The sequence below is a fragment of the Haliotis rufescens genome, unplaced genomic scaffold (genome assembly GCF_023055435.1).
Source record: "Haliotis rufescens isolate VD_foot unplaced genomic scaffold, xgHalRufe1.0.p SCAF_1, whole genome shotgun sequence".
NCBI classification, from domain to species: domain Eukaryota; kingdom Metazoa; phylum Mollusca; class Gastropoda; order Lepetellida; family Haliotidae; genus Haliotis; species Haliotis rufescens.
In genome coordinates this window covers 2,167,816-2,311,994 of record NW_025963779.1, presented here as the reverse complement: position 1 = coordinate 2,311,994, position 144,179 = coordinate 2,167,816, and the positions used below count along the sequence as shown (strand labels likewise).

At 43.6% G+C, this 144,179-nt stretch overlaps 1 protein-coding gene across 1 annotated transcript; it reads left to right on the top strand.

Moving 5' to 3' along the window:
* Window positions 1-24,229: 24,229 nt before the first annotated feature.
* LOC124147034 lies at window positions 24,230-115,884 on the top strand. Its single transcript, XM_046517636.2, has 16 exons — window positions 24,230-24,821; window positions 60,259-60,319; window positions 84,431-84,594; window positions 95,549-95,615; window positions 95,984-96,086; window positions 96,202-96,332; window positions 96,902-97,106; window positions 97,592-97,758; window positions 98,250-100,686; window positions 101,152-101,281; window positions 104,057-104,258; window positions 108,096-108,266; window positions 109,179-109,352; window positions 109,791-109,973; window positions 112,475-112,637; window positions 113,786-115,884. The coding sequence occupies exons 1-16, from the start codon at window positions 24,808-24,810 to the stop codon at window positions 113,896-113,898; spliced, it is 4,485 nt and encodes a 1,494-aa protein (XP_046373592.2). The 5' UTR covers window positions 24,230-24,807; the 3' UTR covers window positions 113,899-115,884.
* The last annotated feature ends 28,295 nt before the right edge of the window (window positions 115,885-144,179 follow it).

Here is a 144,179-nt window from a genome sequence, read left to right as displayed (position 1 = left end):
ATCCCATTTTTTTCCCACATTACACTGTTACATACCCTGTATATGTCCATCATTACACTGTTACAAATCCCCATATATTTCCCTCATTACACTGTTACATATCCCAGATATTTCCCACATTACACTGTTACATATCCCCAGATATTTCCCTCATTACACTGTTACATATCCCAGCTATTTCCCACATTACACTGTTACATATCCCCAGATATTTACCACATTACACTGTTACATATCTCCATATATTTCCCTCATTACACTGTAACATATCCCAGCTATTTCCCACATTACACTGTTACACATCCCCAGATATTACCCACATTACACTGTTACATATCCCAGATATTTCCCACATTACACTGTTACATATCCCCAAATACTTCCCACATTACATTGTTACATATCCCAGATATTTCCCACATTACACTGTTACATATCCCCAGGTATTTCCCACATAACGCTGTTACATATCCCATATATTTCCCTCATTACACTGTTACTATCCCCATATATTTCCCTCATTACACTTTTACATATCTCCAGATATTTCCCTCTTTACACTGTTACATATGTGGCCGATGTAGTTTTTGTATATATTTGTTTTAATTTTATTTTAGGTTTTTACGTATATTTATCATATATAACTAGTTGTCCGTTTCAGTCAGCTAAAACAAAGTGTATCTGACCTGTCTTACCTACTAACTGCCCCATGGCCAGAAGCTTCATTTGCTGATTGGCCAAGCTAACACCTATTGTTAAACTGCATGCTTTGATTACACTGCATACTCTCTCAGCACATAAACTGACAGAACTGCTCAGACCAGCAAAGTGTAAAGAGAGAATATTAAATCAGATAATCTATGGTGTTGCCATATAGGCAGTTGGGATCCACACCCTTGTATCACCCACAGGGGTGTATGATATATAGATCCTTATCACACTCAACGCATCGCAATAAAGACCTCAACCCCGTAGCATGTGTTTGTTCGCTATAAAAAGACCTTCACTAAACTGCTACAAAATGGAGCCCCCAGTGAGGATCTTGCGGAAGCATGCTTGTGTGAGCCACTACGTGGGATGTGCACCTATTCATTCTTGGAGGGTCCGGGTCTGTCAGTTCGTCCACTCATCATGTGCTCTACGGTATTTGAGAGTTACTTGTGTGTAATGACTTGATGTTCAGTCATGACCATGTGTCATATGCTGTATCGCATACTGTGACAGTTTGTCTACATAAACTGAATTCTAAAGACATTTGAAGTTTGATAAATTCTGATTAATTATATATTACTCATATCTATATGATGTAATTTTTCATCTTTGACTTGTTTGATATTTGTCATAGATATTTTGCTGTATTCACACAGCATTTAAAGCTAATGGTAAGCTGTGTTACTGATTTGATATCAGTCATGTAGGACATGTACATTGTTCTCTCTGTTATACTTTCAATATATTAGGCCTTGAGTGTAAATATTTTCTTGCTTGCGTCATACATGTAGTTGTAATATATTTTGCTCCAGCCACGTTGGTACCAACTCTTTCAACACTTGTGTAATTTAGCTTTAGTAGCTGTGTATTGTTATTGCATATTTTTATATTTTCTGGCCAGATAAATTAGCTATCATGTAGTCTTTGACAATTATTTATTTTATCTTATTCCTTGGTGATCACCATTAGTTATCCTTAGCGTTTCGAATCCGGATTACCCCTTTTATGTTTCTAGGTTTGTCAGCACCATGTCCCTGTGTCAATGGGTTTCACCAAAGTGGTAACTGTCTGAGACCTGCATCACTTGTGGTTATTCCCCCACATTAAGCTGATACGCTGTGATATAACTTGAATACTGTTGATAACGGCGTTGAATCCAAGTCAGTTACTCTTTAGTTACTCTTTAGTTACTCTTAAGCTACTCTTAGTTACTCTTAGTTACTCTTAGTTATTTTAGTTTTTTCTTAGTTCATGTGTTCATTGCTGTTTGTGTATCACTATAAGTACATCTGCATACCCTGAGTATTGTAATACTGCATTAGTTTAGTGAGTTCCCAGTTATCATAATGTGAGTATGAGCGTGTGATTTATTGCTTTCATTTTTTTCTGTTAAATAAACCTTTAAATAATAAAGCATAAATAGGTATTTATTAAAATGTAATCATGTAAGTGTTCATATTCTGACAGCCTGACGACAGACTCAGTAAGCACTACTTTACTGCACTGTTACTAACACATTCCCTATACCTATGTCGTATTGTGTTGTCTTGTATTTCTGTTTTGTTTCTACATTTAGCCAACATGAATTAGTCCTATTTGGTAAGTAAGTCTCACTTGTCAGTTATCCAACTGCAACCGTTTTCTTTCCATGTGTATTGTTATTACCCATAATAACAACTGCATTTATCTCGCCCTAGCTATATCTTCTTTCGGGTGTTACATCACGTGGTCATAACTACATAAGTCATCATGTGACTATAGTATATACAGTTTTGCTCGTTTGACGGTTTACACATAAGACTTGTGTTATCTTTCACACGATTTGACGGTTTACAAATTTGATTTGTGTCTTCTTTCATACGATCCATTCATTTGTTTTTGTGTATATGATATACCAATGGTCTTCACGGAGCACTCTCACTGATTTCTTTCTTTAACCATGGAACTCGGAGAGGAAGAATTGAAGAGCTTACTTACAGTCTTTGCCAAGATGGGGATGTCTCCTAAGGTTGACACCCCTGAGGACCTTAAGACTTGGATTTCAGGTGTCGCACAACAGGAAGGTCCACTTGTGTTAGAGTCTGGAGCGGCTGCACAGACTGATTTCAAGCCTAATACCATGTCAGGGACTGGTATACCACAGCCTCCTGTCGCAACTTATCATCATTTCCCTAAGTTACCTTTCTTTAGCGGCGAATCAGGCAAGGATACTCCATATGATCTGTGGAGATACGAGGTTGATTGTATCCTACAGTCGGGAACACATACACCTGATATTATTTTGCAGGCTATCCGGAAGTCATTGAAGGGTGAAGCTGCTTTGATTGCCATGAAGCTTGGTCACACAGCTCATATTGATGAACTTCTGGCAAAGATTAGGTCTGCTTTTGGGACACTTAGGAGGCGAGAGACTCTTATGTCGGAGTTCTACGGTGCCACTCAAGGGGAGAATGAAGACGTCTCTGCATGGGGTTGCCGACTGGAGAATCTCATTTATCAGATTTCTTCACAGCGTTCACTCAGTTTGAGTGAACAGGACGATATGTTGAGGAGCAAGATGTGGGATGGACTTAAGCCTGCTTTGAAGAGTTTAGCTGCCCACAAATATGATGTCATCACTCATTTTGATGAGCTCCGTTTGTGCTTGAGGGAGATTGAGTTTGACCTGGACCGTGGAAAGTCAGATGTGCTGAAGAACAAGAAGTCTGCGACTGTGAAGATGGCTTCTGCCTCTGACTCTTCTGCACCTGCTACGAGGAAGGAAGTGTTAGACTTGCAGGCCATGATGAAAGAGATCAAGACAGAGTTAGCAGAGTTGAAGGAACATCATCAACAATCAGCACAGGTGTTCCAGCAATACCGTTCTCCCAGTGCTCAAGGATCTTGGAACTCTTGGAAGGGGAGTAAACAGACTGGTCCTTATGACACTCAGACATCAGGTGGTTTCAATCAGCCAGGATACACTACCCAGAAATCATACCCATCTCAACAAATGCCTTTACGTCAACACCCTCTACCACCACAGCTTGCACCTGTACCTCCTTCTATGCCACAAGGATACCGAAGACATGGACAGGACTCCAGTCATCGAGAGCCTCCTACATGCTTCAGATGTGGATGTCCTGGACATATTGCTATAGGCTGCCGTGTTCGACTGGACCACTTAAGGCGTCCTTTAAACTTGGACAGGCCTATGGGAAGGGGTCACCCTTAGGCTCATTCAGACACCCCACATCAAGTAAGGTACCGGATGAGTTAATAGGTCATGCAAATGAGGTCAACATAGTAATTGAAGGTGTGCCTGTCAATGCTTTGCTTGACACTGGGGCCACTGTTTCAATTATTTCTGAATCTTTTTACAGGGAACATTTGCATACTATTCCTATTGAACCTCTCTGTGGTATCTTAGACATAGAGTGTGCTGGAGGAAAACAACTTCCTTATATTGGATATGTGAGAGTAGGTGTGTCCATTACAGGAGGAGGAGTCAATGACGAGGATCCTGTATCTTGTTTATTACTGGTAGTCCCTGATACAAGATACAATTCAATAGTTCCAGCGCTGCTTGGAACAAATGTGTTGAGCTGTTTGCTTGAGGACTGCAGGACAATCCATGGACAAAGGTTTCTCCAGAAAGCCGCCTTACACACTCCTTGGTATCTGGCTTACAGGACCATAGTGTTGCGTGATAAGGAACTTGCAAGGAATGGAAGTTGTCTTGGCCTGGTAAAGAGTACAGAGGACAAGAGTTTGATCATCCCTCCTAACAGCAACATTAAGATTAAAGGACGGGTCACCAAGGGAATGACATCCCCAGCGGTGTGTGCTCTGTTACAGCCAACAGCACATGCTTCATTACCAGATGACCTTGACATTGCCCCTACCCTCATCACTTATGACAGCTCAAGGCGAGACACAGTTGATGTTCACATCTCCAACATAACAATGCGGACAGTTGTCATTCCTCCCAGAGCATTGTTGTGTGAAGTACAGCCTGTTACTATACAGAAGCCTCCCACTGGTCAACCTGTTGAACCAGAGGATCTTATGGATCAAGTGGAGATTGACAAGACAGATCTGACTAGACTGCAGTTAGGACAAGGACTTGATGTCATTATGCGTTTTGCTGACATATTCTCCAAGCATGATGAGGATATTGGACACAGTAGCATGGTGCATCACAGGATTGATTTAGTTGATGACACTCCATTCAAACAGCGACACAGAAGAATACCACCATCCATGTATGATGAAGTCCGGAACCATCTACAAATTCTTTTGTCAGCTGGAATCATCAGGAAGTCTCACAGTCCTTGGGCGTCTAATGTAGTCTTAGTTCGCAAAGGCAATGGACAGCTGAGGATCTGTATAGATTATCGCGAACTTAACAATCGGACCATAAAGGACTCATATGCGCTGCCGCGGATTGAGGAATTATTAGACTGTTTGGGAGGTAATAAATTCTTCTCCGTCTTGGACATGAAGAGCGGATATCATCAAGTTGAGGTCGAAGAAGACCATAAACAACGGACAGCTTTCACTGTAGGACCTCTTGGATTTTTTGAATATAATCGGATGCCATTTGGACTCTCAAATGCGCCAGCGACATATCAACGCCTTATGGAGCAGTGCCTGGAAGGTCTACATCTCAATATATGTCTCATATATCTTGATGACCTGATAATATTTTCCAGAACCTATGAAGAGCATGTTGAGAGGCTACAGCTTGTGTTTCGGAGACTTCAGGAATGTGGCTTAAAACTTGCAGCAAAGAAGTGTAAGTTCTTCAAGAGGAAAGTCAGATATGTTGGATATATCGTCTCAGAACACGGAATCGAAGCTGATCCAGAGAAACTTGACAAAGTCAAGAACTGGCCTAGACCTACCACACCAGAAGAAGTCAGAAAATTTCTTGGGTTTGCCGGCTACTACCGGAAGTTTATTAAGGATTTTTCCAAGATAGCGAAACCTTTATCAGAACTGATGCCCAAGTCTGCTTCAAAGAAACCACGACGACCACCCACAGATGTAAACTGGATATGGGATGAAGATCAGGAGAATGCCTTCACTGAACTGAAGAATCGTCTCTCCACCCCACCAGTACTTGGATACGCTGACTACTCAAAGCCATTTGAACTACACACAGATGCCAGTGGTCATGGATTGGGTGCAGTGCTGTATCAACATCAGGAAGGGAGGTCACGGGTCATTGCCTATGCAAGTAGAGGACTAAGCCGATCTGAGAGAAACTACTCAGCACACAAGCTTGAATTCTTGTGCCTGAAGTGGGCTATCTCGGAGAAGTTCCACGACTACTTGTATGGACATGACTTTTTGGTCGTCACCGACAACAACCCTTTGACCTATGTGTTAACAAGTGCTCGACTGGATGCAACTGGACATCGATGGCTAGCGTCTCTATCCAGTTATAACTTTAGCCTCAAGTATCGACCTGGAAAAGCCAATACTGATGCTGATGCTCTGTCACGTCTACCAGAGAAGAACACAGATGAAATGGAACAGATTTCAAGGGATTCTGTTGAAGCCATTTGTAACTCTGTACATATCACCAACTTAGTGGAAAGTTTGTGTCTATCCACTGATGTTGTAGATCATGAAGATCTGGATTTGACAGGTGACAGATGTGACCAGAATGCCAGGGATTGGCGACACACACAAGCGAAAGACCAATTACTTGTGGAGATCATAGACCACTTGCGGAATGGGACGAGACCAGACAGAACTCAGTTTCTACGGGACCAAGAGATGACTACTCTGCTTAAAAGCTACAAACAGTTCAAGCTCAAAAGGGAGTTTTATACAGAGTCACCAATGTCAATGGAGCTGATCACGACCAGTTGGTTCTTCCATCTAGATGTCGCACTGCGGCTATGAGGAGTTTACACGACAATGTTGGACATCCTGGCAGAGACAGGACAATGTCACTATTGAGAGATAGATTTTACTGGCCAGGAATGTCTCGTGATGTTGAAACTCACCTGCATAATTGCGAGAGATGTTTGAAGAGAAAAACACCAACCAACATCAGAGCCCCATTGATAAGTATTGAGACAACAGAACCTTTGGAACTTGTTTGCATGGATTTTCTTACCTTAGAACCATCAAAAGGAGGAGTAGAACATGTTTTGGTTGTGACTGATCACTTTACTCGTTATGCACAAGCATACCCAACCAAGAACATGACTGCTAAGACAACAGCTGAGACTTTCTTTTCGAACTTCATAGTTCATTACGGTCTACCCAAGAGAATTCACTCGGATCAGGGAGCCAACTTCACCAGCAAGATAATGCAAGAGTTATGCCAGTTATTGAACATCGACAAGTCCCGCACAACACCTTACCATCCAATGGGTAATGGGATGTGTGAGCGATTTAATCGTACCCTATGCGACATGCTTGGCACTCTTGATCAGGACAGGAAGAAGAATTGGAAGGCTCATGTTGGACCACTCGTCCATGCCTACAACTGTACCCGCCACGAATCAACATCAACAGCTCCATTCTATTTGATGTTCGGGAGACACCCTAGACTACCTGTGGATTTAGCTTTTGGCTTGGACATAGAGACACAAGGTACCAAGTCCACCACCGAGTACACCAAGTCATTGAAAGATCGCCTCAGACAAGCCTATGAGCTAGCTACTACAGCAGCAATGAAATCACAATCCAAGCAGAAGATTGGCTATGATCACAGAGCCAGAGCAGCCATGTTAGAGCCAGGTCTTAGTGAAAATCGTTGCCTTTGAAGGTAGACATAAGTTAGCTGACAAGTGGGAGGAAGATGTTTATGTCGTGCTACGCCGACCCAACCCATCCATACCAGTCTTTGAAGTTGGTAAGGAAAATGGTGAGGGGCGGAAGAGAATTTTGCATCGTAACCTCCTGCTGCCAGTTGGTTCTATGCCTAGCCTTGGTGTGCCAATACCCAAACCAAGACGACAGAGGACACTGCCAGTAGCACCAGTTGCTAGGACAACAGAAAGTAACGACGATGTTTCATCGGATGAGAATACTGTTGTTGAGTATGCCCACCCTCCACAAGCTTCAGTGTCCACTGATATACCAGTGGATGGGCCAACTGAAGAGGAACCATCAGAGACTGTATCTGAAGGAGATGGAACTCCTATTGCAGAGGGGGAGGAAGAGCCAACTGAGGATGCTGTTCAGCATGTTGAGCAGATTCGTGAAGAAGATGGCGCTACTGGGACAGATCATGACGATGACAATGACGACGAAGAAAGAGAGCAACAGCCAACTCCAGAGATAACCACTCCCGTTCCACGTTCACGGCAGTCTACTAGGACCCGGACACAGCCGAAATGGATGAAGAGTGGAGAGTTTGCTCTCTCTGCAGTTGCAGATCGGGACTGGCGTACGCGAGCCAACTTTCTCAGCTCACTTCAAGCTGACGGATTGTTCCGAGAACAGCAGCACCGACTTTCTGATGCCATCTTGGATCTTGTCACTGGCAAGGTAAAGTGACGTGGACGTCATTTTTCGATGGAGGGAAGTATGTGGCCGATGTAGTTTTTGTATATATTTGTTTTAATTTCATTTTAGGTTTTTACGTATATTTATCATATATAACTAGTTGTCCGTTTCAGTCAGCTAAAACAAAGTGTATCTGACCTGTCTTACCTACTAACTGCCCCATGGCCAGAAGCTTCATTTGCTGATTGGCCAAGCTAACACCTATTGTTAAACTGCATGCTTTGATTACACTGCATACTCTCTCAGCACATAAACTGACAGAACTGCTCAGACCAGCAAAGTGTAAAGAGAGAATATTAAATCAGATAATCTATGGTGTTGCCATATAGGCAGTTGGGATCCACACCCTTGTATCACCCACAGGGGTGTATGATATATAGATCCTTATCACACTCAACGCATCGCAATAAAGACCTCAACCCCGTAGCATGTGTTTGTTCGCTATAAAAAGACCTTCACTAAACTGCTACACATATCCTATATATTTCCCACATAACACTGTTACATATCCCCAAATATTTCCCTCATCACACTGTTACATATCCCGAGATATTTCCCACATGACAATGTTACATATCCCCATATATTTCCCTCATTACACTGTTACATATCCCCATATATTTCCCTCATAACACTGTTACATATCCCCAGGTATTTCCCTCTTTACACTTACATATCCTATATATTTCCCACATTACACTGTTACATATCCCCAAATATTTCCCTCATTACACTGTTACATATCCCATATATTTCCCTCATTACACTGTTAAATATCCCCAGATATTTCCCTCATTACACTGTTACATATCCCCATTTATTTGCCTCATTACACTGTTAAATATCCCCAGATATTTCCCTCATTACACTGTTACATATCCCAGATATTTCCCACATTACACTGTTACATATCCCAGTTATTTCCCACATTACACTGTTACATATCCCAGCTATTTCCCACATTACACTGTTACATATCCCCGGATATTTACCACATTACACTGTTACATATCCCCGGATATTTCCCTCATTACACTGTTACATATCCCAGATATTTCCCTCATTACACTGTTACATATCCCAGATATTTCCCACATTACACTGTTACATATCCCAGATATTTCCCACATTACACTGTTACATATCCCCAGATATTTTCCACATTACACTGTTACATATCCCCAGATATTTCCCTCATTACACTGTTACATATCCCCATATATTTCCCACATTACAATGTTACATATTCCAAATGTTTCCCACATTACACTGCTACATATTCCCAGTTATTTCCCAAATTACACTGCTACATATTCCCAGATAGTTTCAACAATTCATTGTAACGCATCCCCAGATTCCCACTTTAAACTGTGACCTCCCTTACAGCATTGTAACATGTTTCTCACATTTAACATTATTCCAATTATATCGCGGCGTGTCAGCTTAATGTGAGAGGAAAACCCGAAGTGATGGAGGTCTCGTACGTTTACCACTTCGGTGAAACCCACGAGCACGGGTATGGTGCTGACAAACCTAGAAACATAATCGGGGAGAACCGGGATTCGGACCCATAATCATAGGTTTCTGGCGTGCCCAAGGGACGCAACTCTGCACAGCGAATCGCACCGCCTTAGACGACTGGGCCAACCGTGCCCCCACACGGGCATAAATAAGGCATTGCAATTGCAATAAACATTATCAGTGCGGATCCTGGATTCGAACCTATGAATGTTAGTTCATCCCGATGGACCCCACTAGATACAGCGAGGGGCGAGGCTTCCATTCCCTCAAAACAAGCCAAACGCACTCAGTAGTACCGACGTTGAATATATACTGAAGTAGCCTTTGAGAAACATTGACCGCCACAGCTATAATCTTTGAAGGGAATAAGTGTTGACCATCTTGTAAGTTCAAAGTAACTTGTGTCAGAGGAGAATCTTCTTTCTGATTACTGAACATTCCAAGTGCTGTGTCAAAAGACGCTGCAAACTTCTATTTATTTCATTTTCCCCAAACGTCCTCAGGCGACACCTTGCTGGTAAACATAATTCTGCTTGGTCAGCCCTGGAAAAGAACTAGTGTTGACATACTATGGTGAATATTCCTTCAATAAGCCGAAAGTGTTCCCTGACACTGTGACTAAAGGTTAACCAGGCGAGGAATGATTTTGTTGTAAAGACAAAAGGAATTATTCTTCTTGACTCATAGACTTGCGGTCACGACATTACCGCCCGTGCCCACAGTGGTCAGGACAGGGCTGCTGTGCACTGATTGTGCACGGCCAACTGCATTGTTGTGTAGTGTTAGTCATCACTGCAGTCATCTGATACATGGGGATACACGTTACGAGGCTGACTCCGGAACGGAAAGTGACACATACTTACTTCCTGTCATAAAACAGTTTCACGATGTCGGATAAATACTATTGTCACACTTATCTAAATATACACCGTGAACGCTTGAGAACAATCAGCCTCGATTTAACAATACAGGGGTTGTATTCCAACACATTGGTGTTGAAAATGGACAATTAATATCAGAAATAAGATTTTCTAAGCTTATCTGTATTTTTAAGGCGACTAGAAACGTGAAAAAGTGATTGAAGGAAGCCCATACTATTTTGTTCAAAGTGGAACCTCCTCAGTCAGGACAAAAGCAACAAAGCAGGTTTTCCGGACGAGGCAGTCCCGAGTATTCGAGGCTGATGAGTATTGTAGACTTTGTATTCCTTATCCGATCGCCCAGGACATAGATTGTCATCAGTTACATGGCGGGAACAACGCGCTTCCCTGACTGCAGTATCTTGTCATCTGGTATTGTTGCCGCGTTACACAGCGTAATTATACAGCGTAATTATACAGCGTAATTTGCCAACTGAGAATTCATGGAAGGATGTTCAAGTGACTTTGTTCAGATGAGCAACCTTTGAGTCCTGCATGCTGTCTACATTGTGATGAACAATATTCGCAGTTCCATAACTCGACACTCCTACACAGGATGTTCGGAGTGGTATGTGTAGAGAGTTAGTATCTCTGACATCATCATCGTCTACATTTCACTTACTCTCCTTTGTATAAGGACAAAATGAATTAAGTATTCAACAATTTATATGACTGTATTGCGAGTTCAAGTAGATCCTTTAAGTTTATTGCCTCTGTATATGATCCCCGCAAGGACGAGTGACCATGCTGCATATATTGAGATATATCTACTTCCTCTGAGCAACGCAGAAGGAAGTCTGGCCTTTGATCAGTCACACGGCGACTTGGGTACACATTATTACAGCGCACCGAGACACACAGGCGTGGCGAGGATACGTAATATTAGAATATGTCCCAAAAATTAAAATAGGTAGATTAATCTGGGGGCAAATATTAGTGAGTGTATAACACAATGTTATTTACATGTTTGAGGACTGTTGCCCCTGTCGTAGTTTCACCCAAGTGACTAAATGCTTACCACCTGTTTTCGAAATCCAAATTGACTTAAACAATCGTGGAGGTTTTACTCACGAAACACACGAGCATGGGTATAAAGCTGAAAAAACAAAGGTAATGGACGGTATGAATGTGAGATTCGAACCCACACGAAGCGGTTCTTGGCAGCGACACATCTGCATGGGCCCACTATCATCACATTATTCAGTGGAAAAGGGTGTGTTAAACAGACTTCTCTTTTTTTTTAAAAAACGGACATCTCCGCAGATGCATATTTAGACCATCATCTTCGGAAACAAATGTTATACTAAGACTCCTACAACTTACGATGCCTGAGGTCTTATCAGAGTCAGAACAATATTAACAGCACCCGACACGTTTACCGATGTTTGTTTGTAGACGATGGTGTAAGTTATGTTATAATGAGCTAAGTCTTGCACATTAACTAACACCAAATGTGTGCATTAAATACTCACAAACATGGGAAAGCACCTCCCATGTGTTTTTGTCTACACGGATAGGGAAAGCCGCGCCGATGTATAAGTTAATGCAGGTTTACCCAGGGCAGGTGTATTGCTAATTTGTGTTGTGTTTGTAACTGCATGTGTAAGCAGCCTGCTTCTGTTTTACCACAGGAAGGTAGATAACACAACTCTGCTCGTGTTCCAGTTCTCCCAATCACCAGAATGTGAATAAATAAACCTCCGAGAAGTGTTCGTGAAGAATGTTTGTAACCAGAGTCCGAAATTAACGTATGGGATTATATTGTTTCGTGGAATTGTCGAGCCAAGTTGAATACTATACACCTTATCTATACATTGATACCATGCATACTTATTTAAAGGGCGGTCGGGTAGCCTAGTGGTTAAAGCGTTTCACTCGTCACGCTGAAGACCCGGGTTCGATTTCCGACATTGGTACAATGTGTGAAGCCCTTTTCTGGTGTCCCGGGCCGTGATATTGCAGGAATATTGCTAAAAGCGGCGTAAAACCATACTCACTCACTCATATCTATATATGTATGGAAGAGACATCAGCAAATTGAAAGATTTACAATAAAGTGTCATAGTTATTGAACGGTCCTGTTTGAAATGAAACTAGCTTAACTGTTGCCATAAAAGTGATACATGATAGTTGTCTACCAATACGTGACACTATCACCTTAACTGTTTCCTCCAATGAAACTTATTATTGAACCGACCTGTTTGCGTAATTGGGAATATACTCCAGGTCTAGGCTTAGGTACAGGTTAGGTGTAGCAGGACTATAGTAACTGGTGCATACAGAGAGATACAAGCCTTCTCTCCTGGCCTGTTTGCGTAATTGGGAATATACTCCAGGTCTAGGCTTAGGTACAGGTTAGGTGTAGCAGGACTATAGTAACTGGTGCATACAGAGAGATACAAGCCGACTCTCCTGGCGATGAAAATATGAAACGTCATCACTAGAGAACACCCATTCTCGATTATTTGCCCAAAGAAAATCCACTGTTCGTAAAGGAAAAATAGTGGTGAAAATTATAGGAATGGATAACTGAATATCGGTGATGACACCATGTACCATGTAAGACTGTACCTATGTCACAGTGTCCTAACGTGGAGCCTGACTTTCCACTATGCACTATGTACTGGTTTCTGGGAACATTTGAACACGGTTTGTTTCAGACATTTGGAGGGCATTCCAAATTTAACGCATCAGTGACACAAACAATGTCCGATGCAATTCCCTAGTTTTACTTGTACCATATAGTCACGTATCTTTTGCAGGTGAAAAATTGACTTGCCTTTGTAGGTGTTTGCTGCGGGTGCTACCGGTGGGGCAGGATACGCTCACCTTTTAGCGAACACGTGGTGTCATCACTATTTGATATTGATCATACACAGTCACAAACACATGGTCATGATATAGTGGGAATCGTACAATCGGCTAGGCTTTGAGCCCAGACTTTTTATGAATATGGAAAGGATTTTGTGGCTTTATTTACATTTCACATAAATATATTTCTACTATTCCAACTTGTTTCCGTCAAGAGGAGTAAATTCTTGATTAACGAGCTCCAGAAGAATGGGGTTCCTCAGTATACGAGCTTAGTTCACCCAACAAAGTCAAGAATCAGCATGAACGTCATATCAAAGGTATAGGTGACATTGCGTTCTGATGTTTCCAGGTGAACGAACCAGGTTATTGTGGTAAACCATGAGCTCGCCTTTAAAGTATGTGAGTACAAATCTCCTCACATAGCATCTCCAACTAATGATGTTGGAGAAGAAGGCCAGCCACCATCATCATGGTGAGCAGCATACATCCTGTGTAAAGATGTAAATCACGCATACATCATCCCTAATATCTTTAAGGGACAGTATCACATATAACATGTACATTTCTTACACAGGGACGACCGTAGTCCCTGTACAGGTGTAAAGTTACCCTACACACGTCTTTTTTTCTTGGAAACGCTTGATGATATTTCTAAAAAGTAAATCTTGATGAATCTCAAGGAATAGCCAGATACTATTCTACAAAGTAAAGTTTGATGATAGTACTACAAAGTAAAGCATGATATTATTACTACAAAGTAAATTTAAATTTGATCATATTACTACGAAGTAAAGCATAATATCCTCACATAGCATCTCCAACTAATGATGTTGGAGAAGAAGGCCAGCCACCATCATCATGGTGAGCAGCATACATCCTGTGTAAAGATGTAAATCACGCATACATCATCCCTAATATCTTTAAGGGACAGTATCACATATAACATGTACATTTCTTACACATGGACGACCGTAGTCCCTGTACAGGTGTAAAGTTACCCTACACACGTCTTTTTTTCTTGGAAACGCTTGATGATATTTCTAAAAAGTAAATCTTGATGAATCTCAAGGAATAGCCAGATACTATTCTACAAAGTAAAGTTTGATGATAGTACTACAAAGTAAAGCATGATATTATTACTACAAAGTAAATTTAAATTTGATCATATTACTACGAAGTAAAGCATAATAATATTACTACAAAGTAAAACTTGATAATATTACTACGAAGTAAAACTTGATAATATTACTACAAAGTACAACTTGATAATATTACTACAAGTAAAACTTGATAATATTACTACAAAGTAAAACGATAATATTACTACACAGTAAACCTTGATAATATTACCACACAGTAAACCTTGAGGCCGTCACTACACGGTCCCCCGTGTACAGCGTGTGACAACTGATAACCTAGGTCGTCAAGTTCTGTCCAAACCGTGTCAGGTTCACCGCAGGACAAGCTGACCAGGCGCCAGAATGAAAGGATACAATTGCCACGAGACGGCAAAATTGTTTTTAAATTGTCTGGGCATTGTACAAGGGTGTAACCTCCTCGGAATCACGTCCCGGCTGACCCCGCGACTGACCTTGTCCACTCTAAATAACGCCGTCAGTCGGTCAGGGGGGCAAAGTGGGACAGCGGTGGGACCTGTGCAGGGGTGGTCGACCCGTGACATTTAGGAGGGAGTGGATGGACAAATGGTGGCAATTCCGAGATGTTCAGATCCATGCTGTAGTTTAAACCCACATGTGAAATGTAACTGGATTCATATGGATCCATATATATCTTGCACTGCGAGTGCACACACACGCACGCGCGCGCACACACACACACACACACACACACACACACACACACACACACACACACACACACGCACACACACACGCACACACAGAAAAGTTGCATTGTGCTACGAAGAGTGTGTACGTACCAGGAACAGTTGAATCGTACTTGGAATAGTTGAATCGTACAAGGAACAGTTGAATAGTACCAGGAACAGTTGAATCGTACCAGGAACAGTTGAATAGTACCAGGAACAGTTGAATCGCATCAGAAACAGTTGAATCGAACTAGGAACAGTTGAATCGTACATGGAACAGTTGAATCGTACGTGGAACAGTTGAATCGTACCAGGAACAGTTAAATAGTACTTGGAATAGTTGAATCGTACCAGGAACAGCTGAATCGTACCAGGAACAGTTGAATCGTACCAGGAACAGTTGAATAGTACCAGGAACAGTTGAATCGCATCAGAAACAGTTGAATCGAACTAGGAACAGTTGAATCGTACATGGAACAGTTGAATCGTACGTGGAACAGTTGAATCGTACTCGGAACAGTTGATTCGTACTGGAAAAAGTAAATTCGCACAGTTGATGCGAACAAGTATCAGTTTAATGCTGTATTTACGTTCACATTAGTTGGGCAGAAAATGCCGCTGCATGCCTTGGTATGTGTTGTATAAAGATATATAACGACAGTCGGTGTGCACATAGCGAATATAATGAGCTTATGTTTATCATATGTTGCAAACAACTCCTATCGTAAGAAAAAACGGTTCAGAATCTATATATTTGTTTTCTTATAGGTTTGGTCTCTCTTTATATTTAGTTATGCGAGAGCACGGGCCGGGATCCGGGCATTCCTTCTGTGACAGATCGTCCTTCTGACCAGCAAGCGATATGCAACAGGCAATGCAAATTACAACCAATGCAAATTTGCATCATTCCCATTCGAGACATTTTTTTGTAAACTGCCCATTTGTTGCGTGCTACACGGATCGTTGATGTAAAACTCCCATAACCCTCTCCCTTCTATCACACATGGTGAACAGTGTTCGTGTTGGTTTGATTGAATATTCTCACTGCACTTTGTCTCCATTGTGTAGCGGTGTAGATTGAAACGGCTGTTTGAGTTTAATGTTCGTTCATGAAGTAAGCGTCCCTATTATCCTCCTTGAGCTGAAATCATGGGTTCGCCTGGCGTATTTCAGCTGAACACTTGGAAGCTTGCTAAAAACACTTGGAAGCTTGCAAAAAGATGAGTTGGGCTAAATTGATTTGTCAGTTTAAAAGGTTATACTGTCGGCGGAACGTTCTTAACGCCTCTGCCCATCGGGCTCTGAATAATTTCAACAAAATATAAGCCGTACAATAACAAAACTTCTAATATAACGGACGGTCTCTTAACAACAATGGAACTGTCGCCCAATTTCCGACATACCTGACACACCTTCGGGGATGTTTGCTAGATACATATACTTTACACGTATACAATTCTATCATGGGCGAAGGTAGAAAAACCTTATAACACACAGGACGTATTAACTCTTGACATAAATCTAGCTGGACCTACACAGTGACGCTTGAAATTCCATTGTTTTTTTTCTCCTATCGCAATCCAATTTCCATTACCTTGCATTAACGGTTTAGTCTAACATCACTCCTCGAGAGGTATACAAGAACATTTCTTGGAGAATGTTCATCAACAATGGAGACCAAATATAGCCAGGATTCAATACCTAGGCCAAGGGTATCGTGACATGAGCCAGCTATTCAGTTAGATCAGGCTTTCTACATAGTCACACACAAACTGTCGACAGCAAAGCAATCCTAAGATATTTTTTTGTCGTTTGACGTTGAAGGACATGCCCGAGGGGATGTCCTGATATCAACGTCCTAACGTCACGGCTGTAAGACATGATTGCTGAAACCTACGATCGATATTTCATTCCAGTTTCTCGTTCTTTGTCATTATTTATTTCCAGAAGTTCAGAAGCACTCCTATCATAGTAGATGATACAGTGATTGTGTCATCTGGACCGTTGCGAGCAGAGCTGCCAGTGTTGTAGGTACTGTATAACAGGCGCCATGCGCTGTCTGTGGAATCAGTGTCGTAATCATGTACACAGCCCCTCAGCTGGGATGTGGTGAAAGAAGAAACTACTGTTTTGCAACAGCCAAATGGCAAAACTTCGATTTTCTTTATTATATTAGTTTATTACAAAGCAGAGCTTTCCGGCACATGCACACAATGAGGAATATTTGCGATGATTTAGTGGAGAGTGAGTGAGTTAAAATTTATAGGCACATCGGTATTTCAGAGAAATATCGATTTAGTGGAGAATGTCCGACTCACTGGAGCGTGATATGATGATGATGTTTATGATGATGATGATGATGATGATGATAGACCTGTTAAGCAGTGGTATGTGTTACTTCCTTTATTCTCTAATTCCAAGATTTTGTAAATCTTGCACCGTTAAAGATTTTGTTGGAGCAAGGTTGAAGCATTGTCGTGGCTAATCTTACAATTTGCAAGAGTTTAACAAGGAGGTTTTGCAATATTCCTTTTATTCATACTTTGTCAGCGATGACCACCTCTTAACATGTTGTTTCTCACCACAGCAGTTGAAGCCCGTGCCCCAATACGTAGATGGGTTTGGTCGCTGACACGAAATACACCTGTCACTGTACAGATGGAGTTTGGCAACGTGTTGAATTGTTTGTTATCTCAGGGTCTCACACAACACACATGCACCCAGCAGAAACAAATGACAAACACTTCAACATCGGCCAAGAAAATGTCAATGTTGCTGCTAAAATACCTGCGTTACTCCCTCTACACGTCACTGACCCACGAACAACGTCATTAAAGAGACAGTAACTGGTGTCAAATAGACCATTTATCCCGGATTAACACACTGATTAACACTGGGTTGAAGTTAGATGTTTACCCGGGGTTAACACACTGCTTAACACTGGGATGAAGGTAGACGTTAACCCGGGGGTAACACACTGATTAACACTGGGTTGAAGTTAGATGTTTATCCCGGGTTAACACACTGATTAACACTGGGTTGAAGGTAGATGTTTACCCGGGGTAAACACACTGATTAACACTTGGATGAAGGTAGACGTTTACCCGGGGTTAACACACTGATTAACACTGGGTTAAAGGTAGACGTTTATCCGGGGTTAACACACTGATTAACACTGGGCTGAAGGTAGATGTTAACCCGGGGTTAACACACTGATTAACACTGGGGTGAAGGTAGACGTTTATCCCGGGTTAACACACTGATTAACAATGAGGTGAAGTTAGATGTTTATCCCGGGTTAACACACTGATTAACAATGGGTTGAAGTTAGATGTTTATCCCGGCTTAACACACTGATTAACACTGGGTTGAAGTTAGATGTTTATCCCGGGTTAACACACTGATTAACACTGGGGTGAAGGTAGACGTTTATCCCGGGTTAACACACTGATTAACACTGGGTTGAAGGTAGACGTTTATCCCGGGTTAACACACTGATTAACACTGGGTTGAAGTTAGATGTTTATCCCGGGGTTAACACACTGATTAACACTGGGGTTAAGGTAGATGTTTACCCGGGGTTAACACACTGATTAACAATGGGGTGAAGGTAGACGTTTAGCCCGCGTTAACACACTGATTAACACTTGGGTGAAGGTAGACGTTTATCCCGGGTTAACACACTGATTAACACTGGGTTGAAGGTAGATGTTTACCCGGGGTTAACACACTGATTAACACTGGGATGAAGGTAGACGTTTACCCGGGGTTAACACACTGATTAACACTGGGTTGAAGGTAGACGTTTACCCGGGGTTAACACACTGATTAACACTGGGTTGAAGGTAGACGTTTAGCCGGGGTTAACACACTGATTAACACTGGGTTGAAGGTAGACGTTTATCCCGGGTTAACACACTGATTAACACTGGGTTGAAGTTAGATGTTTATCCCGGGGTTAACACACTGATTAACACTGGGGTTAAGGTAGATGTTTACCCGGGGTTAACACACTGATTAACAATGGGGTGAAGGTAGACGTTTAGCCCGCGTTAACACACTGATTAACACTTGGGTGAAGGTAGACGTTTATCCCGGGTTAACACACTGATTAACACTGGGTTGAAGGTAGATGTTAACCCGGGGTTAACACACTGATTAACACTGGGATGAAGGTAGACGTTTCCCCGGGGTTAACACACTGATTAACACTGGGTTGAAGGTAGATGTTAACCCGGGGTTAACACACTGATTAACACTGGGATGAAGGTAGACGTTTCCCCGGGGTTAACACACTGATTAACACTGGGTTGAAGGTAGACGTTTACCCGGGGTTAACACACTGATTAACACTGGGTTGAAGGTAGACGTTTACCCGGGGTTAACACACTGATTAACACTGGGTTGAAGGTAGACGTTTACCCGGGGTTAACACACTGATTAACACTGGGTTGAAGGTAGACGTTTACCCGGGGTTAACACACTGATTAACACTGGGTTGAAGGTAGACGTTTACCCGGGGTTAACACACTGATTAACACTGGGTTGAAGGTAGACGTTTACCCGGGGTTAACACACTGATTAACACTGGGTTGAAGGTAGACGTTTACCCGGGGTTAACACACTGATTAACACTGGGATGAAGGTAGACGTTTACCCGGGGTTAACACACTGATTAACACTGGGTTGAAGGTAGACGTTTACCCGGGGTTAACACACTGATTAACACTGGGATGAAGGTAGACGTTTACCCGGGGTTAACACACTGATTAACACTGGGATGAAGGTAGACGTTTACCCGGGGTTAACACACTGATGATCGGGAGGTCAGGCCCGGTGTCTTTGTACCCCGACACATTGTCCTTACTCAGATACTAACAGGCAGGAATGAGCGGCCTTAAACAACATGTCACCTGTCGTCAGAAAGGGATGATCCAGGTCTGGTCACATTGGGCAGTGGGTTATACGTAGTTAAAGCGTTCGTCACGCCGGAAACTCGTCCTCGATTCCCGACATGGATACACATGTCGCCAATATCTTGTGTTCCAGCTTGAATGTCACTGAGCTACGTAACATCGACATTCAACCTAACTCACTCGCTCACCTCGGTCAATGTTGCATCAAATGTCTTTTCGAAAAATAATCGAAATAATTAAAAAGAAAGTTTTATTGTATGTCTTCATTGTACCAATGAAGCTGAACTAGTACCGATGCTGACGTCATAGTTAGTTTCAATTTAGTTATTACATTAACAGTTTGGTTTAAAACATAATAACTGTTTATATTTTTTCCAACAGAATGTTTTCACAACGTTAACCGTATATTTGTACTGTGCTGTCTATATTCCTTTATCAGACCAATATTGGAAGTAGCGACTTTGCTTTGCCTTCGATCCTTTTCATGAATTCATTCCGGATAACGTGACCTTGCCCTTAGAGGCGTTTCAGTGTCTGATGCATACTTTAGTATCCACCGTCCACACGTGCTTCTTTCTGTTCACAAAGGAAGTGATGTATGGCATTTCAGTATCCGTAACGTCATTAATAACGCTTTAGCCCCACTTTCCCTTGCACAACCACCGTCAACCCTCACAGCCCGTTGCGATGAGCTGTTATTTCATCAGCATCCGTGATTGAAGGCGTGCAAAAATAACTGGGGTTCAGAAAAAAGGTCTGTTAAAAAGACGAATCGTGAAAACGCTATATGAGTTTCCGGAAAGCTCTCATCACCGACTGTGCTGAGATCAGTTGTCTGAGGTGGAGTCAATTACTGCATTCGTCGTCTCGTCGCGGTTCGAGCCGAACTTTATCACTGACGATGCTCGATTCCATTGACGCTGAATGCGTACCTCATTAACGTAATTGGCAAAAACTGTCTGCGATCTAAACGGGACTTACCGAAATACTCGCGACAAAAGACACAAATCGATCAGGGTCGTTACGACAGTTACTTAAATTCTCTGCCCAATCCATATTCCGATGTATATTTCCAGATTTGCCATAACCCGATGCGCTGCCAGGAGTCTGGAAGCAGTGGAGATAAGCATGACAAAAGATCGCGCCTTGTGTAGCGCAGTGATCGGAATTTATCGCACATCACTCATTCTCTACAGATTTGCAGTCATCATGTCGATGTAATTATCCCGGCGAACAACACAATGGCGCTGGTTTCGGCTGTTCTTGAAAGAGGCGTTTACTTGCGCTTTACCATGTATTAGCCCTTTTTGATGAAGGCTAGTCTTGCTTCAAGGCTGTACTGAAAGATAAGTCCATCGTTATGTAGTTATTCTATCCTCCTAATAGGCAAGTCTAGATATGTCGACATTATAACTCCAGTCTCTGACAGGGACAGGTTGTTCTTATTATTTACTTAAGAAATTAACATTTCAACTAATTATTGCCTTAGAGAGTTGTGTAAGTCTGGATGAAGGCTGATGAGTAGAATAGCACTTGTATACGAACCACGCTTATGGAGGCGAGAGCGGTGTAGTGGTTTGTGGGTCAGCACATCTCGGACACGGACTGAGTTCGATTCAGGTTGATTGAATACTGCTTAACCTCGGTGTACATTTGGGGAGGTCGGGTTCGATGAGGACAATGTGTGAAGCCCATTTCTGGTGTCCCCCGCCGTGATATTGCAGTAATATTGCTAATAGCAGCGCAAAACCACACTCACTCACTCAGCGTATATTTTCGAGTTATTCATGAGCGATGCCTTCCGTTTCGTCTTGTATATCACGTTGACCATAACTCGTATTGGGCTGTTTGTAACGCCGTTATTTCCGGTTGTTCAACCCCTTTGTTATTTTTGGTCAAACAGGTCCCAAGCATCCGCTATTTGGCTAATGATCTATATTCATTAGTACAATATGATCAGATTGATGGTGCGATATGGCTGGAATATGGCTGGAATATGCTTACTGCGACGTAAGACAACATTACCCCACACACTGATCGCCTTGTGTAATATATGCTTAACATAGCAACGCATGCTCATATACACCTAATCATATGCACCTTATCATATGCACTTAATCATATACACCTAATCATATGAACCTAATCACATACACCTAATCCTATACACCTAATCATATACACCTAATCATATACACCTAATCATATACACCTAATCATATGCACTTAATCATATACACCTAATCATATGCACCTAATCACATACACCTAATCATATACACCTAATCATATGCACCTAATCATATACACCTAATCATATACACCTAATCATATGCACCTAATCATATCCACCTAATCATATGCACCTAATCATATACACCTAATCATATGCACTTAATCATATGCACCTAATCATATACACCTTATCATATACACCTTATCATATGCACCTAATCATATACACCTTATCATATACACCTAATCATATGCACCTAATCATATGCACCTAATCATATACACCTAATCATATACACCTAATCATATGCACCTAATCATATACACCTTATCATATACACCTTATCATATACACCTAATCATATACACCTTATCATATACACCTAATCATATACACCTAATCATGTAGCTAGTCTTGGCTAACGTTCCCATGCTTTGTGACGGGTGACACGGGCGAGTCAGGAAAGGGTCGCGAACACCTGGTGTCATCACTAGTTGATAATGATTCATAGTGAGTATGTATTACGCCGCTTTTAGAATATTCCAGCAATATCACGGCAGGGTATAACATAAAGGGCTTCACATTGTACCCATCTCGGGAATCGAACCCGGGTTTTCGGCGTGACGAGCGATCACTTAAACCCCTAGGCTACCCGACCGCCCCTAATGATTCGTAAACACATGCACATGATATACACGGAATCGTACCACGGACTCTGCTCTCAGCAGATATTTCTTATGCTTATACTTTAGTCGCTTATACTGTACATGTAATAAACGTCAGTCCACGCAAAATGTTATTGATTATTCTTGTGAAACTGCTGTGTATAAGGAGACGGAGAGAGCGATACCGTACATCGATTTCGGGTACGAGCGAACGGCGGCGATTGTGTACACGGTCACATCTACAGACAGCTGATAATCTGTGGATGCAGAGTTTACAATACTCTCACATTCAGACATTTACATTTGGATCAGAAAACCCATGTCAAACCAACGGCTGGGGTACGATACAACACTACGTCAGCCAGATCACTTCTGGGAAGGTTTCTCACTGCCTCCTCAATGTGTACCCACGCAATAAGCCAGCTGAATTATTCCTGCTCATCACTGCACGCAGTCTGATCGGATGCAGAGCCCCAGGGGATCAGTTTCTAGTTTCAGCAAGTCAAATGCTCTTTCAGTGGGCTTGATTAATGTGTACGCATTGCTGACTGACGCTTTCAAATATTTCCGCAGGAAAATCTTTTTTGTTTCAATAGGCATTAAATGAAAGCCCAGCCCGCCACATACTTGTGATACTAGCTTGAGAATGTATCAGGCGTACCTTCTGTATAGACGCGCGTTCGATTTACAACACCAGATGACCTTTCGTATTAACGAAGTGTATATTTTCATAACACACGATCTTGACATTTTAAAGTCTCATCGAGAAGCGCTTTCACATGATGATTTAAACAAATATATAACTATGTGCAACGACCCTCTCTCTTTCCCTGCTTGAAGACGCCCCTTGCCACTAGCCCGGATATATATTGGGACACTCACAGTCGGAGCCCCTCGCCATACCTGTGTCGCCAATCAGGACAGTGTGTCACCCGCTTATACCTCAAACTATGGGCGACGGTTTTTTGTCAAACACCTTCTTAGTATCTTAGCCTTTCTCATCAATTCGCTATCGGGTGCGTTTTTCTCTTAAACCGAGTCACATAGTGTTTCCTGTTCAGTTGTTCATATCCGCACATCATTGCCGTTGCAACTGTATATATGACATGAGCTTCGAGTTGCAACGGGCTAGTTTGGAAATCCTTGCTAAAAATTGTTGGACTTAATTTCCCGGCGCGTGTCAGGGTGAAAATAACTCCGTGTAACGATACAGTATGCATAGCGGAGATACACCCGGGCTCATCGGTAACAATCCCACAACATAGAGAGTTACGTCTCCCGCTCGTCAGAGAGCTCCGTCAGGGGCACGCTGAGGACAAGGCGATTGTTCCGAGAGGGCTCACTGTAAGTAGCGGCAGTGAACGGCTCGGGAGAAGCTCTATTTGCTTCGCTAGCTCGTAGCGCGACTCCGAGGGCTGTATCTATTCAGTGGGAAAGCTGAGGAGAGAAATCATTCAAGTGAATGTCCCTAAGCGATTGCGCTGTGGGAATAGCACCGTGGATTACCAGTGGTCCGACGGTATGATTGTGTCTCGACGATACCAGTTGCTTTAGGATAACGTAACTCTGGATATGGATACATAGTGATTAGTTTACCTATGATTGTCAGCTAGCATCTTTGGAGACTTATAGAGCCACGAGCTCTTCTACAGGTGATTGGAAGATCAAAGGAGCCGATTTAAAGATGGATAACTCAAGGTAAACAATTCTTTTGATGAATTGATATGTGTTCACTCGACTGTATTACTTATTTGCGATTTCGATATTCAAAAGCTTGCAGCCATTGAGAACAGCGACACCAAGGTTGTATAAGGAAGTTAATGCGAGCCTTTTGAAAATCATTTATAGATACTTGTACGTGAAAGGCGTGGGTTTTATGGCCTCGTGTGGCCTGTATCAAACAAGTCGGGCCGCGAAAAGAAATTTAATTCTTGAGTTTGCTTTTATTTCTCTGCCATTTCCGTTTTATGAACATCAGCGAACAACTGTTCATGTCCCTCTGTCCCTCGAAGGCTGAATTATGAAGCCAAAATGTGTGAAAGTGATGCAGATTAACATTGTTAGGATGTTAGGTCTCACACTGTATATTTTTTGTTCTCAAAGTAAATATTGCTATCAATTTGAAACGGTCATACATCAGAAATGCTGCGTGACCTTTGTCTGTTCAAATATCCCCCGGGAAATGTCGACTTCATAATCTCATAAACCCGCCGAGATGGTAGACAAGTAAGGGTCTAATTGTTAGCGAACAGTTTCGAGGACTGGCAGATTCCTGCGAGCCATATGCGACAAGAACTGGGGGATGTTCAAACTCTCAAAGCGTCTCTCTTGTCGTTATGCAAGCTAGTCTTAAAGGATGAAATTTATGCAAGACTTGGCTCGCATTGAATGATAAGTTTCTCTGATCCGAAATACAACTATTAAATATCGATTATTTGGTCTGGTGGTAGTGTAAATATATGAACTAGACATGCTCTGTGACCTAATGATGTGATGAGGCCATGGAAGGAAGAAGGACATCAAGGATAAAAGTTCCACTTGTAACCGAAGTTCTCCGCCCTCATATGTCACATTGCATGCAATTGCTATGCAGCTATATATAGTGCGGCATGGTTTTACCATCACGAACTTACATAAGCAATGCCCATGTTCCAACCCGTGTCGAGAGTCTTCAGGACGAATAGATTCTTGACATTCTTGTCAATGCATTTGTTATAAAGAACAAAGTTGTAAGGCTGCTTATAGTCTCGGGTCTAAGTTTCTGCTGAGTAGAAGAGGCACATGTGACTTGCCCCACATTTATTAACATCGATTCAGACTTGAAACGGTCAACATGTAAGGTACGGATTGCGTTTTGAGAGACATTGAAGAGCGCTGCCTAGGAAACTGTTGATTGAAGGCGACCCCGACTAGGCTGACTTCTCCAATGTTTATGCTTATTGTGTAACCATTATTCTAAGCTCTCTTAGCGGTATGCATAGCCTTGGGGTACATTCTGAAATATGTAATTTGATTCCTTCGTCTCTTTAAAAACCAACACTATCAAAGCCGGTTGTTAATTTTTTTTTGCGTGGTGTTCTTTCCTGTAGTGCGACAGTATTGAATTCACTAACAGTTGTACAGGGAGATTAGCTCAAACATGACTGTTGATGTAGATGAACTTGATGTCTGCATCAAACATAAATATAGGGAATCATTGGAGTGTGAACCTTCCCCATTGACAGCAACCTTGTAGATATAAACAGCAACCTTGTAGATATAAACAGCAACCTTGTAGATATAAACAGCTACCTTGTAGATATAAACAGCAACCTTGTAGAAACCAGCTCGCTACTGTTACAGGTTGTTTTGTTGAACACAGTTGTCATTACGCTATTGTAGTTGTTGTTCTTGTTGTCGTCACTGTTGTAGTTGTTTCAGAATGTTGTAATTGTTTTACACTGTTCCAATTGTTTTACACTGGTGTAATTGTTTGACACTAGTGTAGTTGTTTTACACTATTAAACTCATTTTACACTGATGTATTTACACTGTTGTAATTTTTTTACACTCTTCTAACTTTTTTTACGCGTTTGTAATTGTTTTACATTATTGTAGCTTTTTTACACTGTTGAAATTATTTTACACTGATGTAGTTATTTTACGCTGTCATAGTTGTACGCTGTTTTTTTTTGCTATGCTTATCACATGTTGTAGTTGTACATTATTGTAGTTGCTTAAACTGTTTAACTGTACGCGATTGTAGTTATTGTAATCTGTTATATTTGGCGTATTCGGTTGAAGTTGTAGCAGCTACATCAACAACGTCCCGACAGTACATGTGTTCTTGTTGCAATCCTCAGTGAATTGTCAGTAGGTTCGGAGAACAGGCTTGAATTCAGACCGTCAATAATCGATAGTTTCCAGTTGTTTATATCAGGCAGCATTGAACATAGAGAACATGGCAATTGCAGCTCCATACATGCCCAGAACAAGAGTAAAACGTCAAATATAGGTCTTTCGCCAGTAAACCGTGGCGACAGTAGTGGCATTCCCTGGTACAGTTTGTTGTATTCCTCCACAGGCAAGTTACGAAGAGAGGCATTGGAGAATGTAAAAAGGTTGGAAGGAGATTAATAGTCAAGGAAATAGGTATGTTAAGGACAGAAAATGTAATATGCAACCGTAGAATGAGTACTATTTAACCGTTGCTGAGGATATTCCACATTATGACTAACTGATTGTTTATCATCAGATGGTATGAAATCTTACAGTCCCTCCTTTGTCTAGCAGTACATTCGTCCTATATCCCGGGTCCTGTCGATGACGTCATTGGCTATTACTGAGATTCAAATGTATAAGCAACAAGTGTGTACATCATGGTAGAATTTGCTTTTCGTTTTCGTTGTAATAAATTCGCTGACATTTTGTTTTTGTTTAAACAAATGTAAAACAACAAGAGCTGTTGTCAATCACGAACACTAAAAGTTCTTGCCGCAAAGGGGCGGTCGGGTAGTCTTGTGGTTAAAGCGTTCGTTCGTCACGCCGAAGACCCGGGTTCGATTACCGATATGGGTACAATGTGTGAAGCCATTTCTGTTGTCCCCCGCCGTGATATTGCCTGAATATTGCTAAAAGCGGCGTTAAACCATTCTCACTCACTCTTGCCGCAAATGTTTGGATTCCTTAATTCGACTTTAGAGTTAATTTACCAGAGATATAATGAAGACAATAAAACCCCATTTTCAAGAATTATAGTATACGGCTTAACGCATTGCAGCAGACCCGTGATGATCCAGGATATATTTGGTCTTCATAAACCCATGCTTGCCGTAGAAGGCGACTATGCTTGTGATAAGAGGCGATTAACGGGATCGGGCGGTCAGGTTCGCTGACTTGGTTGATGCATGTCATCGTATCCCAATCACGTAGATCAATGCTCATTATGTCAATCACTAGATTGTCTGGTCCAGACACGATTAGACCGCCGGCATATAGCGGGAATATTGCGTTAAACACAAACATAACAACAAAACATTTCAGCATGAGTGGGTGTGATTCACGTCATCTGTAAGGATTGGTCACCATGGTAGACAGTTACGGTAAAGATTGGTCACCATCGTAGACAGTTACGGTAAGGATTGGTCACCATCGTAGACAGTTACGGTAAGGATTGGTCACCATGGTATAGCCCTCTGTGAAAAACCGCCTCCGTGGTCTAGTGGTAGAGCGTCCGCCCGGAGAGCGGAAGGTCCGTGGTTCGATCCCCGGCCGCGTCATACCAAAAGATGGCGCTTGTTGTTACCCTGTCTGGCGCTCGGCATTAACGGGCTAAAACAAAGACTGGTCGTCTCGGAGAGAGTATACTGTGTCTGAGTGGGGTATTCATGTAAAACTGAGGCATGGTATCTCAGTGAGCTAGCACTATAAATCGGCATCAGTCCGGACTAGTACAAGCAACCACACACACACACACACACACACACACACACACGTACATGCACGTCGCTAAATTAGTGCAATAATCTTGGACGCGACGTTAAACCCCATTTCACCTGGTCTCACATCCATCTGTGAATGTATGTGTGGTATAAGCGTAGCGAAAGACCCTTTATAATAGTGAGGTGAGTGAGTGAGTTGGGGTTAACGCCGCTTTTAACAGTATTCCAGTTATATCGCGGCGTGTCAGCTTAATGTGGGAGGAAAGCCCGAAGTGATGAAGGTCTAAGACGTTTACCACTTCGGTGAAACCCACGAGCACGGGGATGGTGCTGACAAACCTAGAAACATAATTGGGGCGAACCGGGATTCGAACCCACAATCATAGGTTTCTGGCGTGCCCAAGGGACGCAACTCTGCACAGGGAATCGCGGCGCCTTAGACGACTGGGCCAACCGTGCCCCTAATATTTGATATTTGACTTTGTTTAAGTATTTCGAGAGTCAACGACTATGTCGGAATATTTAGCCGCACGAATAAAATGCAACTATTCTGACGCACGTCACCTTGTAACTCAGACATGCATTCTTACCCAACAATCAATAGACACCTCCTGGTTTAAACCTTCTTGCAACAGATTTACTGATAACATGCATTATATTTGCTGTACGCGGAGTGTAATCACATGACCATACGGTACATACCATACCACTTATCGGAATGTCTGCATGTGTTTAAGTGGTTTCGTACTTGGATTTGACAAACATGTTTATGATTCGTTCAAGGCGGTGATTGTTATAGATCTTGGTGCAGCCCAGCCTCGTCTCCCTCCCACTGCCACCAAGTGGCCTAGTTATTGACTGGCAGGGGCAGATAACTCAGTCCCGTATTAACAAGCTACTTGTCCCGTTCAAGTCCTGTTCAGTTTTTTGCAGCCCCGACTTAACCTTGATTTTGGTACGTGATACCTTCAAGCTAATATGATTTTTTCTTGTTTTACGACTTCTACATTAAAGGAACCATACTAGCATGGTGAGTGCTTCACACTCCTTGACATTGACGATCAAATGAACAACTCGGTTCTTAGGTCAGCACCATTCCAATGTGTCAACGCTTTTCACATGAATGTTAACGTAAGGGGGGTGTACTTGTGAGAAGTATGGACCCTAGACACAGTCCCATCATGCTTTACGGTTAATGGTAAAAGCCACTTCTTGTTATGTCACAGTCTCGGGTTCGAATCCCTACGGAGATGCTGTGGCGCCGCATCGTCCTGCTGTAGGGATGCAGTGCAGTCGACACTCACTCCATCACTTGAGAAGATCATATCAGGGTTGTCTAAATCATGTGTAGATGTATCATGACGAGATCATATCAGGGTTGTATAAATCATGTGTAGATGTATCATGACGAGATCATATCGGGGTTGTATAAATCATGTGTAGATGTACCATGACGAGAACGTATCGGGGTTGTATAAATCATGTGTAGATGTATCATGACGAGATCATATCGGGGTTGTATAAATCATGTGTAGATGTACCATGACGAGAACGGATAGGGGTTGTATAAATCATGTGTAGATGTATCATGACGAGATCATATCGGGGTTGTATAAATCATGTGTAGATGTACCATGACGAGAACATATCGGGGTTGTATATATCATGTGTAGATGTATCATGACGAGAACGTTTCGGGGTTGTATATATCATGTGTAGATGTATCATGACGAGAACGGATAGGGGTTGTATATATCATGTGTAGATGTATCATGACGAGAACGGATAGGGGTTGTATATATCATGTGTAGATGTATCATGACGAGATCATATCGGGGTTGTATAAATCATGTGTAGATGTATCATGACGAGAACATATCGGGGTTGTATAAATCATGTGTAGATGTACCATGACGAGAACGGATAGGGGTTGTATATATCATGTGTAGATGTATCATGACGAGAACGTATCGGGGTTGTATATATCATGTGTAGATGTACCATGACGAGAACATATCGGGGTTGTATAAATCATGTGTAGATGTATCATGACGAGAACGGATAGGGGTTGTATAAATCATGTGTAGATGTATCATGACGAGAACGGATAGGGGTTGTATAAATCATGTGTAGATGTATCATGACGAGAACATATCGGGGTTGTATATATCAAGTGTAGATGTACCATGACGAGAACGGATAGGGGTTGTATAAATCATGTGTAGATGTACCATGACGAGATCATATCGGGGTTGTATATATCATGTGTAGATGTACCATGACGAGAACATATCGTGGTTGTATAAATCATGTGTAGATGTATCATGACGAGAACGGATAGGGGTTGTATAAATCATGTGTAGATGTATCATGACGAGAACGGATAGGGGTTGTATAAATCATGTGTAGATGTATCATGACGAGAACGGATAGGGGTTGTATATATCATGTGTAGATGTATCATGACGAGATCATATCGGGGTTGTATAAATCATGTGTAGATGTACCATGACGAGAACGTATCGGGGTTGTATAAATCATGTGTAGATGTACCATGTCGAGATCATATCAGGGTTGTATATATCATGTGTAGATGTATCATGACGAGAACATATCGGGGTTGTATAAATCATGTGTAGATGTATCATGACGAGAACGGATAGGGGTTGTATATATCATGTGTAGATGTATCATGACGAGAACGGATAGGGGTTGTATGAATCAAGTGTAGATGTATCATGACGAGAACATATCGGGGTTGTATAAATCATGTGTAGATGTACCATGACGAGAACGGATAGGGGTTGTATATATCATGTGTAGATGTATCATGACGAGAACGTATCGGGGTTGTATATATCATGTGTAGATGTACCATGACGAGAACGTATCGGGGTTGTATTAATCATGTGTAGATGTACCATGACGAGAACATATCGGGGTTGTATAAATCATGTGTAGATGTATCATGACGAGATCATATCGGGGTTGTATAAATCATGTGTAGATGTATCATGACGAGAACGGATAGGGGTTGTATAAATCATGTGTAGATGTATCATGACGAGAACGTATCGGGGTTGTATATATCATGTGTAGATGTATCATGACGAGATCATATCGGGGTTGTATAAATCATGTGTAGATGTACCATGACGAGAACGTATCGGGGTTGTATAAATCATGTGTAGATGTATCATGACGAGAACGGATAGGGGTTGTATATATCATGTGTAGATGTACCATGACGAGATCATATCAGGGTTGTATATATCATGTGTAGATGTACCATGACGAGATCATATCAGGGTTGTATAAATCATGTGTAGATGTACCATGACGAGAACGTATCGGGGTTGTATATATCATGTGTAGATGTACCATGACGAGAACGGATAGGGGTTGTATGAATCAAGTGTAGATGTATCATGACGAGAACATATCGGGGTTGTATAAATCATGTGTAGATGTACCATGACGAGAACGGATAGGGGTTGTATATATCATGTGTAGATGTACCATGACGAGAACGGATAGGGGTTGTATATATCATGTGTAGATGTATCATGACGAGAACATATCGGGGTTGTATAAATCATGTGTAGATGTATCATGACGAGAACGTATCGGGGTTGTATAAATCATGTGTAGATGTATCATGACGAGAACGGATAGGGGTTGTATATATCATGTGTAGATGTATCATGACGAGAACGTTTCGGGGTTGTATATATCATGTGTAGATGTATCATGACGAGAACGTATCGGGGTTGTATATATCATGTGTAGATGTATCATGACGAGAACGGATAGGGGTTGTATATATCATGTGTAGATGTATCATGACGTGAACGGATAGGGGTTGTATAAATCATGTGTAGATGTACCATGACGAGAACATATCGGGGTTGTATAAATCATGTGTAGATGTATCATGACGAGAACGGATAGGGGTTGTATATATCATGTGTAGATGTATCATGACGAGAACGTATCGGGGTTGTATATATCATGTGTAGATGTATCATGACGAGAACGGATAGGGGTTGTAAAAATCATGTGTAGATGTACCATGACGAGAACGTATCGGGGTTGTATAAATCATGTGTAGATGTACCATGACGAGAACATATCGGGGTTGTATAAATCATGTGTAGATGTATCATGACGAGAACGGATAGGGGTTGTATATATCATTTGTAGATGTATCATGACGAGAACGTATCGGGGTTGTATATATCATGTGTAGATGTATCATGACGAGAACGGATAGGGGTTGTAAAAATCATGTGTAGATGTACCATGACGAGAACGTATCGGGGTTGTATAAATCATGTGTAGATGTACCATGACGAGAACGTATCGGGGTTGTATAAATCATGTGTAGATGTATCATGACGAGAACGGATATGGGTTGTATATATCATGTGTAGATGTATCATGACGAGAACGGATAGGGGTTGTATATATCATGTGTAGATGTATCATGACGAGAACGGATAGGGGTTTGAATATATCATGTGTAGATGTACCATGAACAGAACATGTATCGGTTTTATGTATATCATGTGTTGATCTATCATTGTTTTTCTTTGTCTTTACTATACACAAAATGGGGCTACTTAGACGTTGATCAGTGAACACTTGTCTCATGTTTTCCTTCGTCATACACATTTCATGTGCAGTTTAGACAAATAAGGGAGTCAATTAAGGCAACAGTACTGCTCTGCTAGCGTCAAGCAATATGGCTCATAACACTGTCACCCATGACGTCAGAATGGCTTTAACACTGACGTCAATACCACCATTAACAAAATCAGCCGTGACGTCAGACGCTGGCGTCAGTACCATTAGAATACAAATCACCAAAGACGTTTTACTGCCGTAACACGATAAATAAACCTTATGTCCGACACGAACATGTATTAACGTGAATGTATTGACTGAAACCACATCAAGACAAGTCCCTCTTCTCCTGCCGTGTCCCAAGCTGACGGCTTCATTAAACACGTGTCTAAACATAACTCATGTGAAAAACCTATCGTTGAAGAATAATGTGACCTTGACCTTGAGTCAAAGATCACACATAAACGTGCGTTCACCTTACAACACTAAGGCGTTTACATATGCAACCCGTGTATATAGTCCAGGCAGACCCATACACATACCTACACCACATGCCAAACCCGCCACGCATGTCACTGCACATGACCTGTATTTGACGATATAGACGGCAATAACATAACTTGCATTCATATTCTAATTCGATTATGTAAATCGGCTTGATAGGCATTCGAGGTGACGGTCGCACACATTCCGACATTACCAGACAAGGATTGAACATATTTCTATTATGTGGGGCTCATATTTATTTCCCTCACTGCATGATCTATGGGTGTAAATAGCAACAATTTGCCTCGGTACGCTATTTGAATTCCGTGGTGTAGTAGTTGGTGATTCGGCCATTGTATTGGCTGCCGCCGTATAAAAAACTATACATTGCTGGGATTTCTTACCGCCAGGTGGGCGTCGGTGTTGACATCGTGTGCACCAGACCCTCAGATGACAGAATTATATATGATTAGGGTGTCATCATAACTCCTAGGAGGCACAGGGCCACATTCGTCCAAGGCGCTTTAATTCGATTACAGACTTTCGTCCCTAAGGCGTACTAGAAACCGGATCCGGGGTTCGAATCCCGGTTCGCCCTGATCATGTTTCTGGGTTGCCAGCAGCATGTTCGTGGTCGTGGGATTCCCTAAAGTTGAAATAAACGTCTACGACCTGCACTTCGATCATTGTTCCCGCATCAACTGACACGTGAGATAAATTAAATGTTTTCAAGCGCCGTTTAAACAAACTCACTCACTCATAACTCATATAAATTAGTCGAGGTATAAGTACGATAACTTTGAATATGTCGAAGGTCGTGAAACTTTGCAATTTGGTAGTAATTTCCATAGTGTACCGTTTACTTTGACGTTATCTGGTACTTCCAGTTTATCCAACTTTGTGATATATGCTTCATGGGTAAAAATCGAATTCTAATTCTAGTGTAATACAATTCAGTATCCTATTAAGAAGCCTTTGTGTCTTATATTGTTAAGGATGGGGAAGGGTACCACCGTCGTAAAAGCAACAATTCAAAGTACAGAGTTGCCTCCCCTAGTTGTGCCAGCATCCAGTTATCGTAGATGCCACGTTTCGTTCTGATTATGATTGTTGCTGTGTCCGCACCATACCCTCACTAGCAAGTTTCAGCAAAGCGTAAACATCTGAGACGTGCGGAGACGACAAGTAGTCCAGTTGTGGGTGGGGCTTATCTTTTGCGGTTTATGGAAACCTAAACCTAAACAACTGTTTGGTTAGCCAATCAAATGTCATGGATTCACTTGCAATGTATTTTTGACATATTTTTAGAAAAATATATCCAAACAAGACTGCATTGTCACACAAAACAAGGTATTTTAAATCCATTTTTATCAGCAAATAAATCCACTTTTAAACAGAAACGATCCTCAGATAAACAGGTATGTGCAGCTCGTGGAACTCTGCACATTGGTGTGAAGATATTAAAGGGCGATATAACCAACATCGGAGCAACCTCCCGCGGTAATAAAACATCAGGCTGCATCCTGTAGGACAACTGATATATTGAGTCACCACATGACCAGTTGTACATAAAACGATTTAAGGGATTGGATGTCAGAGTCAGCCAGGTGTAGACAGCCCGTTGCGGAGTGAACAGAAATCGTAGACAGTCTTAGACTTCACACAGTATTGCAACTCGCAGGCGGAGTCCCCAGGGGGATATTTGAGAACAATCTTCAATGAAGCAATTATACCGTGGTTCCACCGTGTTAGTCTAGCTTTGTTCTTTATGACAAGTGATTTCAGCGTCTACTCTTGCGTCCTTGACCTCGGAAGACCGCAATGTGAGCTGGTGTACGTCATGACGCCCACAATGCAGGCAGCACACACGTCACACGCGGTCCTGGAATCGATGTAAATGTCGCGTCTAATTTTGTTACATTATTATATTTCATCAGTGACAAAGATACTGCTGTAGATAGATTCTCAAGCGATGAGGTTTTACGATGTTGGTTTTACGTTATGAAGCCTGACAACCTGTTTATGATGTGTAGTTCTATATGTAGTTCTAATAATAACCTCACCTCACATCTAATAATTATGATCCGGGTTAGAATAGGTCCTCACCAACCCATTGCTTACCGTAAAAGGCGACTCTGCTTGTCGGAAAGGAGACGAACAGGATCGGGTGGTCAGTCTTGTTAACTTGGTTGATGCATGTCATAGTATCCCAATTGCGTGGATAGATGCTCATGATATCAATCACTGGATTGTCTGGGCCAGACTCAATTATTATTAGACCGCCGTCATATAGCAAGAATATTGCTGAGTGCGGCGTGAAACAACAAACAAACAAATCTAAGATCATGTAACGGCTCCACACTTACATGGTATGCTGGCTGCTACCGGACGAAACCTACACAACCCAATTACTGAGACTATATCGAGGGAATAGATAAGTCGTGTAATGACCCACAGTGCAAAGTTGCGTCCCTTTGTCGTACCAGGATCCTCGTGGCTTCTGCTTTGTGTTGACTCAGATTTGCCCCTTTAATCACCTTAGTTTTGTCACCACCAAAGTGATGAACGTCAAGGAGATGCATCTCTTTAGTCTTTCACCCTCGATATGTTCGAGTTCTGAGTTTCCATAGAAAGATTCTTGGCTGTCCAAAACGTTTTCGCGGCTGCTAAGACGCCATTAGACACACGTAACAGGAATACTGTTCACTGCGGTGTTAATCAGGCCTTACTGACAGAATGTGTCTGGTTTTACGCATTTTTCAGCAATCTTCCAGTCATGTGACGGTAGGGGAACACCACATGTCGGGAATCGAACCAGCAGTAACGGTTGGATGTTTGAGGAGGAATTACTAGATTATAACTGCCGATCCAAAATGCGAGTAGATAACGAAGTAATTAATGCTTATATATGTATCCAGACCAAATTACTCTTTCTGCGTCTACCATTATTTATATCTACTTGAGCCCAATGACTTCCAGACATACGCTATCATTCAGCATCACGCATAGACAATTTGATGGGACTTCAGTACCGAAGATCAATAGGTCCGCCGCCAGATTCTTCGTGATAAATACAATTGCTGTGTTCTGTTGCTTACTGGGGCCTGTTACGGTCGTAAAATACGTGATTCTGGGCTGGACCTGGCTTATCCAGGAAACGGTAACCAATGTCTTACTTTTTTAGCCATTAATCAACGTTTAGGTTGATGGGCAAAGGTTAGCGGAATGACATCTTGTTGTCTGGGGGATTTCAAAGACAGGTTATGATATACGATGGAATCATGTTATTTTTGATAGGTTATCAACAAGATTTGGTCAAATATATCCGCCAGATAATTATGTGTCAAGTAACAGTGGGTTATTCTAAGAGTTGAAATACTTGTGCTGCGAAATAACTAAGACAACTTAAATTGTCATTTTTGCTATTATATTTCTCTGTTTATAGCCAGTTTAATTGCCATAATTTCAATACAAGTCCGACGTGCTTCCCTGATCTACAAGACATCTTAACTGGTAACTCTGGTTCTGTCAGTGTTTAAATAAAACGTCTGTATGATCATGTAATTAGGTCATGTATTTAGGTTCTTTAATGGTGGGTTCCATGTCATTGCAGTGTAGATCTGGTCTTACGAGTGCCATGCATTCAACTTGGACATTGTCGCTCCTGTTTGTTTGTTGTTTAACGCTGCATTCGGCAACAATCCGGCTATATGTCGGCGGCCTGTAAATAATCTGGACTAGACAATCCAGTGATTCATAAACTGAACAACGATCCACGCAGTCAGGGTACGATGACACGCAATCAACCATGTCCCCGAGCCTGACCACCCGATCCTTTTGGTCGCCCCTCACGACCAGCAGGTGTTGCTGGGGACCAGAAAATTGGTGAGTCAAGTCCTCTTTAATCCCCCGTTTGGATGTATTATATCGTGTAGGAGTTATGGTAATTCAAACAGTTGTGACATATTATAACAATGACTACACCTGGTGTTGATGAACCATTTATGTGCTAAGTTTGAAAAAAGATACAATAATGACAGTCACACATCCTGTCAACAGGGAACATAGCTTATTTTCTTTTTTGTGGATCAGAGCCCCACAAACCAATGGAGCCACATCCGAGGCTATCGGTAAATACCAATCTAAACAACATCACTCTGACGAAACGACACCAGGTGTTTGGGAACCTTACGAAGCAACCTATATTACATAAACTCTCACCGACACCGATGCCGTAACTAATACGAAACCAACGACATCGCTTTCAATATAATGACACCAGGTGTTCACGAAAACAGCTCGACCGGAGACAACGCTGGGGCTATAACCAGTTGCGCGTTGCACATGCAGAGCAGCAACACTGACAACGCATCATCAGCTGTTGAGCGCTGGTACAGACAGGTTGATTGAGCTCCAGCTATTAACATAACACCGAGATCCTCCCACGCAGTGGGGAGATACGGTAGGCTCCACGGAGATACCGATAGCTTTAGCAGACGCTTAAACCAAAAAACGTGTAAAACGAAAGTGTTAAAATAGAAATGACTAAGCAGTCGCGAAGTAGGTAATGTGGTCTATTTCGGGAACACTTTTCAACTGTATTCTTCCTCACAGTGAAATACGATCGTAAATATATAGCATACATGCACGCTATACCATGCGAGACTGTGCCTTGTCTACCCACCATCATTTCGCTGAATAGTTTACCCAAGGGCACTCTTAGACTTGCACAAGTCTCTAAGGCAATAATTATTAGTTTAAATCATAATTTCTAGATCAAAGTTTTATGTAATTTATCGATTTCTATAAATTTTGAGACATGATAAATTTTCCGTGGAAATTGAAATATGACTTGTTTTGGACCAACCGTTAAACATTTAGAAGGCCAACTCACAAAAAGTATTATGTATTTATGTCAGCTTGTAATGATGAGGTACACACTCCATTTTTTTGTACGTCTTTTTTACTGAAATATTAATTTGTTCATTTCAAAAGTTCTCAACTGATTGGTCTCACGTGAAGTCAGAATGAGCACGTTTTACTCTTTCTTCCATAAGAACAAACAACGCCAGCCGCGTTTGCCCAAATCAGGGCAATTAGCAACTCCTGTCTAGCGGAAGACGCTTAATGCCAAACATGTGCTAAACGCGCTGCTTCGTGCTGCTTTAAGTCAGTTTTTTCAAACCGAGAATATTGCCGAAGTCTACACATAACGTGTCCCCCTTCTCACGTTTCCAGTGTTCTTGTTTGTCCGGGCTCGTAACCACCTCCTATGTTGTCTGTCAACTCACTCCTGATTGAGTCACCGAAGAAATGGCCACTTCCTCATGTAGGGATTTAAACGTGTGATCCAAGAGTGCTTCTCTGTACCGCTAGAGTCAGCAAACGTTCCCTGGATGTGATTTGTCAAAACATGGGACGTGCTCGGGGAGTCAACGGCTGTTACCATTTCATGTATTGGCAGTCACAGCTCTCAGGAACTCGGCTAGACTTGCAAAAGTCTTAAAGGCAATAATTATAAGTTTAAATCATAATTTCTAGATTATGCAAATAATCTATGAGACTGGAGTTGTGTCCGGAAAGCTAGACTTGCCTTTTAGAAGAATAGAATTACTACACATCCATGGATTTTTCTTACAGTGCAGCCTTGGGGCAAGGCTAGAACCCGGCCAACACACTTCGGTCAGGGTAAGGGCAAAACATGCAAATAAGCCATTGAGAGGGTCAATGAGGTAATAAAAACGTTGGTCGGAGACAGGACCTCGGATGCTCACTTTGCATCGTGTTCCATTATAAGACAAAGGTTAAGGGTTAAGGGTTATTTAGGTGGAGGGATAGGGGTTACGCGGGACATAAGACTGGGAAGGGTGTTAGGGAGTGGTTGGGAGTACATTTAGCTACTGTAATGAATTAGTGAGGCATACGCCGTGACATGTGGCGATATGAAGACAGTATGGGATGTTCTGAAAGCACTCGGTGACTCTTGGATATATGGTGTCGAAGTACTAAGTGTCGGACAGACATATGCATGCTATCACCTAGCGTAATGAAAGTACGTAGTTACACTCTTTGCTGCAGAGATACATGCGACTTTAGTAACATGGCGTACACGTGTGGAACGTACCTGACTTGTTACAGTCTCGTCTTTCCACGTGCATGGTCACGTGCGCCGCGAGAATGATGACGGCCATGTTTGTTTGTTTGTTGTTTAACGCCGCACTCAGAAATATTCCAGCTGGATGACGGCTGTCTGTAAATAATCGAGTCTGGACCAGACAATCCAGTGATTGATATCATGCGCATCAATCTACGTAATTGGGATACGATGACATGCATCAACCAAATCAGCGAGCCTGACCACCCGATCCTGTTAGTTGCCTCTTACGACAAGCATAGACGCCTGTTACAGCAAGCATGGGTTGCTGAAGACCTATTTTAACACGGCGCTTCACGGGTCTGATGACAGCCATGAGTGTGGTAAAACTTGTATGAAAGACAAAAAGGGACACAATATATCTTTTAAGAACAATGGCTCGTAACGTAAACACTGCGGGGATTGTAATGAAATTCTAATTTGTCGGGTGATAGCGCGTGCCATTGACGTGCCATTGCATTGAAGAGTGCGTTTAGGCAGATACTATGTTGTGCTGTAATATCTTGAATGCATGGCACGCGAAAATACAGTTACTTCAGCTTAAGAATGTTTCATCCGGAGAGAAAAGAGTGGGGTAAGAAATCCTTTCAGTTTTGTAATAACATGTTTAGCACGTGTCGAGGCAGCAATCAGTGGCTAGTACGTGTCTAATCGTCCTCGGATCATGAGCCGTGGTGTATATATACAATGTATCTTCCAACCTTCGACAAGCATGACACCTGAGTGGGACTTTAGACAGTGGTGTGAGAAATCCTGGCCACAAATTGGTGTCAGATTTGACTGTTGTTATTTATGTGATAATGATGGATAAAGACAACACGTGTATGGGGCGTCTCAGGTTGGTGTTGTCGTTCAGTGTTGTGCCTTGGGTGGGAACCCGGCACCATCACGTTGTGCATATACGTTACGGAGTGTGCACCAAGGCCCAAGTGTTTCCCAATAACGTTGGGCGTTCATCATACAGACAGCGGCAATCACACCGACACAGTGCGACACGACCAGAGTTTCCATCTGTGTTGAACAATGATACAAATAAGCAGTCTGATGTTAAGCTATATCATCATCAATAACAAGGACTTGTTTACGTTAATGTCATCATCAACGTATTTACATCTGCGATTACATTCTTATGAAGCCCATGCTTGTCTTAAGTAACCATGTGAAGATCCGGGTAAGAATAGGTCTTCAGCAACCCATTCGTGTTCCCCTGTGAAGATCCGGGGTAGAATAGGTCTTCAGCAACCTATGCTTGTCGTAAGAGGCGACTAACGGGATCGATCGGTTGGTCAGGCTCGCTGACTTCGAGCATGCAATCGTGTGAACATGGATATTCAAAATGTCAATCAGTGGATTACCAGGTCCAGACTCGATTTACAGACCGCCGACGTATAGCTAGAATATCGTTGAGTGCGGCATTTAACAACAAATAAACAAAACACCACCAAGACTCAACAGCAATGTCTACAAGTCAGTCAGCAAATCAGCATCCACAAGCTTGTGAAGATACGTACAGGCTATTTACAGCGTAGGGGGGGGGGGGGGGGGGGGGGGGCTTTGCTAAGTTTACCGTTATTCTATTAAAAGAAAGCAGTCGAGAGAAGACAGCAGGCACAGACAAAGTACAAACACAATGTCAATATTTGGTTTTGATATGTTGTGTTGTGCGGAAACCTCAATCCTGATATGGAGCCGAGCAGGAATAGAAGTGCGGTGAGGGGAGTACAGCGAGAAGCAGATACCTTTGATACTGATAGGCGAAAAACACGTTGTATTTGTTGTAAAATATATACCAACCATGATAACATCGCATAGGTGTAAAAACCAAAACAAAACAACAAGACAGATACGTTGCGTCAAACTTTACGCTGTGATACTTACATGACCTCCAGGCGAATATTCTTTATCACCTGTATATTAATAGGACTCGTCACCGGAATATTTGATACGATGGATCTCGCTGTGTAACAAAAGATTGCGGGTGGTGATGCCAGTATTTGCAGCCTTGATGCAGTCGCGTGTCATGTCTGGCGTTAATTAGTTTGCGGCCGCGGTGTGTAGGTCGAGATCGTTGTTGATGACGTATGGCCGAGGGCGACGAAAGTCGTGACCACAGCATGCACACGTTATTCCACCACTGTAGTTTACACTTGCGTGTGGAGTAATTATTGCGTGTGGTGTTCACAATGTCAGGCTGTGGAGAATCGATCGCTCTGCACTTTCCTGAGGTAATAAAAGTTTTTGTGTTAGTTCCAATCAGTGGGTAAATGAGTTGTTGCATCATGGAACACACATACTGGCATCTGATGCTGCCAGGAGTGTGTCTGGCATGGATTTGATAGTCTACTGCTGGTACAAACTACATCGAAGCGTGATCCCCCAAGTGAGATTCAAATTGTATTGAAACCACGTGTGACGTAATCCATCAAATCCTGACGCAAATGGAAACACTGGTGCAATGAAGTGTTCTAGCCGTATCTGACATATGAAAAGTGCAATGTAATTTAGGAAAAAACAGTAAAGCGATAAGTAGCAAGACATACCAATCATAGCCTCGACAATACGTGTCTGCCCCGACTCACCTTGTTTGAGGTCCACGGACCGCCTCTGTGGTCTGGTAGTAGAACGTCCGCCCAGAGAGCGATAGGTCCGGGATTCGATCTCCGACCGCGTCATACCAAAAGACGTTAAAAAATTTTACCTGTTGTTACCTTGTCTATCATTAAGGGTAAAACAAGGACTTGTCCGGCTTGAAGTCAGTATAATATGTCAGAGTGGGGTATAGTCAGGTTGAACTGCGGCATGGTATCTCAGAGGAATAGCACTATATATCGGCTTTAGTCCGGACTAGTACAAGCATGCAAGCTATATAAGTGCAATAATCTTTGACTTGACGAACCCCACCTCACTTCATCTCATCTCATCTCATCTCATCTCACCTTATCTAATCTCATCTCATCTCATCTCATCTCATCTCATCTCATCTCATCTCATCTCATCTCGCCTCGCCTCGCCTCGCCTCGCCTCGCCTCGCCTCGCCTCGCCTCGCCTCATCTCACCTCACCACACCTCGACTCACCTCGCCTCACCTCACCTCACCTCACCTCACATCACATCACCTCACATCACCTCACCTCACATCACCACACCTCGACTCACCAGGTACTAAGGTCGTCACCAACCTGCTTCACTCTTGGGCTTCACCATGTAATGTAGAAACGATGATACAACTGAAATACTGTTGAGAGCAGCGATAAACCCACTCCCTCACTCATTAAGGTGTGTCTATGCTAATCTGCTAACAGTATCCAGTAATGATGGCAGTTTTGTTAATGACTACCGACGCACGTTTCTCAGGCATCCGTCGATCCCACGGTGTAACGGTAACTCTTCTCAAAATGCAGGCAAGTCTCTAGGAGCAGCTGTGCCGGAGTTAGTCTTGCTCCAAGGCAGTCTTGAACGAAAAGTCCATGGATGTGTAGTAGATCTATCCTCTATTCGTCAAGTCAGACGTGGACAATACTCCAGCCTCTTATATAGACAGGGGGCACGGGTGGCCCAGTCGTCAAAGGCGCCGCGATTCACGGTGCAGAGTTGCGTCCCTTGGGCACGCCAGAAACCTTTGATTGTGGGTTCGAATTCCGGTTCGCCCCGATTATATTTCTAGGTTTGTCAGCACCATACCCGTGATCGTGGGTTTCACCGAAGTGGTAAACGCCTGAGACCTGCATCACTTCGGGCTCTCCTCCCACATTAAGCTGACACGCCGTGATATAACTGGAATACTGTTAAAAGCGGCGTTAAACCCAACTCACTCACTCTTATATGGACAACTTGTTCTTATTATTTACATAATCTAGAAATTATGAAAACTAATAATTATTGCCTTAGAGACTTGTGCAAGTCTATGCCATAGTATGTAACTTGAGTACAGCATTCCTCGTGTGCATTTTTCAAAGACAGGCGTGTTTCACGAAATCAAAATAATCTCCGAGGGATGAGGGGCGGACAGCCGCATCTACAAGTTTCACCCCATCACCACCCGCTAGTTGAACCTGTTTATTACGTATCCTTCGTGTCGCCAATATTTATAGCGCAATTAGCGTCCACAGCCTGGCCTAATGCTTTAGAAGTGGAGATGCTGGCTATTCCAAGATCCTGGAAAAGGTCATAATCAATTTTGACACCGTGATTTCAGACGATGGCGTGTGATAACAGTGATCACAGCTGTGGAAGACATTTAAAAACATATACAAGACACACAAGACCTCAATCTGAATGTTTATGTGAGGCTTTTAAACCATGGGGAATGGTGGAATGTTAGTATCGTAAAATGGGATATCAAATAAAAAAGTGTCTACGCTCCGAAACGTTTTAAGGATTTATGAAGTGGCTGGACGATGCTTCAATGATACGTGTATAAAGTGTCCCATTACATCGTGCGTCTGGATTTTTATTGTGTTTATAAGGTGGTCGGGTGGTCCGTATGAAGTCGACAATAACCAGTTGGGCGTGGAGGAGTTGCCTTTGATATTTTAAGTTCAGAAAAAGTCTAAAGATGCCAGTACGTGTCTAAGACGGATGAGGGTATCGAGGAGCCGAAGACCGGTAATTCTGTGTTGAGTTGGGCCAGAAGCTATATCAGCGGACATCAAAGGGTTGCATGAAGTCGTGCCTGTTATCTCGACCATCTTGCTTTCTCGACATAGCTCCCAGCTCACTACTAAACTTGGGAAGTTACTTTTTATCTAACATATCGCCATACGAAAGCTGTGACAGTGCGTTAGCCCAGCGGTTAAGCGTCCGTTTGCAACGTCACAGACCTTGGTTCCAATCTCCAAATAATATTCTTCAAACCGTCAGATACATGGAATGATTTCACTGACCCTGTTCCGAACATTTATTAAATAAATCTAATTCAATGTCAATATTTATATTAAGTTATGTTGTCATTGAAAAAGGAGCCAAATTGTACATGTTACATGTTCCTTGATATCGCATGATTCATCTAAAGATTAACCAGCCAAAATAAATATGTTTAAATCTTAAAAGAAATTCGACCTTTTATCTCTAGGTGTAGACAACCTTGGTCGAGAAATGTTGGCCCTCCAAGTGTACCGCTTATTTCAGAATGTGAGAAATGTATGACAGCTTTTGTCATGATAATATTGCTCAAGTTGATTCCGAGTCGTTTTCTTTAGGTATGAGGAAATCTTAACACTGAGTTGACTACGGAAATGCAACTGAAGTAAATTACTGATCATTGTTGGCTTGGGACTCCGACCCTGAGGCTAAACTGGAGCGTATGGTCTGTGCTGAAATCATGAATCTAGTGTATAGGGTCAGCCTAGGTATTGTAGGCTGGGGAAATAGATGTTAACATGTCCCTCATGGCCCATGACTGTTAACAATAAAACAGCAGGCCACGACAAACAGTCCAACAACGTCCAAGATCTGATAACTCTGTCAATATGTCCCCCTATTTCCAACAACGACACACTAAACGAATTTGATGATAAGCCACGAGGAAAACCCTTACTCATTGGCGTACCTCGGGGGTTCGGTTGGGAATGCATTGTTGTGCCAGACATTGACAATCTCGTATATTTATGTTGAAAGTTTTGTGTATTGAAGTAGTTTCGTTTCTATTACCCTATGATGGATGGGAAATTTGAACCATAATTGGCCAGGGTTTAAATAACGATTAATCCGGCGTTCGGCCTCTTATTGTAAAGTGAGTGTTGTCACATTTTACCAATGCAGGCCATGTATAAAAGATTGGCTAACGCGTTGCCGGCGTGGAGCTTACATCTTATATGGTGTTTGGTGGGGGAGGTGCTGAGTGACAGCTCTGCCCAGTGGGTCCCTCGGGCCGCCCTCTCAGGTTACACGGATTGCGGGGTGTCCGTCAGCTAGAGTATCAGAGAGGGAGAGTAGACACGGGCGCCATATAATGTAATCTGTGAGAAGGGTTCTGAAGCTCACCTAGTGTTCAATCATTTTGGGATAAAAGGCTGGCGGAAGATGGACGTGGAGTGTATTGAGCTGGTGGATTGATGTACATGTGTTTAGTTGACTTGGGTATTGCATTTATATTGAACAAAACTGGAAAGTTATTATGAGAAGATGGATATATGTTGTGATTTGTTGTGTTTTGTTATATAAAGATGCATTGAGTACCTTTCAGCTATAAGCTTCTATATGCTCGAAGCATCATCAAACAGGATCTCTTTACAAGAAACAAATTATTCCAGAATGACTTTTGTGGTATCGATTTTCTTGATATAAGATGCTTAGAAATCACACGTTTGGGACATCGTTCGCCTTTTAATTTGATTTGTCCAATGCTTTTGGGAACTATTGATCGACTTGTGGAAAACATTAATTAGAACCAATTAGAAAGAACAATGCGGATAAAACATGTTTAATTACTGGGATCAACAAACCTAACACATTCATTAATGGAAGCCACAGTTTCAGTACAACCATCAGCCTCGCCAAAGGCGTAATTATCTCCATCATTATGTTTTATTTATGTTTTATCTGACGTTTTACTGTTATGTAGCGACCAGGAGCCTTGTTATCACACGCGTGTAAAACCCGATACCATTACTCGTCGGCAGTATATCATAATTAACCCTCGACAGAGATAACGGTAGTGCAAATTAATTGGCTGCTGAGCCTTGTTCTAAGACAACTATTGGACGTTTCCATACTTTGATTGTTGAGCTTCACGTTGTTCCTGTATAAGGGTTGTACAATATCACAAAACGTAAACTGCGGGAATAAAAAAAGTATACACTTGAAAATTAGATTTGACCAAAACATTACACACGGTATCAAAACTTTACCGGGCTCAAAAAGGTCGCATAAACACGGCAAGGTCAAGATTTATGATATCCGTATCAAATACATCCCCATCGAATAATCATATCTTGTTTGTTTCATTTTTAGCCACCGTCAAACATGGATGTAGGTTGTTTTGCTCGACATTTACATCTTTTTAATATTTATATCATCACCTGACACCGTGCATAGGCGTTTTGGTGGCACGTGTATGCGTTGTATATCAAAGCGGCGTTAAACCCAACTCACTCACTTTCAGTCAGGGATCATTGTAAATTTGGTGGCACAAAGTGTTCACCAGACCGGCGAGTAGGACACCGCCATTGACTAACGTTTTACCGCTGACGTTTTGCACCGCGTTGTAAGGAGCAATAGTTTCATCAATGTATAATATCGTCAACCTAGCTATGACTTGAGTGAGTGAGTTGGGTTTAACGCCGCTTTTAACAGTATTCCAGTTATATCGCGGCGTGTCAGCTTAATATGGGAGGAAAGCCCTAAGTGATGCAGGTCTCAGACGTTTACCACATCGGTGAAACCCACGATCACGGGTATGGTGCTGACAAACCTAGAAACATAATCGGGGCGAACCGGAATTCGAACCCACAATCAAAGGTTTCTTGTGTGCCCAAGGGACGGAACTCTGCACAGTGAATCACGGCGCCTTTGACGACTGGGCCACCCGTGCCGCCAGATATGATTTGAACACATGTTTATTCAATAAATGAATCTGGATTGGTAAACAAGTCATCTGTCTTATGTTAATACCGCTCCAGTAGAAAGTAATAGAAATACAATAATATTCGTGTATATATTAAAACAGAACAAAAACAAGTGGTCAATAGTTTGGTGCGGTTGATGGAAATGTGTTCGATTATTCAGAAAAGAAAGTCATTAACTGTTTAAGACTTTATATTTGTCTTAAATTGTGAGTTAAATCTTAAGTTACTGTATTGGTCCAGAACGTAGGATGAAGATATGGACCGAACTCAAAGTATCTAAATTGACAGATATTGTTTCATGTTCATTCACATAAATCTCTAAATTTAAATTGTAACATTTCAAATAGAAAAACGAATCGTTTCTTAAAATATTGTAGCTTTGGGCATGTGCAAAAATAATGCAGTAAATCTTCTAAGAGATAGTCTCAAGAGAATGATGCGTTGTCTGAGATGTGTCTTTGAAGCCATTGGAAGTTTAAATCGCTACAACCGAGTCTGAGGCGAGTTAACGTAGCTATGTTCTCGAGGCTTCATGGCCGCACACCAATGACCAGTAACTGACCCTCCCGATGAACGATTCACCGACGGACGGATATTTGTTGTTGTCGTCGTAGAAAGAGAAGATAACATATTTACAACGTGCCTGGCAGGTACACAAACACACACTACGCACTATCCGTACTAGATCTGTTCCTTGATAGCGCTAAAGGTAAAACACCGTTCTTTCCTAATCTGGAAACTGTGGTTATTGTAAGTCGTACACTTGAGTGAATATCGGAAATTAAAATGAAGAGTACTTAAAAGAAATAATTGGCCCTGAGTGAGTATGGTTTTACGCCACTTTTAGTAATATTCAAAACAATTTCACGGCGGGGTACACCTTGTGAGGATTCGAACCCGGGTCTTTGGCGTGACGAGCGAACGCTTCAACCACCAAGCTACCCCACCGCCCCTGATATGCCATGAAGAACATGCAAATTGAAACATGCTATTATCTTTCTTCAAAACTAACATCACTACATATGACAGTAAACATATTACTTAATGATCCTGTATTAATATGCAATACAAATTTAGCACGGGAGGGAGGAAAACACCTGTAATTTTATAAACAGTCAGGAATAGAGGATCGAGTTTATGTTCGTTATTCTACTAAACTGTAAAGAGGAGATTGCATGGAAAGATTATTCAGGCGTACTTTGGGATTGTTGGCTACGGTTCTTTTTATAGCTGTTATTTGAAGGCCTTGTCCATGTTCACGATGTATACTTATTAGTGAAAGGTATATCTTGGAGGTGTACCATTCGTCAGGGACAAGACAACGACAGCGTGATCGCCCGACTTTAACCCTGTTATATAAGTAATGAGAAGATGATCAACTTAAGTAAACTCTTAAATAAACACACTCGGCCTCCTACGTCCCACGGTTTAGCACACATGTTACAAGAATTCTCATTTGTGAGCGACGAGTGTACATATTTCCTCTATTTGTAAATAGACAAGGTGTCAGTGACTCGCCTTGTCAGACACCTACCTGCCTTTCCTGGTACGTCATTTGTTAACTGGGGCTATAGTTCGCCCAACTCACGACTGTCTGGACGATTTGGCCATAATGAAGGACTTTTTGCCGTCCCGTATCCGTGAGATGTAGACTGTCGGCACACAGAGAATGGTTGACGGGCGACAAATTGAGATCGGTGATTGTCGCGTGGCATGGCTGCATGTACACAATAGCGTGGGGCAGTTCAAGCTGACGAGTGCTGCTTGTGTCGACGGTAGTAATGAACTTGTACCTGTGTGTCTGTCATTATATTGTACCGGTGACTGAGTGCTGCTTGTACTTGTCTGGCCGGTTTCATAGTACTAGCCCACAGAGATACCATGTCGCAGTTTGACATGGATACCTTCCTCAGAAATAGTACTCTGACTCCGAGCCGACCAGTCCTTGCTTTATCCTTGGCAGTGAAACATCAGGTACCTTTACACTTCCTTTGGTATTTGGCCAGGGATCGAACTACCGACCTCCGCTCTCTTGACAAACGCTCTATCCTCTAGACCACAGTCGTATCCCAATTGCCGGTATCGATGCTCATGATATCAAGCACTGGATTGTCTGGTACAGACTCGATTATTTACAGACCGCCGTCAAATAGCTGAAATATTTCTGAGTGCGGCGTTAAACAACAAACAAACAAACTAGACCACAGTCTAGGGGGCTGGGATCTGGACCACGTTGTTCCCATGTGTGATTACCTAAACAACGTAGAGACCTGATACTAACACTCAGTATGTATGTCGCCACCCTGTTCTGTTTATACTGTTAGTGTGTAAAATGCTCTATAAACCGTTGCCATTGCGCGTGTATTTTGATAGTCTAATCTGTGACGCAGTCCCTCGACGGGGGAGCAGCGCTGACTCACAATACAATGACCGGATTTGCCAATATTTCTCAGCTTCGTCGGATAAAGAGTGTTGATTTCCTCAAATGACACAGCTTAAAGGAAATATGTAGAAAATGTTTCACATTCCTTTTCTTCTATGGAGCGCAAAGTATATTTATAAAGCTTGTTGGTTGTTCAAGGTAAACTTTTTAAGTCTTCTCCAAACAATCATGCATCTTGTCCTGCTGAGTTTTGAGGTCTATTGTAAAGCAACAATGCATTGAATAACATGTAATTCAAGTATATAATAAGAATAAGAATTCAATGGTAATAGAGCTTAAATGTTTCACTTTTTTTCAGCAGTAATGCTTGGCATCGCGAGAATGATTACAGACGATTTGGCTGTGTGAATAACACGAAACACACGACATGGAACAAGTTTACTTGCCCGTGGAATACATGACTTAAGAAATGTCACATCAGCGAATGGATTGAATCGTCTCGGACTTGTGCAAGCTTTGTTGAACACTGTATGAGTTCTCGTCACAATCAGTACCCTTGTTAGACATTAAACATGACATTAAACATGACATTAAACATGATGTTCTCATTGTGTTCAGCCAGTCACCTCCTGCATGCATGGACGGGTGTCCTGTCGGGACTGCGTGCGATGGGAGACGCAAGCAGGACATGCTCCCATCATAGCAACATTAAACAGTATTTTGTGTAACGTCAATTTGTATGGGTGGCGTAAACATAAGAACTGGCAACGGGGTGCACGTTTAAACGACGGACTGTGCGTTCAACATTGAAGTTGTAATATGTGTTGGGAAATATTTCGGATATTTTACACAGCGATTGTCTCCAAAACATCCTTCATATCAGCGTCACGACAACATTGTCGGGGTATCTGCCGTAGAGGGGGAAGTTAGTAGCTCAGTGTGTTCATATTGTTTCCATTCATATATCGCAACTAAATGTACTTCTTTTATTATTTACATATTACACTGTATACTTGTAGATATGATCACACACACACATATACAGAGACACACAGACAGGCAGACACACTCACATACAGAGACATACAGACAGGCAGACACACACACATACAGAGACATACAGACAGGCAGACACACACATACAGAGCCATACAGACAGGCTGACACACACACATACAGAGACATACAGACAGACAGACACATACAGAGACATACAGACAGGCAGACACACACATACAGAGACATACAGACAGACAGACACATACAGAGGCATACAGACAGGCAGACACACACAAACAGAGACACAGACAGGCAGACACACACACATACAGAGACACACAGACAGACACACACACATACAGAGACACACAGACAGGCAGACACACATACAGAGACATACAGACAGACACACACACATACAGAGACATACAGGCAGACACACACACATACAGAGACACACAGACAGGCAGACACACATACAGAGACATACAGACAGACACACACACATACAGAGACATACAGACAGACACACACACATACAGAGACATACAGGCAGACACACACACATACAGAGACATACAGACAGGCAGACACACACACATACAGAGACATACAGACAGGCAGACACATACACATACAGAGACATACAGACAGGCAGACACACACACATACAGAGACATACAGACAGGCAGACACATACACATACAGAGACACACAGACAGGCAGACACACACACATACAGAGACACACAGAGACACACACATACAGAGACATACAGACAGGCAGACACACATACAGAGACATACAGACAGACAGACACACACATACAGAGACATACAGACAGGCAGACACACATACAGAGACATACAGACAGACAGACACATACAGAGACATACAGAGACACACACATACAGAGACATACAGACAGGCAGACACACATACAGAGACATACAGACAGACAGACACACACACATACAGCGACATACAGACAGGCAGACACATACACATACAGAGACATACAGACAGGCAGACACACACATACAGAGACATACAGACAGGCAGACACATACACATACAGAGACATACAGACAGGCAGACACACACATACAGACACATACAGAGACACACAGACAGGCAGACACACATACAGAGACATACAGACAGACAGACACACACACATACAGAGACATACAGACAGACAGACACACACACATACAGAGACATACAGACAGGCAGACACATACACATACAGAGACATACAGACAGGCAGACACACACACATACAGAGACATACAGACAGGCAGACACATACACATACAGAGACATACAGACAGACAGACACACACACATACAGAGACACACAGACAGGCAGACACACACACATACAGAGACATACAGACAGGCAGACACATACACATACAGACAGGCAGACACACACATACAGAGACACACAGACAGGCAGACACATACACATACAGAGACATACAGACAGGCAGACACATACAGACAGGCAGACACATACACATACAGAGACATACAGACAGGCAGACACACAGACATACAGAGACACACAGACAGGCAGACACATACACATACAGAGACATACAGACAGGCAGACACACACACAGGCAGACACACACACATACAGAGACACACAGACAGGCAGACACATACACATACAGAAACATACAGACAGGCAGACACACACATACAGAGACATACAGACAGGCAGACACATACAGAGACATACAGACAGGGAGACACATACAGAGACATACAGACAGGCAGACACATACAGAGACACACAGACAGGCAGACACATACAGAGACATACAGACAGGCAGACACATAAAGAGACATACAGACAGGGAGACACACACATACAGAGACATACAGACAGGCATACACACACATACAGAGACATACAGACAGGCAGACACACACATACAGAGACATACAGACAGGCAGACACATACAGAGACACACAGACAGGCAGACACATAAAGAGACATACAGACAGGCAGACACACACACATATAGAGACATACAGACAGGCAGACACACACATACAGAGACATACAGACAGGCAGACACATACAGAGACATACAGACAGACACACACATACAGAGACATACAGACGGGTAGACACACACATACAGAGACATACAGGCAGACACACACACATACAGAGACATACAGACAGGCAGACACACACACATACAGAGACATACAGACAGACACACACACATACAGAGACATACAGACAGGCAGACACACACATTGTATGTATTTAGATACACGTATAAAGCGATCTTGCCATGCAAACACTGAAGTGTACTGCATAAAGTTTTATCTTTATTCAAACCTATAAAAGTCAGAAGGAATGGGTGCATAGTCAGAAAAAAATGGGAACAATAGTCACTTGTAGTGTAACCATAAAGTTTTAGATAATTTTTTGTCATTAAACAATATATCACGTGACTAACCACGGGATAGCCCCGGATAGTCCTGGGGGTCCCCGGGTCCTACTCAGTACCCACCCGACCTGAGTACCCGAGTTACCCGTCCCAGCGCTACATACAACCCAATACATCAGGGAAATGTAGTTGATATGTAACACTGGCGACACCCGTCAAACCATGTTAGATGTCTTAGCCTCAGTGCAGCCATGCATGGCAAGAAACATCGCAACCGTGACCAAGCTACGGTCCAGCTGCACCACATTAAACAGCAACGTTGTCATTCGAAACCGATATCTGGTGGAAACGTTGTTGGTGATATGTGTGACTATGTCAATATTGACTGGGACGAGGTACCATGGTGCCCATCCCCAATATGCACATGCTTTTAGAGGGGAATTATGCCACCAACTAGAGCAAGCCGTTGACATGAGAAAGAACTTGACATGCACTAGACGCGTAGACAGACTTTGGAAGAATGCCAATGTCACACACTAACAGCTGGTAATGAACTTACAGTCAGCACGTCTCTTGGGGACAGTAATTAGAGAAATGAACAGAATTAACATATGCATTGTGAACACTGTGTTTAAACACACACCTAAACACGTCCCTTGTTCCATAACTTCGACGTGTTTAGGACTAAACATGTTTAGGATTGTGTTTAACAGCTAAACGTGTTTAGGGTCTAAGTGTGGGAAAGACCTGTATCCCCGTTTGAAATTCATTGTAGGTGATTTTGAAAAAAGGGCGTTTTCTATAAGTTGTTTTAGTGTTTAATGGCCATTTATGAGGGGTAACATAAAAAAATTAAGTGTCTTTCGAAGACATCAGACACCTCCGTTTCCTGTATTATAGACTACTATGCGTCACACAGCAACTACACATTTATGAACATAACACTGTTTAAGCCTCGGCGGGATACAAACTTGCAACCTCACGACTAGCGGCCCGCCACGCTGACTCATGTGCTCCGGGGACTGCTATGATCGCAATTTTTACATTGCACATTTTTATGCTAAAATTGTAACAAGTTCGTTATACTTCCTGTGTTATGCACGTTCCTGTGAATCTGATTGCCGCTCCTTACTTAAACATGTTTGGATTATCAAGATAATACACGGTGATATCCATGCCGTAAACAGGTTTAATTATAATCATGTTTAGATTATGGGGATGTTGTGTTTAGGTGGTGTTTATATGCTGTGATCATTTCTTTTGTTTAAATTTAAAATATGGCTTGTATTCCAAACACATTTTTAGAGTGTGTCAAACCTATTGATATCATTCTACCATTAATACAATCCCTAAAACAATTCTTGCAGAATGTATTCTATTATTGTAACTGTCAACTCGTTAATCATATAATCAAATCCTTATTGTGAGGGGACATCGTTTCCTAATGTAGTATTTAGAATGGTACATGTTAATGGGCATAATCCTAATGGTTGCCATGGTAATATAAACGTGAACATTCTGAAGAGAATGAACATTTCCCTACCTACCCTGGAACATCTCTCTGCCTACCCTGGAACGTCTCTCTGCCTTCTCTGGAACATCACCCTACCTACTCTGGAACACCTTCCTGCCTACTCTGGAACATATCTCTACCTACTCTGGAACACATCCCTGTCTACCTGGAACATCTCCCTGCCTACCCTGGAACATCTCCCTGCCTACCCTGAAACATCTCTCTGTCTACCCCTGGAACATCCCCCTGTCTACCCTGGAACATCCCCCTGTCTACCTGGAACATCTCCCTGCCTACCTGGCACATCTCTATGCCTACCAGCCCTGGAACATCCCCCTGTCTACCCTGGAACATCCCCCTGTCTACCCTGGAACATCTTCCTGCCTACCCTGGAACATCCCCCTATCTACCCTGGAACTTCCCCCTGTCTACCTGGAACATCCCCCTATCTACCCTGGAACATCTCTCTGCCTGCCCTGTAACATCTCCCTGACTACCCTGGAACACCCCCCTGACTACCCTGGAACATCTCCCTGTCTACCCTGGAACATCTCTCTGCCTGCCCTGGAATATCTCCCTGACTACCCTGGAACTTCCCCCTGACTACCCTGGAACATCTCTCTGCCTACCCTGGAACATCTCCCTGTCTACCCTGGAACATCTCTCTGCCTACCAATGAACATCTCCCTGTGTACCCTGGAACATCTCCCTGTGTACCCTGGAACATCTCCCTTTCTACCCTGGAACATCCCCCTGCCTGCCCTGGAACATCTCCCTGACTACCCTGGAACATCCCCCTGCCTGCCCTGGAACATCCCCCTATCTACCCTGGAACATCTCTCTGCCTGCCCTGTAACATCTCCCTGACTACCCTGGAACACCCCCCTGACTACCCTGGAACATCTCCCTGACTACCCTGGAACATCTCTCTGCCTGCCCTGGAACATCTCCCTGTCTACCCTGGAACATCTCCCTGACTACCCTGGAACATCCCCCTATCTACCCTGGAACATCTCTCTGCCTGCCCTGTAACATCTCCCTGACTACCCTGGAACACCCCCCTGACTACCCTGGAACATCTCCCTGACTACCCTGGAACATCTCTCTGCCTGCCCTGTAACATCTCCCTGACTACCCTGGAACACCCCCCTGACTACCCTGGAACATCTCCCTGACTACCCTGGAACATCTCTCTGCCTGCCCTGGAACATCTCCCTGACTACCCTGGAACACCCCCCTGACTACCCTGGAACATCTCCCTGACTACCCTGGAACATCCCCCTGCCTGCCCTGGAACATCTCCCTGACTACCCTGGAACATCTCCCTGACTACCCTGGAACATCTCCCTGTCTACCCTGGAACATCTCCCTGTCTACCCTGGAACATCCCCCTGCCTGCCCTGGAACATCTCCCTGACTACCCTGGAACATCCCCCTGTCTGCCCTGGAACATCCCCCTGACTACCCTGGAACATCTCTATGCCTACCCTGGAACATCTCTCTGCCTACCCTGGAACATCTCCCTGTCTACCCTGGAACATCTCTCTGCCTACCAATGAACATCTCCCTGTGTACCCTGGAACATCTCCCTGACTACCCTGGAACATCTCCCTGTCTACCCTGGAACATCCCCCTGCCTGCCCTGGAACATCTCCCTGACTACCCTGGAACATCCCCCTGCCTGCCCTGGAACATCCCCCTATCTACCCTGGAACATCTCTCTGCCTGCCCTGTAACATCTCCCTGACTACCCTGGAACACCCCCCTGACTACCCTGGAACATCTCCCTGACTACCCTGGAACATCTCTCTGCCTGCCCTGGAACATCTCCCTGTCTACCCTGGAACATCTCCCTGACTACCCTGGAACATCCCCCTATCTACCCTGGAACATCTCTCTGCCTGCCCTGTAACATCTCCCTGACTACCCTGGAACACCCCCCTGACTACCCTGGAACATCTCCCTGACTACCCTGGAACATCTCTCTGCCTGCCCTGTAACATCTCCCTGACTACCCTGGAACACCCCCCTGACTACCCTGGAACATCTCCCTGACTACCCTGGAACATCTCTCTGCCTGCCCTGAAACATCTCCCTGACTACCCTGGAACACCCCCCTGACTACCCTGGAACATCTCCCTGACTACCCTGGAACATCTCCCTGACTACCCTGGAACATCCCCCTGTCTACCCTGGAACATCCCCCTGCCTGCCCTGGAACATCCCCCTATCTACCCTGGAACATCTCTCTGCCTGCCCTGTAACATCTCCCTGACTACCCTGGAACACCCCCCTGACTACCCTGGAACATCTCCCTGACTACCCTGGAACATCTCTCTGCTTGCCCTGAAACATCTCCCTGACTACCCTGGAACACCCCCCTGACTACCCTGGAACATCTCCCTGACTACCCTGGAACATCTCCCTGACTACCCTGGAACATCCCCCTGTCTACCCTGGAACATCCCCCTGCCTGCCCTGGAACATCCCCCTATCTACCCTGGAACATCTCTCTGCCTGCCCTGTAACATCTCCCTGACTACCCTGGAACACCCCCCTGACTACCCTGGAACATCTTCCTGACTACCCTGGAACATCCCCCTGCCTGCCCTGGAACATCTCCCTGACTACCCTGGAACATCTCCCTGACTACCCTGGAACATCTCCCTGTCTACCCTGGAACATCTCCCTGTCTACCCTGGAACATCCCCCTGTCTACCCTGGAACATCCCCCTGCCTGCCCTGGAACATCCCCCTATCTCCCCTGGAACATCTCTCTGCCTGCCCTGTAACATCTCCCTGACTACCCTGGAACACCCCCCTGACTACCCTGGAACATCTCCCTGACTACCCTGGAACATCCCCCTGCCTGCCCTGGAACATCTCCCTGACTACCCTGGAACATCTCCCTGACTACCCTGGAACATCTCCCTGTCTACCCTGGAACATCTCCCTGTCTACCCTGGAACATCCCCCTGCCTGCCCTGGAACATCTCCCTGACTACCCTGGAACATCCCCCTGTCTGCCCTGGAACATCCCCCTGACTACCCTGGAACATCTCTATGCCTACCCTGGAACATCTCTCTGCCTGCCCTGGAACATCCCCCTGACTACCCTGGAACATCCCCCTGACTACCCTGAAACATCCCCTGTCTACCTTGGAACATCTCCCTGACTACCCTGGAACATCCCCCTGCCTGCCCTTGAACATCCCCCGTCTACCCTGGAACATCTCTCTGCCTACCCTGGAACATCTCCCTGCCAGTATGACGAGCAACCTCTGTTCCCACCGACATGGGCCTGATAGAGGTCAGAGGTTGTGTGAAAGCATGTGTTTTGATCCACAGGTAGGCTCCCCGCACTAGAGGCTTTTGTATTAGTATTATGACCCCGTAATACAACCCCCTCTCGGTACAAATTTCCCACTCGCAAGGAATGTAGATTAATGGTAAGGGTCATAGTATGTCACCTTGTAAGCATTGCCAACATACTATGGAACAGTGTGAAGAGCGAGCAGAATACTTGCACTTCAATGCCTTATGCAATCACAGCCTGCATGTTTACAATGCGTCCGGACATACAATTCTCAAGTGCCTTGTAAATAGATATATCTCACTAATTGCGCCGCCGTACCGCGTCCACAAGTGCAAGGGCGGTATCACTGAAATCAGCTGGAGATGTGCAATCTAAGAAACATATCACACATCCCGGGTTGCATCTTAGTCAGCATGTGATATGTCACCTGGAGGGCAAGTGCTCATCGGACAGATTGTTGCCATTCAGCCGCAGATTAAAGCTATAACTAATCTGCATGTTTCCTGATGTCAGATTACAGAGACAAATAGTCATTGTTCGTGTGGTGTTATCGCCTTCAGTAAGACCCTTGTATACTTCAACACATTTTTATCGAGGCTAAGCGTTTTGACTTTTTATCCAGCGTTTAGAATCTAGTTCACGTATCCGTGTTGTAGTTTAGCGCAGGCTCTATATGTCTAAAGCAGTGATCGTGTGTCAATAAGATAAAATCCGAAAGTAAATAACGCGGCTGTGGGTTTAAGAACCAAGAAAAAACAAACCACGAGTCCGTTTGAAATCAAAGAGCATCGGCTAATAAATCACATGCAAACAGAAAAAAACGCTGTTTTTGTTTCTGACGAGAGACTTTGAGGTTCACATGCAATTAAACAGAAGCGTATTTACTCCATGTAAACGCATGTAAATTATTATCTAAACGTCTTAACGCGAGTGTAAACACTGAAATTCTAATCAGGGACGATATGTAACTTTACATGGCCAAATGTTAGCTGGATAGAGCTTGATTGTGATCGATGCTTGTAGATGTGTGTGGAGAGGTGAACTGGGAGCATGCAAGAAAGATGGCCCTGTCACTGCAGTGATTTGGCACTCCGGTGTACCAAACTCTATTGGACCTGAGGTGCCACTGGTGGCTCAGTAGTCGGAAGAGCAGCAGTCCGCTGTGCAGAGTTGCGTCCCTTGGCCAGACCTCGTGATCGTGGATTGAATCCCTGATTCAGCCTGATTGTGGTTCTTGGCTTCTTGGTGAAATGTGTGAGATACGAGAGGCATGCTCTTGTCCCCTTATATAGCGTCAAACAAGCTACTGAAAACTTCCACACAGTGCCCACACAATATAGAATATTCCAGATGTTTCTATAACACACTATCACAGTCCACGGTATTCCGGAAGATGACATATTTCATACTAGGATCTAAATATACTAGTACTACATTCCTGACAACTAATCACTGTCCAAACACAAAGCAATGAGCGTCTACCGAGTCTCACAGCCACAATCATTGTTCAACAATAAAATACAGTGCCATATAACAATGTATAGGACCTGCATCCTCTCGGGACTCTATCCCACTTTAAGCAGACACGCTGTGATGACTGTTCGCTGCCGGGTGAAACCCAACCCACTCACTCGCCCCTCGTGACATGAAAGATTGTCTGTTGTGTCCAATATTCTCTTTTCACAAGAACTGTAAAACTTGTTGCCTTTTCTCGGTGGTGAAACGTACTTTGGTCATTATTCGCTGTGTCAGCGATAGAGATCCGCACTTAATATATACATGAGTGAGTGAGATTTTTTAAAGTTGTTTTCAGCAATATTCCAGCAATACCACGGTGAGGGACAACAGAAATCACACATTGTACCCATGTGGGGAACGAACCCAGGCCTTCGGCGTGACTAGCGAACGCTTTAACAACCAGACCCCACAGTATCTTACATGATGAGTTAACTTTGCTGTATGTACATCTTATAGTGGAAGTTTCTATATGGACACATGTATGCGATGACAGAAGTACGTTCTGTCCTCATTGATGAAGTAAAGCTCGTGTATGACGTCACAAATATAACAGGTCCGTTAAATATAAAGGTTATTCCGTTTACACAATAACGATGAGCATACAACTCGGCGCCGCGACTGCGTTCTTTGGAGATGACTGTTGATAACATAGTTAATGAACCCCGTGATAGCTCGTCCTGTTGATTCAATGGTGTGTTCTATTCCCATTTGTTAATAAGGTGGTTTCTCTGTTCCAGACTGATCGACTGCCTCCTGCTGCTTGTCTGTGTCTTCTCTCCTCTCTCCACGGCTATCAGGGTAAGTACTGCTTTAGTTCAACACATGTTTCCTTTTGAACGAAGCATCTCATCTTAGAATTAATTGTATCGATTATGTTCACCTGTTTACTGTCTGATTATGTTCTTCCCTAAATCTAGCGCGTTCAAGAAATTGTTTTTATACATAAAAAAGGAATTACTTTTAACTTTGACTTAATTAAAAAGAGCAAATGATACCATGCATTCCTGGACATGGGTATACGTGACTTTAAAACGTCTAACAGCACATATGCCGTCCACACCAATCAAACCACCCCTCACACGACCACGCCCACAGACCACGCCCACAGACCACGCCACCAACAGCTCCTGACAATGGGACTCCTGCCCAATCAGCTGACTGCTACCCACGACCACGCCCTGGCAGGGACATTGGTAGCCTTGCTGCGAGGCTGTACTGAAAGAAAAGTCCATAGATGTGTAGTAATCCTATCCTCCTGATAGGCAGGTCTAGATATATAGACTAATGATTCCAGTTGATTCCAACTTGTTCTTATTTATATAATCTGAAAATTATGATTATGCTAATAATTATTTCCTGCAACTTTAGTACATTGGCAGCAGTCCTTCCTCAAGAAACGTACAACGTTATTCCCTTATAGTTTTCATTACCTCCGAAGCCGACCGAAGCCAGACACAGCGTAGTGTGGCGTGTGACATGGACTGGCTTCCTACCAGCTTCTCGGCCCAGCTTATGTAATTGGATTGTTTCCATCACTGGCGAGCTGCATATCAATTAATTTCCTCATCGATAGCGACCGACCTGGGTGCGCCGGTGTATCGTGTTTGGTGCCAGTGTGATTGTGGCGTGTCTGGCTTTGTCTCACGCTTTACACTACAGCTGTGCATTTTCCTTCCGTTACATAATTGCGAATACTGCAGTAGGCAGCGTATCAAAAACAGACTAACGAGATGGGTGTTGGTGTCTTGGGAATGGATGGTGCGAGTGTGGGACGGGGTGTCAGATGAGTGTAAGACGTAAGTATGTCTGGGTAGGGTTAACCAGTTGTCAATGCGCTCGCTCGAAACGTCGAAAATCGGGTTCGAATCCCGCCTGGGGTACCATGTAGGACGCTCCCTAGTGGTGTACATGTATGTGACTGAATATTTCTTCTTTACAAGAGGAGCAAACCTATTGTTGCCGGACATTCTCTTGTTATTCTCTGGCGTTGACGTTCTGTTTTATCTGATCTAAACAATCCGGCGTAATGAATGTATTTAGCATCAAAAGCATCCCCCATGACCCTGCCTTGTGTATTACAGCGTTGTCTTAAATAGACACATTTATGCAGTTATCTTGTGGCGTCCCTGTACTGATTAACATCATAACGCTGCCGCGGTATGTACACCCGTACACTGACTGTATGGATCGGCTGGTCCTGGGTTACATCAAGATAATGCCTTGATCACCCCCTGTCTGGCAGTCACTCGCTCACCCTGACAGCTGACTACCCCCACCCCTTCCGGTCACTCTGACAACTAACTATCCCCACCCCTTCCGGTCACCCTGACAACTGACTACCCCCACCCCCTCACCAAACCCATTCACTCACTCACCCTCACAACTAACTACTCCCACCCCTTTCGGTCACCGTGACAACTGACTACCCCAACCCCTTCCGGGCACCCTGACAGCTGACTACCCCCACCCCTTCCGGTCACTCTGACAACTAACTATCCCCACCCCTTCCGGTCACCCTGACAACTGACTACCCCACCCCTTCCGGTCACCCTGACAACTGACTACCCCACCCCTTCCGGTCACCGTGACAACTGACCACCCCCACCCGTTCCGGTCACCCTGACAACTGACTACCACCACCCCTTCCAGTCACCCTGACAACTGACTACCCCCACCCCACCCCTTCCGGTCACCCTGACAACTGACTACCCCCACCCCCTCACCACACCCATTCACTCACTCACCCTGACAACTGATTACCCCTTCCCTTACCACACCCATTCAATCACTCCTCCTGACATCTGCCTTCCCTTCCCCCTCACCACACCCACACCCTTCCCCTTCACCACACCCATTCACTCACTCACCCTGACAACTGACTCCCCCCTCACCACACACATTCACTCACTCCCCCGAGACACGCATACCTCTCTACTTCCACACCAATATTGGCCCGCACCCGCACAGTCGTTCACCCTGTCACTCAGACCTAAACATTTCTTACCAACCCTCCCGCTCGCTCCGTCACCCAGAGAACGCGAACCGCAGCCCTTAAATTGTCATCACATTCACTACACTGAAGCATCACCCGCACATCCTACTGGCGAACTTCTGATTAGCAAGATACTAGCATAAACATCTCATATGTAGCGATCCCCAAGCGCCACACTTTTTAAAATGTCACTTGTAATAGTACTCCACGTAAATAGCTGACGACATTACCAGATCATTATGGTTTGATCGTATTCCGCCATCTTTGACCGACACAAGCCGATCTCTCCTGGATAAGCTCTCAAAGCTGATACTGCTGATCAAACAACTCTCAGCTCTGAATGCAAACCGCAGCTAAGAAGACATAGACTTTCAATGCTGAAACACGAGCTTACTGATAAGACAGCGGCTCTCAATACTGAATGATGTGCACATATGACACAGACTCTCAATGCTGCAGCATCGGCTCCTATTACAGGTGACCGCCTACGTGGTCTAGTGTCAGAGCGTCTACCTGCAGAGCGGAAGGTCGGGGGTTCGATCCACGGCCCATCATACCAAAAGACGTTGAACGATAGTACTTGTTGTTACCCAGCCTGGCGCTCGGCATTTAGGGGGTAAAACGGACTTGTCGGCTCGGGGTCAGTATACTGTGTCTGAGTGGGGTATTCGTGTTAAACTGTGGCATGGTGTCTCAGTAGGCTAGTCGGCATAAGTCCGGACTAGTACACGCATGCAGGCACGCACGCACGCAGGCTCACAAATACACATACATGCACGTCGCAATGAAAGTTCAGTAATTTTGGACGCGACGTTATACCTCATTTCACCTCACCTCATCTCATAATACAGGTTCTGTCAATGCTCCAGCATCGACTCATAATATAGGACTCTCAATGCTGCAGCATTGGCTGATGACACAGAGAAGCTTGCTGACGACGCGCCATTGCTCTGGAGTTATTGAGGCAGATTGCTGAACGATCTGCTGATAAGACAAATACTAGGTTCTCAATACTAAAGCATCTGCTGTTAAGGCAGACAGCTTTTTACTTACGCTACGCCATTGTAGTTAAGCTATGGTGACAGAGACCGTGAATCGCTTTGTGATATTGAGTCGCTCTGTTTGTATATTTAGAATTATCTCTGTTATTGCAATTCAGCCAAATGTTGTTTCAAATCCTCTTGTCAGGGTCTGTCCTCCGTCTATAAAGGTATCAAGCTGACAGTTGTCAGATCTAAATGTTGTTGAAGTGTGTTGTTCACCTCCAGGGCAGCACGCACCCAGTCCCGTGTTTATTTGACAAGTGTTTCAATGCTGCAAAGAACGGATTATATTCGTGTCGGGAAATTAACTTCGGTAGCTGTTCCGGAAATGTCTCATTGTTCGTAATATGTTGTGGGAGAGTAGTCTTTCTTGGAGTGACGTGCTAGTGGACCAACACATGTCTAACACTTGCCGCACAGCAAGAATGTGATCAACTGATGTGCTGGAATGTCGTGATCGTGGAATGTCAGCGAGACCTAAATGGGAACATGTGAAAAAGTCATTGAGCTTGGAACTATAGAGAGATGGCCTCCCACTGTCGACTGACTGGGCGAGCGAATCTCCTACCCCCGACTGGGTTATAGGAGAGGACTGTCTAGTGTTCCCCTAAAAACTGTTGGTAATGTTTTGTTTTCTTCGTGTGGAAACCTCATATGAGCTCGCATGGAGCCTGCACAACACTGACATCAGCATAATGGAAATATAATCAGATGACTCGTATTCCATGGCGTAGTCATAGTGGGCATGGAAATGTGATTTGCCGTTGTATCCGTTGTGTCTCAGCTGACGCGACCAGCGGTGAAAGGGTACTGACTAACTGATGTTCCTAGTAACGTACGAACATTTGGGATTTCCTTGACTTATCTGGGGCCATGATTCGATCTCGGCAATTTAAAAATAATCTTCTAAATGTTGTTTTACGAACCAGAGGATATACAGTATATTCATATGTATATGAATGATGTGTGGTTAAGGAACGTCGGTAGCTCCGTGGATAGTGCGTTCGCTCTTCACGCCGACGCCCCGGTTTGATTCTTCAAACGGGAATAATGTTTTGAGTCAGTTCTTGGTGTCTTATGTTCTTAGAAGTTGGATTTGCAATCAAGTGATACATTGTTGGGGAGTGGGTGTGTGTGTGGGAGGGGTTGGGGAGAGAGCGTGATGGTGCATCCGGACAAGAAGTTCCCTGCCAAACCCATGTAGAAGTGGAAGCCGAACGCAATACCCCCCCCCCCCCCCCCCCCCCCCCCACACACACACACACTTTTCACCCCCGAACAGGACAAAGAGCTGAACCCGTACTCGAGGGGGTCTTGTAGAAGTTGCCTGTCGGCAGGTAGCAGAGAGAGATGTCCAGGCGTAGAGCTGGTCCGTGTGGTTCCCTTATGAAGGTCACCTGCCTCTCTATCCCTGGACCGACCCGACCTCGACCCGCCTCCAGGAACAACTACGGGTCCATCCACAGGAAGTTCTGGAACCCTGTCCTGTCCTCTCGTGCAAGCTCCTGCAGCAAGGTGTCGGAGAAGCCAAGTCCTCAACCAAACCTTGCGCTGGACTTGACCCCGGCGTCTTCCTCCTCTTCCCTTGGCTTACGTCTGTGGACAACCAGGATGGTGGCCGCAACCACCCCAACCACATACCGTCTGTACTGGAAATCAACAGTCAGCTGCTGGTGTGCCATGTTGCTAGGATAAGCACTGTGTGTTGTTTATGCTGCGAATACCAATAAAACGCGCCAAAATTCGGTGATAAACTCGTAGAGTGAGTAAGTATGGTTTAACGCCGCTTTTAGCAATATTTCAGCAATACCACGGCGGGGGACACCAGAAATGGGATTCACACATTGTACCCATGTCTGGAATCGAACCCGGGTCTACGGTGTTACGGATATACTCGTAGAGATCGCGTTAAGGTACTGAGCTCGTAACTAACTCGTACTCAACACTTACGAAACTAGTCTATATCGTACCCACATCGGTATGATGTCGCAGTGACATCGCGCGGACATCGTACTCAACACGTACGAAACTAGTCTATATCGTACCCACATCGGTATGATGTCGCAGTGACATCGCACGGACATCGTACTCAACTCGTGTTATAGTCGTAGTAATCTCGTGATGTGCTCCTACTAAAGTGCGTACTTCATTCACATACACGATTTTATGACCATTACGATATTTCACACATCAAAATACATCGCGGTCAACATCGCGAAAGTGGGCGGGTGCCATTAATCTATTGGGATGCGACGCTCTCAACGCTACGATCTCTTTGTGAAAGCGGCCATCGACCACAAACCATCTGAGCGCTACGATAGTCGAACGCATGTGCTAAAATATGGGAGTTGTGACAGCCGTAGCGCTACGATTGCTTTGTGAAATACATTGAAGGCGGCTACAACGTATGGTGACCGGCTGACTCGGACCAGAGTACCTGGACTACACGTAGAGGTGTTGCTCATGACATCAACAACCGCCATATTTCCTGGCAAAGTCTTAATCATATACGGGCCGTTTGTATAGAGCTGAGATATTTCTGAATGGCGAACAACGAAATCAACTCCCCCACTTCTCCAGGTTATTTCACATGGGTTCCTGGCTCGCTGTACTTCGGGGTGTTCCTGTGCTACATGTTCCACATGTTGTGAGAAGAAACTTAACTTACGTAAAATGTCGTGGAGAAAAACAGGGCTAAAGAGCTGCGGACGCTTCATCACATGAATTCGATACCTCTACACCAATTACCATCTCAACACCCAACACGTCTTGAATTGGTAACGGCTTTCAAAACACCTTAAGTGAGGTGAAAACAAGGTGAATTATGGGTAATGACACACTGGGCCAGATTCAACTCGACCTCGGGTAGAGATTAGGGTTCTATGAGGATGTGATGGGGAACTGTGTTGTATCGTGGGAAGAAGGAACATTTACTGGGGTTCTGTAAGGATCTGATGGAGCACTGTGATCTAGTTCTATACAACTGCTGCAGACACTGAACACCCAGTTTCTGTCCTTGTAACGATGCACTGATGGTCTAGCCTAGACTGGTGGCGGGGTAGCCCAGTGGCTAAAGCGTTCGCTCGTTCAGGTTCGATACCCTGTGTGAAGTCTGTTTCTTGCGTCCCCGCCATGAGGTTGGCGGAATAATAATATAATCAGCGTAAACCATACTCACTAACTCTAGCCTGGTACAAATGCCTATTAAGTTATTTGCGATAATACATCAATATAAGTTTGTCCTTTCATCTAGTTCTACGACATTCATCGTTTCGTATATGTCATGCTGGTGCTAATCCCTAACACTTAGGCTATGTGGTTGATGTAGGACTAATGCACTACCCTGACACAAGCATGGAACCGATACACGTCTTCATCAGTTATATACATTGTACATGGGATAACTTAATGATCAAGATGAAAGATGAAATATATAGACGATAGGTACATTGTAATGTTATCTATAATCCTAATCCGTGTAGCATGTGTGGATGAGGATGAGGAGGACCACGGGATGGATGTAGTGGCAGCTCCATCGCCTCTAACAAGTGTGCCACACCGTCATGAACCAACACGTCGTAAGCGTAACAATCAACAGACGCATCTGTCGTGGTCGTTAAAGTTCATTAAATCAACTTCTTAGACAATCTAGTTGATCTATATTGGCCTGATGCATACCAGCGCCCGAGATGAAAAGGACTCTGGTGCAGCTTGCATGAAACCAAATAATCCAGAAAGCAGTCAGTCATAATATCCTCCAGTCGGTGTCTTCCCAAGCCACTCCGTCTGCCCACATGAATGAACAACAGCTACGGTGCGCCGTCAACCGATCACTGTACGGCTTAGGCCCGCATCTCAACACTGAAACACGCTCCATTGTAACCAGTGCAGGTCTTAGATTCCTTGAAGTTCTTTTCCAGATGCTACAGGCATCTAAGCATGTGTCGAATAAACGTTTAGGAACTTCTCACGTCTCAGCGAAACATTCTGGTCTGGTCTATTTTTAGGAGATCGTCGGCTATATTCAGTCTAGTCTGTAAAACCGTCAAAGTGAGTGCCATAAAAGTTTATGCAGTTTTTGCCCTGCACACGTGGTATATATTATAGTCCGACTACGAAAATGTTTTCTTACACGAGATCTTTCTTGATTCGGTACAGCGTAACGCATCCATTGCGGGCTGGACGTTCTGAGTGAGTGGGTGACTGGGAGGGTTCGTGAGTGAGTGAGTGAGTGAGTGAGTGAGTGCGGGAGGGAGGGAGAGAGAGAGGAGTGCGTGCGTGAGGGAAGGGGGGAGTGAGTGACTGAGTGCGGGAGGGAAGGGGGGAGTGAGTGAGTGCCTAGTGGTACAGTTATGTCAGCCGTGTCAGCCAATTGTCGTAGAGAAGTGACCAGTTGTCAGATGTTAACCACACCCATGAAGCCGCTGTGCACGTGCATAACGCTGACAGACCAACGTTCATAATCGGGACTATGAAGGCATTGAAATCAAGGGACACAACTCTGATCACCGAAATTGGGTACCTTCGTCTACTGGGCGTAATCTGTATGTGTGTTTAATGCTGATCTTGATGTTCATATAGTGCTAACCATCACTCGTACGTCTGGCTTTCTCACACAGCATTCCGTGCGTGTGATGTTTATCCAACTTTGTAATATTAAGATGTTTTCGTTTGGTTGAAGTCAAGACGAACCTATTTTGAATTTATCTGGCATAATATCGCGTAATTCTAGCCCTACCCTTAACTTCGTCTATGAACTGTATCAGATGATACGTGATGATGTAAACAGCTTTAACCCATTTGATATTCAGATAAACATCAGCATGGGAGAATGATTTGGCCAGATGGAGCTAAAGAGGTCAGTAAGAGAGTGTGAGGACATGTCAGCACTGTGGCAACACTGACAGCAACACACCTTCTGGTGCTGATACAGGTCTTAGACTAACGAGCAGTCTATGAAAAGATATAATTGTGATAGAAACAAAGGACCCCATTTAAATTGAAAAGAATTTAGGAGATGGGAGATCCTAAACCTGTGGGACATCCAACCTGCTTCATTTAGGGCATTGCAATAAGGAATGGTCGTGGTTCAGGGACTGTGAGTCAGACTAATACATGGCTGTGCATTGCAGGACATGCGCCTCGAACTAAAACATGTAATCCCACGAAAAACTGAGAAATGTATTTTACAAGATTATGTGTTTATGGAAGGGAATAACTGCCAAATCATGACGGCTGTTTCTCGCTTTCATTGCAACTAATGACACATTCATCATGCGCGGCGCTCCCCAACTTTCAATAAGAGGTTGTACATTTCCACGCCTAATTATTTCATCCTAATTGTACACAGCAAAAACGACACAACATCTGGATTTGTCATAAATAAAGACGTTTTCGACCCTTGCACGCCTTATCCTCTCCCAATAGCACGTTAAGGCGAAATTAAAATGATGTAGTGCCAATTAGAGAGCAAGGCCCAGTTCCACTGAACCTGGTAAAGGAAACAGGTGATTACTAACGGGATCGCTTTAGACTGATACATGTTGAGGTATTGTGTTCTTGAGCATTAACGAAGAAACCTATACAACCCGTGACAAAGCATTGATTACATGATTTAGGGTGAAGCTTCGTGTGAAGTATGACTGATGTTCCATCAGACTGCACTACCGTCGGCACCACGATGTCTTAGTATCAGTATCATTCCTAGTCGTCGGGGTACGATCACACACAAACCCAGCCAGACCAGAGCTGAAAATTTAAGATGGTCATAAATCAAAGTGTTATCCTTATGGCGTTTACTTTGTCGCATTGTCAGACAAAAGTCAAAACAAAACAAGCGACAATTTCAAGTTACAAAAAGTGAGGCCAGTCCTAACGCTAACGCCCGTCGTTTCAGATAACCGTCTGGATTTGTCAGCACACACGTGATGTCGTTATATAACTGAACTACTGTTCAATTCGGGGTTAAACAAAATCCACTCACTCACTTATTAGACGACGTCAACAGCGCTACAGGAAACCCACACACATGATAGCTCAAATGTATTTCCGCGACAGACCGGTCCACAGAACGCGGTTGAAGCATGGAATCCTAGCCTTGCTCCCAGGCTGTACTGAAAGAAAATTTCATGGATGTGAAGTACAACTATCCTTCTAATAGGCAAGTCTAGGTACGTAGACAATAAGGACTCCAGTCTCTTACAGACACAACTTGTTCTTATTATTTACATAATCTAGAACTTATGATTTGAACTAATAATTACTGCCTTAGAAACTTGTGCAAGTCTAACTGAATCCATATATCACCGACAATGAAGTGTGGAATCAGACATAGGAGCTGTCATTAGGTTAGAAAAATAACCACTTTCCGAAACAGGCAAGCAAAACGTTGTAGCACCGCTTTAAAGTGATGTTAACATCGGGGTTTTCCCGTTGGTACAATGAGTCTTGTATCATCACCTGGCAGTCATCGGAGATGCCCTCTTCCTCTACCCCACGTCCTCCAAGTACTTGTGTGTGATGAAGGGGACACATGTGAGTCAAGGGGCTGGCTTCCTGGTACAGGCTTTCAGTGGTGGAGCACAGGTCGATCACTTGCCTTCCCTGGAGTATAGTTTCTAGACAAGTACACGGAGTTTGTCCATAGTGATACGTGGATATTTTCTTTATGCGTTTTATATGTCGAAAACGTCGTCAAAACTGTGGGTATCTCGAAATGTATATTCACACCTCTTTACAAAAGCTCCTCTCTTTGTATATCTGCTCAGCGTGAAGTCTTCCAATGACGATCCGGGTTAGAACTGGTCTTCAGAAACCAATGCGTGTCCCCCTGTGATGATCCGGGTTAGAATTAGTCTTCAGCAACCAATGCGTGTCCCCCTGTGAAGATCCGGCTTAGCAGTGATCTTCAGCAACCCATGCTTGTCCCCCTGTGAAGATCCGGGTTAGAACTGGTCTTTAGTAACCCATGCTTGTCCCCCTGTGAAGATCCGGGTTAGAACTGGTCTTTAGTAACCCATGCTTGTCTCCCTGTGAAGATCCGGGTTAGAACTGGTCTTTAGTAACCCATGCTTGCCTCCCTGTGAAGATCCGGGTTAGAACTGGTCTTTAGTAACCCATGCTTGTCTCCCTGTGAAGATCCGGGTTAGAACTGGTCTTCAGCAATCCATGCTTGTCCCTGTGAAGATCCGGGTTAGAACTGGTCTTTAGTAACCCATGCTTGTCCCTGTGAAGATCCGGGTTAGAACTGGTCTTTAGTAACCCATGCTTGTCCCCCTGTGAAGATCCGGGTTAGAACTGGTCTTTAGTAACCCATGCTTGTCCCCCTGTGAAGATCCGGGTTAGAACTGGTCTTTAGTAACCCATGCTTGTCCCCCTGTGAAGATCCGGGTTAGAACTGGTCTTAAGTAACCCATGCTTGTCCCCCTGTGAAGATCCGGGTTAGAACTGGTCTTTAGTAACCCATGCTTGTCTCCCTGTGAAGATCCGGGTTAGAACTGGTCTTCAGCAATCCATGCTTGTCCCTGTGAAGATCCGGGTTAGAACTGGCCTTTAGTAACCCATGCTTGTCCCTGTGAAGATCCGGGTTAGAACTGGTCTTTAGTAACCCATGCTTGTCCCCCTGTGAAGATCCGGGTTAGAACTGGTCTTTAGTAACCCATGCTTGTCCCCCTGTGAAGATCCGGGTTAGAACTGGTCTTTAGTAACCCATGCTTGTCCCCCTGTGAAGATCCGGGTTAGAACTGGTCTTAAGTAACCCATGCTTGTCCCCCTGTGAAGATCCGGGTTAGAACTGGTCTTTAGTAACCCATGCTTGTCTCCCTGTGAAGATCCGGGTTAGAACTGGTCTTTAGTAACCCATGCTTGTCCCCCTGTGAAGATCCGGGTTAGAACTGGTCTTTAGTAACCCATGCTTGTCCCCCTGTGAAGATCCGGGTTAGAACTGGTCTTTAGTAACCCATGCTTGTCCCCCTGTGAAGATCCGGGTTAGAACTGGTCTTTAGTAACCCATGCTTGTCCCCCTGTGAAGATCCGGGTTAGAACTGGTCTTTAGTAACCCATGCTTGCCTCCCTGTGAAGATCCGGGTTAGAACTGGTCTTTAGTAACCCATGCTTGTCCCTGTGAAGATCCGGGTTAGAACTGGTCTTAAGTAACCCATGCTTGTCCCTGTGAAGATCCGGGTTAGAACTGGTCTTTAGTAACCCATGCTTGTCTCCCTGTGAAGATCCGGGTTAGAACTGGTCTTTAGTAACCCATGCTTGTCCCTGTGAAGATCCGGGTTAGAACTGGTCTTTAGTAACCCATGCTTGTCTCCCTGTGAAGATCCGGGTTAGAACTGGTCTTTAGTAACCCATGCTTGTCCCTGTGAAGATCCGGGTTAGAACTGGTCTTTAGTAACCCATGCTTATCCCCCTGTGAAGATCCGGGTTAGAACTGGTCTTTAGTAACCCATGCTTGTCCCCCTGTGAAGATCCGGGTTAGAACTGGTCTTTAGTAACCCATGCTTGTCCCCCTGTGAAGATCCGGGTTAGAACTGGTCTTTAGTAACCCATGCTTGTCCCCCTGTGAAGATCCGGGTTAGAACTGGTCTTTAGTAACCCATGCTTGTCTCCCTGTGAAGATCCGGGTTAGAACTGGTCTTTAGTAACCCATGCTTGTCCCCCTGTGAAGATCCGGGTTAGAACTGGTCTTTAGTAACCCATGCTTGTCTCCCTGTGAAGATCCGGGTTAGAACTGGTCTTTAGTAACCCATGCTTGTCCCCCTGTGAAGATTCGGGTTAGAACTGGTCTTTAGTAACCCATGCTTGTCCCCCTGTGAAGATTCGGGTTAGAATTAGTTTCTAGCAACCCATGCATTCCCCCCTGTGAAGATCCAGGCAAGAATTGGTCTCAAGCAGCCCATATTTGGTTGGGATCGGGTGGTTGATGCACGTCGTCGTATCCCATTTACGTAGATCGATGTTCATGAAGTCAATTACTGGATTGTCTGGTTCAGATTTTCCATATTTAGAGATCGCCGTCATATAACTAGGACATTGCTATAGTTTGACCTTCAACAACAAAAACCAACAAACGTTTTTATTCGGAATGGACAGATCATTGTCATGGTTACATCGTGCTCTTCGTTTTTGATAGCTTCGAGTTTGTCTTGTTTAAGAATGAGCTATAAGCTTTCACGTCTTTGCAATTGATTCAAAAGGATTCCTGAAAGTGTACAAGCAGTTCCGTAACGCTATTCCAAATGTATTCATTAATCATTCATTGTATGGATGATGGAGGAGCTGACTCTACATGGTAGGGAGGGTCCTTGTGGGCACTGTTTCTAGCATCATTTGTCCAGCACATCGATCATTGATATTTCAGAGTAAATGCAGCATTGGTATTTCAGCGTAAGTCATTGCGACACTGCGACATCCATAACCGTCTCAGTGCGTATGCACCCGTACGTATGACTGATGATGCAGTAGCTCTTCATCCCCGTTGCTCCTTCATCATTTGAGGCGGTCGGGTAGCCTGGTGGTTAAAGCGTTCGCTCGTCACGCCGAAGACCCGGGTTCGATTCCCGCCATGGGTAAAATGTGTGAAGCCCATTTGGAGTGTCCCCCGCCGTGATATTGCTGGAATATTGCTAAAAGCGGCGTAAAACCATACTCACTCACTCACTCCTTCATCATTTGATAATGCGCCATATATCTTCTTGAAATGGATGTTATTCTTTATTAGATATGTCTTTCGTTGACAGCAGAACTCTACTCAAATCTTGTACGCATAAAGCATGACATTCCTCTTTTATTTGTTTCCATGTGTCACCTCGTTGTTCCTTCATTGTTCCCATGTTGTGTGATGTCATATACCTAGGTAAACATGCAACTAGATCTATAGCCTGCTGCATAAAGGAGCGGGGAAATGAACTATCAGAGGGATTAGTACCGTTGTAATGCACGCGTGACATGCTGAACTGTGTACACAAGGCTGTTTGGCCCTAGAAGGGCGTTAACATGTTTGTATGTGCCTCTTTTCGTTGGAGATATTTATGTGCATGCTTGCACATTGCATTGTAGCTACGATGATCTTATGTGTGCCTTGGTGAGGGGAATGTCGGAGCCAATCAGCCTCAAGGCCAACTGTTCTTGAACATAGTCCATGTAACATGTGACATGTTATGTTTCGTCCGCTTGATAAACGCTGAAAACACTATTGGTTTCTCATTGTGGTGCTACACGTGAAGCTCATGATATGTCGACTCAGAAGAACAAAAGAGAGCTGGAGATTTGGGATAGAACCATCAACTCCTGATATATTGAGCTACCGTGGGGCTCCTTGAGTGTGGGAGGACGGGCAGGGCGACAAAATCAGCCTACAGCAGGGTGTAGATGTCTCCGAGGGTGGGAGGACAGGCAGGGCGACAATGTCAGCCTAAAGCATGGAGATGTCCTGTAGTGTAGGAGGAAAGTCAGGGCGACAATGTCAGCCCTCAGCAGGGTGTGGATCTCCCCGAGGGTGGGAGGACAGGCATGGCGACAATGTCAGCCTACAGCAGTAAGTAGATGTCCTCGGGTGTGGGGGGACAGGCAGGGCGACAATGTCAGCCCACAGCAGCATGTAGATGTCCCCGAATGTGGAAGGACAGGCAGAGCGACAATGTCAGCCTACAGCATGTAGATGTCGTCGTCTCGACCTGCACAGCTGCTGTGAGGGGGTATCAATAGCACGATCACACTCTCGTTTTCTCCCCACCTCGTTTTTTCTTGAGTTTTTAACCGTGCATGGGAACTGACGCGACACTTCTCGTGTAGCTGTACAAATATAGAAACGTGAAAAATAGGAAAACACTGCAGCTCAACCTCGTCAGCTCAACCTCGTTACTCCGGAAACCTCGTTACACCGGAAACCTCGTTACACCGGACACCTGGCCGTCTGGGGGGTAGTAATTACTGCATGTGTCATCTTCTACACAAAGAAACAAGAAACCCGTCTAAGACTATCGGGAATGACAGGTACTGTTTGTTTGTTGTTCAACGCCCCACACACCAATATTCCAGCTTTATGACGGCGATCTTTAAATAATCGAGTCTGGACCAGTCAATCCAGTGATTGACATCATGAGCATCAAATCACGCAACTGGGATACGATTAACGGGAGAGGGTGGTCGCTGACTTGGTTGATGCATGTCATGATAACCCAATTGCGTAAATCGATGTTCATCATGTCAATCACTGAATGTTCTGGTCCAGACCTGATTATTTACAGACCGCCGTCATATTGATGGAATATTGCTGAGAGCGCCGTTAAGCAGAAACAAACAACGAAGCCGACAATGCAGGTTATATATGACAAGTATTCACACTGTTTGCTCTTCTTTACTTGTAAATTCTGGTGAGGTTAAACGTTGCCATGTCTACCATCTGGCTTCAATTTTCAGTTTTTAACTTAAGGAGTCTTAACTTTTTGTAAGGTTTCGTAAACACAAGCTAAAGAAACAAACCCTACAAACACGTGACGACAATGTTTATTTTCATTTACAAAAAATATAGCACGCTAAGACATCATATGTGCAATTGTTTACAATGGTTTTAAAAGATGCCAATTAACAGTGACAAACATGGCAAAACCCTTCTTTTTGCTTGATCGAAGGCTACATATTGTAAACACAGGTTGCATGTTGTCAATAGCGCCATCTTGCCTGACTGATGAGGAATTCCCAGGCGCTGCAAACGATACTAATTACAACCCCTCTACGATTGAGACATGACTTGTTTGGAAATGTCTTGTTTTGCTAAGTGGCTGGCAAGCTACAATGCTATCTTGTAGAGGAAATCTGCGGCACAATGGGCTCTGTTTCTTGAGCATATTTCCCCAACAAAGCCCTCCATAACCATACACTGGGTCCCACCCATGACTGTTGTTATTGCATTATTCCAACACACGGGCACTCGTTAATTTTGTAAAACAAACTCAAACACATGCTGTTTATACGTCACGGAATGTTGGTTTATGAACAGATAAATCATGTTCAATGGTTTTGATTTAGATTTGTATCAAAGATCAAAGACGATGTTACATGAGACGAATGTGTAGAATGTTCCCCTGAGCAGAATAAGAAATGAGATAAAAGCATCGTTACTTGAAATATTATCCTTGTCTATCAACACCCAGGCTTTGATTCATCTCCCAAAATGAATTTCGATGAAGACGTCTTGGCCATTGACAATGAAAACAAGAACCAAGCACTCTTACTTTCGAATTTGAATTCAATATCTCAGAACAGCTTGTAATTAATTAAGCTATGCCAGCCTTAAAATACACCAGTGGGAGTGGGAGAAATTTGGCTGTCGGTTCTCGTTGTTATCTGTTCACTGTTCTCGTTGTTCTCGGCTAAATACGCCGATGCATCACTTGTAGGGGGAGGTTTCAGGGCTGGGATTTTGTGTCGAGATAAGATATTTTTTCAGATACAGATACAAAAAAGATAAACACTTTGCAACACTGCAATTTTTGTATCAGGCAGTTTCTTTTAAAACAGTCTGAAGCATAAATATTTTTTTCAAGAATTTTCGGGACAATTTATTTTTTATCGAAAACATCCTACGCAACAAGATTATCGGTCACTTAAAGGCAAGTAGCGGTGAAATGAATGGATCACTGGAAATCAGCGATGACTCCAGGTGTTCGCGAAAAGGGTAGGCATTCCTGCTCTACCTGTAGCTCCCGTCACTTACATCATTTGCATATAACAGTAGGTGTTGTGCCGCCCCAGTTGTCTGGTCGGAGAGCGGAAGGTCGGAGGTTCGTCATACCAAAACGAGGTTAAACGATGGTAATTGTTGTTACATTGCCTTGCCGTCGGCATTAAGGGGCTTAAACAAGGACTGGTCGGCTCGGAGTCAGTATACTGTGTTAGTCCGGACTAGTACAAGCACACACACACACACACACACACACACACACACACACACACACACAAACGTCGCTTTATAACTTGTTTGATAGGCATTACTTAGAAGTTGGCGGATGACAAGATAGACACAAGAGGTTAAAGGTGTAGTCTACAAAATTGACTGCAACTGCGGGCAATCTTACGTAGGTGAAACATCCCGCCCAATCAACACTAGAATCAAAGAGCACAAAACCTCCACCATCAAATCCGAGAGCAAATCAGCCATCTCGGACCATATCATCAACTGTCCCAATCACATCATCAACTGGGACAACGTCCAAATCCTTGCCAACAACCTCCATGATTTCACCAAAAGAAAACTAACAGAAGCAGTCCACATTCGCCGCCACAACCCATCAATCAACAGAGATCAAGGCTATTTCATCCCATCGGCCTACTATGAACTCATCAAACAATAATCACCTGTTATTGGCTTCATGCCCCATTGGCTTCTAGCTATGTGGTTTCTGTCCATCGTGTTGTGATAGCATCATCCTTGTTGTCACACTTACCTATGTTATCCCACTCATGTATGCCCTTGTTGTTACTGTTAATCCTCTACTGTTAATCCTCCACTTGCTGTATATATTCTGCACTATGTCCCTCATTCAGTCTTGCTTGACAACGGTATAAGGATCTATACCGAAACGTCGCTTTTTACAGTATTAAAGAAGTTGTTATCCATAAAATTGTGTCTATCTTGTCGCTTTATAAGTTCAATCTTGAATGCGACGTCAAACCCCAATTCACCTCACCTCACCTCACCTCACCTCACCTTCATGCCGACAGGACTGATACAAAGTTGAAATCTACCAGTACATACCGTCTTCAGTTTTGCAGACATTTCACTGTGTACTGAGTAATCATATTAAATCATATTCATTATTAAAACCACATTATCAGATTTGGGATCAAAGTTCGCATAAATGAAATCTAGTGTGGCGCTAACTTATTAATCATAATTTACTTATTGTCCGCATCTCGCTGTATATCATAATCACATTAAATAAAAACTAACTCCAGACATTTCCTAACAATTACATTTTACACGTGGAAATTCAAAACTAAAATATACTCGAAAACAGCAATTTAATTCTGCAGCATATTCCTAGTGTTTAATTTGTGTTCAGATACCTGCCCTACTTGAGGCGTGCACCAGATCCACGATCGCCACGTGCAATACATGCCGGTGTGAGACGAGTGAAATGTTGAAACCCCGATAACATGCTTCGGAACACACACACACACTGCCTGGCGCAATGTGCAGTACAAATACCTGAAATAGTCACTTTAATCACGACGACACACTGATGACCTGGAGCCATGTCTTTAATCTTATCTTCGCGTTTATCTGTGAATTACGCAATGCAGTGAACGTTTGCACCAAATGCCATTTGGATGTCGCCGTCTTGTCTTTCCAGAAGAAGTGGTTTCCTTGTAGAATGCAAGAGCTTCTCTACTGGGGACATGTCTGGCTAGTTAGCCGGCCTCTCCAGATGGGATGGACCCTCTCTGTGTCGTCAGTGCATCGTGTAATTGGATTACGTGCATTGATGAATCCGATAGGATCTCAGCGTCTGCTCATATGTCTACCAGCTCTCTTATATCTTCTGAAGATCTATTGACCTGACGCTTCAGAAGATCTATTGACCTGACTCACTAGAAGATCTATTGACCTGACTCTTCAGAATATTCACACGCATTAGGCATCAGAATTCGCGGTGGAGATCGGCTGACCCGGTCTTCCAATCTCGTGTACATATCATGAGACCCGGGAAGTTCCGGATTAGAGTAGATCTTCAGTAAACCAGGCTTGCCGAAAAAGGTGACCAAGCTTGTCGTAAGAGGCGAGTAACGGGATCGGGTGGTCAGGCTCGCTGACTTGGTTGATACATGTCATCGTATCCCAATTGCGTGGATTGATACTCATGACGTCCGTCAATCACTGAATTGTTTGGTTCAGACTCAATTACTTACAAACAGCCCCCGAATAGCTGGCATATTGCTGAGTCCGACGTGGAAACGATTTCTCCCTAATTCGTGATAGTTCATATACATAACCGTTATAAATCTGCACCCATTCTTCCTGTGTTGTACTTACATCATGATTTACAGGAGGTCGTTGAAAGATGACGTCATCTTAGTACATTATACATACAGAATCGCATGGATACTGGGGTATAACAATCGCGAGTAATGGTACCTCATGTTGTGGTTAACAATGAACACGAGAGCAAAAAGTCCTTCTGTAGGAACAAACATTGTCGTTCTTCAGAAGGATGTCCAAGCTCCTGCCACCATGACATTGAAGGAGGCCCGCCCGGCATCTGTCGGGAACTATACACCAATACAGCTAATGCAGGGGCACGTCAAGCCTGTCAATGCAGGGGCACGTCAAGCCTGTCAATGCTGAGGCACGTCAAGCCTGTCAATGTCGCTCTTCAATAGTCCGCTACAGTTTATGGGGCAATTTCGACCTCCGTTGTCGTGTTCTCAGAGCCCTCGAGCTTCTTGCGCAATGGCACAACAATTACCTGCTTCTGTGTAATTGAAATCTTGAAAAGAAAAGAAAACCCATGTTACGTTGACTGCCTAGTTTATGGCTGTTTGGATTATTTGAGCAAAACTGGATCGGCTCCACCAACATGTGCAACATAAATTACCCCACCCTGTGGTAAGGGAGCTGATCTGTCACAAGTGCACACATTTTATAGAGAAGCGTTTCTTTTGAGTGCACTTGTAAAGATCCGTGTGTCAATAAACAAAATCTATGTAGTGCTGTTCATCAAATAAACCAGACAGATTAATGTTGTTTGAACACTGAGAGACGTTTTATGAATATGAAACACAGGTATGTGTTGGATTTAGTTAGGGAAACAATTGTTACTTTGTTGGGTGTGTGGACCACCAGTGAGAAAGTATATCTTTAAGTGACATTTGGAACTGTAATAGCAACGCGACAGAATTGACATGGATTTCATTAAACGACCATTTTGAAGGCCATTAAAGGAAAAAATATGAGCCATAGGTCCCGTAAAATATCGAAGCAAAACATGTTGACAGCCGTGTTGGACCCAGGTTCACAGATGGTTGTGCAGCCGTTATCTGTGCTGGCGACAGCAGCGTTGAACAACCCATACTGGACATCTTGAAGGTCGTGTTGGACCCAGGTTCACAGAGGGTAGTGCAGCCGTTGTCTGTGCTGTCGACAGCAGCGTTGAACAACCCATACTGGACATCTTGAAGGTCGTGTTGGGTCCTGGTTCACAGATGGTTGTGCAGCCGTTGTCTGTGCTGGCGACAGCAGCGTTGAACAACCAATACTGGACATCTTGAAGGACGACTGTATTGTTGTCTTCGATCCTGGTTCGCAGAGGGTAGTGCAGCCGTTGTCTGTGCTGGCGACAGCAGTGTTGAATCACCCCTACTGGATGTCGATGATTTGGTTGGTGTGAGCATGTGTAGTGACTCAGGTTATGTCAGGACATTAAGCTATATATGTCAAGTGCTTTTGTAACTTGATAACAAGGATATTGAAATACCAAACAGCATAAAATCTTCTCTGTATACCTTCCAGAATTTCACGATCTTACCACACAGGCACCGATGCCAGCCAGACAATAACTCAGCTCTGTGTCTTCTGATTGTACCGGCTGATCTATCTTGGTAGCTTCTTAAAACACATAATGTTTTAGTGGAGGAAGTTTAAAACCGCACGCTCCCAAACTCCAGTGATGTTTACTTCGACCGACTGAGAGGTGAACGTCCTGTACGCTACATCTGCAGCGGGTTCGTTCACTCACGACTGTATTGTTGTCAAACATCCCCGTCCAGCTGCATCCAGGGATGTGTAAACAACGACGGTGTTGTGTGATGCAGGGGGCGTGGGGGGACGCTGCACATGCTGCCTCTAGGAGCCGGTTTCCCATGTCAGGCGGTATCGGAATCCCAGGAAACCACAATGTTTATGACAAAAAGAAATATCTGAATGAATAACATGAAGGGATATATTTATTCAGTGCTGACATAAATAAACGCTTTCCGCAATCCGCAGATTTACAGTCGATCTCCTAAACTCGGGAGTAATGAACTTGTTTTTTCCTTCACTACTCTTAAACCTGGTGGTATGTAAATAAGCTGCATGTTGTTTTAATGAATATGTCATTAATAGATTCTCCTTTGAAAGGTCACATACAATATTTTAAATGTGAACCAGTTCACACGGAAACATTTCCATCATGCAAGTTACACAGTGATGCGCAACTCACGTAACAGTATCGGTACTGTGTATACTTTATATTTTTAACATATCTTAAGGAGGAGGCATGCACACGCGTAGGATCTGGTTTTTTCTATCTTGTGTCCAATATGACACAATTAATGGAACAAAATTGTAATATAGACTTTGGGATTTCTATTCAATGCTGAGGGATTATTTGCATTCCGATTTTGGCATCCTGCTTAACTATTATTAATCATTCATCGCAGAGAAGATCAAATGTCCACTTCTCATAAGTAGCTTTCCTTCTCAAGCCAGGCTTACGCCTTGAACCCCATAATCCATATCTATATATTCTCTAATCCGTATCCACACACACGAGTCCATATTTCACATCTACCCAATGACTGTTAATCCCAGGTGACATAAAACCCTTATTACTCCACCCTAATCCCCCTCCCAACAAACTACCCCGGTATACAGTGTCCAGAAGGTCCTTGTGGAGGGAGGTTCATTTCGTTTCTATTCTACTTAGCGAGGCTTAGCCAGGGGCGGTAAACATTACCTGACCCCCGGCCAATATGTAGTAGGCTGTTTGTATATCATTACATGGAGATACGTACAGAGTAGGGTGGATTATCTCCTGCCCTGGCTCACCTCTATACATCTCCAGTAAAGAATGCCTGCTTTGTGATTACTGTATTATGAACATGTAGAAGTAATTTTCCTATCATAGAGGTATATGGCAGACCCAAGAAAGAAACAGAATCTCGTCTCAGTGACACAATTGGAGGAAATCTAACTAAATTTGTTCCGTTGTCTGAGAATATGTTACGGTATGTGTGCCTATACAGGCGCGTGTTCCTGTAAAGATTAAGTAAATAACAAGGTTAATTACTCTTCACTTGGTTCTACTTGAACAGAAATGACCAATAACGCGATTTCGGATGTTGTGCGACGCTTACAGTATCTGTTAAAGCAGGGACCAGCAGTTAAAACTACGGTTCATATCGTTGTTGACATGTCATCAATTTAAACAGTCTTGTCATACTCTCCTTTTCAATCTCAAAATTCCATATCAAGTTGTTGTTTTGTTTATCTGATTCGAGATCATATTTTCAAGACAATTGGATAGTTGGTTTCCTGTTCACAAACAGGGCGCAACCAGCGATATTAATAAGTACAGGGGACTCTGCTCAGTGAATTTAGTAAAATATCTACTTCCATTATCAATAAGAGACTTGTTTTTGACGGCTTCTTTATGAATCGCAAGCAGGTTTTAGAAAAGGACACTCTACCACTCAAAATGCTTTTATCCTACGCTCTATAATATAGACTATCTACCAAGTCAATGCTATAAAATGAAGATATTTTCAGTGCTTTGTACTCTGTGAAAAGTCTGACGTATGGCCCCTCTTTCAAAGACATGGACTTAGTCGCAGAATTGAAACGTTAATGTGTTCTTTATATAAAAATATGTAGGTGTGTGTTCGGAGCAATGGCGCTAGATCGGAAAATTTAATTACCAACATCAGTGTCCGCCAAGGGTGTATATTAAGTCCCTTTCTATTTCCCTTTTTTATAAAAATATATCATTTCAAATCCAAATAGTATACAACTACATCCGGAAAATATTGAGTTATTGTTTCTTCATTTCGCTGATGATATAGTCATAATTCCTCAATGTTATACCTTAATACCAAAAGCAAACAAATGTATTAGAGAGTTATTGTGACGGGTTGAACTTACTGTAAATATGGAGCAAACGAAATGTATGGCTCATTTTGAAAATGTGAAGCCCATTTCTGGTGTCCCCCGCCGTGATATTGCTGGAATATTGCTAAAAGCGGCGTAAACCCATACTCACTCACTCACTCACTGTTATATTACCGGATCCAGAGTTCGCCACGGTAGTTTCACGGTGACTCACTCTGTGGAGACCCGGAACAAAACAGCTCTCTAAAGCTGACTAAATTGATCGAGGGTCAAGCTCGGTGACTTGAGTACGTGTCATCGTGACCCTGGTAAGTTGTTCACTGTATCAACCACTGGTTACCCTGGTCCTTACTCGAGTATTTACTAGCCGCCTTGATGCAGCTGGAATATTGACTGCAGTGTAACAACAAACCAAACCTGCCCCGCAGACTGCCTGCCACGCGATGGTTTCCCAACTGCATGTCCCCATCAGATGGCTGATGGATGGTTACAGCAGACTACTCCCTCACTGGGTCGGTTGCTGAACCAGAGACGGGGCTGGCAGGCTACATACTTCATGCCATCATTGGGCTACACTGACGACTTCAGTAAATCTGCCATCTTGGTAACTAGGTAACCGTTGCCATGTGGATGACACGTGTCTCCTGTGACAGTAATTGTATCTTTCAAGGCATTCATTTGCATGGTACCTGCCACAATATCCCTCCTATGGCGAGCAGACAGGAGCCTGTGAATACTGACGGCTCAGAGCCACAGTCATGCAGAATCAGGTTGTGGTCGGATGAACGACATTTTATTGGATTATGAAATACTGTTCTGCTGCGTCTTGAGTCCAAACAGACCCCTGCGTGATTACACCGTGGTTTGGTTGGTGATTACATCCAGCAGTCTCTCAAAGAGGAAGTTTAGTGGACGCCTCTCTCCCTTCACAGGTGTCGGGAATCAAGCACAGTGTCACTGTCACTGTACTGCCTGATATAACTAGGGAAACTGATAAGTGATATTCACCAGGACCAACACCAGTCACTGATCACTGTCACAGCATGGAGGGCACGGGCGTTCGCGATCTGGGCAACAACGATTAGTCTTACCGTCACCTGGTACTCTATTCTCATGCCGGCTGCTGATGTTTAAACTGTTGTCATGAAAACAACATGCAATCGTCTGATATATTCTATTCATCGATATTAACATCGACACTACATCGATATTAACGTTATCATTTACGATGAGCTTAATATCATATTAAGCTGGATTGTCTGGACCCGATTATTTACAGATATATAGCTGGAATATTGCTGAGTGCGGCGTTAAACAACAAACAAACACACAAAAATACCAACAAACAAACAGTTCTAATACAGATGCACATTAAAACCCGTCTCAACCCTTACTTGGGCCCGTACAAGAACTAGACATTTCTCTACATACAAATACCCTTGAGTCACGAGGATGATGAACACATAATGAATGTTAAATAGAGAATCTCACCCGAGTGTCTTTTGATATCAAATATATCAACACGAGTTGATAAAAGTGGGGAAACTCCGAGGCTTGCCGAGGTTTTTTTTCCACTTTTATCAACGAGTGTTGATATATTTGATATCAAAAGACACGAGGGTGAAATTTTATTTATCATCCAACATCATTCTTCCAACTTTTTCAGTTTGTAGAAAGTAATAAGCAGTGTCTTCAGTGTAAAAAGTACTGCTAACAGCTTCAGTAGCAGAGCCATTAGTGATGTCATTTGATTGTGACGTCATGGTAACCAATGACGTCACGATGGTCTGCTAAGCATTGTGATGCAGTTTCATTGCAGCGATATCTACAGTATAGATATCGCTTGATCTCACTCAAGCGATATCTCCTGTGGGAGCCGGTTTTGGATGATAACTTGTCTTCGTCGATGTAGGAAAATACTCCTTTTATTATGCTATTATTTTATTTACCTTTCCTATTAAAGGCAGCAGGTAAACTCCATGTATCCGTGTATATTGCAGCCTCCGTACCAGTCGGGACAGAACTCCCGTGATGTCAACAAGATCGCCGGGCAGTGGGGGAAATGGGGTGTGTGGTCGTCATGCTCAGTCAGGTGTGGAACAGGTATCTCCTCCCGGACACGGCGTTGTGAGCATCCCCTTACTCTCCCCGTCGCATCACTGATGTAAGTACATCCACCTCCGCATTAGCGTTACATTATAATATCCCCTGTTAAAGGAATCTCATTCTCAGCTCCATAGGGAGTATACAACCATGTCTGCCTGTGAGGACCCACTAGGTTAACGGTCACATTACCATCTTATCCTACCGGGTACCCATTCACGGATGGGAAACGTATATCCACTTCCACATATATCACTGATGTAAGTATATCCACTTACACATATATCACTGATGTAAGTATATCCTGTATATCCACTTCCACATATATCACTGACGTAAGTTCATCCACTTCCACATATATCACTGATGTATATCACTGACCACGTATTGGTGTCGTCTGCACAGGGTATGACCACACATACATCACTGACGTAAGTTTATCCACTTACACATACATCACTGATGTAAGTATATCCTGTATATCCACTTCCACATATATCACTGACGTAAGTTTATCCACTTCCACATATATCACTGATGTAAGTATATCCTGTATATCCACTTCCACATATGTCACTGACGTAAGTTCATCCACTTCCACATATATCACTGATGTAAGTAAATCCACTTACATATATATATGTCACTGATGTAAGTATACCCAGTATATCTACTTCCACACATATCACCTATGTAAGTATACTCTTCAAAAACAAAGAAACGCAAATGGGATATTTTTGGCCATAAAAGCAAAATTAGCGGTCCAATAGGTGCAAAATGAAGAGGTTTAATGTGTTGTAGTGTCAGTGACAAATTTCCCGGGTCTAAATGACCTCAACAAGAACATTTAAGTGCAGGATTTTTTATTGCCTGGCATCTGCGTCAATTGAACAGTGACAGTTCAACAAGATGCCAAGATTAACAGAAGTGCAGAAACAACGTCATAGGCCGCTTGCAGGCAGGGGGATCTCGATCACCTGTAGCCGGGGTTTTCAATATAGCGCCGAGCACAAGGCTATGGGATCGGTTTCAACAGCATTGGTCAACACGTGATCGGCCAAGGTCGGGACGACCAAGAGTAACCACCCCCGCCGAAGATCGCTACATCCGACCGCGCCACCTACGTGAAAGGACGACAACGGCCACCTCAACCGGATCCCAAATACCCGGACTGCGCAGAATTTCCGACCAGACCTTACGAAATCGTTTACGAGCAGCAGGTCTACGGGCGCGTCGACGTTCGACGCGTCATATTGAGTCGACACAATCGTCCACAACGACTGCATTGGTGTCGTCTGCACAGGGTATGACCTCAACTGCGATGGAGAGATGTCTGGTTCAGCGACGAGTCACGATTTCCCCTCCGTCTAGGGGATGGAAGAGCACGGGTTTACAGACGTCGGGGAGAACCTTACGCCGGAAAATGCATACCGGAAGTGGACAGGTTTGGTGGTGATAGCGTTATGTGGGCGGCTATCTCTCACCATGGAAGGACAGGTTTGGTCCTTATCCAGGGCAATCTTGCGGCTCAACGATACATCAACGTATTCTCCTACCACACGAGGGGCGGTCGGGTAGCCTAGTGGTTAAAGCGTTCGCTCGTCACGCCGAAGACCCGGGTTCGATTCCCGACATGGGTACAATGTGTGAAGCCCATTTTCTGGTGTCCCCCGCCGTGATATTGCTGGAATATTGCTAAAAGCGGCGTAAAACCATACTCACTCACTCACTCCTACCACACGCCCTCCCAATTGCAGCCAACGGCAACGGTGTATTCCAGCAGGACAACGCGCGACCGCATACAACACAGATCACAAGAGCCAGTCCACGCCGCATTAACGTTGATATTGTCCCCTGGCCCTCCCCGGATCCCCGGGTTGAACCCGATAGAGCACCTGTGGGATAGACTGCCTAGACGGCTACGCCGACGTCAACCACAAGCCCAGACGTTGCAGCAGTTGGCTTTTGCGTTGCAGGCCGAGTGGACTACCATTCCCCAGGATGTGATTCGGGTGCTCGTCTCTTCCATGGGCAGGAGATATCAGGCCGCTATCGATTCCAACGGGGGACATACGCGTTATTGATGGTAGCTGACCTTCCCCTTGGACTTTCCCTACGTACCGATAACTGAGATGACAACAATCACCAAGTGTTCTCTCCACAACATTTTGGCTCAATACCATGTACGATTCCTCGTATAAATGAATTTTCCTACCTCACACAAATCTGGCTTTGCGTTTCTTTTTTTTGAAGAGTATATAACCACTTCCGTATATATCACACGATCATGGACATCACGGACCCAGTAGTGACTGGGTACCTGGTAGAATGAGATTGTAATGTGATCGATAACTTTGTGGGTTGTATATTCCTCAAGGGCCAGAGAATGGGAGAGAGAGAGAGAGAGAGAGAGAGAGAGAGAGAGAGAGAGAGAGAGAGAGAGAGAGAGAGAGAGAGAGAGAGAGAGAGAGAGAGAGAGAGAGAGAGAGATTAAATGCGATGAAACCCGTGAAGATCCGGGGTAGAATAGGTCTTCAGCGAAACATGCTTCCGTACACGATATGGCTGAAATATTGCCGGTGTGACGTTAAATTTTAACTCACTCACTCACTTGTCGTAAGAGGCGACTAACGGGAATCGGGTGGTCAGGCTCGCTGACTTGGTTGATGCATGTCATTGTATCCAAATTGCGTGGACCGATGCTCATGACGTCAATCACTGGACTGTCTGGTCCACACTCGATTATTGAAAGACAGCCGTCATATAGCTGGAATATTGCTGAGTGCGGCGTTAAACAACAAACAAACAAACAAAACATGCGATGAATATGAACCTGATCACAGGTTACCCTATATTTCACATAGTAATCGGTTCGCATGTAGATGTCAACGATGAAACAACTCGAGGATTATGACGAGTGCGGATTTTCAGGGTATTTAGGTAGAGTCCTGTTTTTTTTCCCTTCTTTTTTTTAGGCAGAGATTCTTTCATTCTTCCTGCATGAGAGTTGAGATTTTGTTTACGTCACATTTCAAAGTCAACATGTTGAAAGAATGTTAAACAACTCTCTCACTGTTCAATATTAAAGCAGTGCAGGTGTAGGTGATTTTAAACCAGAACATTGATAATAGCTGTTACAGTATCAAATATAGTTTTTATATAAAAAGGCCATTTGTTTTACAATACTTTTCAATTAATAAGATTGTGGGTGATGGATATAAACAGCATAACTTTTGATGAAAACTGACGAAGAAACGTTACAAAACTGAAATTAGGACACGTTGGCTCCAATCCCAAATAGTGTTACAAAATAGTTGAGAATCAATCGCCCAAACGCAACCAAAACAATTTGATGAGTTATGAACGTGCTACCGCACCCCGATCAATGGAACTTGAGTTTGAAGTAAAACTTTGGCTGCACTTTCAGCATGCCAACCTACAGAGATATGGGTATAAAGGTACGATTTACAGTTCATTCACACCCAAACCGTTGGACAGTAGCATTAACGATTAACGCTACAGGAGAATGCCCAAGCTGTTGGTATGATACCTCAAGAAGCAACGCCTGACCACTCGCAAGGCGTTGTGGCTGTATGCGAATGATAGTCACCAGACGCATGACCTGATTCAGACAGACAGGGCGGAAGAAAGACAGTCCGAGGAGTGGCAGGCCTCCTGTCACCACCACCCTGGAAACGCTACTTGCGTATCCTCTATCTGAGGAATGATATTATCACTGACGTCATCCTGTCAGTCGCTGGACAGTGTCCAGAAGACTGCGTCGGGAGAATATCAGAACTTGCAGACCACTACGAGACTCAACGCTGACACTGCAACGTTGGTAGAACAGAAACTGTTAAAGGGTCCTGTTGACAGGAGAGAGCAGGTTCAAGATTTTCCTGGCAGATGGAAGAATTTGTGTCAACCTACGATAAGGAGAACTTTATTGCATTCAAGATGTTGAACAGTTTGGGGGTGGCAACATCTGTAGACCTGTCAATGCGGCATCTGTAGCCAAGTCAATGCGGCACCATTAGTCCTGCAATGCGGCATTTGTAGCCCTGTCCATACAGCATCTGTAGCCAAGTCAAGACAGATCTGGTGATTTTGGAAGGAAACATCACTGGACAGCGTTACATTGACCAGTCTTTCTAGCCTGTTGTACTACCGTTCTTGTAACAGAGGGGCGGTCGGGTAGCCTAGTGGTTAAAGCGTTCGATCGTCACGCCGAAGACCCGGGTTCGATTCCCGACATGGGTACAATGTGTGAAGCCCATTTCTGGTGTCCCCTGTCGTTATATTGCTGGGATATTGCTAAAAGCGCGGTAAAACCATACTCACTCACTCTTGCAACAGAACAGGACAGACCCTGCTTCAACAAGATGACACAAGGCCCCATACAACATCTTGCCTTGGCCATCACCAGACTTGTGGGATCAGCTAGACCGTCACATTAGAGCACGACCAGGTCGCAACATCTTGCCTTGGCCATCACCAGACTTGTGGGATCAGCTAGACCGTCACATAAGAGCACGACCAGGTCGCAACATCTTGCCTTGGCCATCACCAGACTTGTGGGATCAGCTAGACCGTCACATTAGAGCACGACCAGGTCGCAACATCCTGCCTTGGCCATCACCAGACTTGTGGGATCAGCTAGACCGTCACATTAGAGCACGACCAGGTCACAACATCTTGCCTTGGCCATCACCAGACTTGTGGGATCAGCTAGACCGTCACATTAGAGCACGACCAGGTCGCAACATCTTGCCTTGGCCATCACCAGACTTGTGGGATCAGCTAGACCGTCACATTAGAGCACGACCAGGTCGCAACATCTTGCCTTGGCCATCACCAGACTTGTGGGATCAGCTAGACCGTCACATTAGAGCACGACCAGGTCGCAACATCTTGCCTTGGCCATCACCAGACTTGTGGGATCAGCTAGACCGTCACATTAGAGCACGACCAGGTCGCAACATCTTGCCTTGGCCATCACCAGACTTGTGGGATCAGCTAGACCGTCACATTAGAGCACGACCAAGTCGCAACATCTTGCCTTGGCCATCACCAGACTTGTGGGATCAGCTAGACCGTCACATTAGAGCACGACCAGGTCGCAACATCTTGCCTTGGCCATCACCAGACTTGTGGGATCAGCTAGACCGTCACATTAGAGCACGACCAGGTCGCAACATCCTGCCTTGGCCATCACCAGACTTGTGGGATCAGCTAGACCGTCACATAAGAGCACGACCAGGTCGCAACATCTTGCCTTGGCCATCACCAGACTTGTGGGATCAGCTAGACCGTCACATAAGAGCACGACCAGGTCGCAACATCTTGCCTTGGCCATCACCAGACTTGTGGGATCAGCTAGACCGTCACATTAGAGCACGACCAGGTCGCAACATCTTGCCTTGGCCATCACCAGACCTGTGGGATCAGCTAGACCGTCACATTAGAGCACGACCAGGTCGCCCTTAAAACAAGGATTAGTTAGCACAGGCCCTCTGAGGAGAATGGTGTTGAATCCCATTTCTTGTGATCAGACGTATCACATCTTCCCATGGTCGAGTTGGACCGTGCGTTGATTCCTGTTGTGGGGATACACACTACTGACTGACATTCTGAACGATTAAAGGGAGTTTCATGATTTAAGTCTTGATGGTTGATCGAATGCCGAACAATTGACCCCAACCTCCAAACTGTAGACACAATACATTGAATTTCTTTTTTTCTCATTCATGGCACAACTTGTAATGATGATGATATAATTCATTTCTTTTGACAATACAGGTATGATAATGTTGTGTATTTTCGGATTAAGGGTAAATGATGCTAAATAAGCATTTCACATCACAGTCAACAACTGTTTCAGTCATATCACAGCGAGATCAGTTGAGTCAATAACCTTGTCCAAGGATACGACACAGTCATGTGCATGACATGGCATCTTGAATGGAAGATTTGAAAGGATTCTTAATGTATATCATGCTCATGTCTCGATATCAAAGATTTAGGTGAGGATGGCCATATTGATCGAGGCTTTCTTTAGGATGAGATTATTTTTTAAGCAGATGGAGGCTGATTTTTCATTGACACAAAATGTGAGCTGTGTTTTTCCCCTCCTTCTCCCACTAGGAATCAAATGGTCTACCCCTTTATCTCTGAACAGCATCACTAATCCCTTTTTACCGTAATGATGCGTTGAACATTGAGCATCCCAGACGTATGTTCGAGTGTGATGTTTCTCTGATGACTAATGAGTACTGGCACTCAACTGTTGGCTTTCAAAATCAGACTTGGAATAGATATATAAGTTCTTTCATTGTTGATGGCAACGAGCATGTATTCTTGAGCCGGTGTAGTTTGCCAAGCGAGGTCAAGCAACGCGAGTACAAAACAATAATTGGACCATTTTGCCTGTCCGGGATGCGGATGTAAGCGGGTTGTCTTCTTGCACAGATACCATACTCCTCACAGGTTTGGGGGGATGCAGCAGAAAGTGTTTCCCAGACCTCATTACTAGAGTGGAGGTAGTAGATAAGTACTGTTGCAGTCCATCACACGACTGGAGCCAGTCTGCGCCCGGAAGTGAAACGCGTCTATAACACGCGCTAAATGATTTGACAATTGTGTGGAGCAGGTGGCACTAGTTATTACGTGATGTTTTATCCACAGATGGACACATGGACTTCGGCAGTCTTCGTTCTTGGTCCATGTATCGACAATACCAAATGTGTGGTTCATTGTTCTCTTTTGCGCGGCGCAAACTAACATTCATTTAGTCATTCTCCTTTTTAAAAGATACGGAGTAGGATTTTACGCCACTTTAAACGATTTGGGGCCTGATAATGCCGTGCGTCCTGGAACTAACACTCGTCGTATGTCAGGGTCGGTCGCTCTTGATGAGCCCCAGGGTATGAAATAGGTATGAATGTGTAGTTTAGATATATATTTAAATGACGAAGACTTGCGTGTGTTGAGGAGGACCAAGTTGACCGGAGCTTCATAGAAGGAATCTGATAAACTTAAGGAGAATAATATCGGTGTGGTAGATAAACATTATGGATAAAACCTCAGCGTTATCGATGTTATTTGAATGGGAACGGTAGTTTTTGGCGGATTTATTTCCAGCTTTACACCTACCCGCCCACGTTCAGCGTATAAAGTTTAACCTGTACAAGCGGTATTGGCTCGTCGTCAAATTCCTTCTTCTTTTTTGTCTAACTGATGCTTAAGACACACCACATATAAACATTTACATACAGAAATTAAATTAGATCAACCGCACCTGTTTCGGTGCTCTGAAGAAATTAATACACACCTTGTCATTTTAACTGCGTAGTTAAAATCATCCACTTAGAAAAAAAGATTGACTCAAAATATCCAAAGGTCTCAGTTATATTGTTTGGCCAGACTCTGAAACTACCAGTGTTTACTGCGACGCCGCTTTTAGCAATATTTCCACATCTTACGGCAGGCCGTAGTACTACCATGCTACAAATGTATCACTGGGGGGCATTGAACCCAGGTCTTCGGCGTGACGAGCAAGTGCGTTCACCACTAGGCCACCCCACCGCCCCTTATGATTGCAAGAAACTCCAGCCATGTGGTTAGATGATCTATGGTTTCATCTTGTCCCCATCCCCCGGCAGTAGACGTTGGAAGGAATGTCCCCCTGGTACAACTAATGATGCATGATGCTTGTCATATCCTGAAACCACATATGATTGTCAGATACTTCTGATAAGTAGTCTTGAGATTTATGGGTTTATTTTCATTTCCTACTCTTTGTGAAGCAAGAAGTTGCTAGGGAAGCATTACCTCTGACACTGGGTCAGTTTCTTTTGAACTAATTGGTATCGCGTTTTTCTGTGCTGTGGATCAAATCACTCTGCGCCGCGAACACCGGTTTCACGTTGGCAGCTAGTTTGCTTAATTAACCTTTGAAATTAGGGGGGTGAGTCACGGACCTCGACCCTGAGACGCAGATATCAATCAACCCCGCTCCTTAAATATTTCTTTGCTTTTTATCCCATTTGTGAAGGCTGGTAATCAACAGGAGGGGAAGGAGGGGCGCAGCGGAAGTAGCGACCTCCAGATGGAGCTCGGGAGTCCAAGGACCAGGCTTTGTAACCTGACACCAAGGCGGAAGATGTTTTATGATGAAATGAATTTTATGAACTTTTATTCTACCCAAAAGCTGCTGAATGATGAAAGGACTATTTGCCACTTTGAACGTGTGGACTATTGCGTATTAGTAGAGTGATAGAACATCACACGGTATGTCCGCAAGGTTTAACTGGAAACAGTTGGCTGTGTGTGTCATGGGCAAGGCGTTCTTAGTGATGTGTCTCCTTTGAAGAATCTCAAGATGTCCATAAGTAGTTCAAGGGGGATCTGTACAGGGGAGGCAGCCATGATCTGTGAGCTGTGTACAACAGGCAGGAGGCCTTGTCACAGAAACACGTCTGAGTTACACCATGGTTTAGCCGTAGTTCAACGCCAGAGGACCATTACTTCACGACAGGACTGATAGTCCTGTCCACCTGTCTCGATTGCCCTACTTCTACGTCTACCCAACCCTTACCCCCACCACATAATGGACGTCTACCCAACCCTTACCCCCACCACATAATGGACGTCTACCCAACCCTTACCCCCACCACATAATGGACGTCTACCCAACCCTTACCCCCCACCACATAATGGACGTCTACCCAACCCTTACCCCCACCACATAATGGACGTCTACCCAACCCTTACCCCCACCACATAATGGATTCCTGTTTATTCTTACGTAGTGTTGATAACTATAGTCTTTCATGATGTCACTTGATATATATACTCACCGCCAAAAGAAACGCGAACCATAGAAAAATATAGAGAGGTATGTACGTTAAGAAGAGATGTTTTCAATGTGTACCACTTAATGACAAAACTAACAATCAGTCAAGTGTTACCACAGAGTATCTTTATTCTTATCGCAATATGCTGCACGTGATTTCCAAACTTTACACGTTAATCCTGCATGAGACAAATGGTGCATATCTAGGATGTCACATGTGATGCGTTCATGAGCGTCGGTTCACGCAACGTAACGTTTGCTTGTGCATCGAACCAATCTAATATCTCTTGAATAGGAGTAATTCTTCAAAAACTAACCAACATGTAAAGTATTCGAGGTAAATTTGGCGGCGAGTATATATTTGTCAAAGCAGTTGAACATAATGTGTGAGATTGATTAGGGTAAATCGTATCCATCAAATTGTGTAAAACAAGTTAATTTGTCACCGATTAGTCGAGGGCATCGTGATAATTGACATCTAATCAGTTCTGTTAATGAGTAGAATTCCATCCCTGGCTGCGTCACACCCAAAAGACGTTGAATGATCGTACTTGTTGTTACCCTGCCTGGTGCTCGTGTTTAAGGTGGCGTAGAATGTGGGCGGCTTGGAGTCGGTGTCATGAATCAGAATGGAGTATTCATGTTACATTGCAGCGTGGTATCTCAGTGGACTAGCACTCCAGCACTAGTCCGGACAAGTACAGGCAGACTCACACAAACGTTCATGCACGTCGATATATTAGTGATCAAATTCCATGTCACCTCTTTTGATCATGAGGTAGGAACGTGTTCTCAACAGCGATGCATAGGTATGACTTCCGGTCTGCAGGCGACAGTGCATCTACTATTTGTTACTATTTAATACAGTTTCATACAAGTAACCTTCTATACATATATTCGGTAGGGTGAGTTGACTGCAGTTGTGTTTAGTTCGTACCATGAATGTACACAGTGTGGATAAACGTGATGTGACATGTATCAGAATCAATATCTAGACAATAATGGGAATTCGGTTCCTGATAAATACTTTCTGATATTCATAAATACACCATCGTCTACACACATCGATCACAATGCGAGGTTGTCAAAACCAGTAGTGGTAGAAGTGATGAGTTATACGAGTGTGTATATTCGACCTTCTGGAGCCCACTTCACCTCGAAGTTGAGATATAGTTATTATTACCATACGTGAACTTGTGACATTGTCTCTGTGTAAGTATTGTAGATCATGCAGTGGTAGATATATTGAATCAAACTTGCGGGGGTCCCCCTTCAAAATCCGTATGTCTTGAATCATAGTTACCGGGTCCACCTTTAACAGGCAATCCAACCTGTACTTATCACCCAATGTAGTTCAAACTTTTCTCATTTAAATGTGATGCTTAACGATAGCCATACCCCTGTGTTATCGTCAAAGATATTTCCCGTCGTCGCTGTACCACCTCATTCCGATACATCAAGATTAGGTTACACGGAACACATGCCGTAGAAGGAGCGTTCGTGGATTCTCGGGCTGGTTTTTAATCTAGTCTGTCTGAAACCTACACTACTGGTGTTCTGCAGCTCGTATTATTTCTAGGAATGGTATCATTAACAACCAAGGAAAAGGAAAGATAGCAATTTGTTTCTTCAAGTAGGTTAGTCTAAGTTTAGAAATCGAAACTGAGGTAGATGTTGAAGGTCTTTTACAATGCGGAGCACCTTTAGCATCGTCCTTCTTCGGTTGATTCATGTCGAGTGGCTTAGACGTCGGCGTGTTGATGGTATTCTCTTATATGTCTAAGTAGGACTTTCATAATTATGACACAGATGTAGTCATAAACTACATCCATGGCCATACCGAGCTACCAGCAATGCTAGGGGGTGAATATGCTACTTGACAGTGCCATTTCATCTTTTAATAATATTCCGAAATAGAAATAAAAGCAGCAAACAGTTTCGACATCAACTACTGTTCGTGGTACATCTTCAAGGAACCCAGTTGTGTTTCGGGTTAGTTGATTATGCGTGAGCGTATCACAAAGGCGTTGCTCATATTATCAATCCCTGGTTTGTCTGGGCCAGATTCGACTGTTTGCATGCTTGTTTGATGTAACGTTTATTCATATATACCATCGATTATTTCAATTCTGAATACAAGGATGAGGTGTGTCTGTTGCAGCATCCGGGCAGATGACAGCGTTGTGTGTGAAGGAGGAGGGAGAGAGATCCGCGTCTGTAACAAGCATGTAAGTAAAACATATACAACAACGGGATTCGCTGTGCTCAGTAGGTTCAGGCCTATGACCTATCATCTGTTTCACTGGTGAAACTTATTTAAACATTTATAAGAATGACTAATTTCATATTTATATTTATATTCATTGATAACGATGTGTGTTGACTGGAACAATAAACACTTCACCAGCGTCGTCAGTTTGTTGAGTAAATCTAAACGCCACATCCCTATGATTATCAACGGAAGCAATAAAAAGACTTACTCGCATGATATTCCTGGCGCAGTTATCTTGATGGACATTTTTTCATATTTGCCAGATGTTATTTTTCTGAATGAAAATGAGACCTGTACTTACTAATAAGGATAATTTGTTTTCAGAAATGTCCACCCAAGGTTGAAAATGTCCGTCAAAAGCAGTGCCGTAAATTCAATGCTAGAGTGTTTAATGGCAAAAAGTATGAATGGGAGCCATACATTAACCGTAAGTATGTGGGAAACTGCAGAATATTGAACGTTTTTTGGTAAAGTTTACAAAGTAGAAGACAAGAACATGCTCTTGGAAGTAATCTAACCTGGCCAAATCATTTTATTTTTAGCTAATAACAAGTGTGAGCTGACATGCCGGGCTAAAGGTCAACATTTCTACGCTCGCCTAGCCAATCGGGTGGGAGATGGCACTCCATGTGATCTGACGTCATTTTCTGTCTGCATTCGGCGCAAGTGCATCGTACGGACCTATTAACTTCTAAATACTTCAGAAATCGTTACGTTTATACTTTAGCGTGAGAAGCAATAGATACACTCAAATACGTGGGTCAGTATATGAAAAAGTCAATAAATCAACATATTGCGTGGATTCTGGGTAAGGTGGGATGACATATACGTGAATTGTGTGGTCACATGTGACCCCCAATAACCTATGCTTGTCCTGTAGGGCGACTGGATCGGGCGGTCGGGTTCGGTAACCTGGTTGATTGTGAGTAATCGACCCCAAACGGTTTGCGACGTTTCTCATAACATCAACCACTGGTTTATCTGACCAAGGTTCGATTATTTTGAAGTCCCCCGTGATATGGCAAGAACGTTGTTGAGTGATAAACCAAGTACACATTACATACATCTCACACGTTGATTTATCTCTTTGTAAATGGCATCTGATTTTGTTTGAATAAGAGGAAGCAAGATTAGTCATTAAGAAATTTTATTTTCGTTTGATATGTTTTTCACGAATATCCAAGATATTCAAGATATGATTTGATTTTTTTAAAATTTAAACGCCCTCTATATTGTGTGTAGAAAGTTGGCTGTGATGACCTAGTGGGTTCTAACGCGACGCTGGACAAGTGCGGGGTGTGTAACGGCGACAACAGCACCTGTAGAACCATCTCCGGCGTGTTTACGCGCCCCGACCTGCCACGCGGCTACACCAAGATCACCACCATACCAGCAGGCAGTACCGGAGTGAACATCACCGAGCTCAGACCCAGTAATAATTACCTCAGTAAGTGGGAAGTGACTGCATTGAGATGACAAACAGGGTGGCTTGTCAAAGGGGCCCCTCCCACTCCCCCTTCAAGAAGCCGCACTGTCAGGTCTATGCTTCTCCTATTGTGATCAATTGACTTGCCTGTGCACGTGTTTGTGGCGGGTGTAACGGTTGGGCAGGATATGATATCCTTCTCGCGAACACCTGGTGCCAGCGCTCTTTGATAGTGAATCATAAACACATGCTCATGATATAGTTGGAATAGTGCGATGGACTCTGCCAATGTTCCATCTACATATGTTCATAGATACCACTAGTCTTTAGGTGTGATCATCTCTATTGATTCCCTATTTGATACATGGTCTATTGTTCCAGTGTTAAATACTTTCGGCACGTGTGTCCATGTGTGTCGACCGCCGCTAGATCCAGACTGTATTGTTCAGATAAGCAGTATCCTGTGAGAAATCTTGCGTCCATTACATTTACGTATCTCTTTTCAGGTTTGAGAACTCGCTCAAAATCAGTCGTAAACGGTAATTGGACAATGTCAGCATCCGGGAACTATCAAGCTGCCGGAACTACTTTCATATACAAGAAGCAGTCACGTGAATGTCCCGGAGAATGTATCTTCGCTCGGGGCCCACTAAACCAAACCGTAGACGTCTTGGTAAGGACGGGAAGAAACCATTGTCAAACTCTTTCTTGTCTACATTGGTCATAATGCAGTCCAAATACAAACTAGACATCAATTAGAAGCACTTAACGTCAAACGTAAATGACTTCTGTGAGGAACGCATATAATTTTAATCCTTACGACTTCATATTGAATTGCACACAGGGATATAAATGGCTTATTGGCGTTTAAAGTGTCGACCCTTTTGCGCGTTCTGTTCCAAATTCAAATTGGTGGGGTTAAATCTACAGAGTAACCTGGCTCTACATTGAAAATGTTTATGTCCTAATTGTCACCAGTGGGTCTTCATAAAGTGGTCTATCGTCAGTGACATCTGTGTTGTTTGAAGAAAGTATATCGCTATATATAAGTCGCAAAGGGACTATTCCCTGATAATAATGTGGAGTGAGTTTCAAGTTTGTTTTTTCACTTGTCCCTTACACTTGTCAGATGATGTACTCACGTGGCTATTGTTTCCTACACAGATGCTGGTTTATCATCAGAACCCTGGAGTCATGTACAGCTTCAATGTGCCTGTGGATGTAACGGACGCTTACTTCAAAGAAATCATTTCTCGTAGTGACGAAAGTCATGTTCTCACCAGAGCTGCACCACCCACCGTCATTCCTTCACGTACTGCTACCGTTGCCCAGCCAGAGTTGGCTAATCTGGAACTGGGAGGACCAACTGATGTAGATGTAGAGGTTGACAAGGATGATGATGAGGAGGAGGAGGATGAGGAGGAGGAGGCGACAGAACCCTTCAGGGAAGATTTTGTAGAGAGCCACGGTAGACATCCCCATGAGGACCTCGAAGAAGGTGTCATGGCGAGACCAGACACTCAGGAGGATCATATTAGAGGGTCGTTTGGTCAGAAGGAATATACTTTCCATAAAGGAAATGGTGCTACGGTTCTTCTGAAGGCTAACGTGGAATCATGGTCTGATCGTGCCAACGTTCATGAGGAACAGAGTCAAAAAGGTCCCACGTTTGTGTTGTCGGAGCTGGGGTCTAAAGGAGAGGATGAGGGCGATACAAGTTTGGAGGTGGTTGACGGGGCAGCTGTGTTGAAGCAGCAGAGGGGAGAACAGATGGTGGAGACTGATGTAAGGGATGAAGGTGGTGAACAGGAAGGCGATGAGGGTGAACAGGATGCTGGTGAAGGCGGGGAGAAAAGTGAAGAGGTCGATGATGGAGGAGAACAGGAAAGAGAAGAGAGTGATGAAAGGAATGATGAAGACAATAGTGAGTCGAGCCACTTAGGTGAAGAAGTTAATGAGGCTGGTGATAATGGAAATGTGGAGATTGAGGGCGAGAAGGAAAAGGTGAATGACTTTGCTGATGAAGATGAAGATGTCGATGATAATGAAGAGGAAGAAGATGGTGATGAAGAAGATGGTAATGATGGAGATGATGATGATAGTAATGAAGAAGAAGAAAAAGAAGAAGAAGAACCATATGATAAAAGCAGAGGCGATGAAGTTCTTGGGCTGGGAGATGGATTTAGAGAACGAGAACCAGTTTACAACAGACGTGGATACAGGTTACCAAACACAGTAAAGGCAGAGACAGAGACAAGAAAAACGGATTCTAGCCAAGGAGGTTATTCACCAACAACACACGTAGAGGTTACAACACCAGCGACTCCAGCAACGACTGTACGGGGTACTCTGAACGTACCACAACGAGACAGCCGGTTCCGGACATACAGCAGATCACTCGGCCGTTCAAGTGTTCAGCCAGCAATCCGGCGGGTAGGTCGTCCTTTCGGCAGACCGGGGCGACGAGGAAGTGTTAGAATTCCAAAGTATTCTCAGAGCTTTACATTCCGAGAAAGATTTAAGATTCTGAGAGATGCACAGAAAAAGCGATTACTGCGTCAAAGACAGAAACTAATTCAAAAAAGCGAAGTATCTTCAATTGCCCCCTCAGTGAACAGACGCATATCAAGTAGTTCACAACTGCCAAGCATTCAAGGAACCGACACATCAAGGATACGAAGTCAACAGGGTGGAATCCGGCACACATCGCAGATACATGGACAATCTACGACTCCTCGGAGTCACCATGTGCGACATCGACATCACCATCGCCAGGCAGCCATTGTCACAACACCTCCTCCTCAAAGAAGGCTTGGTAGTGTTGACAGGAATTCCCAAGGCCTCCGACTCGGAGCAACCGGTGAGCGTCGGGTTGACCAAGAGAAGCAGAGAGCTGGTTCCAGCATCACGTTGAAGGCCAACGTTAACGCTTCACCTTCTGACAGAGATCAGCAATCCGGACGTACCTATCGTCGAAATGAAAACCAGGGGGTCCGTACAAGAGACAATCAAGGTCATGGTTCTCAAACCAGCAACCGACGAACATCTCCTGGTCATCAACCGTCACTGAATGCACGCGTCTCCCATAACATTGACAGAACTATCAACTCGAGGGATCCTGCTCCAAGACCAAATCAGCAACAAACGCCTCGACGCCAGACAGTTGACCATAGAACCATAGTCGACGAGACACTCCCTCTAGGTCACTTTGACAGAGCCCTAGACCCTCGAGGATCGGATAGAAGGATTGTCATTCCACAACAGCCGGTAGGGGTATCCACGGGACAGCAGATCATTCCCCAACAGCCCGTCATCAGTTCCAGGCCTCGATATGAAGGTTTCGGGTCGACAGCTACTCAGCCAGGGGAGCCACTTACAAAATATGCTAATGGAGTGGACCCACTCTCCGGCTTGCCACCCCTTACACCCGGGGGTAACCAGGCCTTGACGGCAGGGAAGTCCTACACCAGAAACATCATCCCGAATGAAAAGAGGCTGGTGAACCCGACGCTGAATGGCGGACTCTCAAATGAAGTACTTGGAGCCACCTATGTGTGGAGAGTGTCTGGGTTCACAGACTGTACCACAACGTGTGGAGGAGGTGAGGCGACTACAAATTATGTTCTTATGTTAGACGGACAACTGGAAACTACAATGAATTATGAATGTTATTTTAGCATAGGTATTTTTGTACGAGGGCCTAGGCTTGACCCAACTGGCTGTCCAAGTGTGAATCATGTCGTTCTACACCAGCTTATTCTATTTGTGTACAGTAATCTCGCAGTTATTATTCGTCTCTCACAGAGGCAATGTTTTAGTTTCACAACAGCACAACAGAATTAGGCCCAAGACCGTGGGGAATATTCACAATTGTTTTGGGTACTGTATATTATTTGCATATTAAGCATTTTTTGTCGCCCATGTTCCATGGTATTCTCGGGGGACATAAACCCGACCCGTAAAGTTGAAACTGTTTCTAACGCTTTCTCCTCCTCCTTCCCCTTCTCCACCTCCTCCTCCGCCTCCTCCTCATCCGCCTGTACTGGTGATTGTGTGAATGTTCCAGGTGTGCAACAGACTGTCGTAGTGTGTGTGAACACCAGGAACCAGGCGGTAGTCACAGATGAGAACTGTGCCCGGCTGCACAAACCCGCCCCGACAGCAGTCACCTGCAACACTAGACCCTGTCCAGCAAGGTAAGGCCATGTTCAACACTAGACTGTGTACAGCAAGGTAAGGCCACCTGCAACACTAGACTGTGTACAGCAAGGTAAGGTCACCTGCAACACTAGACTGCGTACAGCAAGGTAAGGCCACCTGCAACACTAGACTGCGTACAGCAAGGTAAGGCCACCTGCAACGCTAGACTGCGTACAGCAAGGTAAGGCCACCTGCAACACTAGACTGCGTACAGCAAGGTAAGGCCACCTGCAACACTAGACTGTGTACAGCAAGGTAAGGCCACCTGCAACACTAGACTGCGTACAGCAAGGTAAGGCCACCTGCAACACTAGACTGCGTACAGCAAGGTAAGGCCACCTGCAACACTAGACTGCGTACAGCAAGGTAAGGCCACCTCCAACACTAGACTGCGTACAGCAGGGTAGGCAAGGTGTACTCAACATGTGTGGTTTCTACTGTTGGACCAAGACCTTGAATAACGAGATTATTTCAATTATGTGTATTCAACCGTGGACAAATTCTTTATATTATTGCTGGAGGCGGTCAGGGAAAGTATTCTGTAGATTTATGTAGGCTAAGGGTTTTTTGGTTTGTTGAGGAAAATTAAAATGAAGAGACGAGTGCACAGAATTCCAACTCACACAATTTAAGTTTATGACTTAAATATTCTATGTTTGGAAAAGAATAACTTTATATATTCCCGAGCGACACATGTTGGCACATATAGCATTCCACCATGGCTTCCGCCATCCAATGTTTCCTATGTTCTTGTCGTTCCTCCACACAGTGTGTGTCTTGCTTCTCAAGAAGACATTCTTCTAAATCTCTGGAACTACAAAAACTGTTCAGGATGTGTGATGACGTTTATTTAGGCTGACAGCTTTAATATTGTGGAAGGTGTTAATGCCGCCGGTCCTTCACTCATGTGAGTGTAGCATCCCAGACATGTGCATCATGATGACAGCTCAACTGGCAGCCTGAGTTACTGTGGACAGGAACAGGAGCACATATGACATTTCCATCATGGATGGGTTCCATCACGTCACAAATGAACAAACCATGAACCAATCATGCTGGATGTCACGTCCGTTCATGGAAGATTGCCTTTCGTGATGGTTGTTCTGCTATAGTATGTATGTATGTTGAGATCACAAATATGCTCCTTATCTATTGACCATCTACAGTAGAATGTCTTTTCTGAACTTTTTCAGATTCAATGGTGCAAAGTTCGAATCTCTTTGGGTCAATGTTGCTTAGCCTGTTTGAGATCTACCTGCATAAGTGATCGAGGGTTATGATAGTTGGTCATAGGAACTGTGAGGCTTGTGCTTCAAGTGAGCTGTGGTTTTACATTTCAAATATCCTCAAACAATATGAAAGGACTTTTCCAAAATATTGAATTGTGTTTAGGAATGCTTGTTAATAGAAACATGGTACAGACGTATTCAGTGGTTTGTATATTTGTTTGTATGAAGACAATTCTTTACCTTCCGTGACTAGTACATTCAGACATACATCTAGCTTCATGGATTCACCCGTGTCGCTCTGTTGTCTGTGTTGTCAGGTGTGATGATGCTATCACATAGCGATGACAGTCCCCCTTACCCCCTGATTAATGTGAGAGGTATATCAGTTCACCGCGTCTGTGGCAGTTGCACACGGTGATTCTCCGTACTGCCGTCTGGCCACCAGCAGGACAGGGGACAGAACATGATCACATAATTATACCTAGCGGGCCTCGTGTGTTACATTCTTGTTGGAATTAAACTGCGGTCGTTTTACCTTGAAATAACATTACCCGGACCGCCATGGGATGGCATGTGGGAGATGGCCCTGCACTATCATCTGATAGCCTGACACATCCCCTTATCCCAAGAAAACCAGGTTCAGTTTGTTATGTCCGAAATGCGTTATTTATTTGAACCAGTACGTCAAGCTCTATCCCCTGAGGAGTATTAATCTGGTGCAATTATAGCAGACATTCGTAAACGTCTAAAACCTGCATCACTTGGGGATTTCCTCCCACGTCAATCTGACACACTCTGATATAACTGAAGTGCCGTTCAAAGCGGTGTTTAAGGCTGTTCACTTCAACCTGAATGTACTCTTTAGTTGTACAGCTGTCATACTTCGCCTTTGTTGAGGCAAAACCTTCCTGTTTAACCTGATAGCTCTGCTGGAAACCAGGTAAATAGAATTGTCAATGCAAGAGAATAACAAGCCCAGATTTTCTGCAGAAACAGATTTCACTGCGAAAAGGGTAAGGAACTGTTGAAATTATATAAATTGACAACCAGGTGTTCGCGAAAAGGGTAAACATGTCCCGCCATGCCGTTAGCACCGCCATTCGTACAATTCGCATAAAACAGTAAGTATTTACTGCCTGACCCAGCAGTACTAGTGCCATGCGACGTCAGCCTTCAAACAAACCAGACAATCAGGTGATCAATGAACCAGAAAATCCAGTGACACGAGAAGAAAATTACTGATTTTCTTGACACTAATATAAACGGTATGTTAATTTTGAATTAGGTCTGGGCTTGATTGTAAATGGATAATAAGGTATGTGACATAAGGACATGGAACTATGAAGGTATCTTCTTAAGATTCTTAAATGAGTTTGATAAAGCGTAATAGAAAACAGACACGTTATCTGGGCGACTTTAGCGTGACATCCTGCTCAGGTGGTTGATATAGTAAACAGGTGGAGTCACCTCATAGCGACGTGTAGTTCACCAGTGTAGTTCTCCATGGTGATGTGCGTCCTTCATATTCTGTTGGTCTTTCAGCTGGGAGTCATCACAATGGAGCACTTGCACCACCACCTGTGGCCCGGGAACCCAGACTCGAACCGCCACCTGCAAGTCGCGTGTGTCCGCTACCCTCAACCTCACCATGCCCGACAACTCCTGTAGCGCCCAGAGGCCAGCAACTGCACAGACGTGCGAGATCACCGCGTGCTACCTGTGGATCACAGGCAACTGGAGCAAGGTTAGACATCAAACGGTTGATTATACATGTGAAAATAGTATGAACATCTGTATCACGCTGATTCCACGCAGCGCCATAGAGCCTACAAATTCCATCTAAGTCAGCGAATCAGTGTTCTTTTTATTCTCAGCTCTCTGAGGAGTATTTGGTAGGTGGTTACCCCAGGAGGAGGGGCATTGTCACCCGATGGCTATGCTCATTAGGTAGCTATTTGTGTTACATGTGATTAAGTGCTTGTGTACCTATTTCAGGCGTGTAAATGGACAAGTAGTCTTGAAACGTTATCTAAAATAGAAATCTGAAATCCTGAACATTGGACTTGATTCAGGTATTTGATGGTTTTCCAGCTTTTCACTGCTCTGACTGACGTTCAAATAGGAAATGAACACTTCACAAAGCTATCAGACGCCGATTTATATCGCTGTGATGCAGTGTCAGTTAGACTTGCTCCAAGGCTGTACTGAAAGATAAGTCCATGGAAGTGTTGTAATTCTTTCCTCCTAATATGCAAGTCCAGATGTGTGGACAGTAGGACTCATGTCTCTTATAGGGACCACTTGTTCTTCTTATTTACATTATCTAGAAATTATGATTAACTAAGTATTGCCTTAGAGACTTGTGCAAGTCTAAGTGTCTGTGTCAGCAGTAGTGTCAGTGATGCGTCTTCAAACTACTATCTTACCATGTTGTCTGCGAGCAGGGTTCCTCCATTTGCCATCAGCTTCAAATATGTATTCATGACATTCCTCCCATCAGCAACAGGCTGGTATTCTATTTGAATAAGACGGTGTTATGGACCTAAACATCCACAACATAACACATACATATCTGCTGTCAACGACGTTAATGTCGAGAGCGATAGATGAGTGCTGCATCATTCAGTGATCCCCGTTACCTCCAGAGTAACAATGTATGGAGGAAGATGCAGCTGCAGCACACTCCACAGTCACCGTGTACCATGTCTATGTGTAACAGCGTGAGGTAATTACCAAGAACAGGCTTGGTGATGGAATGGAATCTTTGGCAATGGTAAAGTGGCGTTCTCTGTGAGACATGCCGCGAGGGTCTCCGAGTCCGCTCAGTCGCGGTGTACAGTTGGGACAACAAGTTTTGGGCATAAAAAAATAGTTCGTCTTCAATGATTGCGACACTTTAACCCTGTCAGGGTTACTCAAGACGTGATTTACAGTTATGTAACATTGCAATTTCTTTATCCGTGGGAACACTTCAAGTATGTGCTTTAAAAAATGTCAACGGCGCTGAAAACCGTTATTTCGGGGTTGTTTCCACATTCTTGCAATACTATCGCATTGGTATTTCAAACTTCGGTTTAAATTTATTGTATTCCAGAGGGGCTACGATATATATTATTCTGTTTGTGTCTGCTGCATGTAAAAAACAATTTCAAACAGATACTTCCAAATCCCCAAGCAGAACGTTCCCCTGGTTATTACTGCACCGTTTTAACCCTGGAATTTGGAATTTCCTTGAATATGGTTTATCCCCTCTTTGCCGTAACCCGCAAACACTTCCAGATTGTGTTTTGAATGAAGACGAGGTTCTGATTAACTGTCGGGAGTTAAAGGGACACGGCTGACCTAGTTCGAATCCCTGAATTGTCGTGGTTAGAATTCTTGGTTTGCCAGCACCCTACCAGCACCATTACGTCCGCGTTGGCTTCACCAAAGACCTGTCACACTATGACATTTGACTGAAATAATGTTCGAAATGGCGTTTGACCAACTGACTTGCAGCGCTCCTAGCTTACTGTATCGCCGGTCATCGACATGGACATGCCGTACTCAGCCCTTTTCTCATCCCTGGTTGGCCACACTGCAAACCCCGGCGTGATTCTTGAACATATTTTGACACATACTTTGTTTTTAGAAAACTTTGTTTTTTGAGCGTTTACTTTTCCAAGTTGCAAAGAGAAGCGTTTCTTTGACGACCACCCGGCGTGTAGACGAACCATGACACATCCTCGAATGAGATACAAAAACATGCTGAAGATAACTCTAAGATTGTTTTCTGAGACAGAAAACCCTGACATAACAAAATGTGATACCGTTTTGGCAGTCATTTATACCGTGGGTGTCTCGGTTGGACAAAAAACAGCAGCCATGTTGCATGACGTTACAGGACGTAGTATTGGATCTGTGAGTAATATCTACACATCGCTGCACCGCGTTATCACGTGCGACATCAACACCGACTGTCGCTGAACGCTAAACACGGTGAGATTGTGCATGTATGTCAGGCATGCGGTGACACAGAGAAATCAACTAAACCCTTGATAATAGGTTTGGGGGAACAGGTTTCTTTGACAGATGCCTTTTGTCCAACTGTCGGGCTGTTTGTATATTGAGTTTCCTTTTGAAGCTTAATGTCGCCAAGAGTGATTTAAGCTGAACGTTATCAAATCACCATTGTTTCATGCATAATGAGCAATTATCGTAAACTCGTTAACGGTTTGGTTTTTTTACCATTGGAAAGTTGTCAAATAGTGTAAGCTATTTGGCATTCCAGCGATATATTTTTTAACATATGTCTATATTTTTGAATATATGTAATGTCATGCCGAGACCAGTAATATGGTAAACCAGATGTTTTAACATAACATGGGCTATAGGGAGCTGCGTTATGATGTGTGTTTGGGTTTTTTGAAATAATTCGGTCGTGTTTATTATACAGCCTCGACACATGCAGTTTACAAGTCCTTACTGCAAGGACATGATGCTATAAACAAGCACTGGCAGAACGTAAGCGTCCCATTTCCAGTCTCCGTCTTACTCATGGGGAAGTCCGCAGTGCACAACGGTGGCGTGACATGGTCGCCATTGCGGGTGCAAATATCACGGCCGCACCAATGATGTATGGCTTGAATATGTTTCTGAAATACATGTGTTGTCTGTTAGTGTAAGATCCGCGGGGTGGGTGTCACGGGCAGGTGTACTCTCTCCCAGCTGTATCACGGCGTGTCTGGCAAGTCCTAGACGTATACCACTGGTTGAGTTAGGTTCATGATCAGGACCTGCCCGGGATTCGAACCCACGACCGTCGACCAAGGCTTAGTGTCCCATCATACAAAGGAATTTATTAGGGTTATGTTTAGTTTCAGTTTATCTTCTACATTTCAAGAAAAATATCAAACACACCGTCGTTATGTCATTCTTCTCTCAATATTTGTGCATTTTGCACTGTATGTAATAAGCATCATCTTGGTCACTCAAAATGATTTTGGTTCTTCCTTATCGTCCTTGTTTTGTGTTTGCGTGTATTTTTTGTATTTTTGGTTGGGTTTGGTTGGGTTTTTTTGTTGTTTTTTTTTGGGGGGGGGTTAGGGGTGGGGGTGGGGGTAGATGATGGGAATGTATGATCCTGTCACAAATGATTGGTAAACAGTAATTACTTCTCTCCTATCTTTAAAAAAAACACTCATATATCGCAGTAGCCTCTGCTAAGAAAATAGTTCAAATTGCCAAATCTTTCAAATCCTCATTTGCAATAAGGTCCCCAAACCAAACAGTCAATTTGTCATCGCCTTCAACTATCTGTCTTATTAGATTCTCAAGTCGGTGGGACAGCTTAGTTAAAGCGTTGGGCTCGTCGAACTGAAGGCCAGCGGTTGATCCCCACTTTGGGTCCACTTTGTGAAGTTCATTTACCCCGCCGTGATTGTGCTGGAATATTGCTAAGTGGGGTGTAAAACCTAACTCACTCACTCAGTTCACTGGGTTCTTCGCGAGGGGCGCCTTTACCCAAAAGCCGGCGGCGTAGAAGCCCCCAAGACGTGATGTTCTTTTGGCTGCCATTACCTGATGTCATTCTCACCCACAGTGTTCAAGTCGTTGTGGGCAGGGAAGGAGACAGAGAGAAGTCACGTGCACGGACGCAGCAGGAACTGTCGTGACCTCTCAACTCTGCACGGTACTCAAACCAGCCAATCAGGAGAACTGTAACATGGGGAGCTGCGGCAAGGGCTGGTACTCCACTCAATGGCCAGAAGAGGTAGGCGAGTTGTGTCTACGTTGTGTTCCTACAGGTTACATGTTTCCCATAGGCTTCCATACTAAACGTTATATATTTTTCTAAAATAACTAAGCATTCAACGGCTATTACCTGTACATGAATGACAATGTGGCCTTAGAGAAGCAATAAAATTCAAAAGAATGACTACCTATACAGCTCCTTGTCCGGGTACAGGAAGTAAAACACACCATCCCCCATTAACTAACCAGATGTCACTTGCTTGAAAATGTCTGTGGTCACATTCAGCATAAGTCATCATGTTGCAAACATTCAGCACTAAATATAGAAAAAACATGGTCAGTTATTTGATGGCATGTAAAAGTCGACCTTGGCCACGCCAACATATGAAAGAACGATGTGCAATTAACTAGTAAATATAGTAAAAATTGTGAAGTACTTTCCTGTAAAGATGTTCGTGTTAAAGCAATTAGATAAACATTTGATGAGAAAAACTAAAAACAACAGCTGAACATGTATATTCTTGTTCAGGGGTCTATATTTTCGGCTTATACTGGACGGCAGGTCTTGCGCATACAGGAGAAAGTCAACGGCTAGTTTATAAATCAGTAGCAGATGCTAGTTTTAGCAAACCTAACAACAAACGTAACTGTTCTACATACAGAGGTGTTTACTCCACCTGTGAATTCTCCTAGAAACTGTTACATGTACAGGGGTTACAGAGTCACGGGGGGGGGGGGGGAGCCTGGGTGTAGCAGCGTTACAGCTGGGTTTGATCCCCAATGGGAACATCACGTGGACCCCATTCTTGAATTCCACCGTTTGATACGCACCTGGGTGGAATAAAGCGGCGTAAAATTCTACTCATTCATTCCCTGCACTAATGACCTAGTTTCATGGGGTGCTCGTCGTGACACGTCTGTCGGTTTGCAGTGTCCGGTGTCGTGTGGGGAGGGCACGATGAAGAGGAAGACGATGTGTGCAGGCGAGAAGGGCGTGGCCCTGGACACTGACCGCTGCGACCAACTGGACAAGCCCCGTGTAGAGAAGACATGTAAAGTGGACACACCGTGCGGGGGCAACTGGTTCGTCGGGGAGTGGTCAAAGGTACTCACAGTGTTTTAATCAAGAAAATACGTTCAAATGTATTGTACTCCATGTTGTATTCGAACTCAATTCTCGAGGGGCGATGGGTGTAGCCTGTGGTGGTTAAAATGTTCGTTCGTCACGCCGAAGACCCGGGTTTGATTCCCCACATGGGTACAATGTGTGAAGCCCATTTCAAGTGTCCCCTGACGTGATATTGCTTGAATATTGCTAAAAGCGGCGTAAAACAATACTAACTCACTCACTCATTCAATTCTCGATATCTCCTTATGCCATGTAATTTTACGGACACAGTGGATTGTCTCGAGTTTCTGATAACACGATATTCGCTGGTGTATATATTGCAAGTGTAGCTCGTGATTTGCAGCGTTTATATTTTTTAGAATATTCTTCTACTTTTGTATTTGAGAAATGACTTACATGTATGTCCCCTTTCAGTGTAACGGGACATGTGGGTACGCCGTCAGATCACGTGACGTGGCGTGCGTCAAGAACCTGCCTGGAGGCGTTCTGGCGGTGGTGACGGAAGATAACTGTAAGGGCAAGGAGAAGCCCGAAACTGGGGAGGAATGCCAGTTGCCGGAATGTCATCCCGAGTGGTACATGACGTCATGGGCAGAGGTAGGAGTTTCACCCGCTCATCTAAGTATCTGCCCCTCGTTCTGCTAATCATCTCTCCTTTGTTCGGCTTATTATCTGCCCCTTTTTCGGCTAATTATCTGCCCCTTTTTGGGTTAATTATCTGCCCCTTGTTCGGCTAATTATCTGCCCCTTGTTCGGCTAATTATCTGCCCCATGTTTGGCTAATTGTTTAGAATTGACATTCATTGTCTGGTTCTCCTGCCCGTGGAACGCTGTGTTGGTGATGAGAGTGAGAGAGTGATAGTAGTTTAGACATACCATGTGCTTGACAGCATAGCGGGATTAGAACCAACGACCAGCACATCCTGGTATGACTAAGAGAAAACAAATGTTTGAGACCACTAGACCACCGGTGTCCCTCTAGTAGTGAGCGGGCCTGTTGTGACCAAGATCTCCTGACTCGGGTAAAGGAAGCAAAAGCAGTACTGGGTTTAATTCACAAAACCATTGAGATCAACGAATAAATTGATATGTGTTAAAAACTATGTCCTTAATTAAAGTAAAAATAAGTACTCATTTTGAGAAAATCTTGTGGACAATTTATACCACAGCGTCACATATACATAGGTTGAATAGCTTCAGTTGCATATACACCATAATACACTGCTGACAGCCCGGAATGGCTTTAGTTCTGTGTCTGTGGAGGATACAGCAATATGGTGGTGTCGTGGGATGTTTGACCCGTGAAGATCCGGGGTAGAATAGGTCTTCAGCAACCCATTCTTGCTGTAAAAGGAGACTATGCTTGTCGAAAGAGGCGACTAACGGGTTCGGTTGAACAGTCTCGCTGACTTGGTTGATGCATGTCATTGCATCCAAGTTGCGTGGATCGGTGCTCATGATGTCAATCACTGGAATGTCTGGCCCAGACTCGATTATTTACAGACTGCTATCATATAGCTGGAATATTGCTGAGTGCGGCGTTAAACAACAAACAAACAACTAAACAAACTCTCTTAGGAGAACAATCAACATCTGCATGCTCCACACCGAGTTTGTCGCGTACATCTGTAAATACATACACTGAAGTCTGTCACCAGCCTGCCCATATATGAAAGTCCCTACACCTTAGTGACAATACCATGACGTAACACGTGATCTTTGCAATACAAAAGGAAAACCCGTAATATGAAAGTAAATTATTCCCCGCGAGACTTCCCTCAGTTCACCGACATCAAAAGACTGTCAGGTGGTCCATATGGGGGACAACAATCCTTTACAGATTTCCTCTCTTAAAATGTTGACACAATTGGTCAGATTTCCTCCCACGACACGCGCACACGTTAACGACACACACATAACTATGACACACAATGTGGTCGCCGGCGTATCAATGTGAGACAGGGTTGAGTCACGTGACTTCGTGTTTCTCTACGAGCCCTTGTTTCCTGACGAAGGACGAACACCTCTCCAACGTTTCAAGACATTCGACTTCCATTACACAGTGAAAATAAGTTGTGAGTGATCCCCCGCAGATCTTCTGTCATTTGATAAACACTGGATGTCGCCATTCGTCCTGGGGCTCACAATTTGTTGTAAGGGGAGTAGATGAAGACGTATTAAACACCCCTCTTTGTCTCCATAACTCAGTATTGCCATCCATCCCACCCAAACGGCCACGTATATTGGTTAATGTTCCAGCTTGCTGGTGCCCTGCAGGGCTCACCATAAACCCAGCTGCAGCTAAAGACAAGGTGACCTGTCAAAACAAATAGCAATGGCGTTTAATGCTTGCTCGTCAAATTCTGTATTCTGACAAATCATTTTTCATATTGATTCAAGGCTGACTTTCAGAATAAAAAAACGGTAAATCTGATTGATTTTTTGCACGCGTCACATCAAAGTTTGAATGGAAGCGTAATTGAAAACGGCCATTAACATTTTCCTTTAGTGTCCAGGACTTGGACATGTTCAGCCGATGTCCCGTTATAGAACCACTTTTATCTGCTTATAAAGCAATTAACTACATCTTTTATGAATGTTCGATAATCATAACGTGGTTGTTCAGCCAAAGTCCTTGTGTGACCTTGGCGACATTCTTCAGTTTCACCTTCAACATAAACAAGTTGCAAGTCCTTGGTTTCAAGCGGACAGACGTTGAGGGTTATAAGTTATTCGTACAACAGTCTTGTGTGTTGGAATGTTCTATCTGATCTAAGTGGGTGCAGAGCCCAAAGTGCAGTACCTCGTCAGCCAGATGCCGTTTACGTCCGATACCCAACCGACAAAAGCATTAATATTCTTGTAAACACATTACCAGCGTATATTTACTGACACAGAATGGTTTTAGCTGGTTCACTTCTAATTTTAATTCACAACCGTGTTTGACATTTAAAGGTTCTTTAACTGCCTCAGGATGTCATCAATATCTTGCTTTACAATTTGGGGCTTTCATGAAGTATTTATGGATCCTCCCTCGAGGAGTTGTCTGATCAAATACAAGCTTCATGTTCTCAGTCCATTGTAACCTCTATTTGCAGTGTTCGAAGTCGTGTGGAACTGGCTACAGGACGCGGGAGGTCAAGTGTCTGGATCCCAACCAACAGCCAAGTGCAGAGTGCCCTGCAAGGTCCAAGCCTAGAACACGAGAGCCATGCAACACTCAGTCGTGTGTAGCAAGACCAAAACCTACCAGCAAAACAGGTGGGGTGGCGTTAAGTACAATCTGGCAATGAGCTGTCTTTGCACTGTCAGTGTGTATTTCATATTTTGAGCTGAACTAGGCTTCTACAGTAAATCGAGGTTAACTATGTTTGACATAAAAAAGTTTTCTCCGAAATCAATTTACTATTACTGTCACATCTTCATTTCAAGCTGGACACAGCAAGACTATTGCCTGTTTGTTTATAGAAAGGGTTGTGTACTTTTATAATCTATTCATCTATTCCTTCTACCAAACGTAAACTAATTTATCTGTTTATCTTTCACAAGATTCCTGTACCGATTCAATCTAAGCAAGACTTAATTTACCTGTTTATCTTTCACAAGATTCCTGTACCGATTCCATCTAAGCAAGACTTAATTTACCTGTTTATCTTTCACAAGATTCCTGTACCGATTCCATCTAAGCAAGACTTAATTTACCTGTCTATCTTTCACAAGATTCCTGTACCGATTCCATCTAAGCAAGACTTAATTTACCTGTTTATCTTTCACAAGATTCCTGTACCGATTCCATCTAAGCAAGACTTAATTTACCTGTTTATCTTTCACAAGATTCCTGAACCGATTCAATCTCAGCAAGACTTAATTTATCTGTTTATCTTTCACAAGATTCCTTTACCGATTCCATCTCAGCAACACTTAATTTATCTGTTTATCTTTCACAAGATTCCTGTACCGATTCCATTTCAGCAAGACTTAATTTATCTATTAATCTTTCACAAGATTCCTGTACCGATTCCATCTAAGCAAGACTTAATTTACCTGTTTATCTTTCACAAGATTTCTGTACCGATTCCATCTCAGCAAGACTTAATTTCCTGTTTATCTTTCACAAGATTGCTTTGCAGACCATTCAAATGACATCCCTAATGGCTTTGCCACTGAAGCTGTTAGCCGTACCCTTTACACTTAAGACACTGCTTATTACTGTCTACAAACTGAAATGTTGGACGAATGATGTTGGATGATAAATAAAACTCACCCTCGTGTCTTTTGTTATCAAATACATCAACACTCGTTGATATATTTGATATCAAAAGACACCCGAGTGAGATTTTCTATATCTTTCACAAGATCTCTGTACCGATTCCATCTAAGCAAGACCAAATTTCCTGTTTAACTTCCAGGAGGTGCCTGTACCGATTCCTTCTCGCAGTGCCAGCTGGTGAAGAAGGCAAGGCTTTGCAGATATGGATATTACGCCAAAATGTGCTGCCTCTCCTGTTCCAACGAAACATGAGAACCTTCAGAGTACATCGTGCTGCCTATATATACTGACTGACAGTGCAAGGGACACGTAGGAGAAAGGGTGTGCTGGTGACACTATATAGTGCTATACTGAGACATACGGTGCTCTGTAGGACGGTCCAGGATACCTTATACACGTGGTCCGTCAACACAGTGTGAAGTCATCATGGACATCTTGTTTTTGAACATGCCTGGTCTTCATAAATACTTCTTTACTCCAATAGATTTCTATGTAATTCATCCGCAGACTGCGTTCTGGAGGTGAACAATATTTACGACACACGTGTTTTTAACTGTGATCTGGTGTCAGCTGACGTTTAGGGGGAGTGTTCGGGAGTCCTCGCTGGAAGGGCCTGACGTGTCAGTTGTGTGCTTGAGATCAGGCAACCAGTGAAATGAGTGGAATCACTGCATTTATGTTCCTCGACCAATGTTTTGTACATACGAGCTAATGTTATTAAGTTTGCATGGATTTGCCTCGCTATAGCCATATGTTTCTAAGTGCCATAATATAGCTATGCACAGGCCACGCGATTTGGTAGAAATATAAACCAATTAATGAAGACGAAGTTGGTCACGTGAATCTGATTCCGGTAAAAACCTAATATACTGATGATCAAAAGTTAAGCAGCGACTGAGTTAACATTGAAAACCGTTTTATATAATATGATAATTGAAAAATTTCATGTATATTGAATTTAATAAAAAGTTACACTTAAGTACATTTCCGAACTAAGTTATAAAACTAAAATTCTGACCAGATTCTGTTTGATAGTGATGACAATTGGATGCGAGGCAGCTGCGCTTTCGATCCAAGTCCATTGGGAGAACATATCAATGGATGCAATCGTCACCTTGTTCCCTAAGTTCCACTGGGAATGTCACATAACCAGGATCTATCATACACCGTAAGGCCTACATTACTAGGTATAACAAAGTAACGGGGTAGTCTCAACTTCTGCCACATTTCCCTTTATAATTTTACTGAATTTACATTTACTGCCATTTGCTGAGGATTTCACAACCATTTTCACAAATGAAATGCCACGTGCACGGTTGATTAGCCTGTGGTCATCAGTATATGCTTCAGATTAAGTTGTACTCAATCTTAAGATGTACTCAGTGTCAAGTTGTACTCATTAATGTTTTATTAACTACATCTTCGCTTTGAAGTGCCGAGCCCTGAATAGAACATTACTACACATACGCAGGGTAGGCTACCCATTTGGGATGTGGTGCTAGGTGGTATTTTAACTTAATCCCATGATGCAGTGCATATTCCGCTTCCTGTCTGTGATAACCTTAGATAATCTTAAGAGCTCTACCTTGCATGTACCCATTGTCATCAACTAGGACGACTGATGACGGTTCTGGAGAGGTGAAGGTCTTCTTTAACAACCACAGGTACAAGCCATAACGGCGACCTCAACTCATGTCTCTCATTTAAATACACATTTCGTGGACCAATTTAAAAATTAAATATTTTGATTGTAATATCCAGAGATCTTGTCTGACGTTTGTATTCAAATACTTATTTTATCAAGATATTACAGGAAAGTAAATTAACACCAAGAATGATATGCTCTCACAAAAGAGATGTTAAGTCATTCGTCGGGATACAGGGGATGTGTGTTTATCGGGACTGAGTGTAACATTTCACATTTGCACAATTTAATTTTCTTAATATTCAATCCGACAGTTACAGATTACTGACATGTGCATGTTCTGTCATTATATCTCTCTACACTCAGATTTTGAAGATTTGTACATGTGTTGTAAATACTATTATGACACAGTTAGTGTGTTGCTGACGCCAGACATGGATCACAAGACCAGTGAAACATGTCTACAGGCCCGATTATATGTAAGGAGATTTGGCATTAGTCTGTACAATTGTGTAACATAGCCAATGTGCATATTAGTTAACTGCAATTCTGCTTATTTTGAGTCCGAATAAAATATGTCGATTTTTAGATTATTTACAGATTTGTTGTTTTGGGCGAGATTGCAGTGTCTGGAGTTTTTAATGGAGGTTTGTATTGATTTTGGGGGAAAACTTTGTCGCTTTTATTTATCTTCAGTGTATATATGTAGCCTCCCCTTCATGAGCTATTATCGCAAATCCGGAGACGTTTTCTTGCCCGATGTTTCATGTATAAACAGTGTTAAATACTGGCATTTGGAGTCTGATTAGAGTCACAGGCACTTCGAAGACAATGGTTTGAGTTCGTGTCTTAGTATCAATGTACAAGGACTAACTAGATCCGGAAACGTCGTTGTCGTTTACTCCATGCAGACTACGTATACTGCAAACAATGACAAAAGATAATTCAGATAAACTGCAAGACTGATGTCAGTTTAGCTGGAAGCGCTCATAAATCTCAAACACATCTGAACTATTTAACATTGGGGCCTTTCATACAACGTTAAATCGATTTGAGTAGATGGCATTATAGATTAGAAATGTTGGCTTTGATTCCTACATGGGTACATAATGCTCACTTCTGATGTCCCCTGTCGTGATATTGATGGATTATTGCTAAAGGCGGCGTGACGCCATACACTCTCACTCACTAACTCACTCAGCTTCGATGAAGGCTTTTAGTATTATACTCGACAATGTTTCAATATGGATGCGTCCGATTAATATGCACAAAGAAACAGATCAGCAAGACGGAGTGTACAATTGTGCCCATGGGGATGCCTACTTCTTGCCTAAATGTCTTGCCCCAACATTGTACATAGGTGTTATCATTGAGGAAGTCCAGCATTTCACATATTGTTTTCTCAGTAAACTTCAGATGGCATTTGCTTTCATTTTTTACAAAATGTCCCGAACCTCTGAAGATAGTGATGTAACTTTATCTGTGTCCACCACGTTTTGTAACCAAAGCCCCATGGATCAAGGAATGAAGTTTTTCCTAATGTTTGTTGTGTGAGATAGTGGTGTACAAAGTTGAAAAATCAGATGTTTTGACAGACTTGAATCTGGTTCTTGATCTCTTCTGGGAAGTCAAGTATATCCTTTGAGTTTTTGGGAATCCACTTGGAATTAATTCGACTTGTCTTAACTACTTATAAAGAGAGTCCAACCTTGATGATGGTTAATCTTAGAGCTTTGAGGCGGGGATTGGGGGGTACATTTTCTCTCTCCGTCTCTCTGTCTCTGTCTCTCGCTCTCTCTCTCTCTCTCTCTCTCTCGCTCTCTCTCCGCCTCTCTCCGTCTCTCTGTCTCTCGCTCTCTCTCTCTCGCTCTCTCTCTCTGTGTCTCTCTCTCTCTCTCTCTCTCTCTCTCTGTGCGTGTCTCTGTCTCTGTCTCTGTCTCTCGCTCTCTCTCTCTCTCTCTCTCTCTCTCTCTTTCTCTCTCTGTGCGTCTCTGTCTATCTCTCCCTCATACTACTGCTGCTGCATGGTTTGGGCAAATGTCTCAGTAAACATACTGGCCTTACATGTAGTTTTATTTGACATGTCACTTATACGAAGTTCTTTGATCAGTCCATTAATACATGATTGAAGTGATGCGTGTAGATAATGGTGATGCTATTTGAGACGTTGTCAGTGGGAACAACTACAAGCTCCCCGTGACAGCTGGCTCGGAAACAAAGGGTTTATTCCAATACTGCTTCCTCTTTTTAGTTTGTGCATTCCCCCATTCGCAATGGCAACATCAAGCACTGACTTTCCCGACTCTCAAAGACATTTAACCGATTTATTTTCGTTTGGCCCACTGTTTGGTACATATGCTTGGACATCATCCATAATGGTTTTAAAGTTGAGATATTTTAGTCATATTTGAATAACTGACAAGGCTGTTATTGTTGCTCTAAGAATGGTATGTATCCTTTAAGGTTCACCCATCGTTGTGCGTGCAGGTAGACACATTGTATCGATGTGAGGACTCGAACCCGGTCTCCGTCGTGTCAATCTAACGCTTTAACCACTAGGGGCGGTCGGGTATCAGAACTTGCAGACCACTACGAGACTTAACGCTGACACTGTAACGCTGGTAGAACAGAAACTGTTAAAAGGTCCTGTTGACAGGAGAGAGCAGGTTCAAGATTTTCCTGGCAGATGGGAGAATTTGTGTCAACCTACGATAAGAAGAACTTTATTGCATTCAAGATGTTGAACAGTTTGGGGGTGGCAACATTTGTAGCCCTGTCAATGCGGCATCTGTAGCCAAGTCAATGCGGCATCTGTAGCCAAGTCAATGCGGCACCATTAGTCCTGCAATGCGGCATTTGTAGCCCTGTCCATACAGCATCTGTAGCCAAGTCAAGACAGATCTGGTGATTTTGGAAGGAAACATCACTGGACAGCGTCACATTGACCAGTCTTTCTAGCCTGTTGTACTACCGTTCTTGCAACAGAGGGGCGGTCGGGTAGCCTAGTGGTTAAAGCGTTAGCTCGTCACGCCGAAGACCCGGGTTCGATTCCCGACATGGGTACAATGTGTGAAGCCCATTTCTGGTGTCCCCAGCCGTGATATTGCTGGAATAATGCTAAAAGCGGCGTAAAACCTCACTTACTCACTCACCACGATTGGGCTTCACGGGGGCTTTAGTGTGACCAATCATTGCTTAAATACTCACTCACTCACTCACTTTAACCACTAAGCTAACCAACCGCCCCGAGTATAAGATTACTCAACAAAGATAATAACGAAATAAATTTATCCAATAAAATAACAAATAATAAAGGTTACTCATTGTGACACACTTGGTTTCGAGAATGTGTCCTGATTCCTTCTGTTATATGATGATTGAGCAAAACCCGAGTGGGAAACAAAGGGAGTCTATTCAGGTTACGTGTTACGTAATCCTGAGAATCATTAGGCCACTTCGTGTGTATTATTTCTCCAACATCGCCCACACTACAAAACAAACCAAGATGGTATCTGTGTTACGCTGGAGCTGAGTCGTACACTAAATGCACAGACGCAAAATAGTGGAGGGTCTGTTGCCGATATTTTTAGTTGAAACCAGAAACGCTCCGACTTGGCAGCTGTTCTCTCCCCCTGTTTCCGGCCCCACTAATCTGTAAATGTTGTCAAAAGTGATACTTTGGGTCGATGTTTTTACCAAAATAATGTAGACCAGTTGTTTGAGAAAATTGCTTCAGATAAGAACTGCAAGTGGTGGTTTCAAAGCAAATGCCTCCGTTAACCATGGCAAAAACAAAGATGGCTACAAATGGTTTCTGCACGATTGGGAATATACTGGATTATTTGATGGTATCGACTGAACTACAAATATTAAGCGAGCGTTCCAGTTCGTCTTGGACCAAAGGACATCTTGGTGAACTTTGAGATTGCTGTATTAACTACGGTTGCCTGAAACATGAACTCAATACTTTTGTAGCCAAAGTAACGACCAACAGTACCGACACATCGGAAGCTGTGCTCGTAATGACATTACAGTCGTCATATCATCAGTGAAATGAATCAGACCGCACGCGTTTTCATATCTGACCCTTAAGACGAGTCCAGTCTACATAATCACAGTTGAGAATCATTGCTACAAACGATGGGAAATAAGTGGAAAAAAACATTTGTCCGCAGGTTTCAGCCCCAAAATATAACTTTCGCTGGGAATGCTGGATGTCCTGTAAAAATATGTTGAAAAACACAATTTGATTGTTCGAATCCTCTTGTCCAAGGAGAACATTACGTGTTGTGGTGCACACGCCGAACGCGTTCCTGTCTCAAGCTAACCTATCAGGCCAAGGTTAATAGTAAGGCGGCTCCTACGCTGTCACCGTGTGAGTAGAACCCAACTCACTCACTGACTCACACGTCACCCCAGCCATCGCTCGGGATGTAAAGGCAATTGGTGTTTATATGTTTTGTTCCAGGTTTTAAAATGGTAAATGTCTGAAATAATAACAGTAATATACTGAGCATTAGATCTTTTTTGCACGGACACAAAAAATAAACTTTACTTCCTCATTGGTACATGACGTTATCGCCCCCATCTCTGTCTGGTAACTATATATCTTGGATGTTACTAACTCATTCTCTACAGTGCTTTATTTATGTAATTAACCCATTTGTGCCTATACCAATAAAATGTGCAATTTGCAAATGGGCTTACAACCCCTGCCCACCCATAAGCTCTTTTAAGTAGAATAAATCTGGATGAACGGAAACAGCACATCTTGGTTTCATGCGACACCGTGCAGTCAAAACAGACAGCTATTTCAGAGAGCGCGTCGCATTCCATCAGGAAAGGTGCGGCTTTACATCGCCACGTTACCCAACGGGTCTGCAGTGAGGGCAGGTTGAGTTATCATGCTTTGCCAACACCTTACACGCTTTCACAGCCTTAAGTGTCATTGTCAATAACATGCAAATCTCAACGTGGGTAAACTTGAATAAATAGGTGTGAATGAAAGGCAAATATACAACATTCCAGTCGGCTGTTGAAGTATATTTCATTTAAAGCCCCTGGTCACAAGGAGCCTATAGTGCCGAATGCTCCTCAATATGTTGTTCTTGTGTGAGATCGGGAACGCCTTCCATATAGAACGGACCCGTCCACGCCCTGATAGCATCAACATAATGCAGAATGCACACATGCACTGGAACGCACTTGCACGAGCGGGAATCTGTTGCAGCGTTGTAATAAGCCACGACGAAGAGAGAGTACGAATAAAGTTCATTTCTGTCTGTGTAAAGAGTGTACCCTTTTTCTGAAATAAGTGTAAAATGGATGTTACAGAGTATAAGGCTACGTTATTAACACATCATCTGATGTGCTGCATGAAATGCCCAGTTAGGAGGCATACTCTAATCGGTCTTGTTGGACAATAAAATGTCACCAATTAACTTCTTTAACTTTGTGTGGTTCGCATTAAAGTTGCAAGAGTACCGCGACAAGGAACTTTCCGCAGCCTTTGTAACGTTTTCTAATTTGGCTTTGAATATGTGTGTGGTTGTAAAGCATAATGTGGTTTTGATTGAGTTCGAACATGTGTTGAGTGCAGGTGCGTCCCTTCCATTGTTCTCTGCATCCAGGATTGTGAATGACATTTAGCAGGTTAAAACAGGTGAGTGATTGTTCTTAGCGACTGTTAGAACAGTATTTCAGTTGTCACGATGGTTAGCCAGTATTTGCGTTGTCACGATGGTTAGAACAGTATTTTCAAGTTGTCACGATGGTTAAGACAGTATTTCAGTTGTCACGATGGTTAGATCAGTATTTCAGTTGTCACGATGGTTAGAACAGTATTTCATTTGTCACGATGGTTAGATCAGTATTTAAGTTGTCACGATGGTTAGAACAGTATTTCAGTTGTCACGATCGTTAGAACAATATTTCAGTTGTCACGATGGTTAGATCAGTATTTAAGTTGTCACGATGGTTAGAACAGTATTTCAGTTGTCACGATGGTTAGAACAGTATTTCAGTTGTCACGATGGTTAGAACAGTATTTCAGTTGTCACGATGGTTAGACCAGTATTTGCGTTGTCACGATGGTTAGATCAAGATTTCAGTTGTCACGATGGTTAAACAGTATTTTCCAGTTGTCACGATGGTTAAGACAGTATTTTTCAGTTGTCACGATTGTTGGAACTATGTTTCAGTTGTCACGATGGTTAGAACTATATTTCAGTTGTCACGATGGTTAGAACAGTATTTCAGTTGTCACGATGGTTAGAACAGTATTTCATTTGTCACGATGGTTAGATCAGTATTTAAGTTGTCACGATGGTTGGAACAGTATTTCAGTTGTCACGATCGTTAGAACAATATTTCAGTTGTTACGATGGTTAGATTAGTATTTCAGTTGTCACGATGGTTAGAACAATATTTCATTTGTCACGATGGTTAGAACAGTATATCAGTTGTCACGATGGTTAGATTATTATTTCAGTTGTCACGATGGTTAGATCAGTATTTCAGCTGTCACGATGGTTAGAACAGTATTTCAGTTGTCACGGTGGTTGCCTCGCCGTTCAATTCGTTACATATCTGTTCCCCGCCATCATGGACTATTGAAATTCATTCACTCACTCACTCACTGAGGTGGGTTCTCCGTCGATTTGTATAAGGATTTGAGGACAAAACAATAATAAGGCCCACGTGTCGTGCTTGGGGTGATAAGTCGATATTGTGAAGGCAAGATGGATGGTTTGTTGTTTTACGCCGCACTCAGCAATATTCCAGCTATATGACCGCGGTCTGTAAATAAACGGGTCTGGACCAGACTACCTTATGACAAAGAGTTCGATGTTGTACCTTCCATGACATTACAATACGTTGTTGGCAAAACCAAACATTGCGGATCATTTTGCTAAAACATAAGCAAGATACACGTTCACGTGTTTTATTAGTGCCTACGAAAAACAATCTGAGAGAAATAATATTTATAGAATCATCCAACTAATTACTACAGTTGTCGGCGAAACATAAATACCACCCTGTCAGTTAACGTCATATTGAATTACCCCTGTCTGGACGTCAAATACACCTTTTACACGCTTAAATTACCTGGCATAAAAGCCCCATTGTCGGTACATTCGGAACCTACCCTTTCAAAACACGGAGGCGGGGGTGCGGAGTGTATGCATTCAATGTGCATACAGAGGGACCATGTGACATGCACGCAGGCTGGTAATATAAGGATTGAGTCAATATTTAGATATGACACTCGGAATTTAATATAGATTGCAGGCTTTGCAGACTTTATATAGTATACATGTGTGCACAATGCTAGGCGTTAAGGAATCGACTTGATAGGCAATTGATGACATTTGCATTACGACTGGGCAAGTATGCTCGTCATTGAAATATGTTTATTGAACTTTTAACGTTGGGAGCTTGTGCAAATGATATATTCAATCAAACACAAATACCGCAGTGTTTGATTTGTACTGATATTGTATAATTATGTCAAGAGTGTGATAGATATATCTAAGAATGCACTGCTGGAATAGTTGAGCTATTTATCTACTTATGTATATACACTCCATCTGACGCACATTCCATTTAAAAATGAAATGAACGTGTATTTTAATGAGCATGGGCGGTTTTTACAAGAGGAGGCCTATTTTACCGTGAGTGAGTAAATAAACACATTCTTTTAAGCTGAAGTGAATGTCTAGCATGACTGGTGACGGGAATGCCGCTGTGTAGTGGTGAAACATGTACACTGGTGGTGGTGTATTTGTCTGAGCAACAGGACATACAGACCACAGCTCCGCCTATTTACACCCATACTACTGCACTGAATGGACTTTAGGCCATGCTAAGGGGATCGGGTGGTCAGGCTCGCGGACTTGGTCAATGCATAATGCCTCATTGCATAGATCGATGCTCATCAATCACTGGATTGTCTGGTCCAGACTCGATTCTTTACGTCATACAGCTGGATTATTGCTGCGTACGGCGTTACACAACAAACAAACAATCAAAATGCTTTTGATCTGAATAGTATATTATTCAGAAAACTGCTTCAACATTTTCTTCTGAACAGATATGTCCAAGATTGTACCATGTTCCAGATGTTCTATGTTCCAACATGGCGTCAATCGGTGATGCCCGTGATAGCTGGTCTGTCTGTGTGTTCAACGCCTCTCTCAGTGACAGTACAGCCATAACATCGTGCTCTGGATATAATCGTGTGTGGACGAGACAAGGAAGGTGCTGATGCAAAGACGAACAGTCCACACCGCAGACTATACAACAATGATACGTATAGCAAGGTATAGACTGATGACGGCGTACTCTGACCTGAGTCTCCATCGGGTGTTGGTGATACATACATAAAAGAAACAAAACCCTTTTCCACATTCATTTGATTGTACGATTCCGACTATATCATGAGCATGTGCTACTGAATCACTGTCAAGTAGTGATGACACCAGGTGTTCGCGAAAAGCTGTGCGTATCCTGCTCCCCCGGTGTCACCCATCATAAACACATGCAAAAGCAAGACAATTCTTCAACATGAACGTTTAGTATAAGATAGAATAGGGAATTGGGACATCATTTTTGTCATTGATGCGGCAAATATTTAAATGACCTCTGCATGTCAATATAACACGTTTCGCAACCTTTACTGAGGCCTCGGGGGTTGTAACCTTGATCAAACAACGTCACAGCAAGAGTCGTGTGACGCTCTTTGAATAGTTTGTAGAAAGAGCATGCTCGATTGTACTTCTAAAGTTGTGAAATGAAACACCATAGGCTGGAGCTGATAGAGTATCTCCTGAAGCCTGGCCTCCTGTATTTCTAGTTCAGGTGGGTAGGTCAGTGGATGTCTAAAGAACCCTTTCAAAAGTCATATTTGTGACACAAACGAATGGTAAAATCTTTATTAGTTGTTTTCTTCCAGTAACAAATTACCGATAGTGGAATGCGCTATTTGTGGTAACATTGCCACCAATGTGTTTCAAATATGGACATGGACAATTTCCGTTTGTCAGTTAGTATACAAGTACAGATAATCCGTCTTGTTTGCTTGTTTGTTTGTTTGTTTGTTTTTTAACGCCGCGCTCAGCAGTATTCAAGCTATATAATGGCGGTCTGTAAATATTCGAGTCTGGACCAGACAATCCAGTGATTTTCATCATAAGTATTGATCTTCGCGATTGGGATACGATGACATCATCAACCAAGTCAGCGAGCCTGACCACCCGATCCCGTCAGTTGCCTCTTACGACAAGCATGGGTTGCTGAAGTCCAGCTCTAACACGGATCTTCACGTCCTGTGTGTGCAGCGACATCTCCTTAATCCGGACTTGTTCCTGTCCGCAAGATGAAGTTTTTGGGTATAATGGGGTTCCTATCATCTGTACCCAGAAAGTACCCACTAGCTAACCCTACCCATTCATGAGCTCGAAGAATATGCCATCCTGATAGTGGCATACCTTCTCGCTCTACAGCCATCTGGGTCAAATGTTTCCTCACACTACAGATAACAATAACAAAAACATTTACACCAGCGTCTGTTGAGATGGATTTCTATCTACTCACGACGTCATCTTCCAGTTCATGTACTCAAGCGTCATTTTGTTGTTACGTCAGAGAAATACGCCCTCAGCAGAATATCTGAAGGGCATGGAAAAACAAAACAGTGTAGGAAACATTTTGCATTCCTTCGGCATCATTGTGTCACTCTGACCTAACAAGTTCCATTGTACCAAACTTCACCGGGCGTATTCGAGCGTCTTTAATTGGTCTTGAATTGAAGAACCTCAGTTAACGAGAGGTGCCTGGCCAAAATTCATCTGACGCCGACAGCAGTCAACGTTCCTCTCGCCGTCCGTCGTCTTGGCCACTCTAAAGTTCGAGTCAGAGCCCACATGGAACATGTAGAATTTTTCCCGAAATGAGTAGTTGGACAATCCTAATTTTCGTCAAACGTGCATTAACAGCTTTCTGACGCACTTCCTTCGTAGTGTTCAGTCAAGAGGCCCAATTAAAGACAAGTGTCTGCAACATTGTTGACGTTAGGAAGAGTTTCGGTTTTTTTTACCGCACGTATGGTGAGCCGGCAGGGTCATAAATCATTCTTGATTGATCATGGGAAATATTCCGTAGGCCTTTGTAGCAAGTGCAAGAAATCACAACTGATTAAGTGATGTGTTTGAATGTTTCATTTTTTGTGACCATTTTCTTATCTGAAATAACACAGCCTCGTTGTGATATACACGTACAAGTTCTTGCTTTGACTTTCATAAAAAAGGCTTAAGTTTTATGTTTTAGCGCTGTTGTGGTTGTTCTTAGAGTAACAATTCTTGTTTAGGGCGTAACTAATATTAGAAGTGTGTTGAGTATATATTTAGCACAAGCTTGAAATATTTTATTGATAACATTATTTTATGGAGTTCGTTTGTTATTCACACGTAATAGCCCATCTTCCCGACGGAAGGTAGTTAACTGACTGTAAATGTCCTGTTTCCACCCTTACCGAAGAAGGCTGGAATTTCCCGACTCGACCGTAGCGCCGCCAATGGCTATTACTATATAGTTATGTCCCTTCTATGTCCCTCTTATTGACCAATCATTTGACTTGTATTTGCTTCAAATAAAATGGCGTCGTAAAGTGGAGACCATCTAATCGATAATCAAGATTTATATTGTAATAAAACGGGTCTTATTCGCAAAGTCCATCAAATTACGTGAGCTCCTTGATAATAAAAATATAACTCCATTATTCCAGCCTAGTTCGGCGCCACCATCCCATCACAGGTGAGATCAGGTGAAATGGGGTTTAACGTCGCGTCCACGATTATTGCACTTATACTTGAGATACTATGCCGCAGTTTAACAGGAATACCCAACGCAGACAGGATAATCTCCGAGCCGACCAGTCCTCATTTTAGCCCCTTGATGCCGAGCGCCAGGCAGGATACCAACAAGTTCAAAATTTTAACGCCTTTTGATATGGTGATCTCCGGGCGGACGCTCTTAAATTGGCCACAGACGCGGTCACCATCTCATCACACCAACCATTAGAACCCATTAGATCTGATCGCCTACTACCAAGCAGATATGATGATATCATTGCAATTTGCCAGTACCATATAGATAAGAAGTTATGTCTAGATGAAGACCACTGTACCCTATTTTTAATGAGGGTTTCTAGCAAAAGATGAGAGTCTTAGCGTTGTATTCATTGTTTACGGGGCGGTCGGGTAGCCTAGTGTTAAAGCATTCGCTCGTCACGCCGAAGACCCGGGTTCGATTCCCCATTATAGGTGAAGCCCATTTCTGGTGTCCCCCGTGGTATTGCTGGATTGTTGCTTAAAGCGGCGTAAAACCACATTTACTCACTCATTATTTAGTGTATACAGGTATACAAGTCTGGTGAATGGAACATGGAACTATAAAGAGGACAAGAAGTCACGGCAATTGAATGAGATCCTGGAAATACTACGTGACGTTCTCCTGGTAAACCAGATCTGAGTGTAAAAATAGAGTCCGTAAGATGTGTTTCATACCCATATCGTCGCTTAAGTTTCTTTACTGATATGATAAAGTAGCAAAACATACGAGAGCCAAGTAGATTCTACAGGAACAATAATTCACAATTTGTTTTCTAAAACGGAGATCCATTTCGCACAGGCTCCGTTTCCGTTATTGATTCGGGAAGTTATTTACCGTTCCAAACTGGAACACGGGAACAAAAAATGAAGTTAACCATTCGCACGAAAGGGAATTTAATTGCACATTCTGACACTCACAGGACGAAAAACGAAAGGAAATACCACTCGATCATGCAACATTAATCCAGGCTTGGTTATCATCATGTGCAGAACGTGCATATGCATTAGCGCTGCAGTGAGGTGGCTTGGCGTTAGGCAGATGCGCGTTACCCACTTGCTCGTTCTGCATCCATCTCGCGATAAAGAAATAGAAAGGAAAAAATATAATCATAAATCTCAATTTCGCTGATTGTCTTTGGCGTTTTCCTTGACTCGGGCTGGTCACAAAAAAAGTGCAATTCTGGAAAGTGGAAGCTCGCCTTCTCACCGGGAAGGTTGTTAACATAGCGCAGATAACGGGATTGTTTCACTTGCGTCACATCGTATACGCTTGATATTAGAGAAGAAGGCACTTACAGCCATGTTTGTTCAGTGCATGTTGAGAAAGCTCATGCTAACTGTATTCCTGATCGCCGTGAGGCTAAGTACTGGCAAACGTGGATAGTTCCAGCCATGAGTAAATATTAAAATTGTCAGAGGACTTTTGACTGATGACTTGAAAACTGATTGAGCACTGATGGAAAATCGGTATTCAAGTAAAGAGTTTTCGGGCAGTTTTTGTGATATGCAGTATTCATAAACCTAAAAGTACTTTTAAAATGGCATCCGGCGTCCTGCGTTATGTTTCCTACTAAACAAATTTGTTTCTGTTCACACAATCAAACAGGGGTATATATTTGTGTAGGCAGTTGTATTTCAAATTTCAAAATTTAGACGATCTTAGAGCTGCGGTCGTTTTGTGGAACTGGACACTGGGTCTTACCGGGTCTACGTGCACATAGGATGTATCCAACGTCGTGAACATACTAGCAGCGTACGTCAAGCAGGTTGTGACGATGTAGCTAAAGTCGTGAACATACTAGCAGCGTACGTCAAGCAGGTTGTGACGATGTATCCAACGTCGTGAACATACTAGCAGCGTACGTACGTCAAGCAGGTTGTGACGATGTAGCCAACGTCGTGAACATACTAGCGGCGTACGTACGTCAAGCAGGTTGTGACGATGTAGCCAACGTCGTGAACTTACTAGCAACGTACGTCAAGCAGGTTGTGACGATGTAGCCAAAGTCGTGAACATACTAGCAGCGTACGTACGTCAAGCAGGTTGTGACGATGTAGCCAACGTCGTGAACATACTAGCAGCGTACGTACGTCAAGCAGGTTGTGACGATGTAGCCAACGTCGTGAACATACTAGCAGCGTACGTACGTCAAGCAGGTTGTGACGATGTAGCCAACGTCGTGAACATACTAGCAGCGTACGTACGTCAAGCAGGTTGTGACGATGTAGCCAACGTCGTGAACTTACTAGCAACGTACGTCAAGCAGGTTGTGACGATGTATCCAACGTCGTGAACATACTAGCAGCGTACGTCAAGCAGGTTGTGACGATGTGTCCAACGTCGTGAACATACTAGCAGCGTACGTCAAGCAGGTTGTCACGATGTAGTCAACGTCGCGAACTTACTAGCAGCGTACGTCAAGCAGGTTGTGACGATGTAGCCAAAGTCGCGAACTTACTAGTAGCGTACGTCAAGCAGGTTGTCACGATGTATCCAAAGTCGTGAACATACTAGCAGCGTACGTCAAGCAGGTTGTGACGATGTAGCTAAAGTCGCGAACTTACTAGCAGCGTACGTCAAGCAGGTTGTGACGATGTAGCCAAAGTCGCGAACTTACTAGTAGCGTACGTCAAGCAGGTTGTGACGATGTATCCAAAGTCGTGAACATACTAGCAGCGTACGTCAAGCAGGTTGTGACGATGTATCCAAAGGATGTACGTCAAGCAGAATGCCTCAATGTAGCCAAAGAAGCGAATTTACAAGGGGCGTACGTCAAGCAGACTGTCTCAATGTAGCCAAAGTAGCGAGCTTACAAAGGGGGTACGTCAAGTAGTTTTCATCAGAAGTGGTAAGCCTGCTGTGGAAGCCACGGCCATACTAACAATGGGTGGTCATACCGCCAGGTGTCCTACAGTATCAGCTACCTGGTTGCTTTTGATTTGAATGCCTTTTTCGCCAGTTCCATTTTCCAATATTGTTCGGGGCGGTCGGGTGGTCTAGTGGTTAAAGCGTTCGCCGCTCGTCACGCTGAAGACCCGGGTTCGAGTCCCGACATGGGTACAATGTGTGAAGCATATTTCTTGTGCCCTCCGCCGTGATATTGTTGGAATATTGCTAAAAGCGGAGTAAAACCATACTCACTCAATCACTCATTATAATGTTGTTCATAGAGACGAAACAATAGGATGGAAAAAAGATAGCTCTATATTTAAATGTGCACTAACAGAAACACATCTTGTCTCAGTTAGACTTCAGACATTCTCAGTTAGACTTCAGAAATGTTCTTACAACTGTTACCTGCATTTGTCGAAGAACGCTTATCAGCTGCCTGTAGGTGATCACCGCCATTCCAGCGAGGATACATTCAGGAATGTCACAATCAACGTCTTCAGTGCACGTGCCAGAGTTGCTGCTTGAGGTCGACCAAGTCGCTGATGGAGGGAAACACGTGCATGAGATGTTGAGCCTGCCACCGAGACGTGTGTTGATCATACAACCTGTTTCTATCTCGCATAATGTGTTCAAGCTATGCCGCAACTATCGCAAAAACACAATGGTTGTTTCACTACATGTCGCTATATGTGTATATTTGTTGCCATAAGTCTATGCAAAAACAATCACATGGTTTGTCTACATAATCATTTCCCACTTTCAGAATGTACCAATTTATTACTAATGTATACATGATGAAATACACGCGTGCATTCTTTCGCGTATAAATATTGTAGTGATATATTTTCGAAAGATCTGTTTTTCTTGTGAAGTCCACGTTAATCATGAAGTCTTGTTTTCAGGTTTTTGTCCTGTTTTCTTGGTTCTTGTCCAAATGGCAGATTTGTGTAACTGCTATCTTACTGACAGAGACCTGAATACTTAACCCAGCATCCAGTACACTAAAGTTCTCTTAAAGCCATACACCGGCTCACTTGTCCAGGGTAATTTCTCTGCTACAATTATCAACCGCACAGAAACGTGTGTGCATCCTTCTGCTAATGACAGAAACATATGAAACGAAACTAAGCATATTTGGGAGGATGCTCAAAAGATGGGGATGTATCTGAAGTCAATAATTCATGGAAAACCAAACATCCATGAACATTCATAGACGCGGCCGTGAGAAGAGTCGACCAAGTGGATTTATCAAGTATATTACCTGCATAATCCCTACCATGTATAGCAGTCTTATACCTGTGTTAGCTCCATATGGGCAGTCACCAGTGGTCAGTATATTTAATGTGTCTAGTGACAATTAGCAATTGATTAGGGCGTTAATTGTTTAACCGGGCCACATGTGACCAAGTGGTCTCGTGTACTGTAATTGATTGCGCCGAGTCAGACATGCCAAGTTCCCCTGATCGCTGGTTCGAATCCCAGAAACATCTGGTTTGTCAGCACCATGTCGCATCACAAAACTTCTCATGTTAATGACCATTGCCACAATGAATATGTCAAACACAAAAACTCAAAAGTTTTTAATGTTATTATGTCATTGCGTTAGCGCCTTCTGTCGTTAAAGTTTGGGTTACCATGTATCACGTTCGTTATAAAACAAACAACACCAAACAATTTCCACAATAATAAGAAATATCTGCTAAAAGTAGAGTCAATTTTACGATTCCGACTATATCATGAGCATTGTTAATGAATCACTATCAAGAAGTGGTGACACCAGGTGTTCGCGAAATGGTGAGTGTACCCTGCCCCACTGGTGTCGTACGTCACAAACACATGCAAAGGCAATTCAACTGTTCACCAAAGAAAGACGGGGACACATGGTACAAGTCAAAATAAGGTACTACATCAGACATAATTTTGGAACTTAAAATATTGAAATGTCCTCCACATGCTTACCATAAAAAGTTTCGAAAGCTTTGTTGTAACCCTGATAAAACAACATATGAGCAAGACCGAGTCGTTTGACGCTCTTCGAAATTTCCGAAGAAAGAGCATGCTCGATTGTGCCTCAGAAGTTACGAAATGTGGACTCCAAAGGTTGGAGTTGCTTGAATATGAACTGCTGTGAGAAGGCATATCGGATCTAACACCTTTAACATTTGATTTTCCAGCCCGTTGCTGGTTCATCAAGTTGAGGCATGAGCCCAACAGTCTTCAATGGGTTGCCTCTCACATCAGAACGTACACAAGGAATGAGGAGAAACTATTTCTTTAAATTGTCTTTTTCTTTTATGCACGCTTCGCGAGCCCTTGGCACCTGTAAGAGAACCAGCAACATGCACGTCTGTACAAATATACACTCCTAATTATCTTGAGTCTACCTAAGGCACTAAGACATAACAGCAGTTGGAACTAATGGTCGTAGACGCTATCTACAGGGAAAAGGCATTTATCTGCCAAATGTACTGCGCTAAATATATTCTTTGAATTTACTACCAAGTTAAACAGAGATCGGATGAAAACGGTAGGCAAGAATACGAGAGAATGCGTCAGTTGGAAAGCCTGTAGAGAGAATCATGTCATTGGAAGATGCGCTGAAGGTAGATTGTACGTAAAGGCAAACCAAGGAGTCTGATTCGCAGGGATGTTGTGATGTCATTCTGGACTGCGGCTTCGAACACCTGGGCCTACTTGCACAAAGCGATCTTAGCGCTAAGATTATTGTAACTCCCATACTTTAACATAGGCTTACGATAGTCTTAGCGCTAAGATCGCTTTGTGCAGGTGGGCCCTTGAGAAGTAGGGATATAACCTTCTCGGGATTATTTTATTCATCAGTCAGTCCTCCGTACGTGATTGACCACTACATCAATCCCATCTATCCGAACCTATCAACCACCATCTACCAGTGACCGATACCAGACAAAGTAAACTTTCATGTTTTCTTTCCAGTTATTATAATACAGTAAACACTTTGAACCCTGTTGATCGTCATGTCATTCGGACATGCTACGTCATGGCAGCCCTGGCGCACTCTTCATCAGCACCAGTGCCAAATGACTTTGCTTCGTGTAAGAAATATGGAAAATTCGATGCATTATCCATTTTTAAATTTCCCCAAAATTTACGAAGTGTTATGTACACGCTGAAGACGGTAACCGGGAACGCGGTTTGCCCCACACAGAATCAGTGTAGCAATCAGAGGCCCTCATTATGCCTCATTTCCGCTCACCGTTATTCTACGTGTAGCTGTGTCGGCCTCAAATGCAGTCCTGACGATGAACCCAAGTTTTTACTTTCATCAATCCAAATTAGAAACGTTGTCATGTGTTCCAGACACATTAAACAATAATAGAGGGCAGAGAGTTAAGCATTCTGAAGAAATATAAACACATTTTAAATGCAATAAATTGCAGTTAGCGTCACTTTCTCCAGCGTGTGATAATTTCCACGAGCACACTGCTGAGAGGCAAATTGTTTCAGTGCGATTTCCCGTGGTGTTTTAGCAAAATTAGCATCTGGATATCGGGAGGGAAAATCTCTTCCTCTTAACCTTGTCGCAGGACATTATTTCATGCAAGTCTGAGTGAGCACAAATGTCCTTAACAATGATGCGAGTCGTACGTAGCTTTTCTTACGCATGCTATGATACGTGTAGCTACAACGCTGACACATTAATCTCTGTACAGCTGAGCTTGCAAGTTAAGTTTTCCCAGCATCGGCTTCAAGCTTCAGGACGTCATTTAGCAAACGGTTTCAATGCATCCGGCTTCAAGCTTGAGGACTTTATTTTATTTAGCAAACGGTGTAATAGCATCCGGCTTCAAGATACAGGACGTCATTTAGAGAACGGTGTCATAGCATCCGGCTTAAAGCTTTTGGACGTTATTTAGCAAACGGTGTCATAGCATCCGGCTTCAAGCTTCAGGACGTCATTTAGATAACGGTGTCATAGCATCCGGCTTCAAGCTTCAGGACGTCATTTAGAAAACGGTGCCAGAGCATCCGGCTTAAAGCTTTTGGACGTTATTTAGAAAACGGTGTAATAGCATCCAGCTTCAAGCTTGAGGACTTTATTTAGCAAACGGTGTCATAGCATCCGGCTTCAAGATACAGGACGTCATTTAGAGAACGGTGTCATAGCATCCGGCTTAAAGCTTTTGGACGTTATTTAGCAAACGGTGTCATAGCATCCGGCTTCAAGCTTCAGGACGTCATTTAGATAACGGTGTCATAGCATCCGGCTTCAAGCTTCAGGACGTCATTTAGAAAACGGTGCCAGAGCATCCGGCTTAAAGCTTTTGGACGTTATTTAGAAAACGGTGTAATAGCATCCAGCTTCAAGCTTGAGGACTTTATTTAGCAAACGGTGTCATAGCATCCGGCTTCAAGCTTGAGGACGTCATTTAGAAAACGGTGCATCCGGCTTCTATTGTCACAAACTTATTGAAAGTGTTCACCATTACCTGTCAGCGTCTAACACTAACTTTGGGTGTTGTATACTCCGGAATGAGTCAGTTTGTTCCTGCTATGCCGAAGCATCACCACAGGTTATGTTGCTTATAAAAGTGTTGGTGATTCTACACAGAAAACCCTACTGATCACATGCCCTAACGTGCGCTGAGTTACGAAGAGATGGACACCTATAAGTTATGCAAGCATCACTGAATCGCTGGACCATGGCTGCTGCGTCAGAACGTCTAGAGAAATACAAACAGACATGAATGTTGCCCTGCTGGCTTGTACAATCTCAGGAAAACCTTCCGCCAAAATGACGACATATTTTGGATATTTATGCGATACATATGAAAGGCAGTACTTCTGATTTACCTCAAAATATTCATTGAGTTCCTCATAAAGAATACACACTTTATGTACATTGAGCATGTGTCGGCTGATAATAGAGACTGCTTATTCTTTGGTGTTGGCGTTTTTAAGCTACGCTTTACACCAGACAACGTAATGCTCTTCTTCCTCGGAGCAATGATTTCTCAGTATAAGCCCTCTTGACTGACGAAGCTGTTGTGTTATACACTGAGCTGCAGGGATTTTCCATTCTTCACTGACGTCATACGGTAAGGTTTATGTACTCCGTAGGTGATCTTGCAAGGTGGCAAGAAGAGCACAATGGCCTCACCGTATGTGTCGTTCAGGTGTAATCGGTTGTACATAAAACGTGTCAATCTGAATGCAAGCACACTAAACGAACTTTCTTTGAAAAGATCGACCAGACAAAAACGAATTACCCAACGAAGAAGACACAATTGCTGGCAGTGTGTTTTACCTCGGCAAGTGTGCTGCATATAACACATCCTCTGCACGTGTGTCCCATGATAAATAGCCTTGCAGGGGGAATGTTTTGATAGTACATAGGGTCAAGAAAAGCGGGGACGCACACACAAATGAGACACTGCAATGTCAGGACGTTCACGCAGAAAGTACTGTATCGTGAAGGCGTCAGACACTGCAATGTCAGTACGTACACACAGAAAGAACTATATCATGAAGGCGCCAGACACTGCAATGTCAGGACGTACACATAGAAATCACTGTATCGTGAAGGCGTCAGACACTGCAATGTCAAGACGTTCACACAGAAAGCACTATATCATGAAGGCGCCAGACACTGCAATGTCAGGACGTACACATAGAAATCACTGTATCGTGAAGGCGTCAGACACTGCAATGTCAGGACGTTCACACAGAAAGCACTGTATCATGAAGGCGCCAGACACTGCAATGTCAGGACGTTCACACAGAAAGCACTGTATCATGAAGGCGCCAGACACTGCAATGTCAGGACGTTCACACAGAAATCACTGTATCATGAAGGCGTCAGACACTGCAATGTCAGGACGTTCACACAGAAAGCACTGTATCATGAAGGCGCCAGACACTGCAATGTCAGGACGTACACATAGAAATCACTGTATCGTGAAGGCGTCAGACACTGCAATGTCAGGACGTTCACACAGAAAGCACTGTATCATGAAGGCGCCAGACACTGCAATGTCAGGACGTACACATAGAAAACACTGTATCATGAAGGCGCCAGACACTGCAATGTCAGGACGTTCACACAGAAATCACTGTATCATGAAGGCGTCAGACACTGCAATGTCAGGACGTTCACACAGAAATCACTGTATCATGAAGGCGCCAGACACTGCAATGTCAGGACGTACACATAGAAAACACTGTATCATGAAGGCGCCAGACACTGCAATGTCAGGACGTTCACACAGAAAGCACTATATCATGAAGGCGCCAGACACTGCAATGTCAGGACGTACACATAGAAAACACTGTATCATGAAGGCGCCAGACACTGCAATGTCAGGACGTTCACACAGAAAGCACTATATCATGAAGGCGCCAGACACTGCAATGTCAGGACGTGCACATAGAAATCACTGTATCATGAAGGCGCCAGACACTGCAATGTCAGGACGTTCACACAGAAAGCACTGTATCATGAAGGCGCCAGACACTGCAATGTCAGGACGTACACATAGAAATCACTGTATCATGAAGGCGCCAGACACTGCAATGTCAGGACGTACACATAGAAATCACTGTATCGTGAAGGCGTCAGACACTGCAATGTCAGGACGTTCACACAGAAAGCACTATATCATGAAGGCGCCAGACACTGCAATGTCAGGACGTACACATAGAAATCACTGTATCGTGAAGGCGTCAGACACTGCAATGTCAGGACGTTCACACAGAAAGCACTGTATCATGAAGGCGCCAGACACTGCAATGTCAGGACGTTCACACAGAAAGCACTGTATCATGAAGGCGCCAGACACTGCAATGTCAGGACGTTCACACAGAAATCACTGTATCATGAAGGCGTCAGACACTGCAATGTCAGGACGTTCACACAGAAAGCACTGTATCATGAAGGCGCCAGACACTGCAATGTCAGGACGTACACATAGAAATCACTGTATCGTGAAGGCGTCAGACACTGCAATGTCAGGACGTTCACACAGAAAGCACTATATCATGAAGGCGTCAGACACTGCAATGTCAGGACGTACACATAGAAAACACTGTATCATGAAGGCGCCAGACACTGCAATGTCAGGACGTTCACACAGAAAGCACTATATCATGAAGGCGCCAGACACTGCAATGTCAGGACGTACACATAGAAATCACTGTATCATGAAGGCGTCAGACACTGCAATGTCAGGACGTTCACACAGAAAGCACTGTATCATGAAGGCGCCAGACACTGCAATGTCAGGACGTACACATAGAAATCACTGTATCATGAAGGCGTCAGACACTGCAATGTCAGGACGTTCACATGGAAATCACTGTATAATGAAGGCGTCAGACACTGCAATGTCAGGACGTACACATAGAAATCACTGTATCATGAAGGCGTCAGACACTGCAATGTCAGGACGTTCACATGGAAATCACTGTATAATGAAGGCGTCAGACACTGCAATGTCAGGACGTACACGTTGAAAGCACTGTATCATGAAGGCGTCAGACACTGCAATGTCAGGACGTTCACATGGAAATCACTGTATCATGAAGGCGCCAGACACTGCAATGTCAGGACGTACACACAGAAATCACTGTATCATGAAGGCGTCAGACACTGCAATGTCAGGACGTTCACATGGAAATCACTGTATCATGAAGGCGTCAGACACTGCAATGTCAGGACGTAAACGTGGAAATCACTGTATCATGAAGGCGTCAGACACTGCAATGTCAGGACGTACACGTGGAAAGCACTGTATCATGAAGGCGTCAGACACTGCAAAGTCAGGACGTACACACAGAAAGCACTGTATCATGAAGGCGTCAGACACTGCAATGTCAGGACGTACACACAAAAATCACTGTATCATGAAGGCGTCAGACACTGCAATGTCAGGACGTCATGAAGGCGCCAGACACTGCAATGTCAGGACGTACACATAGAAATCACTGTATCATGAAGGCGCCAGACACTGCAATGTCAGGACGTTCACACAGAAAGCACTGTATCATGAAGGCGTCAGACACTGCAATGTCAGGACGTACACACAGAAATCACTGTATCATGAAGGCGCCAGACACTGCAATGTCAGGACGTACACGTGGAAAGCACTGTATCATGAAGGCGTCAGACACTGCAATGTCAGGACGTACACGTGGAAAGCACTGTATCATGAAGGCGTCAGACACTGCAATGTCAGGACGTTCACACAGAAATCACTGTATCATGAAGGCGTCAGACACTGCAATGTCAGGACGTTCACACAGAAAGCACTGTATCATGAAGGCGTCAGACACTGCAATGTCAGGACGTTCATAGACGATGGGTGGTGGATGGGTGGTGGACAGCATTCAATGGAGGGGGGGTTTTGTACACCATAAAACGATGTAAACACGAGCACAAGCCTTTGGGTAGTTTCATGTTTTACGTGTTTATACCACTGGCACGCTGTGAAGCATTTAGAACAGACCGATGCTTCCCATAAAACCAATGACACTTATGTCATTCCAGGCCATAAGTCCAGTCTCGATGTTGTCTCGTTATGTTTCGACCCCTTTCAAGCTGTGACGTTCTTTGTAAGACAGTGACCCTGTTTCCCTTCACCCTTGGTTTATTTGTATCCCCCGCCACAAAGCGAAAGGGGGATAAAGGAATGGGTGCTGTCCGTTTGTCCGTCCTTCCATCCTTCCCTCCATCCATCCGTCCGTCCGTCACGTTTCGTTTCCGGATCAGAAAAACAACAACATGAGAGATATCTTAACCAAACGTGGCACATACATAGGACTAGTAGTGAACTGGTGCCTTTTGATAGTTTGAGATTTTCTACAAATTTATTTTTCGACTTTCCATTGCAACGACTTGTACTTAGACTGAAAATGGCGGTACTGCTCACTTCCGGGAAGATCTTGAAAACCGTACAATATTTCTTCACCAAACTTGGCACATAGTTAGGTCTAGTGATGAACAGGTGTCTTTTGACATTTTTGTCCCAAAAGATTTTTTCGAGTTTACATAGCAACAACTTTGACGTAGACTGAAAATGGCGGTAGTGCTCGTTTCCGGAGCAGATCTTGAAAACCGTACAATATTTCTTCACCAAACTTGGCAGATTTTGTAGGTCTAGAGGTGAACTGATGCCTTTTGACAGTTTTTTTTCAGAATGTTTCGTTGGCAAGTAACTAGACTTGTTTATTTCGTACAATCGCATAGAGGAGGGAAACCACACAATGTAACCTTACTTCCAATAACTACAAACTTAGACACAAAGGAAAATTGCATGACAACTTCTTCATACTTCTCTAGGGCCCCTCTGGCCAACTTCGAAATCTTTCGTCCTTATATGCCAAGTAATATACTGGTATACCTGCTTTATGAATTTCTAAACGCATAACCAGAAGTTCTTAACATGATTGTTCATTACACGTGAGTAATAACAGGATCTTCTGCATTCGTCTACCCACGAAGTCTTCAACAAGTTCATATACTCAAGGTCAATGTTGTTTTACGTTAGAGAACAAACCCCTCGACAGTGAAATGGGGTTTCACGTGCATGTGGCGTCTTGTACTTGTGCTAGTACATTAATGCAATACCATGCCGCAGTTTAATATGAATACCCAACGCAGGCAAAGTATAGTGGATCCGAGCCGACCAATCCTTGTTATATACTCTTATGCTGAGCGCCAGGCAAGGTATCAACAAGTACCACCTTTTAACATCTTTTGGTATGACGCGCGGGGGGGTGGGGGGGTCGGGGGTCACTCTACCACTAGACCACGGAGGCGACCGCAGTTTGAATGCGTGAGTGAGTGAGTGAGTGCGTTGGGTTTAACGCCGCTTTTAACAGTATTCCAGTTATATGACGGCGTGTCAGCTTAATGTGGGAGGAAAGCCCGAAGTGATGCAGGTCTCAGACGTTTACCACTTCGGTGAAACCCACGAGCACAGGTATGGTGCTGACAAACCTAGAAACATAATCGGGGCGAACCGGGATTCGAACCCACAATCATAGGTTTCTGGCGTGCCCAAGGGACGCAACTCTGCACAGCGAATCGCGCCGCCTTAGACGACTGGGACACCCGTGCCCCCCAGTTTGAATGAAGAATGGCAGAGAGAAACAGAAAAAGGCTGTGTTGCATTCCTTCGGAACTATTGTGTCACTCTGACCCATTAAGTTACATTGCACCAAATATCACCGAACATGTTCGAGCGTCTTTAATTGGTCTTGAATTAAAGAACCTGTGGAGCAGTTGACGAGAGGCTCCTGGCCAAAATTCACCCAACGTCAACAGCAGTCAACGTTCTTCTCGCCGTCCGTCGTCTTGGCCACTCTAAAGTTCGAGTCGGAGCCACCATGGAACATGTACAATTTATGCCCAAACAGGCGATGAACAATCCTAATTTTCGCCAAACCACTATTAACATCTTTCAGTTCAGTCAAGAGGCCCAATTAAAGACAAGTATCAGCAACATTGTTGACGTTAGGAAGAGCTCTGGTTCTTTTAGCCGCAGGTATGGTGAGCCAGCAGGGTTATTAATCATTATCGATTAATCATGGGAAATATTCCGTATGCCTTTGTAGCAAGAAATCACAGTTGATTAAGTGATGTATTTGAATGTTTCAGTTTAATGACCATTTAATATTTAAAATAACACAACGTCGTTGTGATACACACACGTACGTTCTTGCTTTGGTGCTAATGACATGTGGAAGTTAAGGTTGATGATTAATGTTTCGGGGACGTGTTTGATGTTTTATTGTCTCCACCAAGAGACCGTTCCTGCTGTGAGTTCTGCAGGCGAACACTTGGTACACAACCAGGGGCTGTTGTGGTAATTCTTAGAATCGCGCAATCGACTCTGCTTTTAGCAGAGATTTCTTATGAATGTGGAAAGGGTTTTGCCGCTTATATTTATTAGAATAACAGTTTTAAACCAATTACGATGTAATTATATGGAAGCAAAATAACGTACGTCGGGTTCTACATATTCTTGTGATGGGTACATATTTATAGTTTCGTTATGCAGGGTTGCGTCCCTTAGTTGCGCTGGATGCAGTGGTCAACGCGTACAGTCTGTGTCATTTATTACTTTTCCTCTGCACTGTTTTGACACGACGTAATTTTTGTTTTGTTTGTTGTTTAACGCCGCACTCAGCAATATTCCAGCTATATGACGGCGGTCGGTAAATAATCGAGTCTGGACCAGACAATCCAGTGACTGACATCATGCGCATCGATCCACGCAATTGGGATACAATGACATGCATCAACCAAGTCAGCGAGCCTGACATGACACGGCATGATACACCAGTAACTAAATACGTTTCACCCATAAATATTAATTCTTTAGAGTGTAGTAAAATCTTAAAGTTAAATCATAAGGACTCATCTGCGATGCACTTCAAGCTAGCACTCCTCCATGATGTCGTCCAAGACCCGAAAGTACAAGCGGTGTTCGTCAAGCAGGTTGTCACGATGCAGACAAAGCAAGAGACTAACTGGCGATGTACGTCAAGCAGGTTGTCACGATGCAGACTAAGCAAGAGACTAACTAGCGGTGTACGTCAAGCAGGTTGTCACGATGCAGACAAAGCAAGAGACTAACTAGCGGTGTTCGTCAAGCAGGTTGTCACGATGCAGACAAAGCAAGAGACTAACTAGCGGTGTTCGTCAAGCAGGTTGTCACGATGCAGACAAAGCAAGAGACTAACTAGCGGTGTTCGTCAAGCAGGTTGTCACGATGCAGACAAAGCAAGAGACAAAATTGCGATGTTCGTCAAGCAGGTTGTCACGATGCAGACTAAGCAAGAGACAAAATTGCGATGTACGTCAAGCAGGTTGTCACGATGCAGACTAAGCAAGAGACTAACTAGCGATGTACGTCAAGCAGGTTGTCACGATGCAGACTAAGCAAGAGACTAACTAGCGGTGTTCGTCAAGCAGGTTGTCACGATGCAGACAAAGCAAGAGACAAAATTGCGATGTACGTCAAGCAGGTTGTCACGATGCAGACTAAGCAAGAGACTAACTAGCGGTGTTCGTCAAGCAGGTTGTCACGATGCAGACTAAGCAAGAGACTAACTAGCGGTGTTCGTCAAGCAGGTTGTCACGATGCAGACAAAGCAAGAGACAAAATTGCGATGTACGTCAAGCAGGTTGTCACGATGCAGACTAAGCAAGAGACTAACTAGCGGTGTTCGTCAAGCAGGTTGTCACGATGCAGACTAAGCAAGAGACTAACTAGAGGTGTACGTCAAGTAGGTTGTCACGATGCAGACAAAGCAAGAGACTAAATGGCGATGTACGTCAAGCAGGTTGTCACGATGCAGACTAATCAAGAGACTAACTGGCGATGTACGTCAAGTAGGTTGTCACGATATAGACTAAGCAAGATACTAACTGGCGATGTACGTCAAGCAGGTTGTCACGATATAGACTAACCAAGAGACTAACTAGCGATGTACGTCAAGCAGGTTGTCACGATGCAGACTAATCAAGAGACTAACTGGCGATGTACGTCAAGAAGGTTGTCACGATATAGACTAACCAAGAGACTAACTGGCGATGTACGTCAAGCAGGTTGTCACGATATAGACTAACCAAGAGACTAACTGGCGATGTACGTCAAGCAGGTTGTCACGATATAGACTAACCAAGAGACTAACTGGCGATGTACGTCAAGCAGGTTGTCACGATATAGACTAACCAAGAGACTAACTAGCGATGTACGTCAAGCAGGTTGTCACGGTACAGACTTAGCAAGAGACTAACTAGCGGTGTACGTCAAGCAGGTTGTCACGATATAGACTAACCAAGAGACTAACTGGCGATGTACGTCAAGCAGGTTGTCACGATATAGACTAACCAAGAGACTAACTAGCGATGTACGTCAAGCAGGTTGTCACGGTACAGACTTAGCAAGAGACTAACTAGCGATGTACGTCAAGCAGGTTGTCACGGTACAGACTTAGCAAGAGACTAACTAGCGATGTACGTCAAGCAGGTTGTCACGATATAGACTAACCAAGAGACTAACTGGCGATGTACGTCAATCAGGTTGTCACGATATAGACTAACCAAGAGACTAACTGGCGATGTACGTCAAGCAGGTTGTCACGATATAGACTAACCAAGAGACTAACTGGCGATGTACGTCAAGCAGGTTGTCACGATATAGACTAACCAAGAGACTAACTGGCGATGTACGTCAAGCAGGTTGTCACGATATAGACTAACCAAGAGACTAACTGGCGATGTACGTCAAGCAGGTTGTCACGATATAGACTAACCAAGAGACTAACTAGCGATGTACGTCAAGCAGGTTGTCACGATATAGACTAACCAAGAGACTAACTGGCGATGTACGTCAAGCAGGTTGTCACGATATAGACTAACCAAGAGACTAACTAGCGATGTACGTCAAGCAGGTTGTCAAGATGCAGACTAAACAAGAGAGTAACTAGTCAAGCAAGAAGAAAGTAAGCCTGCTGCGGATGGCACGGCCACAGAAGGCCAAGATGTGACAACTCATTCACCCTGCAGCCATGTCCGTCGCACACAACAGGGATGCCAATCCAGCAGCACGGAGAGGGTCTACTGCTGCGGTGCCTGGGCTGATTATTCTTGGGTGGCCAACCATCCAAGGGATATACCTGTGCCAAAACGGGGTTTTCTTCATTTGATGTGTCTGCGTTTAGGGATGTCAGCTGCCCTGTCCTTCCGCTCATCTGTCATCATTACGTCAGTGAGCGACTTTTTATGTTTGTCTCGCAACAAGAAGAGCGTTATTTATGAATTTAGGTGATACATTTGATACTTTGTTTATGTCCGTAGATAAGCATTTTAGCACTTAATTGTAAATAGGTTTTATGGAGAAATGAACTTATTTTAGATACATTTATTATCTATAACAGTAATCCTGTCTCAGCCCATGCAACAAAATGCCACAACTTTATAATCTTGTGTCCAGGTTCTTGTGGCACTGCGACAATGAAATGGGTGAGTGAGAGGTTTTAACCTCATCATTTAATCATGACGTATTAATTTCGGCTGTTTAGGGCGACAAATGTATAAGATACAGGCGACTTCGGTTCAGGTTGTATTGAACGTTTTCCATGGGACGTTCTGTGATGTGGACCAGCCGGTGGCAGCTGATAACGATTCCTGCAGCTTATTTAGCGGTTTGACCACATGTAAAACAAGCCTGGATTCCCCTCAGCTCAAACCCTTGTTATTAGTGTTCCGTTAGACATCGTGTCTGTCCTGTTTAATAAATACTTCACACTGTGATGTACTGAACAATTATTAAATTCATAAAGCCGATTCCAGCAAGAACAAATGAAATATGATCTGCTTGTCCAAATTAGAATAGTGTGAAAGCGTAAATCATTTTAAAAAAACTTTTTGACTCAGAATTCCAATACTTGTATCAATCTTTTGACAATCCTGTACGTTATTTAGAATCAAACGCAAAATATGGATGCGACTTTAACAGACCAATGGTCGAAACGAAAACTCTTTCCGCATCTAGCATACTTCCAGGAATGTGACAATCAACGTCTTCAGCTCGGAGCTTGTCGAGGTCGACCAAAGCCCTGACTGAAAGAAGCGCGTGCATGTGATGATCAGTTTGCCACCGAGGCGCGTGCTGCTCGTGCAACCCGTTTCCAGCTATATCACTGTTCATGTTGCTGGATTGTTTGGCTTTAATCCACTCCCCAATATGTGTGTACTTGTCATCTTACGCCTCTGTTACAACAGTAAGTTGGTCCGTCTGCATATTCAGTTGCCCCTTCAGAATGTACATGTTTATTGTGGTTTGGCTATTGTATACAAAACGAGTTACACGCGTACATTTTCCCTCATTGAAACATGAGTCTCGATCTAGTTTCTGAAGATCCGTTGGCTGGCACAACAAAGTAACACAGTCCTGAGTCGACAGCAACGTTTCTCCCACTGTTGCAGGTATGCTTCATGCCGCGGAACAGGCAGTTACCATGACAACGCAACATTGTGGCCCAATAGTAACAGGCAGTTACACCACGTATAACCATGACAACGCAACAGTGTGGCCCAATAGTCACAAGCAGTTAT

Excerpts from the sequence above, each read along its gene's own strand:
- LOC124147034 (XM_046517636.2), top strand. Across the intron at positions 84,595-95,548 it reads CTCCCCGTCGCATCACTGAT|CATCCGGGCAGATGACAGCG; the intron begins GTAAGTACATCC and ends TGTCTGTTGCAG. Across the intron at positions 104,259-108,095 it reads TCACAGGCAACTGGAGCAAG|TGTTCAAGTCGTTGTGGGCA; the intron begins GTTAGACATCAA and ends TCTCACCCACAG.